The sequence below is a fragment of the Salvelinus namaycush genome, chromosome 31, assembly GCF_016432855.1.
Source record: "Salvelinus namaycush isolate Seneca chromosome 31, SaNama_1.0, whole genome shotgun sequence".
Lineage (NCBI taxonomy): Eukaryota > Metazoa > Chordata > Actinopteri > Salmoniformes > Salmonidae > Salvelinus > Salvelinus namaycush.
The window spans coordinates 44,569,358-44,713,536 of NC_052337.1; the positions used below are offsets into that span (position 1 = coordinate 44,569,358).

Genomic DNA, 144,179 nt, shown 5'->3' on the forward strand with positions numbered 1-144,179 from the left:
TTGGCTCAAACGCATTAAGAAGGAAAGACATTCCACAAATTACCTTAAAACGAGGCACACCTGTTAATTGAAATGCATTCCAGGTGACTACCTAATGAAGCTGGTTGAGAGAATACCAAGAGTGTGCAAATCTGTCATCAAGGCAAAGGGTGACTACTTTGAAGAATCTCAAATATAAAATATATTTAGATTTGTTTAACACTTTTTTGGTCACTACATGATTCCATATGTGTTGTTTCATAGTTTGGATGTCTTCACTATTATTTTACAATGTAGAAAATAGTAAAAAAATAAAGAAAAAACTTGAATGTGTAGGTGTGTCCAAACTTTTGGTGCTGTATTTGTTCAGTATACTTGAATTTCGACCAAACATGCATGCAGGTAAACAGTACAATGCCCCCACCACCAGGCAGTTCTTCTCTTGACGTCAAAGCCGCATTGTATTGTGGGTGTATGAGTTTTTGATAAATGTAATTAAAATTGCGAAAATAGAAGCGTATAATAATTTTTTCAGCAACTTTTGTGTAAAGACCGTTGAGATGGAATATCATCAATCTATGTTGTTAGTTTTGTGGAAATATATTGTGTAACCTGTCCTTTAAAATTAGTCACATCCATGGCCACATTATGAGGTTACTGTAACTATAAATGTATTCTTATGTAATCATAGAAATCGTGCATTTTCAAGATTGCATGCAAAAGTCACAGGTCTGTGGAGATCTTCACAATTGCTATAATAATCTGTGCATAATCTCTAACAGCATTTATCACTTGCACTATGTGTTTTTAATGTAATCTCAACTGCAATCCAGGTCATTTGGTTGTGCTATTTGCTGAAGCACAGTGATAACACATTAAGTTGTTCTATAAATACAAAGTATCTGACTTTGTATTCCCGTTTGAATTCCCATGTGTTGCGCTTTTAAATGGTGAAAGTGCAGTGATAACACATTTAGATGGCAACTGATAAAAAAAATAAAAATAAAAATACGGATTTTTTTTTTCAATTGGAATTTTGTTACGCTTTTAGATGGTTGAAAGCATAGTGACAACACATTGGGAATTCAACACACTTCTGGCTGTCGTTTTGAGCGGGTGATTGAAGGTTTAAATCTCACTGATCAACCTCTCAACCAAATATTACCTAAATGTCCATGTTGAAATGATGTTGTGTGCCCAGTGGGAATACACTCTTACAGTTATTATGGTCAAGAACTTAGACTATTCATTTTGGTGATTTAAAAAAAAACGTTGATTGCCCCTAAAAGAGTTTAGTTGCTAGGTGCACTAGCGTAGGCTAGTAATATCCCATGGAGACATGAAGTTGTGACTCAACAGTGGTCCTTGGTGCTGACCCTCAGGGCTGTGGTGGCCTGTTGCTTGGTGTTAATGGTAGTTAGTAGAGATAACAGGGTCACACAGTCACTGAATGCTGGGTTTTAGCTGAAAGAATGCTGTGAGTCTATTTAGAAGTGAAGAACGGGATACAGTCGTTGTAGACGTTTGTAACGGCTGTCGTATTCGTTCTCCTCCTCAGACGAGGAGGAGCATGGATCGGACCAAGATGCGGATTGGTAATTATTCATATTTTAATAGGAAAACAACAAACACTACAAAATACAACAACCGTGACTAACCTGAAACAGTCCTGTGTGGCCCAAACACTGACACAGGAACAAACACCCACAAAACACAAGTGAAACCCTGGCTGCCTTAGTATGACTCTCAATCAGGGACAACGATTCACAGCTGTCTCTGATTGAGAATCATACCAGGCCGAACACAAAATCCCAACATAGAAAATCAACCATAGACAACCCACCCAACTCACGCCCTGACCAACTAAAATAAATACAAAACAAAGGAAAACAGGTCAGGAACGTGACAACGTTGGAGTGTAGGTAGGTATTCAGGTCAGGTATTCAAAGCATGCAAACCAGTAAGCAAACACCTCCTCTGATTATTGTTATACAAAATGAACTAGCCATGAAGCCAATCATGAGAAACATTAGCTATTATTTTGACATTGCTCTATACAGGTGTATTTTCAGCAACAGACATGTATATACCAGTAGATTTGATAATTCCACTTCATTCCATTGATGATGAGGCACTGGCTTTTAGGTGGTAGTCCAGTTTTCTTTGCTTCATATTCTTTCTAAAAGCCATGATGAAGGCCATCGATTAAGGCCGAAACGTCAAGCTTTTAATAGCTGCTTAAATCAAATATTGTTTTTATTGGTGAGCGAGCGCTGAACCTTTTACTTTTCAAAAACATAGACAAAGTGACCCGAGAGCTGTTGGGAGCTTCCATCTTTATCTCCCTCTCCTTTATCTCCTGTTTGTGCATGAGGCCAACAGAACAGGCTCACTGCTTGGTGACGCAACCTCCCCTCTGCTGTTGGGACAATAGAAGCTTTCTACTCCGTGACTTCTACTGGCACAAGACTAGAGGTAGGCTATCGTCCCTGTGGGTTACAGTCAAAATCTGGTTTTATGTTTGTAATTTCTAGAATAAACCTTTTCAAATATGGAATAACAGGCTAATTTATTGATTTCTCTCTGGCGGTGTGTTGTGTGTCATCTCTCACGGACAAGAATAGATTTCTGGCGGATTGTAGGCTGTTATTATTACTTGTTTGTAAAATGTTGATGTTCTCAATCAATCAAGCGTGAATAATTGAGGATCTCTACACGTTCACAATATGTGTCCAATACTCCCAATCCATGTTATCAGATGAATCTGTGTCCCCACTGTGGTCACATAATATAATCTGTGGCCTCCCTCTCCTGTATACTACATGAGATGGTGGACTGGAGCGACCAGCCCGACTAACGGTTAAGGACAAAACCTCTGTACTCTTAATCAGCTTATTGCTGGCTTATTCAAAGGCCCTCTTTCAGACAGAGCAGCTGCTGCCGCCGGGCCGGGCCCAGTTTGAGTAGAGGGTGTGACTGCTGGCAGGCCTCGCCGATGCAGAGAGACCGGTTGGTGATTAACAAATGTCAGTAGACTTTGGAATCTGGGGAGCCGAGTCAGATGGCATTGTCCTCTGTGCTCAGAGGAAGGTCTCCCAGGTGGCCGGGTCATGCTGGCATGCTTCTCCTCTCTTTCTCCCCTCTTTCCTCACCCCTCCTCTCTGGCACTTCAAGCCCAAGGCTGCAGCTTTTATTCTTTGCTCTGAAAAGGAAGTCCAGGCATGCTTTGCATTGTTAAACCCCTCGAGGAGCTTAGAAGACAATTCCTAAAATGCACATTTTTTTCTCTCTTCCTGATTGTTAAAGAAACGGTGTGGTGTCACTCCAAACATCCGACCCTCTCGATTATTTGGGTACAGTCATTTTTATAAATCCCAAAGTATAAAAGATCATGTCCCCAATAAATGAAAGGGCTAAGTCGGGATGGCTGGCAAGCGCGAGGTGGTTTTGCTGAGCTTCGCGGGCCGTACCGAGGCAGGCAGGCTGAAGGACTTGGGTACAGTACATTGGCCAGATGGATTTCTACCACCAGCTCTCCAGTCACTGTCTGGGCTGTCTCAGGCCCCATCACAAATTACCCCCCCTTTTCCCGATTGTAGTGCACTACTTTTGACCAGGGCCCATAGGGGATAAGGTGCCATTTGGGACACAGCCCAGCTGCGAGGAGGATCTGATCCATGGGTCCATGTTGTGCAGTGAGAGCACTGGCTGAACACCTAAGCACACATAGCTGGCTGGCTCCTAAAATGGCTGCCCTTGAAGCTCAAAGGATCTGCCGCACAGCTCATTGCCTGACTGTCAAAGCCCTGACAGAGTAGATGAAAGCATTACAAATACCATCCATTAACTTGGTGTGGCTGTCATGGAGTCACTAAACTGACACCAAGAGAAATAGTAGTAGTAGTCATTTTAGGTTGAGGCTGTTTTGTCCTTTCTTTCTTTTTTTTTTACCTCAAAGGATTCTTCTTGATATCCATGTCAAGGAACCTGGCTTTAGAATGCAACTTTGTTCTGTGTTCTGAGTTCTGACAAGAGAGCTGCCAACAGATCAGGGATGGGCCTTTCATGGCGCAGTAACCTGACCCTGGACAACAATAGGGAGTAAGGCTGTCTTCTCAGGGACACACTGGCAGGCGGCAAGGGTTGTTCCAGTGGAGGTAGACTGGTTACTGAACGTCAACTGTTATGGTTTAAGTCCAGAGGTCTGCAGCCAACAAATAACTACCTATGATAGGGGTAATACCAAAACAAATGGACATATGACTCAGTTTCTACCCTTTCTACCAGATCTCTGTTGGTTTGGCATAGTTGTGGAGGGCTCATTTATGTGTATTTTTTCTTTTAGCTCTGCAACAGGTGGTTAACCATGTTTATTCCTTTTTTTCACCTTTGTATGGTGAACATGTACAGGACCAGGCAAAGGGAGAGAATGTGCTCAACTCAAATTTCCATTTAGAGGACACCATTTTGTCCAGAGGTCTGTTGGTTAGCCATAGGTGAGGAAGGCTGATGTCATGTGGCTTTCGAGCTCTGCAACAGGTTGTTTTTTAGCAAATTATACCTTCTGTATAGTGAAACCGGTAGGCTACATTTAGAGGACACCATTTTGCCACAGGTGCAGGAGCTTCAAATAATCAGGAAATACTAGGCCTTTATAAAATTCACCTTTATTTAACCAGGTAGGCTAGATGAGAACAAATTCTCATTTACGACTGCGACCTGGCCAAGATAAAGCAAAGCAGTGCGACACAAACAACAACACAGAGTTACACATGGAATAAACAAGCGTACAGTCAATAACACAATAGAAAATGGCATGAGGAGGTAAGGCAATAAATAGGCCATAGTAGCAAAGTAATTACAGTTTAGCAAATGAACACTGGAGTGTTAGATGAGCAGATGATGATGTGCAAGTAGAAATACTGGTGTGCAAAAGAGCAGAAAGGTAAATAAAAACAATACGGGGATGAGGTAGGTAGATTGGGTGGGCTATTTACAGATGGGCTATGTACACCTGCAGCGATCGGTTAGCTGCTCATGGTGAAAGAGCAAATGCTTCTCCTAGGAAGGGAATGCTGGTGGATGGCTATATAAGATAGGAACACGAGTCAAATAACAGCGGTTCTACAATGCAACCATTTGTAAGCTCTCTACTCTCTATTTTTCTGAACAGGAACTGTCTGGCACTGATTTTATAGGCCATTGCCATAAGGGCTGGTCAAATTTTAGAGACATCTTACCAATGAATGACCCCCAGAATGTTATGTTGTGATTTTTCATTGGGCTACGCTGTGCTAGTAGTGTGAAGCATTAATCCTCTTTGAATACATTGACATATTCATGTCCTTGACCTAGACAAATGCACAGCACAGATGACCTCTGGCAAATGTATGGAAAATGTCTTAAATATTGCCTCTGCTATCTGCAGAATTAGGCCTAGTGTTTTAGTTAAGCTTAAAGAAAGTGTTCAATCCAATAAAATAATATATATAAAAAAAAAAAAAAAGAGAGAGTGCACATCGCGTGATGACCAGTTTAAATGCTAATGAGTTACATTTCAAGGTAATGCCTTGTGTCTCTCTGTGTCGTCGCACAACGGGTGGACGAGAGGAGAAAACCATTTGATGAAAAAACTGTCATAACTGCCACATAAACAGCCATTTTATGCCCCAGTCACTTTTCACTCTGTCAGTTTTATTAATGCGTTGAAATATGTTTTTTTCCTTTTTAAATGACACTGAATATAAACTGAGATGGGTAATTGAGATTGGCCATCTTTTTTTTTTTTGATGCTCTAAAAACTGGCCTGTTTCGTTTTACATACTGTATTTGTTGAAACATATTTTAGAATGGAAAGGTTACCATTTGGAGTGTTTGTGGTTGCCACACAAGTTCTGGATTCATGTTTGTTTCACAACAACAATACATCTGTGGCATTTGGTCCACACGAAAAACGATCCATTTCAAACAGAAATATGAATGAGGTGGCTATATATCTGGTGGCTATGAGTAAGTACCGGAAGTCAGTTTGACTATCAAGCAGTGCCATTTGGTTAGTTAGAATGCCAAGGTCAGAGGTGAACAGGTCATACCAGCTCGGAGGTGATGTTGACATTATCATCAGTTGTGTGTTTCGCCAAGGAGCAGAATAGCACTGTAGTCACAAACCTTCCTCTCTCTCTCAGTGGATTCATTCAATCTTATTTGAGAGGGAGCTCGGGCGTGATGCAATCTGAGGGAATTGTTTGTATGTGTGATGTAGATACTGGGATGCGGGCTGATGGTTCCTGCGTCCCAAATTGCACCCTAGTCCCTATAAAGGGCACTTCTTTTGACCAGAGCACTATGGGCCCTTTTCAAAAAAGTAGTGCACTATATAGGGAATAGGGTGCCTTTTGGGATGCAGCATGGCGGCGCTGCACTCCAGCTGTGGCTTATCCCAAGGTAATACAAATGGAACAAATCAACTGAGTAATCCCTCCTCATCTCGCCATTGTTCTTGGAACCATGGAACAAAACAACAAAAAAAACGGATCTTCTTCTCAGTGTGCAACGCAGTAATGTCAGAGCTGAGGAATCGAGCCTTTTCTCAATCTCTCTGTTGCATTTCTATCACAGGTTTTTAGCCTACACCGGTGCTAGGCCTAAAGACTCAGACTTTTGTGTTTCCCACCCCCGGGGCCTAAATGTGACATGTTATTGTGTGCGACTGAGACTGAGGCCTCACCCATTCTCTTTTGTCTTTCTCTCGCCAGGTTTCCCTGATTTTCCAGGGAGTCCTCAGCGATGGAGGTGCTACAGTGCGATGGCTGTGACTTCCGGGCCGAGTCGTACGACGACCTCAAGGCCCACATCCGGGATGTACACACGGCCTTCCTGCAGCCCACGGATGTTGGAGACGGAGAGGGGGGCGGGAGTCCATGCCAGTCCAGGTCAGACTCTCTGAACTCCCCCAGCCAGACAGAGGGGGAGGAAGAGGAGCAGAATAAATCTCCACAAACTGAAACGGGTAAGGGAACTGCGTCAACGGTGATGTTAATGGACAAATGATTATGATTAAGGTTGTGATTATTATGCTAAAGATCATGTTTGTTATTATTATTTATGATATTGATATAATATGTATAGGCGTATGTCTTATTCTTTGCGTACAGTGCCTTCAGAAAGCATTCTTACCCCTTGACTTATTAAAAAAAAAAATGTGTTACAGCCTGATTTAAAAATGGATTAATTAGATTTATTTTCTCACCCATCTACACACAACACCCCATAATGACAAAGTGAAAACATGTTTTTAAACATTTTAGCAAATGTATTGAAAATGAAATACAGAACATACAGTACCAGTCCAAAGTTTGAACACACCTACTCATTCCAGGTTTTTCTTTATTTTTACTATTTTCTACATTGTAGAATAATAGTGAAGATATCAAAACTATGACATAACACATATGGAATCATGTAGTAACCAAAAAAGTGTTAAACTAATTCTTCAAAGTAGCCACCCTTTGCCTTGATGACAGCTTTGCACACTCTTGGCATTCTCTCAACCAGCTTCATGAGGTAGTCACCTGGAATGGATTTCAATTAACAGGTGTGCCTTGTTTAAAGTTAATTTGTGGAAGTTCTTTCCTTCTTAATGCGTTTGAGCCAATCAGTTATGTTGTGACAAGGTAGGGGTGGTATACAGAAGATAGCCCTATTTGGTAAAAGACCAAGTCCATATTATGGCAAGAACAGCTCAAATAAACAAAGTGAAACGACAGTCCATCATTTCTTTAAGACATGAAGGTCAGTCAACCATCAAGTGCTATGATGAAACTGGCTCTCAAGAGGACCGCCACAGGAAAGGAAGACCCAGAGTTACATCTGATGAAGTTCATTAGAGTTAGCTGCACCTCAGATTCCAGCCAAAATAAATGCTTCACAGAGTTCAAGTAACAGACACATCTCAACATCAACTGTTCAGAGGAGACTGCGTGAATCAGTTCTTCATGGTCGAATTGCTGCCAAGAAACCACTACTAAAGGACAACAATAAGAGGAAGAGACTTGGTTGAGCCAAGAAACATGAGCAATGGGCATTAGACCGGTGGAAATTTGTCCTTTGGTTTGATGAGTCCAAATTTGAGATTTTTGGTTCCAACCGCCGTGTCTTTGTGAGACGCAGAGTAGGTGAACGGATGATCTCCGCATGTGTGGTTCCCATCCTAAAGCATGGGGGAGAAGATGTGGGGGTGCTTTGCTGGTGACACTGTCTGTGATCTATTTAGAATTCAAGGCACACTTAACCAGCATGGCTACCACAGCATTCTGCAGTGATACGTCATCCTATCTGGTTTGCGCTTAGTAGGACTATCATTTGTTTTTCAACAGGACAATGACCCAACACACCTCCAGGTTGTTTAAGGGCTATTTGATCAAGAAGGAGAGTGATGGAGTGCTGCATAAGATGACCTGGCCTCCACAATCACCTGACCTCAAACCAAATGAGATGGTTTGGGATGAGTTGAACCGCAGAGTGAAGGAAAAGCAGCCAACAAGTGCTCAGCATATGTGGGAACTCCTTCAAGACTGTTGAAAAAGCATTCCTCATGAAGCTGGTTGAGAGAATGCCCAGAGTGTGCAAAGCTGTCATCAAGGCAAAGGGTGGCTACTTTGAAGAATCTCAAATATAAAACATACTTTGTTTTGTTTAACACTTTTTTGGTTACTACATGATTCCATATGTGTTATTTCATAGTTTTGATGTCTTCACTATTATTCTGCAATGTGTAAAATAGTAAAAATAAAGAAAAATACTTGAATTAGTAGGTGTGTTCAAACTTTTGACTGGTACTGTAAGTTTTCACACCCCTGAGTCAATACTTAGTCGTTTTTCAAGATTAAAAAGAAACAGAAAGGCATTAAGCACAGGCAAATCCTAGAGTAAAATCTGGTTCAGTCTGCTTTCCACCATACAGGGAGATTCATTCACATTTTAGCAGGACAATAACCTTAAACACAAGGCAAATCAACAATGGAGTTGCTTACCGAGAAGACAGTGAATGTTCCTGAGCGTCCGAGTCACAGTTTGGACTTAAATCTACCTCAAAATCTACGGCAAGACCTGAAAATGGTTGTCTAGCATCGATCAACAACCAATTTGACAGAGCTTGAAGAATTTTGGAAAATAATCATGTGCAAATGTTGTACAATCCAGGCGTGAAAGCTCTTAGAGACTCACCCAGTAAGACTCACAGCTGTAATCTATGCCAAAGGTGCTTCAACAAATTATTGACTGAGGGGTGTGAATTCTTATGTAAATGGGATATTTCTGTAAAATATTTCCAAAAACATGTTTTTACTTTGTCATTATGGGGTATTGTGTGTAGATGGATGAGGGAAAAAATCTATTTAATCCATTTTGAATTCAGGCTGTAACACAACAAAATGTAGAATAAGTCTAGGGGTATGAATACGTTCTAATATTTACAGTATATTAACATTGATATTGCTATTTAAGGAAAGACTGCTTTAACATCTATTTTTTCAATTTTTTCCCCATTGGCCACTCCTTTGAAACAGACTTTTCAAGTTTGAACCAAATGCCATACAGCAAGTCAGCAAACCATCCTAACAAAACTGCAAACCAGTTATTCCAGTGCAAAATCTGTGTTCGTTACTTCAGATCAAAATCTCTGTTGTCTGAACACACCAAGAAGGTACATGGAACCTCACTAAGTGGCGGGAACTCACCTGCCTCCCATACGTCCAAACAGTCCAACTATAACATCGTTATCCATGACAGTCTTGGGAAAGTGTTCTCCTGCCAGTATTGTACATACAAGTCTCCACGCAAAGCCAGGATCCTGAAGCACCAGAAGATGTATCATAAAGGAAATCTGGACCCCCCAGAATCTCTGTCTGAGGCTGTCGATGACCCTGAGGCATTATCGTCCGACGAACCCAGTGAGGAACTAGCAGAGGATGTGGTAGAGCGTGGTATCCTGGAGTCCATGGTTAAACCTCTGGGGAAGTCAAGGGGAAACCAAGCGCTTCGAAGAGAGTGGTGTGACAACATGATGAAAAAGCACCGCAACATGGGGAAAATTATCTCAACCATCCAGCCGGGTGGAGAAGGAGAAGGAAGCGCAGGCTCTTCTAAATCTGATTCCCCCTCCTCCCCAAGAAGCCCTCCTAACTCCAAAATGGTTTTCAAAGACCTGAGTGGTAATGAAGGCTCCTCTGTAGTCAACTCCTCAGTTTTCAAGCTCAACAAGCCTGCCTCTGGGATATCACCCTATCAGTATTCACAGATTCAATCGGTAGCGCCCAACAGCACGGGATCCTCCATTTTGTCTGACAGGTCCACCTTCGTCATGTCCGATGTTTCCAACTCTGCCATGGAGATGGATTTAAGCATGCTTGACGACTCCAGGAGCACCTCTGAGGAAGATGACGAGGAACTGGGTGCTGAGGATGATCCCAATTACACCGACCCCTTGTCAACTGGGGATTCTGCCAAGCAGCTTCTGTCCGAAGAGGATAACAAGATGCTGGAGACTAAAGGGATACCATTCAGAAGGTACATGAACAGGTTCCAGTGTCCTTTCTGCTCTTTCCTCACCATGCATCGCAGAAGCATCTCCCGTCACATTGAGAACATACACCTGTCTGGGAAGACGACGGTATACAAGTGTGATGAGTGCCCCTTTATCTGCACCAGCCCTCTCAAGTTAGGCACACACAAGCAAAGTCACTCCTCAGACTGGGAGACCATGGACCTGACCAGTGAAAGCCCAGGTCCTCAGAATAACGAGACACCAGAATCAGTGAACGGAGGAAACGTTGCTGCTTCCAAAGTCAATGGGAAAAAGCAAAGTAATGTGGGCAATGATCTAAACCAGCAAAATCCTCACCGCTGTACACTCTGTAGCTTCTCGACAACCACGCTGAAAGGGCTGCGAGTTCACCAGCAACACAAGCACTCCTACTGTGACGACATGCAAGCTGCCAGCTTGGAGGGCTCTACAAATGAGCAACAGGACTCGGAATTGGAAACATTCTCCAGTTCTCCGAGCCAGGTACAAAAAACACAGACTTCAATTCTAGGACTTGGATCCAAAAAGCACTTAACTGGGAAAACTGCAAGGAAGTCCATCAATGATCTACCTTTGGATCTGTCCCCAGTCAAGAAGAGAACTAGGATTGATGACATTGCCAACAACCTTCAGAGCAAGATCAGTCAGCAACAGGAGGATCTGGTGATTAATCTGGAAGAAATGGATGATGAAGAGGAAGGAGAGCTCAACGTGAATGAAGATGCAGGCAGAGACAAGGAGGAGAACAACAGTGAGAGTAAAAATCATGGCTACGTTTACAACAAGCTTTACGAAGGCCGGGTGGGTAAAAGAAAAAGAACCCTCACGTCAAAGCTAAGAAACATTCCCATTGCAATGACACTCTCTGATGATGAGGACAAGGAGTCTGTTGATCTTAAAGCGGATCTCCAAGACCAGAGCAGCCAAGACAGCCGGGACACTTCTTTCCAGGAGAACCTCGACTATACAGAGGACTCAGGGATGGCACGATTCTATTGCAAGCACTGTGACTACCATAACAAGTCAGCCCGCAGTGTGAGCACCCACTACCAGAGAATGCACCCCTACATTAAGTTTAGCTTTAGATACATCCTCGACCCTGAGGACCAAAGTGCCGTATTTCGTTGTCTGGAGTGCTTCATCGAATACACCAACTTCAACAACCTTCATGAGCACTACATGGATCACCACCCAGAAGCCAGCAATGTGCTGAACTTCAACCAGCCAGATTTGGTGTACATGTGCCGCTTTTGTTCGTACACAAGTCCAAACGTCAGAAGCTTGATGCCCCATTACCAAAGAATGCACCCTGAGGTGAAAATAAACAACGCTATGATCTTCTCGAGTTACATGGTGGAACAGCAGCACAAGGGAGCAGAATCTCAAACGCTGAGAGAAATTTTAAATTCCGGTCCCAAGAGTTTCACCTGTAGCTCCTCCCCTTCCACGCCCAAGTCCTCGTCCAGTCCTGTGCTCAAAAGTGTTGCAAAGACGCAAGATTCAAGCTCTGAGACAGAGGCCCTGAAAGAGGTTGGTAATGTTGTGGTCTATGACTGTGACATATGCTCCTTTGCTAGCCCTAACATGCACTCTGTATTGGTTCACTATCAGAAAAAGCACCCAGAGCAAAAGGCCTCATATTTCCGCATTCAGAAAACCATGCGAGTTATCACAGTCGATAGGCCACAGTCAGCAGGCAACTCTTCTTACAACGTCAATATACCAACCCCTGCTAAGTCGCCAAGCGCCGCCATGCCATTTGGTACAGATGAGGAGATCTACTACTGTAAACATTGTGTGTACAGCAACCGCTCTGTAGTGGGAGTTCTTGTCCATTATCAAAAGAGACATCCAGAAATAAAGGTGACTGCGAAATACATCAAGCACGCCGCTCCCACCTCTGGGTTGATGAAACTAATGGATGAGCTTCAGATTGCACCCCCAAAGCAGTTTCTCAAACAGTTCAACAGCAATGGATTTGATGGGTCCAGCAATTCTCACGCTAGAGTTGTCACAGAGAAAGGAGAAGCAGAGATGCTTTTCTTCTGTCAGCACTGTGACTACGGGAACCGCACTGTCAAAGGAGTGCTTATTCACTACCAGAAGAAGCACAGGGACGCAAAGTCCAATGCCGACCTTGTACGCCGGCACACTGCAGTGGTCCGCAGTCAAAGAGAGCGAGCGCAGATGGGCCAGTCAGGCACTGCCGCCTCTGCCATAGCCCCTGCTGCTCCCACCGAGACCGAAGCATCTTCCGGATGTCTTCGCTCACTGAAGTGCAGGCACTGCTCTTATACATCTCCATACGTTTACGCATTGAAGAAGCACCTGAAGAAGGATCATCCTACTGTGAAAGCCACAGCCATGACCATTTTACACTGGGCGTACCAAGATGGCATCCTGGAGGCTGGTTATCACTGTGAGTGGTGCATCTACTCCCATGCGGAACCCAACGGGCTGCTAATGCATTACCAAAGACGCCACCCAGAGCACAATGTTGACTACACGTACATGGCAAGCAAGCTGTGGGCCGGGCCTGATACTACCGCCTCCCAGCCAGGGGGGAACGCTGGGGACAGTAAGCACTACCAATGCAGAGATTGTGCCTTCGAGGCGTGCTCCATCTGGGATATTACCAACCACTACCAAGCTGTCCACCCCTGGGCTGTCAAAGGGGATGAGTCTGTGCTATTGGACATAATCAAAGGTCCAAGATCCCAAGAGAAAGTCCACCCCTCAATGGCTAAAGGACCACCTTTCACTTTTCTTCCAACTACTCACGATGAAGGACCACTGGATATCCCTAACTCACCTCAAGAGCACCAACACCACCAATACCATCCCAGGCTCTCCCACACAAGCAACTCGATCTCCAACAACCCCTACCAGTGCACTGTATGTCTGTCTGAGTATAACAGCCTACATGGACTTCTGACACACTATGGCAAAAAACACCCAGGCATGAAAGTCAAGGCGGCTGACTTCGCACAAGAAGCTGATATAAATCCAAGTTCGGTTTACAAGTGCCGACACTGTCCATATGTGAATTCACGCATCCATGGAGTTCTTACTCATTACCAGAAGAGGCATCCGTTGGTGAAAGTCACCGCTGAGGACTTTGCGGATGACATCGAGCAGGTTAAAGATATAACTGAAGTGGATGACAAGTGCAAGACCCAAAGACAGGGTTATGGAGCATACAGATGCAAAATGTGTCCGTACACTCATGGAACATTGGAGAAACTGAAAATTCACTATGAAAAATATCACAATCAACCAGCTTCAGATATGTTCAAGCCTTCCCTCGTGCCATATTCCACTGTGAAAGATGAGGTGGTCGCTGAATGCAGTGCCACAAGTGTATCATCAGAGGTACAAGAGGTTAGCGAATTTAAACTTGCTCTCACCCAGTTCCCTATCAACAAAGGAGAAACTCATGCTGTGTTTAGGTGTCAGCTCTGCAAGTACTTCTGCTCAACCAGAAAAGGCATAGCTCGACACTACCGCATCAAGCACAACAACGTCAGAGCTCAACCGGAAGGCAAGAACAACGTCTTCAAGTGTGCTCTCTGTTCATACACCAATCCCATTCGCAAAGGCCTGGCGGCACATTACCAGAAACGTCATGACATTGATGCCTATTACACACATTGCCTGGCAGCCTCCAAGACTTTGACGGAGAAGCCCAGTAAAGTGGTGGTGCCCGTGGCATCGGAGGCTGAAGGGTCGGAGCTGAGCGAGGAGCTACGATTGGCCGTGGAGAGGAGGGAGTGTTCGCTCTGTGCGTTCCAGGCCTTCAGCAGGAAGAGCATAGTTTCACACTACATCAAACGCCATCCAGGAGTCTTCCCCAAGCGGCAACACACCAGCAAGCTCGGACGCTACTTCACTGTGCTCTATGCCAAAGAACCTGAACATGTTGAAGAGGTAACAGAAGTGGTGGTGGTTGAACCAAAGCCCGAACCAGAGGGAGAGGTTGCCGAGTGGCTGCCTTTCAAGTGTTTAAAATGCTTCCAGCTATTCAGCACGGTGAGACTTCTCTCCATGCACTACAACGACCATCACAGCGGCAAGGACCACAAACAGGACTTTGTCATCCACCCCAACCTCACGGAAGATGGGATGGAGACAGAACTCTATCAGTGTTCCCACTGCGAGTTGAAGTTCCTGGGCCTTCCTCTCCTCAGCACTCACCTGATGAACCATAACGAGGAGTTCCAGAAGAGGGCGATGCGGCAAGAGAGGAGGAAACAGCTCCTTAGCAAGCAGAAGTCGTCCGAGCCACCGGAGACAAAGCCTGAGAAAGTGAGTAGAAGAGTTTACAAAATGATGGTGATTTATCATCGCAGTACAATACTAAATGAGGCCATTGTTTTGGACTAGAATGAGAATGAGACTGTGAATAATAACCAACAGTATATGAAGCATTTTCACTGTATTGGGCTAACATAGTAATGTTACACATAGTATTGATGTTTAAAGTTTTATCGTTAGAAATTAAATCAGTTATAGAGAATATCAGTGGAATGAGTGTAAGGCTGTTAGATTTACCACCCTTTCCTTCCCTTTTTCTTTTCTTTTAGCTGGTGAATAATGCTGACAAAGCACCGATCGGCTACAGGTGTAACTTCTGTGTGGAGGTCCACCCTACTCTCAGAGCCATCTGTAACCACCTGAGGAAACATGTCCAGTACGGGGAGGTCAAAGAGGGCCATGTCAAGGTAAGATCAAATAGACAAGAATTTGGTAACACACGGGGGGGGGGGGGTCATGCATGCTCTTACAATGCATTATAACCACATCATAACGCATTATACCTTCAGGATTTAACCGGTTAAGCGTAAACGCCGCAATTCTGGGGGCTTACGTTATTATGTCATTGAATTGAGTTCGCCTCAGAAGACCCTGGGGTATCAGGTTACATATCCACAGCCACTGGAAGCTGGAACCTTGTATTAGATATGTTGAATTTGTACCTTTTGAAACAACGTTAGATCTTCAACGTAAAATTCACTCTCAGTGAAAAAACTATAGGCTGGGCAGCACCTCCTACTGGAGGGTTGATCTATCTACAGCTATTCATTTTGTCTCCCTGCTTTGCTTTGATAGTTGCTGCTGACTATTACCAATGTGCTATGGTGAGAATGATTATTGAGAGGTCTCTGAAGAACTAAACATATTCACTGTTGCTATCGAAGTCATTTCAAAGGGTAGGTTTAACAGAGAATATTAAATGTGACCGTACTTTATAAGTGATATATCATCAAGGATACTATTTAGGCCTACGGCTTTTGCAAAGTCATCAAGAGCTGATTCAAATCAACCACAGAAAACAGACAACACAAATAAGGTCTTGGCTTTAAGTTAATTATGAATATGTTGGATTCATTGAAAGAAGGGGACAAAATCAAATGTGACTTTATTTGAAGTGCATTTAACGTTTGATTGGATTGGAGTTAGTCCTTTCCTTTATCTTTGAGGTTTGGTTGAGATGAAGATGTGAATGCGACACATCAATTTTTAAGTTGTAGACAAACTGGGATGTTGAATTGTGTTTGGTTGTCTGTACAACCAAATATCAACATTTGGAGGAGTTTGGATAGTTCTGCTTGGATAGGTCAGTCTGTGCCACTGACTTATTCTGGCTTTTATTCCAGTTTGTCTACAAATTCATAGTTTATATGTTGGGATTTTATGTCCCCATCTCAAACAAAAATCTAAGTTAAAGAATAGGTCTTTGGAGATCTTTACAATTGCTATAATAATCTGTGCAGAATCTCGAACAGCACTGATCACTTGCGCTATGTACTTTAAATGTATTCTCACCTGCAATCCAGGTCGTTTGGTTGTGCTATTAGATGAAGCACGGGGATACCACATTCATCTGTTGTATCAATAAACAACATGTCTGACATTGTGTTCTCGTTTGAACTTTTAAATAGTTGAACACGCAGTGATAAGTGTGACGACTAAAGCAAAAATCAGACATTGTTTTCCCATTGGAATTTGGATGTGGTTTTAGACGGTTAAAAACATATTGGAAGTTTAAGGTTGGAATCTCATTGATCAACATCTCAACCAAATATTACCCAATTATCCACGTTGAAATGATGTCGTGTGCCCCGTGGGATCGTTCTACAACAAACACAAATGGTTTTATATCAAGTTTAAAAAAAATAAAAATAAAATAGATATTTGTAGATGTGAAACAAAACCTTTGTGTTCTTCACAGATGGACAACTTTTAGAGGAGATTAAAGCGGAGATGGTTAAACATTTGTGAGTTTCAGAAGGGGAGGGACACAAGAATGAATAAAAGCCGTGACCCAAAAATAAGGCTACTTTTCCCTAACCACAAGTTTTATCATCATTTATTACAGTAATAAGGTAGCTAAAATCATATAGGATGTCATTTGTAAAGTTGATTGTAAATATATGAAGATTATCCCAAAACATAATGTATGTCAGGCCATATTCGCACATTTTTCATGAATAGGTTGTTCATAGCGTATGAAATCATAATATTTTCGTACGATTCATACTATTTACTACATCTTGTGGTTGGAAAAGTGAATACAACTCATAGTAAATAATGAAAATCTGAGCTTTCTAGCAGTATACAGCATTACTGGGTACTGTTCATGGCCCTCTCATAAGAATTGTTTTTATTCCGGCATTGGAATCGTCCTGTTATGTCTAACAGGTAGTAAAGTGTTACCCAGTTTTTCATATTTGTTTACACCATTTACTAGTCAATTAAGTTAGTATATTTAGTGCATTTAATTTCCTTACGCATATAAATCTTGCGCCTATACAGTGGCAAGAAAAAGTATGTGAACCCTTTGGAAATACCTGGATTTCTGCATAAATTGGTCATAAAATTTGATTTGATCTTCATCTAGGTCACAACAATAGACAAACACAGTCTGCTTAAACTAATAATACACAAACAATTATAATACACAAACAAGTCTTTATTGAACACACCGTGTAAACATTCACAGTGCAGGGTGGGAAAAGTATGAGAACCCTTGGATTTAATAACTGGTTGACCCTCCTTTGGCAGCAATAAACTCAACCAAATGTTTTCTGTAGTTGTGGATCAGACCTGCACAACGGTCAGGAGGAATTTTGGACCATTCCTCTTTACAAAACTGTTTCAGTTCAGCAATATTCTTGGGATGTCTGGTGTGAACTGCTCTTGAGGTCATGCCACAGCATCTCAATCGGGTTGAGGTCAGGACTCTGACTGGGCCACTCCAGAAGGCGTATTTTCAGCCATTCTGTTGTTGATTTACTTCTGTGATTTGGGTCGTTGTCCTGTTGCATCACCCAACTTCTGTTGCGCTTCAATTGGCGGACAGATAGCCTAACATTCTCCTGCAAAATGTCTTGATAAACTTGGGAATTCATTTTTCCGTCGATGACAGTAAGCTGTCCAGCCCCTGAGGCAGCAAAGCAGCCCTAAACCATGAGGCTCCCTCCACCAGACTTTACAGTTGGGATGAGGTTTTGTTGTTGGTGTGCTGTGCCTTTTTTCTCTCCACACATAGTGTTGTGTTCCTTCCTAACAACTCAACTGTAGTTTCATCTGTCCACAGAATATTTTGCCAGTAGCGTTGTGGAACATCCAGTTGCACTTTTGCAAACTTCAGACGTGCAGAAATGGTTTTTTTTGGACAGCAGTGGCTTCTTCCGTGGTGTCCTCCCATGAACACCATTCTTGTTTGGTGTTTTACGTATCGTAGACTCGTCAACAGAGATGTTAGCATGTTCCAGAGATTTCTGTAAGTCTTTAGCTGACACTCTAGGATTCCTCTTAACCTCATTGAGCATTCTGCGCAGTGCTCTTGCAGTCATCTTTGCAGTCAACTCCTAGGGAGAGTAGCAACAGTGCTGAACAGTGCTGAACAAGCAACAGTGCTTCTCCATTTATAGACAATTTGTCTTACTGTGGACTGATGAACATCAAGGCTTTTAGAGATACATTTGTAACCCTTTCCTGCTTCATGTAACTCAACAATTCTTAATCTTAGGTCTTCTGAGATCTCTTTTGTCCGAGGCATGGTTCACATTAGGCAATGCTTCTTGTGAATAGCAAACTCAAATTTTGTGAGTTTTTTATAGGGCAGGGCAGCTCTAACCAACGTCTCCAATCTCGTCTCATTGATTGGACTCAATTAGCTTTTGGAGAAGTCATTAGCCTAGGGGGTTCACATACTTTTTCCAACCTACACTGTGAATTTTTAAATGATGTATTCAATATAGACAAGAAAAATACAATAGTTTGTGTGTTATTAGTTTAAGCACACTATGTTTGTCTATTGTTGTGACTTGATGGCCAATTTATGCAGAAATCTAGGTAATTCCAAAGGGTTCACATTCTTTTTCTTGCCACTGTAAATGTTAATGATTTGTATGCATATTATTCATGTGCGTGCATTCAGATTGTTAATTACTTTCTTACAAATAGAATGATGATGTATTATTATGTTTTTTTCCATCCCATAACTAATTTTAGCCCTTACCCTCTCAAAAACAGGAAATAGAATTTGAAATTATTTCAGCTGTAACTGAAAGGTTACTTCTGAAGCTGCTTTGCAAACAATACAATTCCCCTACAACTTCTCCCTAAAATCCATAGTGTCCACTGAGTCCGACTTGACTTTTGACTCTCAGCCCTAAGAGACCCCACACTGCCAAAGTCTGTTTTTACGGATGGCAGGGTTCTGTTTCCATTTTTTTTTTTTTTTGCAACGGAGACCCCTGGGTAGACAGTCTGTCAACTTCCCCTGGAGAAAACAAGCGAGGTAGTCCCTCCTGAACGTTGCAGGCAGGCAAGGGGAAAAGAGGCCATAACATTGAGGGCAGCGGGTAACCGTTTCAACATTAGTATTCCGATGAGGTTGCCAGGGACTTGGCAAAGGGACGGCAGGCCTGAGTATTTAACGCCTCACCCAAGACAGAAGCCAAATTAAGGCCTTGTTAGTTTTGCACACTAGGGCCAGGCCAGTCCAGGCAGTTGTACACTGAATACAGAAGATGGCATGTCTGAAGTCCTTTTCAGAATACTCTAAAATCTCAGGATATAAAATAACAAAATATTGGAAATAGGAAAAAGAAAAAGAATAACTCACAATCTACAACAATCCTTTGTGGATTATTAAAAATGTAATATTTAGGATGGTTAATAAGTGTCAACAAACAACAAATATATAAAGATAACGTTATTCCATTACTCAACAATATGAAAGCCTGAGGGGGGTTTTAACCTTCCAGACCTGGAAGTGTATCACCTCACTACCCAAGGCTTTTACTTGAGACATATAGTTAAATGCACTAAAGAGGAACAATGGGTACATATTGAAGATGAGCATACTCATCCCCAGAATCCATTTATGTGTCTATTTTCCGAAGGATAAAGCTAAAAACATGAACAACTTCATAGTTAAGAACACTTTAACAATATAGAAGAAAATTGAACATATTCTACAAGAACCAACATCACTCTCTAAAAACACAACCTGGATACCTAAAGGCATGGAAACCAGAAATGACTTGGTAACGTGAAATACACGTATTTCCATTACAGAATGAAAAAGTCATTTTGGACTGACCAACGTCGATCATTTGAAATACATATCACAAAAGTTACATATCGCACAATTTCGATTTGAAATATTTTGATCATCAGAGCAACCCATGAGGGAATCTTATTTGAGTCAGAAAGGGATGTTCATATGATAGGTAAGATGTACAAAACCTTGCAGAGAGCCTATCCAACTGACAATCTCTTAATAAAATAAACAATTTGACTCAAAACGAACTGATGTTGGCACAAGATGGAGGGAAAGTTGGAGCCTAACTAATGAAATTACAGTTCACGAAAATGTACGCTTAATCCAGTATAAACTAACGTATAGAATTTATTATACAAAAGACAAAATTCACACATTCTACAGTACAACGGCAGAGTCATGTCTTAAGTCTAAAACTAACAGCGATTCAATAATCTATGCTTTCTGGGAATGCTATAAAGTTCAAAAGTTATGCAAATGTACTTTTAATCCGTCTGTCTGCATATTTCAGAACACAGAATATGCGGGTGTAGTTAGATACCCAATGGGCTGGACGATTCCCTTCTCATCTTGAAAAAACATATATTAAAAACGTAATCCACCATCATTAACACAATGGAGAAATTGAATGACTTATTATTGAAATAGCATGGGCGATTGAGAACACAACGAATTGGTACAATTTAAGTCCACGTGGCAAACAATGCAGGCACTAAGGATAGGGGTGTCTGTAAATTGTTGTTCGTATGTTTATTTTACCCCCCCAAAAAAATATTATAGGAAAGAGAGAGCGAGAGAAGCCACCTTCATACCAAAAACGCTGGAAATTTGCCCCCAACTAAAGCGAAAAACTCACGAGAAGCGGGTGAGCGGAGCAAGCAGAGCGAGGTGGATGGAAAGGAATGTACAGGCAGAGCAGTGACTGTATGCAGGCAGAGCAGTGACTGTATGCAGGGCCGGATTAAGAAATCATAGGCCCTAAGGCTTTGAGTTAAAAATAGTTAAAAAGTAAGAAAAGATTAGCTAAATAAAAAAGGAGATAGTAACACACAAAAAAATAAAAATAATGAGGCTGTATACAAGGAGGACCAGTACCGACTCAATGTACAGGGGTGCGAGGTAGTTGAGGTAATTGAGGTTATACAGTATGTATATGTAGGTAGAGATAAAAGTAATTTGGCAATCAGAATACATTGTAAACAGAGTAGCAGCAGCATACAGTGCCTTCGGAAAGTGTTCAGACCCCTTGACTCTTTCCACATTTTGCACACACTTTTTCCACCTGGTATGTATGAAATCGTTTTTTTCCCTCATCAATCCAAACACAATACCCCATAATGACAAAGCACATTTTTGCTAATTTATTACAAATAAAAAACTGATATCACATTTACATAAGTATTCAGACCCTTTACTCAGTACTTTGTTGAAGCACCTTTGGCAGCGATTACAGCCTTGAGACTTCTTGGGTATGACGCTACAAGCTTGGCACTCCTGTATTTGGGGAGTTTCTCCCATTCTTCTCTGCAGATCCACTCAAGCTCTGTCAGGTTGGATGTGGAGCGTCGCTGCACAGTTATTTTCAGGTCTCTCCAGAGATGTTCGATCGGGTTCAAGTCCGTGCTCTGGCTTGGACACTCAAGGACATTCAGAGAGTTGTGGCATCAATATGCACAATGCCCAATATGCATGTCTGTGTGTTTTGTGTGTGTGAGCTTATGTTGTGTGTGTGTGTGTGTGTGTGTGTGTGTGTGTGTGTGTGTGTGTGTGTGTGTGTGTGTGTGTGTGTGTGTGTGTGTGTGTGTGTGTGTGTGTGTGTGTGTGTGTGTGTGTGTGTGTTGGAGTGTCTGTGCAGTATGTGTGAGTGCATGGGTATAGAGTGTGAGTGTGCGTAGAGCCAGTGCAAGAATGTCAGTGCAAAATAAATTAGATGAAAAAATTAATAATTAAAGGGGTCAATGTAAATTGTCCTGGTAGCCATTTGATTAACTCTTCAGCAGTCTGATGGCCTCGGGGGAGAAGCTGTTCAGGTACCTTTTGGTTCACCGCCTGGTATAGAGGTCCTTGATGGCGGGGAGTTCTGCCCCAGTGATGTACTGGGCCGGACTCACTACCCTCTGTAGCTCCTTGCGGTCGGATCACAAGCAGTTGCCGTAGCAAGCGGTGATGCAGCCAGTCATGATGCTTTCAATGATGCAGCTGTAGAACTTTTTGAGGATTTGAGAGCCTATGCCAACTCTTTTCAGCCTCCTGAAGTGGAAGAAGCATTGTCATGGCCTCCTTGACGATTGTGTTGGTGTGTTTGGACCATGATAGGTCCTTAAGCTCTCGACCACTACAGCCCCGTCAGTGTGAATGGGGGCTTGTTTGGCCCTCCGTTTCTTGTATTCCACGATAAGCTCCTTTGTGTTGTCCACATTCAGGGAGAGGTTGTTGTCCTGGCACCACACTGCCAGGTCTCTGACCTCCTCCCTATAGGCTGTCTCCTCATCGTCGTTGATCAGACCTCATGTCGTCTGCAAACTTAATGATGGTGTTGGAGTCGTGCGCGGGATCCAGTTGCAGAGTGAGCTGCTCATACCCAGGGTCCTTTTGAGCTGTAGTCAATGAAAGGCATTTTCACGTAGGTTCCTTTTGTCCAGGTGGGAAAGGGCCGTGTGGAGTGCAATAGAGATTGCGTCATCTGTGGATCTGTTGGGGCGGTATGCAAATTGGAGTGGGTTGAGTGTTTCTGAGATGATGGTGTTGATGTGAGCTATGATCAGCCTTTCAAAGCACTTCATGGCTACAGATGTGAGTGATACAGGGCGGTAGTCATTTAATCAGGTAACCTTGACATTTTCGGGCACAGGACTATGCTGGTTTGCCTGAAACATGTAGCTATTACAGACTGGGTCAAGGAGAGGTTGAAAATGTCAGTGAGTACACTTGCCAGCTGGTCAGCACATGCTCTGAGTGCACGTCCTGGTAATCCATCTGGCCCTGTGGCCTTGTGAATGTTGACCTGTTTAAAGGTCTTACTCACATTGGCTACGGAGGGCGTGATCATACAATCGTCTGGAACAGCAGGTGCTCTCACGAATGGTTCAGTGTTGCTTGCCTCGACGCGAGCATAGAAGGTATTTAGCTCGTCTCGTAGGCTGGTCACTGAGTAGCTCTCGGGCCAGGTTGCCCTTTGTAATCTGTTATAGTTTGCAAACCCTGCCACGTCCGACGAGCTTGTAGGTGTAGTAGGATTCGATTTTAGTCCTGTATTGACACTTTGCCTGTTTGATGGTTCGTCGGAGGGCGTACTGAGATTTCTTATAAGGGTCTGGATTAGTGTCCCGCTCCTTGAAAGCGGCAGCTCTAGCCTTTCGCTCAGTGCAGATGTTTCCTCTAATCCATGGCTTCTGGTTGGGATATGTACATACGGTCACTGTGGGGATGACTCATCAATGCACTTATTAATGAAGCCGGTGACTGCTGTGGTAAACTCCTCAATGCCATCTTATGAATCCTGGAACATATTCCAGTTTATGCTGGCGAAACAGTCCTGTAGCTTAGCATCCGCTTCATCAGACCACTTCTGTATTGAGCGTGTCACTAGTACTTCCTGTTTGAGTTTTTGCTTGTAAGCAAGAATCAGGAGGATATTGTCATGGTCAGATTTGCCAAATGGAGAGTGAAGGAGAGCTTTGTATGTATCTCTGTGTTTGGAGTAAAAGTGATCTAGAGGTTTTTACCTTTAGTTGCACAGGTGACTGTTAGAAATGAGGTAAAACAGATTTCAGTTTGCCTGCATTAAAATCACTGGCCACTAAGAGCGCAGCCTCTGGTTGAGCAAATGTTTTTCCTCATCAATCTACCATCTCTGCAGCACACCATACCCCATCATGACAAAGTGAAAATAGGTTTCTAGAAATGTTTGCAAATGTATATATTTTTTTTAACAGAAATAAGTTATTTACATAAGTATTCAGACCCTTTGCTATGAGACCCAAAATTGAGCTCAGGTGTATCCTGTTTCCATTGATCATCCTTGAGATGTTTCTACAACCTGATTGGAGTCCACCTGTGTTAAATTCAATTGATTGGACATGATTTAGAAAGGCACACACCCATCTATATAAGGTCCCACAGTTGACAGTGCATGTTAGAGCAAAAACTAAGCCATGAATTTTCCGTAGAGCTCCAAGACAGGATTGTGTTGAGACACATATCTGGGGAAGGGCACCAAATAATTTCTGCAGTATTGAAGGTCCCCAAGAACACAGTGGCCTCCATCATTCTTAAATACAAGAAGTTTGAACCACCAAGACTCGTCCTAGAGCTGGCCACCTGGCCAAACTGACCAATTGGGGGAGAAGGGCCTTGGTCAGGGAGGTGACCAAGAACCCAATGGTCACTCTGACAGAGCTCCAGAGTTCTACTGTGGAGATGGGAGAACCTTCCAGAAGGACAACCATCTCTGCAGCACTCCACAAATCAGGCCTTTATGGTAGAGTGGCCAGAAGGAAGCCACTCCTCAGTAAAAGGCACCTGACAGCCCGCTTGGAATTTGCCAAAAGGCACCTAAAGACTCTCAGACCATGAGAAACAAGATTCTCTGGTCTGATGAAACCAAGACTCAACTCTTTGGCCTGAATGCCAATCGTCAAATCTGGAGGAAACTGGCACCATCCCTACGGTGAAGCATGGTGGTGGCAGCATCATGCTGTGGGGATGGTTTTCAGTGGCAGGGACAGGGATACTAGTCAGGATTGAGGGAAAGATGAATGGAGCAAAGTACAGAGAGATTCTTGATGAAAACCTGCTCCAGAGCGCTCATGAGCAATTTCCAAATGCCTGAAGGTACCACGTTCATCTGTACAAACATTAGTACACAAGTATAAACACCATGGGACCACGCAGGCGTCATACCGCTCAGGAAGGAGACGCGTTCTGTCTACTTGAGATGAACGTACTTGGGTGCGAAAAGTGCAAATCAATCCCAGAACAACAGCAAAGGACCTTGTGAAGATGCTGGAGGAAACAGGTACAAAAGTATCTATATCCACAGTAAAACGAGTCCTATATCGACATAACCTGAAAGGCCGCTCAGCAAGGAAGAAGCCACTGCTCCAAAACTGCCATAAAAAAGCCAGACTACGGTTTGCAACTGCACGAGGGGACTAAGTTCGTACTTTTTGGAGAAATGTCCTCTGATCTGATGAAACAAAAATAGAACTGTTTGGCCATAATGACCATCGTTATGTTTGGAGGAAAAAGGGGGAGGCTTGCAAGCCGAAGATCACTATCCCAACCGTGAAGCACGTGGGTGGCAGTATCATGTTGTGGGGGTGCTTTGCTGCGGGAGGGACTGGTGCACTTCACAAAATAGATGGCATCATGAGGATGGAAAATGATGTGGATATATTGAAGCAACATCTCAAGAAATCAGTCAGGAAGTTAAAGCTTGGTCGCAAATGGGTCTTCCAAATGGACAATAACGTCAAGCATACTTCCAAAGTTGTGGCAAAATGGCATAAGGACAACAAAGTCAAGGTATTGGAGTGGCCATCACATAGCCCTGACCTCAATCCAATAGAAAATTTGTGGGCAGAACTGAAAAAGCGTGTGCGAGCAAGGAGGCCTACAAACCTGACTCAGTTACACCAGCTCTGTCATTGGTAATGGGCCAAAATTCACCCAACTTATTGTGGGAAGCTTGTGGAAGGCTACCTGACACGTTTGACCCAAGTTAAACAATTTAAAGGCAATGCTACCAAATACTAATTGAGTGTATGTAAACTTCTGACCCACTGAGAATGTGATGAAAGAAATAAAAGCTAAAATTAATAATTTTCTCTACTAATATTCTGACATTTGACATTCTTAAAATAAAGTGGTGATCCAAACTGACCTAAAATGTAATTTTTTACTTGGAATAAATGTCAGGAATTGTGATAAACTGAGTTTAAATGTATTTGGCTAAGGTGAATGTAAACTTCCGACTTCAACTGTATGTATTACAGGCTATAGTAGGCTTCTAAATAAACTTTCCAGTGACACTGACTTACCGGTTATGGCCGATGCGCTCGTCATGGCAATATCCTATGTGAAGATAAGCTACATTGGAATTTTTCGCTGTTCGCTTAAAGTTGGGAGTTGTTGAGAATTCATTTTTATATTGCTTCTACAGACAGATTAGTCTTGTCTCTTCAACAGTAGGCATTTGCTTTCCAAACTGTACATTTTTCCCACAATTGTATTTTGAAGTTTGCTATAGGCAAATTTACAGCCGCAACTAACTATAGAAATATAACACATAGATGGCAATTCACAGTCAAGTCAGGACGGGGATCCATTATTAGTTTTTCCATGATTTTAACAGTCAAATCGCCAGAGTAAGAGGTTCTAAAACCCTTCTATGGATTATGCTATATGTCTATGGCCACAAAGCAACAAGCTGTTCTATATTTGGCATGCGTGCTGCCTAGGGCTGTGGCGGTAATTACATTTTGTCAGACGGTTATTGTCATGCAAAAGTGTGCCGGTCTCACTGTAATTGACCGTTAATTAACATAAACACGTTGAGCGTCCCCTTGCATACAAGCCACTGATGCGCACCTTTGGAACATCTACGTTAAAAAAGGTAGAATAAATGAATTTAATATACACCATCACAATAAATCCATTATTTATTTTAGGCAGGTCTAAAGAAACATGATAGGAAGACATTTTGTTTCAGAAGAACGGAATATGAGGTGGCCTACTGTATGTTATCTGGCTATGCCATGCCATTGGCTGTATATCACAGATCCCTCCGGAACTTTCATTACGCACACCTGTCCCCTATTCCCACTGATTAGTACTTGCGTAACTGTGCCCTTTGGTTTCCATTTGGCTGTCCATTATTGTTACTATGTCTGTTGGTGCGTGTGAGAACCTGTGCTGTGTGTTTTGGCTATCCTGCCATTGTGGATTGCGCAGATGATTACTGGTCTCGTCCCGTGTGTTATTTATTCGAGGTACTCCTCGCTCTTTTGTTTTGGGTTTCTACCCTGTGTTTTGTTAGGTGTTTGTTTGGTCTTTGTCCCCGTGCCTTTACATGGCACGCTGTAATTTGGGCTTAATTTTTTTTTAAATGCGCATTCCTGCGCCTTTCTCCCAAATCTCTTCATACCAACGTGACACTGTAGGCTTGTTCATTATTTTTAAATGTTTTTATTTAACCTTTATTTAACCAGGTAGGCGAGTTGAGAACATGTTCTCATTTGCAAATGCGACCTGGCCAAGATAAAGCACAGCAGCTTGACACATACAACAACACAGAGTTACACATGGAATAAACAAAAATACAGTCAATAATACAGTAGAAAAAGTATATATACAGTGTGTACAAATGAGGTAGGATAAGGGAGGTAAGGCAAGAAATAGGCCATGGTGGCGAAGTAATTACAATATAGCAATTAAACACTGTAGATGTTTAGTAGAATATTAGATGTGCAGAAGATGAATGTGCAAGTAGAGATACTGGGGTGCAAAGGAGCAAGATAAATAAATAAATACAGTATGAGGATGAGGTAGTTGGATGGGCTATTTACAGATGGGCTATGTACAGGTGCAGTGATTTGTGAGCTGCTCTAACAGCTGGTGCTTAAAGCTAGTGAGGGAGATATGAGTCTCCAGCTTCAGTGATTTTTGCAGTTCGTTCCAGTCATTGGCAGCAGAGAACTGGAAGGAAAGGCGGCCAAAGGAAGAATTGGCTTTGGGGGTGACCAGTGAGATATACCTGCTGGAGCGCGTGCTACGGTTGGGTGCTGCTATGGTGACCAGTGAGCTGAGATAAGGATAAGATCATTTAGCAGAGAAGATATGCTTATAAGTCCCATGCCATTCTTGTATATTAAATTATTTATAGTAATAAGAATATAAATGATCTTAGCTGATTAAAATAAATGTTCCCCATCTGGAGCGAGTGCACATATGAAGTGGTTATTTTGAGCTTAAAAGTGATCATTTGAAAAAGGTCCTATATGCTAGATTTAGAGTTGTTTGCAACTTCAGTTGTGAATGATACAAACCTTAGAATGTCTTAGAAATCAAAACATATATGGGCTGCATGATACAACTATAGGCTATTGATGAGTTGAGAAAGTAGCAGAAAAAATGGTTGCCCTATGTTCCTTGCCTCAGGCTGCACACTCTCGTCAAGTGATCATATTTTCACTGTTCTCAATTTAATCTCGTCTTTATTAAGATGTGAAATTTGTTTCCAAAAGACATGTCATCCACATGCACTCAAATAGTGAATGGAATGCCACTTTCCAACTGGTTCCTTATTCAGGCTACTCCGGTTATTTCACTACATTCATCAACCGCTGCCCGACAGGTGATATTCCGCCCAAACTCTGAATGCCATGGGCTCTCCAACCCTGTTCTTGCATTTACCCAGCGCTTCATTTGGGAAACCTAGTGAAATCTGTTCGGGAACATCGATAGTAACATGTATTCACAACAAAACATATATCATTCAATTGTTGACGGCCCCTCTCGCAGCATGCCGGAGAAAGGAATGAAGGAGAGCGAGGAGATGGAAACGTACGGTGGGGAGATATTCTGTAGCTAAAGGTAATGTGTCAGCCTTTTAATTGGGAAAATATATAAAAAAAGTCCCTATTACTAGGCTATTCAATATCAAATACAAATTAACTATAATTGTAGGCTTCGACGCCCTGCATAGTCAGTGAACCCACAGCATCGCCTAGGCCTATACATTCTCTCCCAGACTCATGAATAGAACGTTTGGATCATAGCATAAGGTAACCGGCCCAGTCAGTATGCATAGTAATACAGTCCTCATTCAAAGGCGATTACTAGAATTTGTTTAATTTTGGAGGTAGGCTAGACCAATTATGTACCAAAGACATCTTAAATCAGTTGTTTTTTGGGGGGGGGTTTTCTGCCGTGGGTAATATGCAGTAGGCTATGTATTGCACAATCATTATAATGGCACAATCATCGGGGGAGAAGGGTTTCTCTAAAATGCATATGGGTGTTTTGAATTGATCATTAGAAAGTCCATTTCGTTGTGTTAGGCGTTGAAACAACATCCACAACGACCATGTTTTCCACTCAGTTTCAACCTGCTGTTAAACTTCTTTCCTCATATTGATCATCACATTGAGGTGAGATTTAAAAACACGTATCGTTTCGATAATAAGTGTCTGCTGGGATTTTCTATTGCATTTGCATTGATGTCAGAGTGGTCAGAAGGACAATAGAGCCCTGAGTACAAGGCCATTAGCGACCTGATGGTCGTTAGTGAGTTAGGTCCTACTATGGTTTAGGTCTGGCAGCTCATGGTGGCCTAACACCCTTTTAAGACACTTTATGTTGGCGTTTCCTTTATTTTGGCAGGTACCTGTATGTGCTTGTGATTAAACTTAATCCACAGTTATTTTTTTTTAGAAACGATTTATCCTCTGTGGCTAAATTATGTTCTCTGGTGTATCTTGAATGAATCCGAGCCTGACTGTATGCTAGCAGGATAGTCCATATCTACGATCATCTTTGCCGATAGCGATGTTGTGTTTTCCATAAGTGGATGAATTTGGTCTAATTTAGTATGAATGGTAAAGCCTCAACGCTTAGCTACCTCTTCTAATAAATAAAAAAAATATATAAAAAAAAGAGTGAATAATTACACATTTTTTTATTGTTTTGTGTGACTACAGCATCAGGTATAAAATGCGAAAATAGAGAGACCTTCTAATTGAGAGAGGCATCAAAGCGGACAACCCGCCTGGTTGGGTCGTTATAATTAAAAACGATGCATTCTAAAATGAATCACATGCATGCTCGCCTTTGGTGAGTTTTGGCCATAAGTGTGTTGGAAATGTGTTTAATGTGATGATATGACGTCTGCCAGAGAAACACGAATGAAAGGGAATAATGATACTATATTAGTTTCATATGAACATGTAGGCTATTAGATGTTTCTGTACTAATTTGTACTAGATCTCTTGCCATTTACATTGTGACTGGCCCTGGTCTGTCCCCTAGCGTGAGAATAGGCTGATGATACAGCTCTGTGGACGCCTATCTTATTTATGGTCCTATGAAGTGCAGGGTCAGGTCCTTCAGCAGAAATAGTGAGCTTCCCGTAGGCCATAAAAAGCCTGGTTGGCTGTCTGTTAATTGTCCTGTCTGTGAGAGAGAGAGAGACACGGAGAGAGAGACACGGAGAGAGAGACACGGAGAGAGAGACACGGAGAGAGAGAGAGAGAGAGAGAGAGAGACGCACAGGACAGGAACCACTTTGTGCTTTCCCAGATCAAGGAAGTGGGACGTGCAGACCAGGGCAGCCTGGGGTTGTATTCATTAGGCACGAAATGGAAGAAAACAGACTGAAACAACTTGGACTCTAATGAGATATGTTCATTTCTGTTTCCCGTTGCAAAACATTTTTAGGGCAGGCTGTGGTCTCTGGTCGCCTGGGAGGAGGCCTCTTCAGGGCTAATGTCTACAGTTACAGGAAGGCAAAGTTAGTTTTCTATGGCTAATAATTCAGGAATCTATTAACAGCCACAAAGGTGTGACTGACTGAGTTCGATTCCAGGTCCTCTTTGAATATCAAGACTGTTTTAGCCCACTGAGCTAAAGCCTAGGTCACAGGCAAGGTTACTCACCTCCCGTACAATGGCAACATTTCGGAGTACAGTACATGAGTCTGGATGTCATGTTACCTGCCAGAGCATATTTGCGAAATGGAAATTGAGAGTAAATATTAATCTTATAATGTTTCAACAGCAGGAAGTCGCAGATGTGCCGTTGTCCACCATCCCGGCTGAGAGTGGCCTCACTAACGGGGAGGTGGAAGAGGTGACCGACGACTCTGTCATGGAGTCAGTCCCCAAGGACCTGACGATGGCCGCTGTGGCCGCTGCGATGTGCCCGGTGGTCACCGGGGCCGCTGTTGCCACGGAGACGGCAGAGATGGCAGTCGGGATGTCACCGGTGGTTGGGCCGGCGGTGTTGCCCGTTGACCAGGTGAAGGAGAGGCTGACGGGGGGACACCCGTGTGCCCAGTGCGACCGTGTCTTCATGTCCATGCAGGGGCTGAGGTCCCACGAGAGGAGCCACTCGGCCATGGCCATGTTCACCAGAGAGGACAAGCACAGCTGCCAGTACTGCCAGTTCGTCTCCCCCTTCAGACACAAGTAAGAGGACATAATATAAACTTAAAGTGCAACTGACAGTGTTTTAACTACTTAGCAAATGTGAAACAAACAGACAATCATATTATCAGTCAAAAATATAAAATGCCTAGTTTATGCTACTAAACCAACTTTATAAGAGGTTTTACAAATAGGTTCTATTTGACTCAACATTCCTTGACGTACACTAAGGCATTGTTGTCAGAATAGATGGATGCAGTTCAATGCATGATTCATATTATTCACCAGTACATTTCTTGGTAGTCCAAAAAATATTGCTATCAGGTTGTAAATCACAGCTGGCCTGGTACATTTTTTGCTGCCTCCACTCATTCGGGATGAACTGTTTCAATTTCAACGACTCAATATTTTGAACAAAAACAGATTACTGTAACTAAGGCTGGGAATGTCAATACAATCAAACTAGCAAGGGCAATGATCACAAGTCAGTCATAACTTGGCTAATTGGCTAGTGTCAAACACAAGGCCTGTGGGCTGAATAGGACACACAAGCAAGTCAACAGTTGAGTTCTACTCTATGAAATTACAGGCTGATGCAAATCATTGAATTCAACTTAAATTGCTTTGCTTTTGTTTGTCCCGTTTTACAGCGAGCAGCGGAGGGAAAGTGTACAGACACGTGAATCGCGTTGCTAGCTAGCTATGCTGAACTTATCCACAGTTAGCATATCTCTTAGTTGTCAGTCAATGTATTTGGCAGGCAGGCAGGAAAGTTCCCATTCAGTTGTCAAAACGTGGCAGACAACTTGCAGAAGGACGTACAGGCTACTAACGTTACTCCCCATCGTTTAGCAGTGCAATTTTGACGGCCAACTAGCTGAAAAAGTTTGAGGGGGTTTATCTAGTGTTCCCTCGTTAGATTTTAGCTCATCTCTCTCTGGCTAGCATTAGTTGTCGATCTTGTTTTTGTTGATGTGCATAGGCAACTGTGGGAGGGAGCATACATTTTTCATGGTTGTTTGATCAATAGGTCTGTGAAGTTCCCAAACGTAAGATGACAACCATTCTGCACTACGTGGCCAAAAGTCATGGCCTTCAAATTAGTAGATTCAGCTATTTCAGCCACAGCCGTTGCTGACAGGTGTATAAAATCGAGCGCACGGACATGCAATCTCCATAGACAAACATTGGCTGTAGAATGGACTTACTAAAGAGCTCAGTGACTTTCAACGTCATATAATTCCCACCTTTCCAACAAGTCAATTCTTCAAATTTCTGCCGTGCTAGAATTGCCCCGGTCAAATGTAAGTGCTCTTATTGTGAAGTGGAAAAGTATAGGAGCAACAACGGCTCAGCCGCAATGTGGTAGGCCACACAAGCTCACAGAACGGGACTGCCGAATGCGTAAAAATTGTCCTCGGTTGCAACACTCACTACCGAGTTCCAAACTGCCTTTGGAAGCATCATCAGCACAAGAGCTGTTAGTCGGGAGCTTCGTTAAATGGGTTTCCATGGCTGAGCAGCCGCAACAAGCCTAAGATCACCATGCGCAATGCAAAGTTTTAAACCATTCAAAATATATTTTATATTTGAGATTCTTCAAAGTAGCACACTCTTGGCATTCTCTCAACCAGCTTCTCCTGGAATGCTTTTCCAGCAGTCTTGAAGGAGTTCCCACAATATGCTGAGCACATTTTGGCTGCACTCAACTCTATCTCAACTGTGTTGAGGTTGGGTGATTATGGAGGCCAGGCCATCTGATGCAGCACTCCATCACTTTCCTTCTTGTAAGGGTCAAATAGCCCTTACACAGCCTGGAGGTGTGTTGGGTCATTGTCCTGTTGAAAAACAAATGATGGGAATGGGATGGTGTATTGCTGCAGAATGCTGTGGTAGCCATGCTGGTTAAGTGTGCCTTGAATTCAAAATAAATCATCAACACCAGCAAAGCACCATCACACCTCCTCCTCCATGCTTCACGGTGGGAACCACACATGCAGAGATCATCCGTTCACCTACTCTGTGTCTCACAAAGACACGGCGGTTGGATCCAAAAATCTCAAATTTGGACTCATCAGACCAAATGACAGATTTCCACTTGTCTAATGTCCATTGCTCATGTTTCTTGGCTCAACCAAGTCTCTTCTTCTTATTGGTGTCCTTTAATAGTGGTTTCTTTGCAGCAATTCGACCATGAAGGCCTGATTCACGCAGTCTCCTTTGAACAGTTGATGTTTTGATGTGTCTGTTACTTGAACTCTGTGAAGCATTTATTTGGGCTGCAATTTCTGAGGCTGGTAAGTCTAATGAACTTATCCTCTGCAGCAGAAGTAACTGCTTCTTCCTTTCCTGTGGCGGTCCTCATGAGAACCAGTAGTTTCATCATAGCGCTTGATGGTTTTTGCGACTGCACTTGAAGAAACTTTTGACTTACCTTCGTGTTTTAAAGTAATGATGGACTGTTGTTTCTTTTTGCTTATTTGAACTGTTCTTGCCATAATATGGACTTTGTATTTTACCAAATAGGGATATGTTCTGTTTACCACCTTTACCTTGTCACAACACAACTGATTGGAAGGAAAGTAATTCGACAAATTAACTTTTAACAATGCACACCTGTTAATTGAAATGCATTCCAGGTGAATACCTCATGAAGCTGGTTGAGAGAATGCCAAGAGTGTGCAAAGCTGTCATGAAGGCAAAGGGTGGCTACTTTAAATAATCTCAAATAAAACATTTATTTTGATTTGTTTAACACTTTTTGGGTTACTACATGATTCCATATGTGTTAAAGAAAAACCCTGGAACGAGTAGGTGTGTCCAAACTTTTGACTGGTATTGTATATAAATATGATATTTTTTTGTAAATACATTTTCGGGATGGAAAAACGCTTTCACTGTAAACTTAACTGACTAAAACCAGATATAAAGATTTTAAATATGTAGAAAAGACAATGGACCTATATATTTTTTTATAATATAATCTTTGAGAACTAACAATCACCAAAATAAAAGCTAAAATTCCCAAAACAATGAATTTAGCAGTATTGATTTTGTTATTATGTTTGCGCAAAAGAACACCACATTAAGCCATGGCAAAATGCATAAAACTGTACAATTTTCTCTCAGCTCCATTGCAGAATATGTAGAAACTCAGGAAAGCTTTAAAAATACTACATTTTTTCTTAACCCCATGGAGATATTTGTAGAATTGCAGGAATAAATATTAAAACATTTCTCCACACCGCAAGATGGGGGCCTCTAAAATGTTATCTAAAATCCAGCCCATTGCTATGCACCCTGCCATGCCCCATGCCACGCCCGCTAAGCCCCTTTTTGATCCAGAAAATAACCTTTATGTACCAGGGGCATTCTGGGATTTGGAGTTCGCTGACGTTAGCCATCTGCATTGTGTAACATTGAGTGTGTTACTGTTATGATGAATAATGGTCCTTTTAGCTCAGTTGGTAGAGCAAGGCGCTTGTAACTCCAGGCTAGTGGCTTTGATTCCAGGGACCATCCATACGTAAAATCTATGCACGCATGACTGTAAGTTGCTTTGGATAAAATATCCTGCTAAATGGCATATATTTAATTACACCGAGTGGACAAAACATTTGGAACAACTGCTCTTTCCATGACATAGACTGACCAGGTGAATCCAGGTGAAAGCAATGGTCCCTTATTGATGTCAGCTGTTAAATCCACTTCAATCAGTGTAGATGAACGGAAGGAGACAGGTTGAAGAAGGATTTTTAAGCCTTGAGACATGGATTGTGTATGTTGCCATTCAGGGGGTGAATAGGCAAGAAAAAAAGATGTAAGTGCCTTTGAATGGGGTACGGTAGTAGGTGCCAGGCACACCTGTTTGAATGTGTCGAGAGCTGCAACTCTGCTGGGTTTTTCACCCTCAACAGTTCCTTGTGTGTATAAAGAATCGTCCACCACCAAAAAGGACATCCAGCCAGTGGTCAAAAACGGGCCATTGATGAAAGAGGACAAAGGAGGCTGACACGAATTGTGCAGAGCAACAGACTGGCTACGGTTAGTCAACTGACAGTCCAGTACAACATTGGTGCCCAAAGACACATGAAAGAATGCACAACTCGTTGTACCTTGACACAATGTGGTATTTCAGTTCCACTTGTTTCAGCAAAAAAACATGAGACTGCGGTTGCAGTGGGCTAAGGAACGAAAAACACTGAACACTTGAGAATTGGAAAAACATTGCCTGGTCTGATGAATCCTGGTTCCTACGGTTTCTCGCTGACGGGAGGACTAGGGTATGGAGAAAACCACGTGAGTACATGCATCCATCAGCGTTTCGACATTGCACACTGGTGGTGGTGGTGGTGCGATTGTGTGGAGAGTGTTTTCATGGCACACATTGGACCCCTTAATAAAAGTGGAGCAGTGTTTGAATGTCACAGGATATCTGAACATCATTAACAATCAGGTGCATCCTTTCGTGGCAGCTGTGCAAATAGATTTCTTTCAGCAGGATAATGCCCCATGCCACAAGGCTAGGATTGTCCAGAAATGGTTCCACAAACATGACAGCGAATTCATCTTACTGCAGTGGCCAGCCCAGTCACCAAATCTAAATCTAATTGAGCATCTGTGGGATGATCTGGACTGAGTTATTCGGTGAGATCCACTATCTGCTAATTTGATTGTGGGAAAATGGCCCAGCACCCCTGTGGAACTCTTTCGACACCTTGTAGAGTCCATGCTCCAACACATTGAGGCTGTTCTCAGGACAAAAGGGGGTGCAACTCCGTATTAGGTTGCTAATGTTTTGTCCACTTAGTGTATACAGTTGAAGTCAGAAGTTTACATACACTTAGGTTGGAGTCATTAAAACTTGTTTTTCAAACATTCCACAAATGTCTTGTTAACAAACTATAGTTTTGGCAAGTCGTTTAGGACATCTACTTTGTGCATGACACAAGTAATTTTTCCAACAATTTTTTACAGACAGATTATTTAACTTATAATTCACTGTATCACAATTCCAGTGGGTCAGAAGTTTACATACACTAAGTTGACTGTGCCTTTAAACAGCTTGGACAATTTCAGAAAGTGATGTCATGGCTTTAGAAGCTTCTGATAGGCTAATTGACATCATTTGAGTCAATTGGAGGTGTACCTGTGGATGTACCTCCACAAGTCTGGTTCATCCTTGGGAGAAATTTCCAAACACCTGAAGGTACCACGTTCATCTGTACAAACAATAGTACGCAAGTATAAACACCATGTGACCACGCAGCCGTCATACCGCTCAGGAAGGAGACACGTTCTGTCTCCTAGAGATGAACGTACTTTGGTGCGAAAAGTGCAAATCAATCCTAGAATAACAGCAAAGGACCTTGTGAAGATGCTGGAGGAAACTGGTACAAAAGTATCTATAACCACAGTAAAACGAGTCCTTTATCGACATAACCTGAAAGGCTGCTCAGCAAGGAAGAAGCCACTGCTCCAAAACCGCCATAAAAAGCCAGATTACGGTTTGCAACTGCACATGGGGACAAAGATCGTACTTTTTGGAGAAATGTCCTCTGGTCTGATGAAACAAAAATATAACTATTTGGCCATAATGACCATCATTATGTTTGGAGGAAAAAGGGGGAGGCTTGCAAGCCGAAGAGCACCATCCCAACCGTGAAGCATGGGGGTGGCCGCATCATGTTGTGGGGGGGCTTTGCTGCAGGAGGGACTGGTGCACTTCACAAAATAGATGGAGTCATGAGGGAGGAAAATTATGTGGATATATTGAAGCAACATCTCAAGACATCAGTCAAATAGTTAAAGCTTGATCGCAAATGGGTCTTCCAAATGGACAATGACCCCAAGCATACTTCCAAAGTTGTGGCAAAATGGCTTAAGGACAACAAAGTCAAGGTATTCGAGTTGCCATCACAAAACCCTGACCTCAATCCTATAGAAAATTTGTGGGCAGAACTGAAAAGGTGTGTGCGAGCAAGGAGGCCTACAAATCTGACTCAGTTACACCAGCTCTGTCAGGAGGAATGGACCAAAATTCACCCAACTTATTGTGGGAAGCTTGTGGAAGGCTACCCGAAACGCAAGACCCAAGTTAAACAATTTAAAGGCAATGCTACCAAATATGAATTGAGTGTATGTAAACTTCTGACCCACTGGGAATGTGATGAAAGGAATAAAAGCTGAAATAAATCTTTCTCTCTACTATCATTCTGACATTTCACATTCTTAAAATAAAGTGGTGATCCTAACTGACCTAAGACAGGGAATTTTTACTAGGATTAAATGTCAGGAATTGTGAAAAACTTGAGTTTAAATGTATTTGGCTAAGGTGTATGTAAACTTCTGACTTCAACTGTACGTCTCGTGTCTGAGCCTTTGAATTGCGACTCCACTTTGTCTCTATAGTGACGTTTTGCCTGTTTGATTACCTTAAGGAGGGAATAACTACACTGTTTGTATTCGGCCATATTCTCACTCAGTTTTGCTCGAATATTGCCATCTATCCACGGTTCCTGGTTAGGGTAGGTTTTTATTGTCACAGTGGTTACAACATCTCCTATACACTTCTTGATAAACTCAGTCACCGTATCAGTGTATTCATCTATGTTATTCCCGGAGGCTACCTGGACCATATCCCAGTCCGCGTGATCAAAACAATCTTGAAGCGTGGATTCTGATTGGTCAGACCTGCGTTGAATAGTCCTTAGCATGGGTACTTCCTGTTTGAGTTCCTGCCCATAAGGAGCGAGGAGCAAAATGGAGTCGTGATCAGATTTGCCGAAAGGAGGGCGGGGGAGGGTCTTGTAGGCATCCTAGAAGTTGGAGTAGCAGTGGTCGAGGGTTTGAGCAGCGCGACTACTACAGTCAATGTGTTGATGGAACTTCGTTAGCGTTTTTCTCAATTTTGTTAAAAACCCAAGCTACAATAAATTCTGCCTCAACATATATGGTTTTCAGTTTGCATAAAGTCCAGTGAAGTTGAGGGGTATCGGCTTGAGGGGGAATATACACGGCTGTGACTATAACCGAAGAGAATTCTCTTATGAGGTAATACGGTCGGCACTTGATTGTGAGGTTTTTAGGTTAGGTGAACAAAAGGACCTGAGTTCCTGTATGTTATCACAATCACACCATGAGTAGTTAATCATGAAACATACACCCCTGCCCTTCTTCTTCCCAGAGCGATATTTATTCCTGTTCTGCGTGATGAACTGAGAACCTAACTGGCTGTACGAACTCAGACAGAGAGCCATGTTCCCGTGAAACAGTGTATGTTACTATCCCTGAAGACTCTCTGGAAGGAAATCCTCGCCTTGAGCTCGTAAACTTTATTATCCAGAGACTGAACTTTAGCGAGTAATATACTCGGAAGCGGTGGGTCGTGTGCGCGCCTCCTGAGTCGGACTAGAAGTCCACTCCAAGGACCTCTCCTCCGCTGGCGGTGTTTTGGGTCAGCCTCTGGAATCAGTTCAATTGCCCTGAGGGGTATGAACAAACGATCAGATTCAGGAAAGTCATATTCCTGGTCGTAGTGCTGGTAATGCTGGTGAGTTACCGCCGTTCTGATATCCAAAAGTTCTTCCTGGCTGTAATAACACCAAAAAAATGATGGGTTAATAATGTAAGAGATAACACAAAAAATATTTATACTGCAAAGTTTCCTAAGTGCTAGAAGCATGGAAGCCCTATCTGTCGACGCCATCTGTCATCTGAGTTGTGCTTTATATCGGACATACACTCTGGATGGAATGTAGCCTAAGTGCCAGTCTGTTTGTGATTGACAATGACGGAGCAATGGGGTAGAGAAGAGCACAAAGAGATCTGGCACCAGGCTAGATGGAATGCGCATTTCCTCCAAAACTCACTCCAGTAGAATCCATTGAGACACTGTAGACATGGCAGACATTTTGATAGTGTAATTTGTCTTCTTATCCAAAGCTGAAAGACCTCATCTCAGCTCCCTTGTGTAGTCCCACTGTATTGCTGACCCGGAAAGTAAATGTGTTCCCATGCCACCCAAGAGGCTGGGATCAAAACACATTCATATTCCCCAGATACCTTCTATGTGGTTTGCAGTCAGACACACAGAGATACACTAGGGATACTGGGACTATGGTAGATGGTTTTCCACTATGGCCTCTGCTCAATAGTCATTGGAAATTCTCTGCTAGTTGTGGCTCAGAAAATCAAGTTCGGTACAATCAGATTCCCTCTGCTTCCTTGGAAGTATTCTGTTGTGATGGGTTGAAACATATGTGCAGACCAGGGGTCAGCAAACATTTTGGCTCAAGGGCCACAGGATTTCGAGCGCCGCGCAGATTTTTTTGTAATTGATTTGTTTGTAAAAAATCCATTTGCAGGCCAGGAAAAGGACAGTTATTTGAAAAGTCCATTCTAATTTCTACATACTTTCTATCTAGTTTAGACGTTCAAGAGGGAAAAAAAGAAAAAAAAGTGTTTATCAAACCTCCCGTTGGCTGGATTGAATGGGCCGTAGTTCGCCCACACCTGGTGTAGACGTTTCTTTCTCTACATCTCTCTTTCTCTCCCACTCTGACCCCCCCTCTCTCTCTGTCTCCCTCCCTTTTCTTCTCATTCACTCTCTCTCTCCTCTTTGTCTGTGTCTCTCTCCTCAGTCTGGACAAACATGTGCAGTCTCACCACAGGCACCACAAGCCGTTCAGATGCAAGCTCTGTCCTTTTAAGTCTGCTTACCTGAGCCGACTGAAGAGTCATCTGCACAAAGCACACCCAGGTAAAAAACCACACACCTCACTACTCTGTGCTCACCACGACTTCACGGGTGGTCAGTGTTTGTTCTGGGGCGAAACTTCTACTTCCTGTGCCTTCAAGTTTTCACACCCCTTGAATTGCGCAACATATTTGTCGTGTTACAGCCTGAATATAAAATGTATTAACTTTCGATTTTGTGTCACTGGCCTACAGACGATACCCCGTAATGTCAAAGTACAATTGTGTTTTTAGTCATTTTTACTAATTAATTTAAACATGTAAGCTGAAATGTCTTGAGTCAATAAGTCAATTATCTGTACCTCAGTCGAGCAGTGAATTACAAACACAGATTCAACAACAAAGACCAGGAAGGTTTTCCAATGCCCCTATAGGTAGATCGGTATAAAAAATAAGACATTAATTATCCTTTTGAGCATGGTGAAGTTATTACTTACACGTTGGATGGTGTATCAATACATCCAGTCACTACAAACTCATTTGCCAGAGAGGAAGGAAACCGCTCAGGGATTTCACCTTGAGGCCAATGGTGACTTTAAAACAGTTACAGAGTTTAAATGGCTGTGATAGGAGAAAAAATGAGGATGGATCAACAACATTGTACTTACTCCACAATACTAACCCAATTGACAGAGTGAAAAGTAGGAAGGCTGTACAGAATAAAACATTCCAAAACATGGATCCTGTATGCAATACGGCACTAAAGTGAAACTTTATGTCCTGAATAAAAAAGTGTTATGTTTGGGGCAAATCCAACACGTCACTTAGTACCACTCTTCATATTTTCAAGCATGGTGTTGGCTGCATCATGTTATGGGTATGCTTGTCATTGGCAAGGACTAGGGAGTTTTTTAAATAAAAATAATCTGAGGAAAACCTGGTTCAGTCTGCTTTCCAACACACTGCGAGACAAATTCACCTTTCAGCAGGATAATAACCTAGAACACAAGGCCATATATACGCTGGCGTGGCTTACATCATTGAATGTTCCTGAGTTTTTACTTAAATCGGCTTGAAAATCTATGGCAAGACTTGAGAATGGCTGTCTAGCAAGGATCAACAACCAACTTGACAGTGTGAAAAAAATTCTTAAATAATAATGTGCAGATATTGTATAATCCAGGTGTGCAAATGTCACTAATTGGGAACCATACAAAACACCAACATAGAAAATTTAAAATTGAACACCCCCTAGTCACGCCCTGACCTACTACACCATAGAGAAACAAGGGCTCTCTGTGGTCAGGGCGTGACAGCAAAGCTCTTAGACTTACCCAGAAATATTCACAGCTGTAATCAATTGATTCTAACATGTAGTGATATGTATTGGTTTAATACTTATGTCATCAAGATATATTAGTGTTTTATTTTTCATAAATGTTTTTACAAATGTTTTTCTTCCGCTTTGACATGACAGAGTATTTTGTGTAGATCGTTGACAAGAAATGACAATCGAATCCATTTTAAATCCCGCCTTGGAACACAACAAAATGTGGGAAAAAGTCAAGGTGTGTGAATACTTTCTGAAGGCACTATCAGTCGAATTTTGACTCGTTGTTGGCTAAACAGCACAAACTGATCCTGAAACAGACTAGTGGGTTATTGACCACGCCTGTGTATTGGGCTGTGGGCTAGTCTGAACGTCTGACTACCACAGCTGTTTGAGGATCTTAAATCAACACTAATGTCATCATTCCCTTAGTACGTCCCCTATGGGACTATCTTAAACCGAGTCTTGTGATTGAGTCCATTGAATACCATAGCTATGCGAGTCTTTGGGTGAGTCCAAAATGGTCCAAAAGTAGTGCACTAAATAGAGAAAAGGGTGCCATTGCAGACACAGCCTGTCTATTTTCTCTGTTCAATGTTATGTTTCTTTCATTAGATATTTTGATATTTTCGCAAAGGATTCCGTAGTCTACAGAAATTGATTCCACAGATGCAGCCAGGGAACCAACGCCCGAGCAGAGGGATAGATAGTCAATCATCACAAATGACAATGAGAGTACAAAAAACTAGTCGTGAATGTTGTCTCAGTTATGACTGGAAAATAACACGGAAAGATGAGTCAACAACAATCAACAGTTGATTCAGACAATCGACTTCCGAACCAGAGCCATTTAGAATTTGATTACATTTTGAAAGTGTTCTGACATGGTCTGTTGGTGGTGGTGTCAAAACACCATGTTTTCTGCTTCTGTTGTATATTGTATCAATCTCACAATCATCCAGCCACTTATTTGCCTGTGGGTTTTGATTGCTGCCTTGGTAATGTGTATACTGTGGAATCCAATACCCACTGGGCACAAACTGGTTGAATCAACGTTGTTTCGACGTCATTTGTCAACTCATTGTGACGGGGAAAATACATTGGATTTGCAAAAAAAAGTAATCGAAACTGTTGTTTTGAGGATACAATTTCAACCACGGGATTATGTCATCATGGTAACCAATTTTCAACGTAGACGAACCTTGTATAAAACATATTGAATTTGTACCTTTGAAACAACGTCATATTTTCAATGTTATATCCACTATCAGAAAAATAATAATAAGCTGGGCCGCACCATCTACTGGAGAGTTGAACTATCTACAGTACAGTTACTTATTTAGTCTCCCGTCCAGGGTTTTAAATAAGGCCAGCCCTGCTTAGCTTTGTATTTGTCACTGACTACTGCCAATGTGCTATCGTGAGAATGATTATTGAGAGGTCTCTTAATAACTAAACATATACACTGTTGCTATCGAAGTCATTCCAAAGGGTAGGTTTAACAGAGAATATTAAAAGTAACCGTACTTTATGAGTGATATATCATCAAGGATACTATTTAGGTCTATGGCATTTGAAGTTAGTAACAACTAATGTTTCAATTCAACCCAGGGTTCAACAAGAAAATGTACAATACATATGAGCCTAGGACTTCAAGCTTAGGTTGATTTCAGATGTAATCTTCAAGTTAATGATGAATATGTTGGATTCACGTCTCCAGCCGAAAATCAAAGAGAAAGGATAGGAATAAATCAAATCCAACTTTAAATGCACTTCATGTTGATATTTGGTTGCATTGTCAACCAAACACAATTCATTATGACTTTTGTAGTACAGTAAATAGTCTAAAGTAAATGCCGTCTTGCAAACTATTGTAACAGTATTTGAAGAGTTTATTTTCAAAACGCCATATCCGCCAATTCTTTTTTTTTTTTTTTTTACATTTGTCTGTTTTCTTCAGAAATGATTGCTTATGGGTACCTTCATGTTTGTGTAAAATATTGCTTCATTCATCGCTTTTAGATCTGCTAAATGACAAAAATGTAAAATGTAAATATTTTACATACAGATCACACATTATTGTATTGAATAATTTTGATTATTTTATATATATATTGATGTCACAAATGTATCATTTGTACTGTTTTTTTATAGAAAATGTAGCTATTTGTTACATTTGACTGTAAGTTTTTGTAAGTCGCTCTGGATAAGAGCGTCTGCTAAATGACTTAAATGTAATGTAATGTAAAACCTAGCAGTACTACTACTTAGAAGAAGTACAGTGAAGATGTATAAATACAGAATATCTGACATTCTATTCCCATTTGAACCTTGGGCCAGATTCTATCAGATTCGTGCTAGCCGACACTTTCTCATTCTAAACGTCTAACACAAGTGGGACGGGTGTGGCTTCGTGACAATGACCACAGGAGCAGCCGCTCTGATTTGACAGCTCTACCTCAGACACCGCCAAAGCATAACCTATGCGGGTGTCGGCTATCGCCGGTTAATGCTTGATCTGATCTAGGCCTTTGGTGTGTTTTTAAATAGTTGAAAGCGCAGTGTTTTGATGACAACTAAACCAAAAATCAAACAAATGTTTTTTTATTGGAATTTGGTTGTCCTTTTAGATGGTTTTAAGCATTGCGATAACACATTTGGGAATTCAACAAACGACTTTCTCTCCTTTTGAGTGGGTGAATAAAGATTGAAATCTCATTGATCAACATCGCAACTAAATATGACAAACATTTCCGCGTTGAAATGACATGGTGGGCACAGTGGGTAACGTGTGTCGTGTGAATGCTGGTTCTCTCGATAAGGTGCAAAAGTCATTCAAGGGTAGATTAGCAGAAAATGAGTGTCAACACCCTTCTTTTCAGATCCGTCGGCAGGTGCCGGCTCTGTCTGTCTGGCTGAAAGCTTTTGGGCTTACTATATAGTATCAAGCCAATCGATTTTCCTTTGAATGGACTGAGGGTGGTCATCATAAAAAGTGTAAAAAATAGAAAATTGGTGACAGAGGCAGATTTTTGTGTCTTGTGCTACTCGAAGTCTGAACACTGACTGACATGCTCAACTCTATACTAAGTTGGATAAAGCCACTCTCAAAAGAGTTTCTCTCTGACCAAAGTTTATGCTCCTTTGCCAAAGAGAGATAGTCCTTGGTTTTGTACTCTCAGTCTTTTTCTTTTTAGTTGGGTTGAACTGTGACTTGGGCTTTAACGAAATGATAATTATATATTTGTTTACCTCGTTTTAGCAGGGAGTCCCATTGAAACCAAGCCCGGCATGAGCACAATTCATAAAATGTACAGCATTCAAACATACAACGCAATAAAAACATACAATACTACAAGCAATTTAAGAACAATGACAATGAGGTCCTTCGTGAACAACTTGAACTGCCCTACAGGCACCAGACCATCAAAGTGCCGAAGGCGTTTGCAGATTTCCTAATTCTTTAGTGATCAACGGGACCTCTAGAGTTAGCCATCCCTGCTATTGGGTCTGGTAACTCGTATGTCTGTAATTTAACAATGAAGTAAGGTATCGTGGAAGTTTGCACTAGAAGGCTTTATAAACAAAAACAGAGCAGTGAATTGATCTACGAGACTTAAGAGAGGTCCATCCTACTTTCTGATAAAGAATGTAGTGATGTATACTGAACCTATTGGTGTAGTAAAAGGTAGTGCACTATGATAAACTGCGTTCAATACAGTGGCGGCTGCATTCATATAGACAATATCACCATAGTCTAAAGCCGGAATGAATGTCGACTGAATTATTATTTTCTAACGAAAGGCATGACATATTCCTATAAAATAAGCCCATTTTAAATCTTAATTTCTTAACTAACTCATTAACATCCTTTCTGAACGATTTGCATCAATCCAGATGCCCAGATATTTATAAGCGGGGACACGATCAATGAGGGCACCATCAAATGTACATAATTATACATAAATCATCAGATACATTTTTACGTGAATTAGAAAATAACATATACTGTACTTGGTTTCACCTGCATTAAGTACCAATTTGAATTCAACGAAGGCTTTCTGCAGGGCATTAAAGGCAGACTGGAGCTCCGAAAGAGCCTGGCCGACCGTGGGGGCAATAGCATACACAACAGTGTCATCTGCATACAGGAGTATAGTATGTAGACAGTAAAAAGTACAAGACCTAAAATTGACCCTTGCGGGACACCTTTCATAATGTCAAAGAAACCTGACTTAACACCATCAGAAGAAACCCATTGTGTCCTGTCTATCAGGTAATTTTCAAACCAATTGCAGACTAAAAGAAAGGAGGACCAAGGCACTCTTCATATAATTAATTAAAATGCCTTTATTAGTATGGCATGTTCAATAGAAACAAAGTTTTTAAAATACCGACGCGTTTCGGCTGCATGGCCTTCGTCAGGGGGTACAGACTGCCTGACCCAGGCCAATGTTAGACAGTCTAAGAATGAATAATGGAACGTCAACAGTGTCGAAAGCCTTTGGCAGGTCTATTAAAAGGGCAGCACAATGCTGCCTTTTGTCAATGCTATTTACAATGTAATTTATTACCAAAGAAGCAGCAGATATACGTAGTTTAGACATCGGGCGATAATTATTCATGTCCGAGGGGGTCATAATATAACTGCGAGATTCATGAAAGATTGATTTCATTCCTGTTTACTCTTGACACACACAGGCGTCTTTAGGTCCTTAAAAAGTGCTTTATAAAACCCTTCTATCATTATTATTTTACAGGCGAGAACACGTATAAGTGCTTGTCCTGCCCCTTCTCCTCAATGACTATCAGCCAACTGAAGGAGCACTCTCTGAGGGACCATGGGCAGGCCCTGACCCTCCCCAAGCTGCGCGCTGGCACTACCACCCACACCCAGGTTCCCCAGGCCGGCCACGCCCCCCAGATCAGGCCCTTCAGGCTGGGCTCAGATCCTCACCAGACACCCCCGACCTCTGACCTTGACGGTAAGAGCTTCATCTGTAGCATCTAACAGATTGGCGGACTTTTATTGATCTTCGAGTTTTTGGTTTGATTTATTTTTGTCTTATTTATTTCTTATTTATTTACCAAGAAAGTCACAATTTAGATAGACATCTCTTTTTCAAATGAGCCCTCATTTATAATTTATTCTCTGATATGCAGTTTAGGAGCCATTGACAGAAGGAGCTGTTCAGGAGCTGTTGACACAAATACACATTTTCAATTACTACCAGTACAAGTCTTATTAATTTCAAGTCTGGAGAGCATCAGAACTCAGCAGGGCAGCCCATTTCACTGCTTTGGGAAACATTGTGGTAGGAGTAAAAACATGGTCTTCCTCTGAAATCACAGAATTCACGTTGTTAGACCTGATCAAACAGGATATATCCTTCTGTTTGTGCCCATGACTGGTTCCCAGAAGGTGTTAATCTAGCGTGTCAGGTGCCCGGCTCTCCATGTGTCCAACCGACCGTCCGCTCTGTTCTAGAATGTTCTTGGCAGCTGTCATCTGCTGCTGGCACAATGGAATTTTCCCTCTCGGTGGAAGTGGAACACAAAACATGGAACACAGACAGAGCAGAGCAGAGAAGCACTATGGAATGCCACCGCCATGTCACCGTTGGCTACAGAAAACAAATTAAGCATTAAGGAGGACCAGAGCCTATCAAATATCTCTCTCTCACTCTCAATCTTTGTAGCTTGGTAACACGGTAAAGCTGGTGGATTGCTTGCTGAACTTTCAGTTAGGTGTAGAGTTTTAAGCTATGAACGACCTGGTCTGTTGCTTGACTGTCCGTGATCGTAATGATACTAGTGTAAAACGATTTTTAAGATGACGAGCTATCGTGCTGGAGGCTGCTACAGTTTTAATTTGATCACCCTGTTGTAGAACTTTGTAGAACATTGCAGGACATTAAAAACTTGTGGTGTCTTTGAAGTTTTAAAGGGCTTCGGAAGTTTATAATTTCCACTTTGAAGATGGCTTGCTTTCTCTCTTTGGTTGATCTTCTTTTTTTACTTTTTTTTATTTTAAATTTTTATCCCATTTTCTCCCCAATTTTCGTGGTATCCAATCGCTAGTAATTACTATCTTGTCTCATCGCTACAACTCCCGTACGGGCTCGGGAGAGACGAAGGTCGAAAGCCATGCGTCCTCCGAAGCACAACCCAACCAAGCCGCACTGCTTCTTAACACAGCGCGCCTCCAACCCGGAAGCCAGCCGCACCAATGTGTCGGAGGAAACACCATGTACCTGGCCCCCTTGGTTAGCGCGCACTGCGCCCGGCCCGCCACAGGAGTCGCTGGAGCGCGATGAGACAAGGATATCCCTACCGGCCAAACCCTCCCTAACCCGGACGACGCTATGCCAATTGTGCGTCGCCCCACGGACCTCCCGGTCGCGTGAGACTCCAGAGACTCTGGTGGCGCAGTTAGCACTGCGATGCAGTGCCCTAGACCACTGCGCCACCCGGGAGGCCCCTTTGGTTGATCTTCTATACTCCCCAACGGCTCTGCTGCTTACTGCTCCCTCCATGGTGGTTTTGCACTATTAAATACAGTACCAGTTTAAAGTTTGGACACACCAACATTGTAGAATACATTGTAGAATATAGTGAAGGCATCAAAACTATGAAATAACACATATGGAATCATGTACTACCCAAACAAATGTTAAACAAATCAGAATATCTTTAATATTTTAGATTCTTCAAAGTAGCCACCCTTTTCCTTGATGACAGCTTTGCTGTCACACTCTTGGCATTCTCTCAACCAGCTTCATGAGGTGGCAAGAACAGCTCAAATAAGCAAAGAGAAACGACAGTCCATCACTACTTTAAGACATTAAACGTCTGTCAATGCCGAACATTTCAAGACCTTTGAAAGTTTCTTCAAGCGCAGTCGCAAAAACCATCAAGCGCTATGATGAAACTGGCTCTCATGAGGACCGCCACAGGAAAGGAAGGACCAGAGTTACTTCTGCTGCAGAGGATAAGTTCATTAGAGTTACCAGACTCAGAAATTGCAGCCCAAATAAATGCTTCAGAGAGTTCAAATAACAGACACATCTCAACATCAAATGTTCAGAGGAGACTGCGTGAATCAGGCCTAGTCGAATTGCTGCAAAGAAACCACTACTAAAGGACACCAATAAGAGGAAGAGACTTGGTTGGGCCGAGAAACATGAGCAATGGACATTAGACCAGTAGAAATCTGTCCTTTGGTCTGATGAATCCAAATTTGAGATTTTTGGTTCCAACCGCTGTGTCTTTGTGAGATGCAGAGTAGGTGAACGGATGATCTCCGCTTGTGTGGTTCCCACCGTGAAGCATGGAGGAGGAGGTGTGATGGTGTGGGGGTGCTTTGCTGGTGACACTGTGATTTATTTAGAATTCAAGCCAACATGTCTACCACAGCATTCTGCAGCGATACGCCATACCATCTGGTTTGCTCTTAGTGGGACTATCATTTGTTTTTCAACAGCACAATGGCCCAACACACCTCCAGGCTGTGTAAGTATCAGGTTTCAGGTAAGACCCAAATGCAGACTGTGTTGAAGTAACAATGTTTATTACAGCAACAGAGGCAGGCAAACGACATGTCAGGGGTCGATAAGCCAGAGTAGAGGCAAAGGTACAGGTCGGGGGGCAGGGTCAGGGGCAGGTAGAGTAGTCAGGCAGGCGGGCTCAGAGTCAGGACAGGCAAGGGTCAAAACCTGGAGGGTGAGAAAAAGAGAGACTGGGACAAAACAGGAGCTGAGACAAAATGCTGGTTGACTTGACAAATAAGACGAACTGGCAACAGCCGAACAGAGAACACAGGTATAAGTACCCAGGGGATAATGGGGAAGATGGGCGACACCTGGAGGGGGGTGGAGACAAGCACAAGGACAGGTGGAACAGATCAGAGCTTGACAGTACACCCCCCCCCCCCCCCCCCTCTAAGGATACCATACCTGGTTGAGCGGGGTGCCGGCATTGGAATTCAGAGATGAGGCCTGGTTCCAGGATGTCCCTAGTGGAGACCCAGCACCTCTCTTCCGGGCCATAACCCTCCCAGTCAACCAGGTATTGTAATCCCCTACCCCGAGGTCAAACCTTCAGGAGACGTCTCACCCTGTATGCCGGTTGGCAGTCAATGATACGGGGGAGAGGGGTGGGCCTGGGAACAGGAGACAAAGGGCTGTGAGACATGGGTTTACATCTTACTCTCCCCATAGGAAGTATGGGGAGAGTACGGGGAAACAGAGGACAAACAGCAGAGGGGCTAATGATCTTGGATCAGTGGGGAAAGGTCTCAGCTTCCGGGGTTGTAACCGCAGGGCTATAGCGGCGTGCCAACGCATCCACCTTAACATCCTTGGGTACCGGTCGGTGTTGCGGAAGCGAATTGGCCTGGGCCTTACTGAACCTCTCCCGAAGGTCCTGGTACTCCGCGGGACTGGCGGTGAGGTTCGGGGCAATTTCCAAGCCCCCAGGAATACGACCCGGGCAAGCAGAGCTGATTTCAGGCAATGAGTGTGGCAGAACGGGATTCAGCCCACGACAGCACCAGTAGACCAGTCAATCGAGGGATTGTGTCGCTGGAGCCAAGAGAATCCCAATACCAGAGGAACCTACGGAGACTCAATTGGCAGGAATTGGATCGTCTCGCTGTGGTTCCCCGACACTCGTAGGTTGATGGGGGTGGTATGGTGGGTGACCCGGCCTATAGAGCGCCCGTCCAGCACTCTAAAACTCATGGGAATGGAGAGGGATTGAGTGGGGATGCCCAGCTCGGATGCCAGGGTAACGTCCATAAGACTCATATCGGCCCCCGAGTCAATGAGTATCTGGATAGACTTGGACTGGTCGCCCCACAGCAGGGTGGCATGGAGAGGGGGGCGAGTAGGGGGAGAAGCAACATTATCCTTAAGACCCACCAGAGTACTCATTCCTACAAATGAGCTAGGTCTCTTGAAGGGACAGGTAGACACATAATGATCGGCAGTACCGCAATACAGACAACTCTGGGTGTTAAGTCTGCGTACGCATTCAGCTGGAGACAGCCTAGCCCTGCCGAGCTGCATCGGCTCGGGAAGAGATAAATCAGCAGACTTCGGATCCTCTCGGGGGCGTAGACGCCAGGGACTTCCGGAGTTCATCAGATGCAAGGTGGGATCCTTGAGTGAGTGATTGGAACTGCAATCAGACCTCTTCTCCCTCCTACGTTACCATAGCCGTCCATCAAGCCAGATGGTTAAAACGATGAGGGAGTCGAGATCCATCTGTAGTTCCTGGGCTGCAAGCTCGTCCTTTACTTCCTCCGATAATCCGTGTAGGAACGTGTGGAACAACGCTTCCGGGTTCCAGGCACCATCCGCTGCTAGCATGCGGAAATCCACCGCATAGTCTGCCACACTGAGGGAGTCCTGCTGAAGCTGGAGCAACTTCCGGGCAGCCTCTCTCCCTGACACCAGAGCCTCAAAACTTTTCTCACCTCCGCAACGAATACCTCCAGACTGAGGCAGACGGCGGATTGTTGCTCCCACACCGTCGTGGCCCAGGCGAGTGCCCTCCCGGACATCAGCGTAATGATGTACGCTATACCCGAGCGGTCCGAGGGGAACGAAGAAGGCTGCAGCTCGAAAACAAGGGAGCACTGGGAGAGAAATGTCCGGCAGGTTCTGGAATCTCCATCGTAGCGCTCCGGGGGAGGTAAGCAGGGTTCCCGGGAAATCAGGGTGACGGCGCTGCTATCAGCTGGACCCCTTTCCATCAGACCGCGAAGCAACTCCTCGTGCCTACCAATGGTGGCTCCTTGGGAGGAGATGGTGTTGCGGAGCTGGTCCAAGTCTGCTGAGTCAGTCATGGTCAGTTCGTACTATCAGGTTTCAGGTAAGACCCAAATGCATAAGTAACAATGTTTATTACAACAACAGGGACAGGCAAACTACAGGTCAAGGCAGGCAGGAGTCAATAATCCAGAATAGAGGCAAAGGTACAGGATGGCAGGCAGGGGCAGGCAGAGTGGTCCGGCAGGCGAGCTCAGAGTCAGGACAGGCAATGGTCAAAGCCAGGAGGGCGAGAAAAGGAGAGTCTTGGACAAAACAGGAGCTAAGACAAAACGCTGGTTGACTTGACAAGCAAGATGAACTGGCAACAGCCAAACAGAGAACACAGGTATAAGTACCCAGGGGATAATGGGGAAGATGGACGACACCTGGAGGGGGGTGGAGACAAGCAAAAGGACAGGTGGAACAGATCAGGGCGTGACAGTAAGGGCCATTTGACCAAGAAAGAGAATGATGGAATGCTGCATCAGATGACCTTGCCGCCACAATCACCTGACCTCAACCCAATTGAGATGGTTTGGGATGAGTTAGACTGCAGAGTGAAGGAAAAGCAGTCAACAAGTGCTCAGTATATGTGGGAACTCCTTCAATAATGTTGGAAAAGCATTCCAGGTGAAGCTGGTTGAGAGAATGCCAAGAGTGTGCCAAGCTGCCGTCAAGGCAAAGGGTAGCTACTTTGAAGAATCTAAAATCTAAAATATGTTTTGATTTGTTTAACACTTGTTTGCTTACTACATGATTCCATATGTGTTATTTCATAGTTTTGATGTCTTCACTATTATTCTACAATGTAGAAAATAGTAAAAAATAAAGAAAAACCTTTGAATGAGTAGATGTGTCCAGATACAATACTGGTATTGTATCTCTTGGACAGAGGTATTGGCTCTGCTACTCCTATTTTAAAAATACAGATTACCACTTTCTCAAACTGTACCTGCCATCTCACCTACATATTTTCCTATTTTACAGAGAAAAGATTGCTGTTATGAATCAGGTGTGGCATTGTTCGATTTAAGACCTTTTCGGGACCCGCTTTAAATGACGTGCAGCTTGTAAAGGCTTCATAAATCCTTGATAAACACTACATAAATGTGTCACATATCATCTTTAGTTGTATTTCGTGCTCTATGAAGGGTTAATAAATGTGACATAACTGTGGCATAACCACCAATGTCAAATATGACATAAACCTGTGTTTTAAGTACCGCTTAATAAAGGCTTTATACATCATAATAGATTGAGGCGTCACAAAGAATTTATAACCTTGTCATGCATATTTGTAGAGCATTGCAAAGCCAGGGTTGTGGGTTCTATTCCCGGGACAACCCATAAGTGGAAATGTATGCACGCACGCATGACTGCAAGTCGCTTTGGATAAAAGTGTCTGCTAAATTGCATATATTATATTACTCTAACCAGTTCTAGGATGTCCCAACTGCTTTTTCTCTTGGGTGCAACGCCAATACTGAACCTGACCTCAACTTTCCCTTAAAATGCTGGACTACAGGATGAGACACTTTAAAGTGCAGTCATGCACAGCAAATGAATGAAATGTATAAAATTACATTGCTGGACTTTTGGAAACTTAATGTATGTGTATTGTTTAAAAAAAAAAAATAAGGAAATGTATGGTTTAACCATGTCTTTAATGTTTATATGTGTTACCTGTTAGTGATAATTCCCTATGTGATAATTCCCCATTTGTGTTTCCATCATTAAGCCGTTATGTATGTGTCATGAATGACCAAAAGTGTCTGACTTGATATACTGAGCAAGTGTCTGTCCAACGTTTCATGAGCTGAAATAAAAGATCCCATACATTTTCCAAAATGCTTATTTCGCTCAAAATTGGTGCACAAATTTGTTTACATCCCTGTTAACGAGCATTTCTCCTTTGCCAATATAATCCATTCACCTGACAGCTGTGGCATATCAAGGAGCTGATTTAACAGCATGATCATTACACAGATGCACCTTGTGCTGGGGACAATAAAAGGCCACTCTAAATTGTGCAGTTTTGTCACACAACACAATGCCACAGATGTCTCAAATTTTGAGGGAGTGTGCAATTGGCATGCTGACTGCAGGAATGTCCACCAGAGCTGTTGCCAGAGAATTTAATGTACATTTCTCTACCATAAGCCTCCTCCAACGTTGTTTTAGAGAATTTGGCAGTACATCTAACCAGCCTCACAACCGCAGACCACGTGTAACCACACCAGCCCAGGACCTCCACATCCGGCTTCTTCACCTGCGGGATTTTCTGAGACCAGCCACTCAGACAGCTGATGAAACTGTAGGTTTGCACAAATTTCTACACAAACTGTCAGAAACTTCCTCAGGGAAGCTCATCTGCGTGTTCGTCGTCCTCAGCAGGGTCTTGACCTGACTGCAGTTCGGCGTCGTAACTTCAGTGTGCAAATGCTCACCTTCGATGGCCAACGGCACGCTGGAGAAGTGTGCTCTTCATGGATGAATCCCGGTTTCAACTGTACCCGGGAAGATGGAAGACAGCGTGTACGGGTATGTGGGTGAGCAATTTCCTGATGTCAACGTTGTGAACAGAGTGCCCCGTGATGGCGGTGGGGTTATGGTATGGGCAGGCATAAGCTAAGGACAACTAACACAACTGCATTTTATTGATGGCAATTTGAATTCACAGAGGTACCGTGTCGAGATCCTGATGCCCATTGTTGTGCCATTCATCCGCCGCCATCACCTCTTGTTTCAGAATGATAATGCATGGCCCCATGTCGCAAGGATCTGTACAGAATTTCTGGAAGCTGAAAATGTCCTAGTTATTCCATGGCCTGCAAACTCACCAGACATGTCACCCATTAAGCATGTTTGGGATGCTCTAGATTGACATGTACGACAGTGTGTTCCACTTACCGCCAATATCCAGCAACTTCCCACAGCCATTGAAGAGGAGTGGGACAACATTTCACAGGCCACAATCAACAGCCTGATCAACTCTATGCGAAGGAGATGTGTCACGATGCATGAGACAAATGGTGGTCACACCAGATACTGACTGGTTTTCTGGTCCACACCCTTAACTTAAAAAAAAAAGATATCTGTGACCAACAGATGCATATCTGTATTCCCAGTCATGTGAAATCCATAGATTAGGGCCTAATTAATTCATTTCAATTGACTGATTTCCTTATATGAACTGTAACTCAGTCATCTTTGTTGCATGTTGCGCTTTAATTTTTGTTTAGTGTAGTAAGTACAGCGTCATATGATAAGTCTTTATGGATGTGTCATGAATGACCGAAGGTGTCTCACTTCAAACAAAGTACTACAGGACACTACATAGTGTCAATAAATAGGTTATTAACGTCCTGCTGATGAATGAAGGTTCTCTCATTATTCACAGGTTAAGTGTAGGTAGGGTGTGAGAGGTATTTGAATGGGTTAATGGACCTGCAAAGTTTGTGTGTGTGTGTGAGTGTGTGTGTGTCAGAGCCAAGATGATTTTGGAGTAGTCTTACGTGAGACAACCGCACCAGGTATTCATCTTCTGTTCCCATGCTGGAGACCAGGGCTTGATTGCAATCTGTTACAATGGTGCCAACATGTTGTGGCTGATCTTTCAACGGGGGAGTGGGTGAATGTGTCAAAGACTTGACTAGGTCCATCAATGCACAGTATGGCTCGTTATATTGTTTTATGTGTGTGTTTGTGTACTGAAGAACAGGTCATTTGGTTCCAGAAGAAACACACTTTCAATTTCCTTATGTTGGGGGCTTTCATCAAGATAAGTGTTTTTCGGTATAATGCCGTCTTCAGGCTATTGCGCACACAGCACATCTAAGCCTGAGATATCAACCATTCAATGTTGGCCTTAGAATTCTATGGTCACGCCCACTATGGGAGTGACCTAACTGAGTTTGCTGGTCGTCACTATTTAACACAGCCACAAAGTAAGAATTATGGTTAAACCCTGACCATTTCCATAATTTCTCTTCTTAAAATTGGATTTTAAACTTAAACCTAATTAATGAAGGCCAAGTTTGATGCATTGGTCCACCAGACCTTCCACACGTGGTGGACCAATGCATCAAACTCGGCCTTCATTTTGGCCTTCATTAAAATATTAGGTGTAATCTGACTAACATGACTTCGCTTAAGAGAGCGTGCCATCCTTCAGCACAACACGTCACCCTTTATAAAGCACACGTTCATATCATATCGACATAGAGGGTTATGTCACCTTTTGACATTGGTGATTATGTCACACAGTAAGGCCACGTTTATGAACCCTTTATAGAGTACGACATATGGTTACAGATTCTTCAACATTTATGTAGTGCTTATGAAGGCCTTATGAACGCCTTTATAAGCTGAACGTCATTTCAAGCGGGACCCAGTTTTCTTTCCCGAGTAAGAAAGAAATGCGTTTTTCCAAAAAAATCTGTCTTTCTGCCGTCTTCTGCGCTCGCTTCATCTTGCCACTGCTGAATGAAGTATTTTTTCACATGCAGACATCCTTTTACCGGCACTTGGTTTTATTTGTTGATGTGGTGTACTCTGGGAAGTAGGACAAGTAGATGAGGTTGCTCACTGATATTATACACTACACTGGGAATGGGGGGGGGGGGGGGGGGGTTGCAGTGACAATCACAGGCACAGTTCTGGGATGTTATAGTAGAGCTGTGGTGGGGATTGAATTCCATTCCAGAATCCTCTGGAATTCCAGAAGCAAAATCCATTCTGATTCCGAAGCGATGTTTACTTATTTGGGTCTTTTGGGTAAATCCTCACAATTCTCAGATTCTGGAAGGGTGTTCGGGAAGTTACGGTATCCTGGTTAATGGTAGTATTTCCTCATGATTATCATTTACCGTGTCCACACTCGGCCCTTCTCTGTAATTACAGTTGAAGTCGTAAGTTTACATACAAATTAGCCAAATACATTTAAACTCAGTTTTTCACAATTGCTGACATTTAATCCTAGTAAGAATTCCCTGTCTTGCGTCAGTTAGGATCACCACTTTATTTTAAGAATGTGAAATGTCAGAATAATAGTAGAGAGAATTATTTATTTCAGCTTTTATTTTTTTCATCACATTCCCAGTGGGTCAGAAGTTTACATACACTCAATTAGTATTTGGCCCATTCCTCCTGACAGAGCTGGTGTAACTGAGTCAGGTTTGTAGGCCGCCTTGCTTGCACACGCATTTTCAGTTCCGCCCACAAATTTTCTATAGGATTGAGGTCAGGGTTTTGTGATGGCACTCCAATACCTTGACTTTGTTGTCCTTAAGACATTTTTCCACAACTTTGGAAGTATGCTTGGGGTCATTGTCCATTTGGAAGACCCATTTGCGACCAAACTTTAACTTCCTGACAGATGTCTTGAGATGTTGCTTCAATATATCCACATCATTTTCCTCCCTCATGATGCCATCTATTTTGTGAAGTGCACCAGTCCCTCCTGCAGCAAAGCACGCCCACAACATGATGCTGGCACCCCCGTGCTTCACGGTTGGGATGGTGTTCTTCAGCTTGCAAGCGTCCTCCTTTTTCCTCCAAACATAACGATGGTCATTATGGCCAAACAGTTCTATTTTTGTTTCATCAGACCAGAGGACATTTCTCCAAAAAGTACGACCTTTGTCCCCATGTGCAGTTGCGAACCGTAGTCTGGCTTTTTTATGGCGGTTTTGGAGCAGAGGCTTCTTCCTTGCTGAGCGGCTTTTCAGGTTATGTCGATATAGGACTCGTTTTACTGTGGATATAGATACTTTTGTACCAGTTTCCTCCATCTTCACAAGGTCCTTTGCTGTTGTTCTAGGATTGATTTGCACTTTTTGCACCAAAGTACGTTCATCTCTAGGAGACAGAACGCGTCTCCTTCCTGAGCGGTATGACGGCTGCGTGGTCCCATGGTGTTTATATTTGCGTACTATTGTTTGTACAGATGAACGTGGTACCTTCAGGCGTTTGGAAATTGCTCCCAAGGATGAACCAGACTTGTGAAGGTCTACAATTTTTTTTTCTGAGGTCTTGGCTGATTTCTTTTGATTTTCCCATGATGTCAAGCAAAGAGGCACTGAGTTTGAAGGTAGGCCTTGAAATACATCCACAGGTACACCTCCAATTGACTCAAATTATGTCAATTAGCCTATCAGAAGCTTCTAAAGCCATGAAATCATTTTCTGGAATTTTCCAAGCTGTTTAAAGGCACAGTCAACTTAGTGTATGTAAACTTCTGACCCACTGGAATTGTGATACAGTGAATTATAAGGGAAATAATCTGTCTGTAAACAATTGTTTAGTAGATGTCCTAACCGACTTGCCAAAACTATAGTTTGTTAACAAGACATTTGTAGAGTGGTTGAAAAACGACTTTTAATTACTCCAACCTAAGTGTATGTAAACTTCCGACTTCAACTGTATATGATATTAGTATTTAGCAGACACTTTTATCCAAAGCGACTTACAGAACTGTCAGAACTGAATATTGACAGTGACACACTTCTCTCTCTCAGACACTGGGTACCTGCATGAGACAGCGGACGTGAGGCGGCAGCTCAGTCACTACCAGGTGGCGTCTCATAGTCATGTGACATCCTCCAGCCCCACCGCCCGGCCCCAGGCTGCGAGCTCTGACACCCGGCCGGACGGCATCCTGACCTGCGAGTTCTGTGAGTTCAGTTCGGGATACATGCAGAGCCTGAGACGCCACTACAGGGACCGACACGGAGGCAAGAAACTGTTCAAGTGCAAAGACTGCTCTTTCTTCACCTGCTCCAAGTAAGGAAATGAATATTACTGTGACAACATAAGATGGTCTCCTTTTCAATTTCAATCACGTCCTCTTTCCTCCTTCTCAAACCGCATTGGAGGAGAGGTCCCTCATTTCGGACCTTCTCCAAAACAGTTTGAGAAAGTTGAGAGGAGAGTGGACGTAAGAAATCACGGAGAGACAAATTGGGAAGGAGCCTATGTCTTCCTGTTCTTCTTTTTATGATGGTTGTTTGACAACAGAGTTGTGGGTTGTTTCTCCTTATGTCCATTCGGGCCTCACTACATCTATTATGTTCTTCTCAGGTCCACATTCACCATGCATGTGGAAGCAGGACACACTGTGGTTCCGGAGGAGGGTCCCAAAGACCTACGCTGTCCCCTCTGTCTCTACCACACCAAATACAAGAGCAATATGATCGACCACGTCGTCCTGCACAGGGGTAAGCCAAGCCAAAACCTGTGATTACTTGTTTTACGTGCTCAAATATTGTTAAGACAACTTAGAGGAAATAACTGTTAGTGCCAGGTGGAAGGAGCTCGTTGAGTCCTCCTAAAAGTCAAAGCTGTACTAGTATTGCAGTGCCAGACATCATGCCGTATTGTCGCACACCAAAATGCACGAGCAAATGTCGCACACCAAAATGCACGAGCAAATGTCGCACACCAAAATGCACGAGCAAATGTCGCACACCAATTAGCTGTACTTACTAAGTTACAACTTCACGGTTGGAGGTGCTGTGATGCTGTTGACACAATATTTATCTCTTTCTCTCCCTCACTCCCTCCCTCTACCCTCTCCTTCCCTACCCCAGAGGAGCGTGTGGTGCCCCTGGAAGTGTCTCGCTACACGCTGTCTCGCCACCTGGCCGGCGGGGTGTTCCGCTGCCACAAATGCACCTTCACCTGCTCCAGCGACCAGAGCCTGCAGCGGCACGTCACCGAACACAACGAGACGAAACCCTACCAGTGCCAACTGTGCTACTACGGCAGCAGGCAGCGCTGCCAGCTGGAGACACATCTCCGAGACGAGCACAAGGTAGGGCAGAACTACAAGTCCCAGCATGCACCCCGGCTCAACCCTACAGTCAGCTGTTTTAATACAAGTACCCGGAGAGCTAACATTTGGTAGGATGGGTGGGCTTTAAAAGAAAATGATCCAAAAGGATTTAGTTACTGTTTAAAGCAGGCCGTTTTGTAAGGATGTCGTCCTGAGACAATCACGAGATCGTGTCGACTTGTATACAGTTCCCTCAGAGATGAAAGCCCAAAAGGCTTGGATACCTTGATTGTAAAACAATGGCTTCAATTGGTCTTTAGTGTTTTTAATATCGGTGTCGAATAAGCGATGCGTTATTTCAGTACTTTATCATGATATCTCCATGGCATGTGGATATCATGTGCTTACCGATAAAAGGATCCGTGGTCGTACAGAGTAGATCATGCCGGATGATTAAAATCCCACACACATATGCTTGGTAGGAAGAAGCTGCCTGCTATCTATTCTGAGTGCATATCACAAATAATAGGTTTCATTTCCCTTAGTCCCATAATGGGGATAATGCATGAGATGGCGAGCGAGGTCACATGGCATTTCATGAGGTTGAAGTATACATTAAACTTAAAAGGGCACAGACGGAGGCAGCAGTGCGAGCTCCCTTTCAAGGGAAGGAGGAGAGAAGTCACTCTTCCTGTGTGCTCGTTGTTGGCCAATTACAGCAACTCTTTCTGACATGATACCTGTCACTCATAGTGTGTGGTGAAGTGCTCATAGATTGTAAAATAAAAATGTACTTCTTGTTGAATAAACACATTATATACGGTACCACTAAACATGAGCAACTTGAACTGCCTGTATAATGTGTATTCAGAGACAGTCCCATTGGGCAGCAGGTTAAAAGGACTTCATTACAACCTGCTCACAACCAGAATTTGTTGTTTCAGTGTCAGTAATACCCAATGGGGTCTTCATACTCAGTGATGTAGTGGGAAAAAAAGAAACTGCCATTCACAGTGAACAAAGGAACACTTCCTATACTTTCAATGCATTTTTACTCTAAAGGCGTTTACCCTTCCACTGCAACACTGATCATACTGATACATCAATTATGAATTCATCAATCAATCATACCTCTGTCTTTTGTTGTTGATCAGGTGATCCGTAACTTTGAGTTGATGGGGCAGGTCAACCTGGATCGGCTGGATGCTATAAAGGAGAGGAACAGTAGTGCCGGGGAGGAAGAGGAGAGAGAGGAGGATGGATTAGGAGCGATGGAGGAAGAGATTGTGGAGGATGAAGTGGAGATGGAGGAGAGTATAGAGGAAGAGCAAGAGCAGAAGGAGGAGGAAGAGGAGAATAGGATTGAAGAGGAAGAGGCAGAAAAGCCAGCTCCAAAAGGTAAACAAGGATCTTCATCATCATTATTGATGTGACTAACAACTCAGTGGCCTTGTGGTTAGTGTCCGCCCTGAGATTGGAAGGTTGTGAGTTCAATCCCTGGCCGAGTCATACCAAATACTGTAAAAATGGGACCTGACGCGTCTCCGTTTGGAACTCAGCATTAAGGAGATGGATTGTGGGTAAGGCCCTGCGATAGACTAGGGTCCTGTCCAGGGTGTGTACTTGTACATCAAGCTGCCTCACGCTACAGAAACAGGAGATAGTTTCCTTCCCTATGAGCCATCCTGGCTCGCACAATCCAAGGCTCATTCAAGGCTACTTACTTACTACTAACAATATGACTAACAATGCCAAATCCATCTCTGTTGGCTGCTACCAAAAGGGTTGGGCTCAGTCCCATTTCAATGCAGTCAATTCAGAGAGGTGAACTGAAATTCCAAGTCAGTTACTTCCTGAATTTAAATGGGATTCACTCCAACCTTGTAATCTGACATGACTGGGTCTCTGCTGTATCTGTCTGGGCTGATGTCGTATCATACGCCCCTCTCATCATGCTGATCTCTGTCTGTTCCCCAGACGTCCCAGTAGTTTCCCCCAGCAGCAGCAGTGTGACTGCCTCCGCTGAGAAGCGCTTCCCCTGTGAGTTCTGTGGTCGCTGCTTCACTAACAGCATAGAGTGGGAACGACACGTCCTCCGACACGGCATGTAAGTCTCTTTCTCTCTCTCTCTTCCTACCTCCGTCTCTCCTTCTGCCTCACACAAATACTTTCTCCCTCCCTCCCTATCTCTCTCTCCTTACCCCTCTTCCTCCCTTCCTCTTTCTTCTGCATGTTTTCCCCCCGATATGTTCCTGTGGTAATGGACATTGACCTTCTCATGGACATCCCCCTCTCATCATAATACAGGACCGTTACCAACAGCAGAACAGACACTAGCACCACCCCAGCAATAGACGCATCAGCCTCAGCTCTGCCTTCTATTGGCTCGTCGACCATTGGGACGATGACGGACAGAGGAGTGGACCTATCTAGCAACGGCATGGAAGTGGAGAAAGAATATGCCTCCGACCTATTACAGAGTAGTAACAATCTGAATGAGGAAGACAACAAAGAAATGCTTGAAACCAAAAAATGACGTATAAGAAGATGGAAGAAAAGAGTACTGGGGCCTAACATTGTAGTCACTTTGCTAGAGACTATACATTAGGTTGAATTAATATTGGTATTGGGTTGGGTATCAAAAATAGGCTGCTAAAGAAAGAAAAGAAAATGATGGAAACAAAAAAGAATTGTGACCTTTTGGAGTATTGTTAGATTTTAAGTGTTACATATTGGAAACTATAGGTTGTGTTACATCCTACATTTTTGAAATGGCTGAACCTTAAAATGAGTCAATGGTCCCGTAGGACAGATGTTAATATATTGGTAACCAATAGTGAATGTTACTGTAAAGCACACATTATGGTCAAATCTGCAGTTTCTACAGTTTAAAGTTCATGTCTACTAACTACAATATTTTGTAGAAAGAAAGAGTGGGTCACATTTCCCCAAAAACATGTTTGAAATTGTGGGAAGATATGTTGGGGGGGGAATTGAAATTGGGGGAATTTTATTTTTTAGATATACGTAGATATACTGACCCCTTGGAAGTTCCAAACGAGGGGTTCTATAAATATAGATAACCTACTGTATGAGCTACCACATTTAGTTCCCTGACCCCCTTTTAACCTCACTGCTACCAACAAGATCCTAATATACTTATAATCCCATCATCTAGTGTTGTAATGTTGAGAGGGTGTGTGAGAGATGACTCATCACGATCTGGGCCCGTATTCATAAAACATTTCAGAGTAGGATAGCCGTTTTGCCTTTTAGATCAAACTGAATATGATTATATGGACAGGGGGGACCTGATCCTAGATCTGTCTTCTCAACTGTCCCTCTCCACCCCGTCCATACTAGCTGTAAAACATACAATAGAACGGTTTCTGTGATTTGACCCGGATGATAACTTTACATTAGTTTATTTTTTATTTTTTTTAGCCTTGTGTTATTAATCAAGTAGAATAATTCCTTGAGGAATAGTTGCACCTTATTTGTCTATAGTATATTTCAAACTTTGATTTGTTACATTTTTCGAATATTGACCTGACTTTTGCCCCAATGTTTATATATAGCAAATTGTTATATACAGTAGTACCCTCGAATATGATAAATATGCCTTCAGCCTTAGGCATTCCCAGCACTTCCACTCTTTAATACCACTTTTATTGTCTATTGTCCATCTTCTGACAGTTGAAAGTGAACTGACACAAGTGTCCCCACAACATGATAACCAGCAGTTGAATCAATAATGGTTATTATTGTGGCATTGGTTGGTTTCCCTTTTGTTTTTTGTTTATCGATAACAAGTTCGATGTTGTTGTAAAACCTACACGGTAGTCTGTGACACAGTACATGTCATCAATGTCGGAAGAACACAGAGAGAATACTGTACACCCGGAAGCTACCGTTTTCTCTTTCTGACATTAACATGAGGAGAATGGCATGACGCAAAGCAGATAATTCACCTCATCAACAGATAATTGCCACAGCATTTACAGGAGAACTTGTAAGTATGCCAGAGAAACGGATGATAAAATGTGACTGACCAGCAATGCGAAAGTACAACACTTAGGTGTTTAACTTACATGTTGCCGTGTAAAGTGTCGTATTCTATGATTCTGTTGTTGTGTATGAAGATGATTCTGAAGAGTTCGTCGGTATGCTCTTTTTTAGACTACGCTGTTTTGACAAATAAGGCAGAGATTGTATATGTTAGAAGTTGCTGCTCAAAATACCCCAAAGCCTTATTAGAATAACGAATGGCAATTATTTCAAGCTTCGTCGATAGAGATGTCTTCTTTCCAACACTGGTTGGTTGGAACCGATACAAACCAATACAACGTGATTGACAGTGTATCTGTAATATGGCTCCTTTGAGCCATCAAAGGAGAAACGCAAAAAAATGGAAATGTGCTCTTGGTAACAAAATATTTAGCTGGCTATGTTTGCTACAATGTTCTTTCCTGAGTAACGAACCATTGTTGCAAAGGGGGTTGGAACCCAGAGACATAAATACATGTATATATGGCTCTGGTAAAAACCTAGTCCCCTGTAGGGTGCATTCCGAGAGTCATGCATGTACGTATGTGATATGCAGTTGTGTGTAGAAAAACAAACTACTTGTCAAGTGTTTGAAACTGTGGTGTTTCAGAAAGGAAATGTTTCCCTTTTCCCTTTAGGTGTTGGTCTCATATTAAACAAATAAACAAAAAAAAAGATCAAGTTAAAAGATAAAAACCTTTGGAGTGAGCTGTTTTTTCAGACTCCCGAATCAAGATGTTATAATAAGCTGTTGTACAACGTCTGGTTGATACGAAATATGTCTTCTTTTATTTTGTACCTTTAAAAACAACAACACGGGGGTGATTTGGTGCTGAATCTCTTACCCCTCCTATCCTTTAAAAGGACCAGCTTAGCTTTTTAAACATTAACCCATAGAGAAATGTTTGTTTTGAGGAAATACGCTTTTTGAAGTGGGGTTAATTTGGGATTTTGTGAGGTGGTTGGAACTGTCCTGTCTCTCTGTATCCCAAATTGGTTGCTTTTCCATTGTCCATTTTTAATAGGCATCTGTTAAATACTCACTGTATTCAGTGTCCCGCTGTACCATAAGGTGGTGGGACTCTTTTGGTTGTTGGTCACACCCCTTCCTCCCACCTCCCAATTGAACCCCTGCTCGTCATAACACACTGGATGCTTGTATGTATATATTTAGTTTGTTTCCATGATGTTTCTCTCCTCTTCTTCTCTTCAGACTGTTCTCTATTGTTTGACTACCTTAGATTCTCCATCTTGCCTTTCTCCTGTGAAAATCTGATTCCTGATGGTGGGTTGTGATATTACCTAGAATGATTGTTTACAATTGTATTCCATTTTATCTCTGGATATTCTGTAAATATTGTAACTCATTGTCTTTTTTTAACTTGTTAATAAAGTTATCAGATAACGGTACTCGGTAGTTGTTGTTGATGTCAGGGATTACAGTTGCGTTTTGTTTGTCTGTTGTTTCCAATCAGATATGTCTGTTTATGTGTCTCTGTCACAAATTCCCAGAAATCGCACGGCCAATCCGCGTAATCATTTTTTATTTTTGAATTGAATGTAATATCTTATGTTGTTCTTGTCTATAACTGTTCTGTACTTTGTAATGTATTTGTATGTTTTATGTGGACCCCAGGAAGAGTAGCTGCTGTATGAGCAGTAGCCAATGGGGATCCTAATAAACTAAACTAAACCATTGTTTCAGGTTACTGACACTCCAAAAACAATTCTTTGTACAGGCCAAATCTATTAGTATGCCTTTCCCAATAGCTGTCATGAATTGTAATGCTCGGAGCTAAGCAAGCTTCCAGGAAAGCAGATTACAATCATGAATGCTTGCTTTCAAGGACAAAATGGATGAGATTCTCAAAGATAAAATAATACAAAAGTGTTTTGCAATCACTGCTATCAAAAAACATTGAATTGAAAAAAAAAAAAAACATTGAAAACATTGAAACATGAATTCTTTATGTATTATTTATTACTCATCCTGTCCCTCATGGTTGCTAATCATTTGTTAGTGTAATAAGTATTATTTTGGATGATTCCAGAGAATGAGAAATGGATAAATATCAAATACGTTTGCTTGCTGCAGTTGTGGTCCTACGATGCGGCTTGTTTGAATGTGTCTGTCATAGACGGTGGCAATCTTCTGTTAGATCAAATGTCTTTGTGCATCTTCAATCGTCTGTTAGTGGAGTGATGCACCCATCCCTTGGTGGCAGAGGACAAAGAGAACGTTCAAAGGAGAAGCCATCCCAAATGGCACCCTATTCCCTATATAGTGCACTACTTTTGACCAGAGCCCTATCCAAAGTAGTGCAATATGTAGGGGATAGGGTGCCATTTGATTTACATAATCCTTTGTCTCACGTCAGTCACAGATAAAATAATGTGACGGACATTCGATAGACTGTGAAACCAACGGACCAAGCCGGGCTATATTCACGGCTGGGACTCCCTCATCTGTCCATAGGTCTGAGAAAGTGGCCAGAGAAGAGAAAAAGGACAAAGACAACTGTCAGTTCTGTAGCTACCAGAGAGATGAACTGTTCTAGGGCAGGGTAGTTCTAGAACTAACTAGTAGGATGTCTGGTTAAAACAGCTGTGGTTTACTTTCACTGTCAAAGATTAAACTGACGTGACCTAATCAATCTGATAGTGATAATCGATATAAGAGTGAAGTCTCGATATGAGTGAAGATCTTTTTATCAAGATTTCATAGGAGTTTTTATGAACCCTTTAGATGAACTACCATGCCAATGTCTGTCCCTACCCCAAGTTGACAACACATGTTCTACTCTACAACTTGTTAATTTTACCATCCTCTATACAGGCTGTCCTGTTGGATGGTTGCCACGGAGAGAGAGTCCTCAGAGCAGCTCATAATAGTCACAACAGCTTGTCCACAGGAAATAGCTACGGAGTGAGAAGACATCCCAGTGGTCCATACTTCTATGTTCCACCCTTCCACCCAGTACCTGCCCAGCTAACAACACGTTCCCACAACTTTAGAAAACGTTCCCTTAAGATTCTCAATAGGTCATTAACTAATGTTTGCATAAGAATGTTCCTGTGAGGTGCAAGGAATGTTTCCAAGAGACCATTGCCTTAATGTCAAATAGAACTTACCCAGAACGTTGTTACCATTTTCTCAGAATTTAAGATATGGGGCCTCCCGAGTGGCGCAGTGGTCTAAGGCACTGTATTGCTAGCTAGCTGTGCAACTAGAGATCCTGGTTCGATTCCAGGCTTCCTTTGCAGCCGGCTGCGACCTGAAGACCCATGGGGCGGCACACAATTGGCCCAGCGTCGTCTGGGTTAGGGGAGGGTTTGGCCGGCAGGGAAGTCCTTGTTCCATCGCGCTCTAGCGACTCCTATGGCGGGCTGGGCGCATGCACGCTGACACGGTCGCCAGGTGTATGATGTTTCCTCCGACACATTGGTGTGGCTGTCTTCCGGGTTAAGCGGGCATTGTGTCAAGAAGCAGCGCGGCTTGGTTGGGTCGTATTTCGGAGGATGCATGGCTCTCGACCTTCGCCTCTTCTGAGTCCGTTGGAGTTGCAGCGTTGAGACAAGACTGTAACTACCAATTGGAGAGAAAAAATATAGAGAGAGATTTTAAGATATGAAGGTTCTAGACACGTTTCATGGGAACGTTACAAGAACAGTAATGTGTCCAGTTTCCCGTGGGTTAGGAGAATATTCCATCAACGTCCCACCAAACATCCACAGAACTTGGATGCCATGTTCTCAGAATATAAGATATTAATGTTCTTGACACGTTTCATAGTAACATTGCAAGAACATTTCTGTGTATCAGTTGTCAGGACGTCGCCTGATGGTCCCAAAGAAACGTTCTCCCCCCCAAAAAAAGGTTTCATTACACATCAAGCCCTGTTACTGTTGCCGAGTCAATGAACTATAACTATACTAGCCCAATAAGCACATGCTCTAGATACTGTATATCCCTTATTGGGACTGTGGAGTTAGTCATTAGTCATTGGTGCTGGTGGCCTGAGTTTGAGACCCGCTAGGGGAGGCACCCTACTATCACCACATTTTTAGCAATCTTAATGTAATTATTTGGCAACAGTTAAAACACACCTATCTGATCTAATTACAATTAATTTTTCATTGACACATGTTTGTTCTACATGATATATGTGGTGTGGATTTCAAAAAGACGATCGTGTTCTCTTTGAGATGCTCAGCTATATACAATTAATAAATACTGATAATTGAATGTGGTCATAATTAGTGCTCAAGGGGAAATCCTATGGATTCCCATCTTTCAATGAGAAACTCATTTTGTTAGATCAGATAGATGTGTTGTGTAACTGTTGCCAAATAATGACATTAAAGATCCAATGCCCCTAAAAACGTATAATTTTGAAAACAGCCTATGTGGCATCGATATGAGTCCGAAACATTTATTCTACTGTCAAAAGTGTAAATTGGTTAATTTTGGTCATAAAGTCAGTCTTATCCAAAACAGAGTTTGTGAGACTTGTGCTCGTGACTGCATCACAACATAGATTAAGGTTGGGTTTGCTTCAATCCTACCCACATGCTCACAGCTGGCATCTATAAATTACACAATGTACATGGGACAATATGTTAAAATTCCAATAGCTCCAAGTTTCAATGACTTAAAAACATCAAACCAACTATAAATTGTAGAAATTCATATACATATATTGAAAGGATTTAATGAGAAAACTAAAAGGTGTTCAACATGAAAATATTGTCTAATTTACATTGTGTCATTTATTGACGGTCCCTAACTAGCCCCGGAGGTAGGCTATCCAAAGTCAAACTACCTTTGCCACAGTGTACACCAGCCGGCTGAAGTTAATTGGCAAAATAATTTCTCTAACTCTTCCCTCCTGTGAACACACACACGAAACACCCATATCAAACCACAACCTGAAACCAACTCATGTTAGAATGGTTGCTAGAATTTCTTAATGAACCAAATCCATAACGATGCCAAATTAGGACGTGCATGCCCTTTTAACATGTTTTGCTAAGAATGTGAGAGTACAGCGAATCCCCTAGGAGGTCTCAAACGCCACCAGCATCAATGAAGGACACCCTAACCACTGTCCCAATAAGGGACACCCCTAGGACATGTACATATTGGGCCTGTATAGTTAGGCCCTGTCCAGAAGAAACCCTAATCCTACCTCCCTGGGCACTTGTCGAGAGCTTCAAGTTCCTCTGTGTCCACATCACTAAGGAACTATCACGGTCCACACACACCCACACAGTTGTGAAGAGGGCTCAACAACAACTCCTCTTTCCCCTTCAGAGGCTGAAAAGAGTTGGCATGGGCCCTCAGATCCTCAAAAAGTCCTACAGCGGCACAATTAAGAGCATCTTGACTGGCTGCATCACCGCTTGGTATGGCAACTGCTTGGCATCTGACCGCAAGGCGCTACAGAGGGTAGTTTATCAGTATATCTCTGCCAACCAGGCAGTGTCAGAGGAAAGCCCTAAAAATTGTCAAAGACTCCAGCCACCCAAGTCATAGAGTCTCTCTGCTAGTGCACGGCAAGCGGTACCGATGCACCAAGGCTGGAACCAACAGGACCCTGAACAGCTTCTACCCCCAAGCCATAAGACTACTACATAGTTAGTTAAATAGCTAACCAATAGCTACCCAGAATAATCTGCATTGACCCTTTTTGCACTAGATCTTTTGACTTATCTCATCTGTTGCTGTTACTGTTTATTATCTATCCCGTTGCCTAGTCACTTTATCCCTACCTATACAGTGGGGTAAAAAAGTATTTAGTCAGCCACCAATTGTGCACGTTCTCCCACTTAAAACGATGGGAGAGGCCTGTAATGTTCATCATAGGTACACTTCAACTATGACAGACAAAATGAGGGGAAAAATCCAGAAAATCACATTGTAGGATTTTTAATGAATTTATTTGCAAATTATGGTGGAAAATAAGTATTTGGTCACCTACAAACAAGCAAGATTTCTGTCTCTCACAGACCTGTAACTTCTCCTTTAACTTCTACTTCATCACAATCCCGGATCCGGGAGCACCCCCATCAGTAAAAAAGCTGACTAGCATAGCCTAGCATAGCGTCACAAGTAAATACTAGCATCTAAATATCATTAAATCACAAGTCCAAGACACCAGATGAAAGATACACATCTTGTGAATCCAGCCATCATTTCTGTTTTTTAAAATGTTTTACAGGGAAGACACAATATGTATTTCTATTAGCTAACCACGATAGCAAAAGACACAACTTTTTTTTCCCACCTTTTTTTTCCTGCATAGGTAGCTATCACAATTTCGACCAAATAAAGATATAAATAGTCACTAACCAAGAAACAACTTCATCAGATGACAGTCTGATAACATATTTATTGTATAGCATATGTTTTGTTAGAAAAATGTGCATATTTCAGGTATAAATCATAGTTTTACATTGCAGCCACCATCACAACTCTCACCAAAGCAACTAGAATAACTACAGAGACCAACGTGAATTACCTAAATACTCATCATAAAACATTTATGAAAAATACACAGCGTACAGCAAATGAAAGACAAAGATCTTGTGAATCCAGCCAATATTTCTGATTTTTAAGTGTTTTACAGCGAAAACACAATATAGCATTATATTAGCTTACTACAATAGCCAACCACACAACAGCATTGATTCAAGCCAACAATAGCGATAACGAATAAACCAGCAAAAGATATTAATTTTTTCACTAACCTTCTCAAACTTCTTCAGATGACAGTCCTATAACATCATATTACACAATACATATAGAGTTTGTTCGAAAATGTGCATATTTAGCGGCACAAATCGTGGTTATACAATATGAATAGTAGCTAAAATGCAAACAAAATGTCGGGAGAAATCTTGGGAGAGGCACCTAATCTAATCAGTAACTAATCATAAACTTGACTAAAAAATACAGGTTGGACAGCAAATGAAAGATACATTAGTTCTTAATGCAACCGCTGTGTTAGATTTTTAAAATTAACGTTACTACGACATACAGCGTGCGTTAAAGCGAGACCGCACCGAAATTAATGGCGGAATAGTAGTTTCACATTTTTCAACAGAACAACGAATTAACATCATAAATACTTCTTACTTTTTGATGTGCTTCCATCAGAATCTTGGCAAGTTGTCCTTTGTCCAGAAGAATCGTTGCTCCGGTTGTAGATTGTCGCCTTCAACTTTGGAATTAGCAGTAAACATTAGCCATGTGGCCCAGACGTGTCCAACTCACTATAACGCAGCACAAATAAATATCCGAAAATCGCAATATACTGATATAAACTGATATAACTCGGTTTAAAATAACAATATTATGATGTCGTTAACACCTATATCGAATAAAATCAGAGCCGGATATATCTAACTCCTATAATGAGAGCTTTCTAGAACGCCATCCTGAGGTCTGTCTTGCGTCATGGCGAAAGTTGAAAAGAGTGGACCCCACGTTCCAAAACCCTTTATATGGGCTCAGATCTGCCTAGCAACTCCATTCCAATTCTCCCTATTTGCTGACACCTAGGGGAAGGCGTATGCAGTGCATCTCGACCAATAGAAAACAAGCAAATTAATAAACTGACCTCAGAACAGCCTGCCTTATTTCAGATTTCTCACTTCCTCACAGGAAAATTGCTCCAACTCGAGTTCTGTTTTACTCACAGATATAATTCAAACGGTTTTAGAAACTAGAGAGTGTTTTCTATCCAATAGTAATAATATGCATATTGTACGAGCAAGAATTGAGTACGAGGCAGTTTAATTTGGGAACGAAATTTTTACAAAGTGAAAACAGCACCCCCTATTGAGAAAAGGTTTTAAGAGGCAACCTCTTGAGCCTATGGGGGGTGCTATTTCGATCTTGGAAAAATTGGACCCCAAATTAAACTGCCTCGTACTCAATTCTTGCTCGTACAATATGCATATTATTATTACTATTGGATAGAAAACACTCTCTAGTTTCTAAAACCGTTTGAATTATGTCTCTGAGTGAAACAGAACTCATTCTGCAGCACATTTCCTGCCAGGGAGTGAGATTTCTGAAATTGTGGTCCCTGTTCCCAGGTCAGTTTATAAGTCCCTGTGAACGCTGTGGGGCTACAAACACTGCATACGCCTTCCTCTAGATGTCAGTAAGTGGTGACAATTTGAATGGAGTCGATTGCGCAATCTGGGACCTTATATAAGACCCTGGAGCGGAAGTACCTTTCTTTTCAACCGTGCGCCTGACGCAGAATGGACGTCGGACTGGCCTCCTTCCAAGCTTTGGTTTAGCCAGTTCTATATCTCCGGTCATGTTTTTATTCGTTATAGTTGTTAAAGACATCATAAGGTAGTTAATTTAAACCGACTTATAGCAATTTATATCAGTTTATTGCGATTTTCTGGCATTTCTTTGTGACGCACTTTCAAGAGTTGGACACTTTTCCGGTACATGCCGAACGTTAGTGGCCATTTCGACAGGACAAGAGGACATCTTTCGACCAAAAGACGATTGTTCTGGACAAATGACACCTTTCCCAAGATTCTGATGCGAGTTCAACTAAAAGTAAGAACTATTTATGCTGATAAATCGTTGTTCTGTTGAAAAATGTTAAATGCATAAGCCGCCATTAATTTTTGGGTAGCTTCGCTTTAGCGCACCCTGTATTGCGCAGTAAGGTTAATTTTAAAAATGTAATTCAGCGATTGCATTAAGAACTAATTTGTCTTTCAATTGCTGTCCAACCTGTATTTTTTTAGTCAAGTTTATGAATAGTTTTCGATAAAAATAGGTGTCTTTCCAAGATGGCGCTGGACAGATTGCTTGAGTAGTTGGACACTATTTTCATTGTATAAGCACGATTTGTGCCGCTAAATATGCACATTTTCGAACAAACTCTATATGCACTGTGTAATATGATGTTACAGGACTGTCATCTGAAGAATTCTGAGAAGGTTAGTGAAAGAATTAATATATTTTGGTGGTGATAACGTTATCGCTCTTTTTGCCTTGAATCAATGCTGGGGTGATGTTTGCACATGTGGTATGCTAATATAACGATATATTGTGTTTTCGCTGTAAAACACTTAGAAAATCTGAAATATTGTCTGGATTCACAAGATCTGTGTCTTTCAATTGCTGTACGCTGTGTATTTTTAAGAAATGTTTTATGATGAGTAATTAGGTAATACACGTTGCTCTCTGTAGTTATTCTAGTCGAGTTGTGATGGTGGCTGCAATGGTAAACTATGATTTATACCTGAAATATGCACATTTTTCTAACAAAACATATGCTATACAATAAATATGTTATCAGACTGTCATCTGATGAAGTTTTTTCTTGGTTAGTGGCTATTTATATCTTTATTTGGTCGAATTGGTGATAGCTACTGATGGAGTGAAAAAATGGTGGAGTAAGAAAAATGTTGTCTTTTGCTAACGTGGTTAGCTAATAGAAATACATATTGTGTCTTCCCTGTAAAACATTTTAAAAATCAGAAATGGTGGCTGGATTCACAAGAAGTGTATCTTTCATCTGGTGTCTTGGACTTGTGATTTAATGATATTTAGATGCTAGTATTTACTTGTGACGCTATGCTAGGCTATGCTAGTCAGCTTTTTTACTGGTGGGGGTGCTCCCGGATCCGGGTTTGGGAGGAACTAGAAGTTAAGAGGCTCCTCTGTCCTCCACTCATTACCTGTATTAATGGCACCTGTTTTAACTTGTTATCAGTATAAAAGACACCTGTCCACAACCTCAAACAGTCACACTCCAAACTCCACTATGGCCAAGACCAAAGAGCTGTCAAAGGACACCAGAAACAAAATTGTAGACCTGCACCAGGCTGGAAAGACTGAATCTGCAACAGGTAAGCAGCTTGGTTTGAAGAAATCAACTGTGGGAGCAATTATTAGGAAATGGAAGACATACAAGACCACTGATAATCTCCCTCGATCTGGGGCTCCACGCAAGATCTCACCCCGTGGGGTCAAAATGATCACAAGAACGGTAAGCAAAAATCCCAGAACCACACGGGGGGACCTAGTGAATGACCTGCAGAGAGCTGGGACCAAAGTAACAAAGCCTACCATCAGTAACACACTACGCCGCCAGGGACTCAAATCCTGCAGTGCCAGACGTGTCCCCCTGCTTAAGCCAGTACATGTCCAGGCCCGTCTGAAGTTTGCTAGAGAGCATTTGGATGATCCAGAAGAAGATTGGGAGAATGTCATATGGTCAGATGAAACCAAAATAGAACTTTTTGGTAAAAACTCAACTCGTCGTGTTTGGAGGACAAAGAATGCTGAGTTGCATCCAAAGAACACCATACCTACTGTGAAGCATGGGGGTGGAAACATCATGCTTTGGGGCTGTTTTTCTGCAAAGGGACCAGGACGACTGATCCGTGTAAAGGAAAGAATGAATGGGGCCATGTATCGTGAGATTTTGAGTGAAAACCTCCTTCCATCAGCAAGGGCATTGAAGATGAAACGTGGCTGGGTCTTTCAGCATGACAATGATCCCAAACACATCGCCCGGGCAACGAAGGAGTGGCTTCGTAAGAAGCATTTCAAGGTCCTGGAGTGGCCTAGCCAGTCTCCAGATCTCAACCCCATAGAAAATCTTTGGAGGGAGTTGAAAGTCCGTGTTGCACAGCAACAGCCCCAAAACATCACTGCTCTAGAGGAGATCTGCATGGAGGAATGGGACAAAATACCAGCAACATTGTGTGAAAACCTTGTGAAGACTTACAGAAAACGTTTGACCTCTGTCATTGCCAACGAAGGGTATATAACAAAGTATTGAGATAAACTTTTGTTATTGACCAAATACTTATTTTCCACCATAATTTGCAAATAAATTCATAAAAAATCCTACAATGTGATTTTCTGGATTTTTTTTTCTGATTTTGTCTGTCATAGTTGAAGTGTACCTATGATGAAAATTACAGGCCTCTCTCATCTTTTTAAGTGGGAGAACTTGCACAATTGGTGGCTGACTAAATACTTTTTTGCCCCACTGTATGTACATATCTACCTCAATTACCTCATACCCTGCACGTCAGCTCAGTACCGGTACCCCGTCTATATAGCCAAGTTATCATTACTCATTGTGGATTCTTTCCCTATATATATATATATATATATATATTTTTTTTTTTATTCTCTGCATTGTTGGGAAGTAAGCATTTCACTGATAGTCTACACCTGTTGTTTACAAAGCATTTTGTAGATCTGGTTGGTGTAAGGCTGTAAGCAATAGGGTGAATACACTTCGAAGTAAATCTCAACTCTGTTAAAAGTACACAAAAAAGACAACTTTTATTGATTATAGTCATTCAGGTGTATCATTAAAACAGGTTAATATTCCCCATCAGCAATAGACAACTATGCAGAAAGCCCTTAAATTGCTGAAATAAGTGAATCAAATTTAATAATGAGAGAACAGTCAAATTAACTGATAACTGACATGTTCTGTGTATGTCTGGTGGGACATTAATGGAATATTCTCTTAACCCTCAGAAAAGTAGACACAGGAATGTTCTTGCAACGTCCCATGAAATGTGTCTAGAACATTAGTATTGTGTATTCTGAGAACATGGTAACCACGTTCTGGGTAAGTTTTGTTTGACGTTAAGGGAATGTTCTCTTATCTGTAATGTCAAAACATGCTGAAAAGGTTCTGAGAATGTTTTTGCTAACATAGACTAATGTTCCCCTAACTAACAGAAAACGGGACATTCAAACATTAGGGGAACATTACAGGTAACATTACAAAAACGTTCCCTCTCCCTAGAATTGTTAGCTGGGTGGCTTCTCTCACTTACCCACTAACATCTCGGTCATCAACTCTGTAGAACTGGGAACTGAGTTCAACTGATCGAAACCACAAACCCAGAGGAATGCTTGACTACCAGTCCTGTACAGGATACACACATGTGATACAGAAACAGTGGGGTAATGTAAGCCTATGTAAAAAGAATATAAATGAAAGATGCCTCCTCAGGCATTTTAGAATAAGATATGCTTGTACTGTAGTGTTAAAAGACAGTAGCTTGTCAGTGAGTTACTCCTTTAGAGTTGTGTCTCTCTTGTCTTAGTACATCCAAGTCAAAGTCTTACTCTCAGTCTTACTCTCAGTCCAGTATTTCCGAATGCCTATTTTGGAAGCACTTTATTTCACAGTTCTAACATAATCTTTAAAAAATATATTCAAGACATGTGGGATCAGGAGTGGGAATCTCTGAAGCTCACCACTTCTGAGGGGCCAACGGCAGACTCGCGACCCCTAGAGACAGAGAGACTGAGGAGCAGTCATGGCAGGCGGCTAGACGAGAGCTCTCCCACAGGAGTAGAAGGAATGCCTGATGTGTGTTGCTCTCCAATGACTGGACCAGGGAGAATGAGAGGAGTGGAGAGCAGCAGCCGCAGGCCAAGGGCAACATATTATCACTCACTTGACAGGGTCCTCTGAAAAATCAGACTGCAGATTTGGGGGGGGGGGGTCTGTTAGTACAATTTGGGTGGGGGGGGGATCTTTAACTAGAAGGACCTTTAATTAGAAAAAGTATTTATTAACAAAGGGTGAACAAATACACCATATGTACAAAAGGATGTGGGCAGGGCCTCCCGAGTGGCGCAGCGGTCTAAGGCACTGCATCCCAGTGCTTGAGACGTCACTACAAACCCGGGTTCGTGTCACTACAGACCCAGGCTGTGTCACAACAGGCTGTAACTGGGATAAATAAAGTAGTATGTGGACACCCCTTCAAATGAGTGGATTCGGATATTTCAGTCACACGCGTTGCTGACAGGTGTATAAAATTGAGCACACACTGCTGCAATCTCCATAGACAAACATTTGAAGAAGAATGGCCTTACTGAAGAGCTCAGTGACTTTCAACATGGCACTGTCATAGGAAGACACCTTTCCAACAAGTCAGTTCTTAAAATTTCTGCCCTGCTAGAGCTGCCCCGGTCAACTGTAAGAGCTGTTATTGTGAAGTGGAAATATCTAGGAGCAACAACGGCTCAGCCGTGAAGTGGTAGGCCACACAAGCTCACAGAACGGGACCGGTGAGTGCTGAAGCATGTAGTGCATAAAAATCATCTGTCCTCGGTTGCAATACTCATTACTGCGTTCCAGACTGCCTCTGGAAGTAATGTCAGCACAATAACTGTTCATTGGAAGCTTCATGATGGGATTCCATGGCCGAGCAGCCACACACAAGCCTAAGATCACCATGCGCAATGCCAAGTGTCGGCTGGAGTGGTGTAAAGCTGCCACCATTAGACTCTGGAGCAGTGGAAACGTGTTCTCTGTAGTGATTCACCATCTGGCAGTCTGATGGACAAATCTGTGTTTGGTGGATGCCAGGAGAACACTACTGTAAAGTTTAGTGGAGGAGGAATAATGGTCTGGAGCTGTTTTTTATGGTTCGGGCTAGGCCCCTTAGTTCCAGTGAAGAGGAATCTTAACGCTACAGCATACAATTACATTTTAGACGATTCTGTGCTTCCAACTTTGTGACAACAGTTTGGGGAAGGCCCTTTCCTGTTTCAGAATGACAATGCCCCTGTGCACAAAGCGAAGTCCATACAGAAATGGTTTGTCGAGATTGGGGTGGAAGAACAAGACTGGCTTTCACAGAGCCCTGACCTCAACTCCATCAAACACCTTTGGGATGAATTGGAACGCCAACTGCGAGCCAGGCCTAATCGCCTAAAATCAGTGCCGGACCTCATTAATGCTCTTGTGGCTAAATGGAAGCAAGTCCCCGCATCAATGTTCCAACAGCTAGTGGAAAGCCTTCCCAGAAGAGTGGAGGCTGTTATAGTAGCGAATGGGGGACCAACTCCATATTAATGCCGATGATTTTGGAATGAGACATTCGATGAGCGGGTGTCCACATACTTTTGGTCATGTAGTGTACGTTTGCTTTGCAGAACTTGTTTCTGTAGCAGTTTTACATCTAATTTCCTTCAATTCCACACATTTTGCCATGGCTTATACCTTGTTAATATGATATCTGATTGAGAGTAATTAACAAAATCAATGGGGGCCCCTTGGAGGTCAGGGAACCTGGGCATGTGGCCTGGTCGGTAATTTGGTCACGACTACAAGTTTACCTGTTGTCCATAGGTTTCCACCGAATTGGCAACAGATTTTCATGCGAATATTCAAAAATCTGCATAAAAACAATATGCTAATTTTCCTACCAGAGATGTGTTTCCATCAAATTGACTTGCGGACTAAATGCTGTACGTGATGAGGTAGTGTATATAAGAATAACTTTTGCGCTTAAATTCGCATGTACCAAATACAAAATATAAGTTAAATGGGTTTCCCTCGCATTATCAACTCTACGGATCGTTTTGTCACAAAATATGTTGCGTTATATAGCGAATGTGCCCACTCTGGTCTTGGCACGCTCTAGACATCAGTTTTCAGGTACAGTGCAGGTAGGCTACCTACATAGTAAGATTATTATGGACAAAAGAGCAAGATTATTTTTATTTGTCAAACGGCTGCCAAGCATCGATCATCATGTCACCAGAATAAGACCCTCAATATTTATTGGAAAAGACCCACTAGGCAAAAACGGGTTAAATCAATGTTGTTTCCACATCATTTCAACCCAAAAAAATCTATGTGATGACTTTGAATCAATGTGAGAAAATGATTGGATTTGCAAGAAGTAATCAACGCAAGGGAAATATATTCTTTATATTTTTTAAATATTTTTTTCAACTCAATTTTTTTACCCAAATCCGATTAAATTTTTTGTTGATTTCACTTTTAATTCACACAAGTCAACCAAATGTAAATAAAAACTAGACGTTGAACTGACGTCTGTGCCCAGATGTGAGCATTAAGTTCATCATGTGCACTTTCACAATCCTGTTAAATTCATCATAATTTTACAGTATATCTGTAGCGTAACAAACTGCATGCTTCCCAAGTAGTAGAGGGAGAACCACAAATGCATCGCGTGACTCCAAATTTACCTCAATATGATGGTTATTGTATCAATATTTGTGCATAATTCATTTTACCGACACAAGAAGATCCCACCTTGTCTAGCGTGTTTTCCTTTGTCAACATTTGGAACGTTTACTGACTAATCTGTTTCCATCAGGCCTGCCATTAAAAAAAATATTCGACATGTAGACTTTACTCGCATAGAAAGGTTGGATGGAAATCTAGTGATGCACAACCGAGTTTTGAAATGTAACATTGTGTATTCTACTATTCTAACTCTCAACAGAGTTTTTTTATTTTATTTAAAAATCCAGAGTCCGGACATCGGTGTCCTCATAATGTATCTACTGTATGGCCCTGGTTAAACAGGATAACTAACTGAATACAGAATGTTGACTGATATAAACGGTTGAATGAGTTTAGATTGTTGAAAGACTACTGTTACACCAAAATGAGCGTCTCTTCCAGTTAATAAAGAGAGTAAAGGGAGTGCTATTTGTAGTGAATGTGTTCAGAAATATACAGTCCCGGTGAGATATAAAAGTAAACAGATAATAAATAGATAACAAATAAACCACACATTACCGTGAGTTTACTAATACTTGGGTAATAATTAATTCAATTGAAGACAATATAGTGTGGTGCTTGATTTCCTTATCAGCTATACATTGTATGACTCTATAAAATAAAATTATTGTGATTGTGTATGAAGAGCCAGACTTACCTTGCCCATTGGTGTGGTCTCAATGTTGGAAAGTCAAAAAGGTTCATTCCCAATTACCCTCTGGTACTTCAGGGCACAGCTCCATTCTTTTAGTGATCACTGGGTTGCTCCAGCAGGTCAGAGGCCTACCTCCTTCTCCTTCCCTCTGAGATGTGGAGTCTTCTCTGTGGGTCTGACCTGACTTAGCCTACGCCCTCAGACACTTCATGGCCTAGCATTAATATAAGCAACTGCTCTCAGGTTTATCCATGGCACGACTTCCGCCAAAGTCGGTCCCTCTCCTTGTTCGGGCGGCGTTCGGCGGTCGACATCACCGGTCTTTTAGCCATCGCCGATACACTTTTCATTTTCCATTTGTTTTGTCTTTGTTTTCTACACACCTGGTTTCTATTCCCCAATTACATGTTCATTACTTAACCCTCTGTTTCCCACATGTTAGTGTGCGTGTTTATTGATTGTTCATGGCGGTACTTGTCGGCTGGTTGTTTGTCGGGTTATGTATTTACGCCCGTTATTTTCGAGTGACCGGTATTTCTCCGCACTTTGAGTATTGTCTGTATACTGGTGCTGTCTTGGAATTAAATACCTTGTACACTCATTTCTGCTCTCCTGCGCCTGATTCACTGCACCAGTTAACCACCGCCTGACAACCCAGCTAAAAACAAAAGTTCCCACAACTTGGAGAAAGTTCCCTTAAAAACCTCTTATACTCATGGGAATTGGCCTATAGGGCTAAATTTAAATATTTCTTACAGAGGAAGTATGGAATGCTTAACCATAGTAGCAATTAGAAGGGAACAGTTTGGAGATTATGGGAAAATTATTAAGGTGAGGACACAAACGAGACAAATATTACACTGTTTATTTTATGTGCATTTTACATTTACTGTACTTTTTGCCGCATTTGTTGATAACAAAATCTGAAAATACTCCGGACACATTCAGTAACATGATAAGAGTATTCTTGGAAAATGTGGGGTAAGTGCAACCTAAGACAAAAAATGACAAGGGTTTGAGTGAGAGGTCTAACTGGTGTTTCCAAGTGGACACACAACTCTCCAAAGTGTGCACAGTTCCTAAGTAATTTCATTGCACTTTTATGACTCAAAGAAGAATCTTCAACTATGAGGTGCTTTTTTGAGCTCTTCTAGCTGTGCCGTTCAGGAACTAGAGCAAGCACACTTGTAGATGTTTTGTTTGGAATAGAGCCCTGCATCCCCGCCTTTCAGACAATTACTGTTGTCGTTTACGCAATCCAAAAACAGTCTATTATAAATTGCATCTGGGTCAGGTGTGCATAATTTGATAGCTTGTTCTATTGTTGACACCACTTAATACATTATAAAACGTGACTTTACAGTGTTAGGCTTTCACAAAACAATTCAGAAAAGCAGATTGTAATTTTGGTGTGCGTAGAATGGAGTCATGAGTGCAATCAGATGTGTGGTCCGCAGCAAATTCTCTTCACAATACAACAAACACAGGCTCATTCTGTTCAAGACAACTCAGGGTATAACGCCATGTCATCTTGTAACTAAATCAAGCATAGTGATCATCAACATTGACACTATATTACATACGTTTTATGATATGGAAATGCAAAGTGCAAATTTAGTCGGGTGTCTGGCTTGCGTGTATGACATCAACGTGGTATTTATCATAACATTCAACGTCTCATCTTTAATACATTTTTTTTTAAATGGCAAAAGTCACACAATTAGTGGGAGGGATGGGGAAAACGTATTGTCGCGCGTGGTGCTCCAGTTCAGAACAGCTGTCAGTCGAAACCCATACAGAGCTGTGAAGCGGAGACCCTGAGCTCTGACATCCTGTATAGCATGTTACTGTATAGACACTACGTTCTAATTTAGGCACTTATCAATGTCCAAATCTACCATCATTATAACCTACCGTTTCCATCCATAGGAATGTTCCAGTGACGTACAAGGACAGTTTCCAGGAGTACATTCCCTTAACGTCAAACAGAATTTACCCAGAACTTGGTTACAATGTTCTCAGAATATTCCAAATTAATGTTCTACACACATTTCATGGGAACGTTGCAAGAACAGTAATCCATCCCACCGCATTTACACAGAACATGGATGCCATGTTCTCCGAATATAAGATATTAATGTTCTAGACATGTTTCATGGGAACGTTGCATGAACATTCATGTGTATCAGTGGTCAGGACTTTGCCTGATGGTCCCAAAGAAATGTTCTCGAAAGTAAAAAAAATTGTTCCATCATTATAGATCACCCCTTCTTACTGTGGCCGAGCGTATCAAGACACTGAACCATTCAGAGCTCTTTGTTGACAAGGTTAGGAACACTCACACAACACTCTAAACTTACATTTTTGACACACATGATTCCATTGTGCTCGTAAATTTATTCAATGTCCTCCCATGGGATTTGAATTGACAACCTCTTAGTTCACAGCCTTTCGATTTTCCTGCTACACCACCACGTCGGTGCCAGTTACCAATTAATCTGACTAGTCCCTCATCATTGATTTGATTTATTTATTTCAGCAATTTTAGGACTTATTGGAATGTTGTCTGATGTTGGTGGGGCAAATAACCCTGTTTTAATATTACTCCTGAATCACTATGATCAATAAAAATGTTTTTATTGAGTGTACTATTAATAGAGCTGAGATTTACTTCAAAGTGCATTCACCCTATTGTTTACACCTATCCAGTCGTTTTAGATCTACACAAGTGCCTAGGGAGAAGGGGTTAGGGTTCACTTCTGGATAAGGCCTATTAAGCACATGCACTAGTGATATTCCTTATTGGGACAGTGGTTAGGGTGTTTGTTATTGGTGCTGGTGGACTGGGTTTGAGAACTGCAAAGGGAGTCACACTACTCTCATGTTCTTAGCAATATACTGTATGTTATCATTATTTTCAACACCCTTAACTGGTTTAATTCAAATATGTTTCTCATTGAAAGATGGGAATCTGTAGGATTACCCCCTAAACACAAATTATGACCACATTTCCAGTACCTTTCAACAATGATCAGTATTTATTAATTAAATGAAGCTGAGCATCATTCCATTGTCTTCTTGAAATGCACTTTGAATTAAATCTCAGCTCTGTTAAAAGTACACGCAAGAAAAACTATTTTATTGAACATAGTGATTCAGGAGTAACATTAAAACAGGGTAAAATTCCTAACCAACATTAGACCATGATACAGAAAGCCCTAAAATTGCTGAAATAAGTCAATCAAATGAAGAATGAGAGAACAGTCAGATGAACTGATAACTGACACAGATATGGTAGCATTGTAGAAAGATTGGAATGCTGTGAACCAAGAGGTTGTGAGTTCAAATCCCAGGTGAGGACATGCTGAATAATAATTACTATGAACATGCACAATGTAATTGTGTGGATTAAATATTCTACTAAGACTCAGAAAACTGGACACAGGAATGTTCCAATGAAATGTGTCTAGAACATTAATGTTGAATATTCTGAGAACACAGCAAACCTGTTCTGTTTGACTTTCAGAGAATGTTCTCCTAACTCTAACGCCTGAAAAAATACCTCAGACAAGGGGCTAGGTCAGTGGCAGATCTACACTTGATCCAGTCACAAACTGAACCTTCCCCCTACTTGGACTGACAGATTCTACAACAGCCCATATGCCTTACTTTGTTAGACTGCTTAACTGTAATATTATATACTGCATCTCTTATCATTTTTTTATTTGGACACTCAAACGTCTGGTGAACACTACGGTTAACATTACAAAAACATTCTCTCTCCCTAGAATTGTTAGCTGGGTCAAATCAAATCAAATTGTATTTGTCACATACACATGGTTAGCAGATGTTAATGCGAGTGTAGCGAAATGCTTGTGCTTCTAGTTCCCGACCATGCATTAATATCTAACAAGTAATCTAACAATTTCACAACACCTTATACACACACGTGTAAAAGGAATGAAAAAGAATATGTAGATAAAAATATATGGATGAGCGATGGCCGAACGGCATTGGCAAGATGCAGTAGATGGTATAGAGTACATTATATACATATGAGATGAGTAATGTAGGGTATGTAAACATTATATAAAGTGGCATTGTTTAAAGTGGCTAGTGATGCATTTATTACATCCAATTTTTTATTAAAGAGGCTAGAGATTTGAGTCAGTATGTGGGCAGCAGCCACTCAATGTTAGTGATGGCTGTTTAACAGTCTGATGGCCTTGAGATAGAAGCTGTTTTTCAGTCTCTCGGTCCCAGCTTTGATGCACCTGTACTGACCTCGCCTTCTGGATGATGGCGGGGTGAACAAGCAGTGGCTTGGGTGGTTGCTGTTCTTGATGATCTTTTTGGCCTTCTTGTGACATCGGGTGGTGTAGGCGTCCTGGAGGGCAGGTAGTTTGCCCCCGGTGATGCGTTGTGCAGACCTCACTACCCGCTGGAGAGTCTTACGGTTGTGGGCGGAGCAGTTGCCGTACCAGGCGGTGATACAGCCCAGGCGGTGATACAGCCCAGGCGGTGATACAGGGGGACCATTTCAGTTTGTCTGTGATGTGTACTCTGAAGAACTTAAATCTTTCCACCTCCTCCACTACTGTCCCATCGATGTGGATAGGGGGGTGCTCCCTCTGCTGTTTCCTGAAGTCCACGATCATCTCCTTTGTTTTGTTGACATTGAGTGTGAGGTTATTTTCCTGACACCACACTCCGAGGGCCCTCACCTCCTCCCTGTAGGCCGTCTCGTCGTTGTTGCTAATCAAGCCTACCACTGTAGTGTCGTCTGCAAACTTGATGATTGAGTTGGAGGCGTGCATGGCCACACAGTCATGGGTGAACAGGGAGTACAGGAGAGGGCTGAGAACTCACCCTTGTGGGGCCCCAGTGTTAAAGATCAGCGGGGTGGAGATGTTGTTTCCTACCCTCACCACCTGGGGGCGGCCCGTCAGGAAGTCTAGGACCCAGTTGATGACGAGTTTGGAGGGTACTATGGTGTTAAATGCTTAGCTGTAGTCGATGAACAGCATTCTTACATAGGTATTCCTCTTGTCCAGATGGGTTAGGGCAGTGTGCAGTGTGATTGCGATTGCATCATCTGTGGACCTATTGGGGCGGTAAGCAAATTGGAGTGGGTCTAGTGTGTCAGGTAGGGTGGAGGTGATATGGTCCTTGACTAGTCTCTCAAAGCACTTCATGATGACGGAAGTGAGTGCTACGGGGCGATAGTCATTTAGCTCAGTTACCTTAGCTTTCTTGGGAACAGGAACAATAGTGGCCCTCTTGAAGCATGTGGGAACAGCAGACTGACATAAGGATTGATTGAATATGTCTGTAAACACACCAGCCAGCTGGTCTGCGCATGCTCTGAGGAAAGCGGCTAAGGATGCCGTCTGGGCCGGCAGCCTTGCGAGGGTTAACACGTTTAAATGTTTTACTCGCGTTGGCTGCAGTGAAGGAGAGCCCGCATGTTTTGGTAGCGGGCCGTGTCGGTGGCACTGTATTGTCCTCAAAGCGAGCAAAGAAGTTGTTTAGTTTGTCTGGGAGCAAGACATCGTGGTCCGCGACGGGGCTTGTTTTCTTTTTGTAGTCCGTGATTGACTGTAGACCCTGCCACATACCTCTCGTGTCTGAGCCGTTGAATTGCAACTCTACTTTGTCTCTATACTGACGGTTAGCTTGTTTGATTGCCTTGCGGAGAGAATAGCTACACTGTTTGTATTCGGTCATGTTTCCGGTCACCATGCCCTGATTAAAAGCAGTGGTTCGCGCTTTCAGTTTTGCGCGAATGTTGCCATCAATCCACGGTTTCTGGTTGGGAAAGGTTTTAATAGTCGCTGTGGGTAGAACATCACCGATGCACTTGCTAATAAACTCGCTCACCGAATTACTCATCAATGTTATTGTCCGACGCTATGCGGAACATATCCCAGTCCACGTGATCGAAGCAATCTTGAAGCGTGGAATCCGATTGGTCGGACCAGCGTTGAACAGACCTGAGCACGGGCGTTTCCTGTTTTAGTTTCTGTCTATAGGCTGGGAGCAACAAAATGGAGTCGTGGTCAGATTTTCCGAAAGGAGGGCGGGGGAGGGCTTTGTATGCGTCGCGGAAGTTAGAGTAACAATGATCCAGTGTTTTGCCAGCCCATTCGATATGCTGATAAAATTTAGGGAGCCTTGTTTTCAGATTAGCCTTGTTAAAATCCCCAGCTACAATATGTGGTTTCCAGTTTACATAGAGTCCAATGAAGTTCTTTCAGGGCCGTCGATGTGTCTGCTTGAGGGGGGGATATACGCGATTGTGATTATAATCGAAGAGAATTCTCTTGGTAGATAATGCGGTCATAACCTGTAGCCTATTAATAGGCCTATTTGGGAGGTGCATAAGGAAGGTAGATCTGGATACAGGAACGAGGGTAGCGCAGCCTAAAAGTTACAACTTTTAAAAACGTATATAATATAGTGCAATAATGAAACTAGAATGGTTTTTAAAAAATCAGAGAAAATAGCACCGTTAAATCAGCTTAAAATCAAAGTCACGAACAGCAGGGAAATGATGATTGATGCGCCGATGATGATGATCTGCTTCTGTGATGCACTGCTACCAATGAATGAATGAATGGATGGATGGATGGATGGATGGATGGATGGATGGATGGATGGATGGATGGATGGATGGATGAAAACTACTTTTCTCAGGTCTCGTGTACGTCACACTCGCATCCCGAGTTGACGTATGCCTAATCGTCTTTTTGTGTAAAGGTTTGTTTATGGTTAGCGCTGAAAAGGCAAAAGCATAATGGTGATGGACAGCCTCTGATGACAGCAAATGGCAGAAGTGGATTTGTTGTTTGAGTCTTATGGAGCGTTCAGTAGAGTTGATGGAAGTGAGTTGAAGACTGACTGGAAAATTGAGAAAAAGGGATAAAGTTGCAAATAAAGATGAGCCTCCGTCTAATCCCACTGGGAAAGAACTGGTTGCATCAACGTTGTCTCCACGTCATTTGAACAAACAAGTTCAATGTGATGACGTTGAATCAACATAGAAACTGATTGGATTTGCAAAAAGTCATCAATGCAAGGGAAAGTCTTATTTTCACCCAACTTCTAACCTAAATCCAGTGACTTCGTACTTTTTTTGGGGTCACGTTGAATTAACTTTATATGGCAACTGAACCAGATGTAAATCAAAACTAGACATTGAACTGACATCTGTGTCCAGTACTATGTTGCCTCATTCCTTGTTAGAGTTCGATTCATCGATAAGGATGCATTTTTGGGAGACCCAATTGCTGTTGCACAGATGGAGGACGCATTGGGAAAGGTGGAGTCGGCCAGCATTACCAGGAGTGTTATGGTGTTGATTTATTTTTTCATAAGAACAAAAGGAAAGTGCATTGTGGCTGGGGAAATTATGGGAGTATGAAGTGGAAAGCTTTGACTTTCTGAGCAGGGCACCGGCAAAAGGTGTCATCTCTGGCGTCTCGGTGGAAATTGAGGCTCAATGTCATAATCACCACGTACCAGGTCCGGGAGTAGTGGAGGCACGTCGCTTGAACTTTATGGTGGATGGAAGGAAGAAGGAAAACCTACCCGTGTTATTGCTATTTGATGAAGAGTTTCTCCCGAAACATGAAAAGCTGGGGTATATGAGATACGCAGTGAAAGCTTTTTTAAACATGCCGTTGCAATGTCGTAATTACAAAAAGTTTGCCGACGTGGCAGGTGTGTGCAGACGGAATAAATATGTTGTTGAAGAGTCAGTGGATACACGATGATGCAATTGTGGTGGGAACCACGTTCCCGAGTTTAGTAGGGCCCTGTAAGTGTGAAGGAGGTCGAAATAGCAAGAATCAGGGCTGTCCAGCAGGTCTCCTATGTGGAGGCAGTGCAATTTTGGGCGGCAGGTAGCCTAGTGGTAAGAGCATTGGGCCAGTAACCGAAAGGTACCTGGATTGAATCCCAGAGCTGACAAGGCAGCCCCTGAACAAGGCAGTTCCCCGCTAGGCCGTCATTGTAAATAAGAATTTGTTCTTAACTGACTTGCCTAGTTAAATAAAGGTAAAAAAAATGTCAGCCTGCAGAACATCTTGTTAATCCAGAAATACAGACAGTGAAGGCGGTAGATTTGATTGCGTAGGTGATAAACTGTACTGGCCAAACAAATTAGAAATCAAAGAAACTGGATATAATTGTGAATGTGGCTAAAATGTTTAATGGATCTCCAGGGCTTCACAACCAACATTTTGCAGGGAAAAAGGTCAGATGATCTTCCCTCACCTCAGACCCCAGAGCCTGTAGGGCTCTGCGTATACATTTTAATCTGAATAAAGGAGTACATAGATTTTTGTGTATGTTCGATTTTTTTCTTCACCCTTTCCCTATTTCACCGTGATTTTTCTGCGTTAAAGTTCGCCAGTTTTCACCCCACACAGTAGGTGGCGGCATAATACCAGAGCAGCAGCCTGTGACGAGCTAGCGAAAAATAGCATCAAATCTAACTACACCTTCGGAAAGAGTACGGGGTGAAACAAGTTAAGAAACCTAAGCTAAATTGCTCGCCGCCAAAATGCAGATAACATTGAAAACTCTCCAACAGCAGACATTTAAAATCGACATAGACGCAGAGGAGACGGTGAGTTGAAACCATGCAGTTGTTGAAGGGGTGGAGGACTTCGTCTAACTTACCGTTGCGTTGGCTAACAAGCTAAGCTAACTTGCATTCTTAGCTAGTTTGACATGGCTGGCTAACGTTAGCAAAGCAACTTCAACATGATTAAGTCCCCAGTCAAGTAACTAGATAACGTTGGTAAGTTTCTTAGTAACGTTACTGAACAAAGTAGGTTGTTCGTTACTGCAAATACACCTATTAGGATTTTATGTTGGCAAAAACTGGTAGTGGTAGTGTACGCGGTAGCTGACTAATGCTAGCATTAGCTGGTTAAGTGTTGGTAGTTAGCTATCTAGTTGTCTCAAGTTTCTCAACGCCAACTAATTGTTAGCTAACTAGCAATGGCTAATTCAATAACTTTTGCCATGGATAGCCACAATGCGCTTTAACGATATATATTTATTCAAAACGACAACTTTCGAGTTTAGCGTAGTTAGCTAACTCCCTAACGTTAGCTAACTAGCTAGCTATGTATTCTAACGTTAGCTAGCTAGCTAAACAGCTGCTGCCTCACGTGTTTTATGAAGCAGTTGGATAGTTTATTAGCTAACCTAGCTAAATGTAGATAATCCAGATAATTGATCCATATAACGTTACTGTATCGATCTAACTACGTTTGACACCCCCGTAGGTAGCTAGATACTGTTGGCATTTGATTGTTATTAGCGAGGCGAATGTTAGCTAACGTTAGCGAACGTCGTTATCTAACGTTAGTGCAGAGACCTCTCCTCAGCCCGAGTCATTGACAGTGGCCTATTGGCGTGACCCAGAATTCTGAGAAGTTGTCAATCATAAACTGTTTTTATTTTAGACAGGGTGTAGTTAGTTGCCAAGTACTAGTATTATAAGACCTCAGAGAACTCGGGCACCAGACTTTGAATGTTTAATTGGTTTCTTAGCGATCTCTTTTAGCCTAATCATCAGCCATTTAACCAGTAAACTGAGACATATCATATGCTTCTCGCAATGGACTTCGTTCTCTTTATGATTTTTGTCTGTCGTCTTCTCTCTCTTTACAGGTAAAAACCTTAAAGGAAAAAATTGAGAATGAGAAGGGAAAAGATGGTTTTCCGGTTGCTGGACAGAAGTTGATATATGCAGGTACAGTTTCAGTCTTTTATTCCCCTGCTCTCTGTTTTGGCAGTTTGAGGACGGATGAAAATGCTTAAGTCGTTGCGCTGTCACAATATAATTGCATGTCTGTGTTGGCTTGTCCTGTGGCATCTCAATGTTTTCATGTAATTATGTTACGGGAATGCCGATTGCAGCAATAGTGTTCAATCTGTCTATGTGGCATGTTAATGTTTCTTCACCACTATGAATTAACCTTATAGGTGATGGGGATAGGTTTCTGGCAATTTCCATGGCAAAGAATGTCAGGGTTATTGTGAAATTGTCGGTTGATAAATTAATGTCTTCATGTTTGTTGCTTGAAGGGAAAATCCTAAATGATGACACAGCCCTCAAGGAGTATAAGATTGATGAGAAGAACTTTGTGGTCGTCATGGTGGCAAAGGTAAGGGATTAGAAATGTTGTGATTTGTCCATGAAATGAAATGCCCTTCATTGGGGTGGAGACCTCTGAATACATAACATAGGCTTCACTATTTTCAAATCCATCATAAACATGACACACACACACACACACACACACACACACTGTGACAACCACTTATAATGGCAGATGGACTTAATTAACTTTACATGTCATTGGACGTGTGTGTAGCTTGACTGTGTGTGTTCACCTTGAAGCAATATTTTCCCAGACCTGTCACATGCACCTCAATATCACTAAGAAGACAGAATGCAGATTAAGTCCCACTGTGCGGAGTGGATTGCAATCTGTTACATCTCCGCTCCCTATGCTCACAGGTGTAGCAACAGTTCATGTAATGGAGTGTCTCACCGCGGAGCTACAATATGTGCCTTCTGCACAGTTTGAATGTCTATAGTGATAATTGACAAGAGGTTGTGGCCTTGAAATATTCCTGTGTATGGGATGGTAGAATCTTTAATCTTTTTAAAGCTGCAGTATGCTAATCTTTCTATATTTTCTTTGTTCAAAAGCTCCAAGTCGGTAGTGGTCATCCAATGTGATTCAACAGTAACAATATTGTGCCTCCAGCCTACCTGAATCGCTTGTATTCGATTTCCCTGTCAGGTCGGTTTTTCCCACCAGATTTAACGCTGTGTGTAATGAATGACGGGTTTCCGCCACAAGTTCATTGACTGAGACAGGTGGAAGATCTAAATTGCATACTCCTAGCGTCGTCTCCTTCTCAAAACCCATTGGATGAAAAAGTCAGAGGTCCCGCCCCTCTGACCTTCTCCACCAATGGGTTTTGAGAAGGAGACGACACAAGGAGGAGTAAGCTATTGAGAATCTCTGAAACTGAAGAGAAATGGGACGTCTATGTCCACACTTCGCTAGTTGAGATATATTGCAGATATGGGGAGAAAATGACATGTCCCTATAACCCAAAGTAACCTGGAACTTTGTAGAGCCAACAGGCAAAAAAGGGAAAACAAAAGAGCCTGGGCCAAGACGAGAGTGAACCTCGGATTTGTGCTTACAAACTGGAGAGGGCTAGCTCCATTGCTAAGGGATTCAAAACCGACCAAGATATTTTTCTGCTGAAACAGTAAGACATAGTTAGCTTGCTAATATATAATTCTAGATATAAAGTAATATGTCACTTTTGCTATTTAGTTGTAAATATTTATGCAAGTGTTATAGCTACTATGGATTACTTGTTTTCAAGCCACATTGGCAGCTAGCTAGTTTAACTAGCTACGTTGTTTGCTAGTTGATTGCGCCATTGGTTTGTTTCATTTGTATAAAATGTTGCTTTACTATTTACTTGTAATAAGCTATGACTATATGCACCTTTGACCTTGTTATTTCTGATGTCTGTGGTCTGAAAGCCACCCATCTGATTAGCTAGCTAGCTTCTTCACACTACTGTACTGGCACGGAATAGCCATGATCATTATTTGACAACAAAGCTCTAGATAGAAAATATCGTTGAACCAACATTTTGCTGCATTTTCAGTTATGAAAGGGATCAATCGACATCAACGCCTACCAAAAGTTGTCTTTCCAGCACCATCATTGTTGAGTATTGCTGCAGACTCAGATCAGTAAGCAGAAACTTTAGCAAGGACAACAGTATTTCCCCTATCTGGCCAAGATTTGACCTAATAATACAGTGGACATCTTCTAGTGCTAGGTATCTACACTGAACAAAAATACAAATGCAACATGACACGCTTTCAAGGATTTTACGGAGTTACAGTTCAAATAAGGAAATCAGTCCATTGAAATAAATTCATTAGACCCTAATCTATGGATTCCACATCTCTGGGAATACAGATATGTGTCTGTTGGTCACATACAGTTCCTTCGGAAAGTATTTGGATCCCATGACTTTTTCCACATTTTGTTACGTTATAGCCTTATTCTAAAGTAAATTAAAAAAAATAATAATAATACTCAGCTATACCCCATAGTGAGAAAGCAAAAAACAGGTTTTGAATTTTTAGCAAATGTATTAAAAAGAAATACCTTATTTACATAAGTATTCAGACCCTTTGCTATGAGACTCGAAATTGAGCTCAGGTGCATCCTGTTTCCACTGATCATCCTTTAGATGTTTCTAAAACTTGATTGGAGTCCACCTGTGGTAAATTCAATTGATTGAGCTTGATTTGGAAAGGCACACAACTGTCTGTAAAAGGCACAACAGCACGCTTGGAGTTGGCCAAAAGGCACCTAAAGGACTCTCAGACCATGAGAAATTAGATTATCTGGTCTGATAAAACCAAGATTGAACTCTGGCCTAAATGCCAAGCGTCACGTCTGGAGGAAACTGGCATCATCCCTACGGTGAAGTATGGTGATGTTTTTCAGCGGCAGGGACTGAGGGACTGGCACTAGTCAGGATCGAGGGAAAGATGAATATAGCAAAGTACAGAGATCCTTGACAAAAACCTGCTCAGGACCTCAGACGGGGGCAAAGGTTCACCTTTCAACAGGACAACAACCCTAAGCACACAGCCAAGACAACACAGCTGTGGCTTCAGTACAAGTCTCAATGTCCTTGAGTGGCCCAGCTAGAGCCCGGACTTGAACCCTATAGAACATTTTTGGAGAGACCTGAAAATGGCTGTGCAGCGACGCTTCCCATCCAACCTGACATCTTGAGAGGATCTGCAGAGAAGAATGGGAGAAACTCCCCAGATACAGGTGTGCCAGGCTTGTACCGTCATACCCAAGATAACTAAAGGCTGCAGTCGCTGCCAAGGTGCTTCAACAAAGTACCGTGTAAAGGGTCTGAATACTTATGTAAATTTCAGTTTTTATTTTTATAAATTAGCATAAAGGTCAGCCTGTTTTTGCTTTGTCATTATGGGGTATTGTGTGTGTGTATATATTGATGAGGGAACTTTAATTTAAAAAAAAATCAATTGTAGAATAAAGCTGTAACGTAACAAAATGTGGAAAAAGTCAAGGGGTCTGAAAACATTCTGAAGACACTGTATACCTTAACAGGTAGGGGCATGGATCAGAAAACCAGTCAGTATCTGGTGTGACCACCATTTGCCTCATGCATTGCGACACATCTCCTTCACATAGAGTTGATCAGGCTGTTGATTGTGGCCTGTGGAATGTTGTCTCACTCCTCTTCAATGGCTGTGCGAAGTTTCTGGATATTGGCGCGAATTGGAACACGCTGTCGTACATGTTCATCCAGAGCATCCCAAACATGCTCAATTGTTGACTTGTCTGAGTATGCAGGCCATGGAACTGGGACATTTTCTCATCCAGAAATTGTGTATAGGTCCTTGCTACATGGGGCTGTGCATTATCATGCTGAAACATGAGGTGGATGAATGGCACGACAATGGGCCTCAGGTTTTCATAACTGAATCTCTGCATTCAAATTGCCAAAGATTAAAATGCATTTGCGAGTGCGACACCCTAGGCTGGTAGGGAGTGAGGGACATTAAGCGCTTAGAATTTTAAACGCTTTGTTGTTTTAAATCATTAGTCTATAAATTGCGCATGTAGGCTATGACTTAGAATTCAATACAAATTAAACAAAAAATTCCTTATTAGGCTCAGTCAACAGTGCCTTTTTGAATTCATTTTTAGAAACATGAGTTTGGCCAGTCTATGGCTTCAGGCTCATGCGATGGTGCCTGGAGAGCAGGCCAGCAGCGGAGAATATCCTCTCCGTGCTTGCAGAGCCACTGGGGATGCTAAACACACTTTTGGCCACTCTTGTCACTCAGGGCAGGGATGCATTTTATTATTATAATATACATCTATAGGTAGGTATAAAGGTTTTTAGGCAAAATAACCCAATCAAAACGGAAAACTCCTTAAGTTGGAATATGCGCTACATTGACAATTTAGCTACCTATCTTGTTCCTTCCTTTTAGGATGTGCATGTAGTATGTAGACCATCATGCTTTCAGCAGACTGGCCTTTTCAGATTCCATTGATTCTTTAGTTGTGGACATTACATCACCGCACTCCCGCTCTTGGTTCCTCATCTTTTTAAGTCACCTTGATTTTTGTACCTGTGTGTTTTCAGTTTCTTTATGAAAATAAACTACAAATGCATGCTGGGCTTAGCATTCCCTGAGCTCATGAAGTGAGCGCTATTTGAGTGGTCGAGAAGGCCGACCTTCCGGCCTTTGGGAGTCTCGCTCGGCGCTCCAGTCAAAGTGGGCACGTTCTGCTCCTCACTCCTCTCACCTACTCTGACTCCTACCGTCTAACCGCTAGTAGCCTTGAAACACAGCATTTATTAGCAGTTCAGCACATCAGCATTTCTCGCACTGTTACACAAAATCAAGATCAACCTTTAGCATCGTAGACATTGAATGTCTGTAACCAAACTGACGACAAACTCTGTTGGCAGATGGTAGTTCTAGCTAGCCACATGCTAACCTGAGTGCTACTAATAGCAGCAGTAAATTCCGATAATGGCTAACACACATTGGCTACCATCAATGTTCCATCCCAGGGACTGCCACGCAGAAGAAATATCAGCTTGCACGAGATTGAACTTCATTCAACTTTCTAGAGTTTTCCCCGTTAAAACCTTTAACGTTTCCCTTTACTGTGGGAATTGTGATCGAATCAACGTAATATTAGCTACTTTCAATGCAACGTAACAAAACAAACTATGCAAGACTTAGTTTTGCAGACTAACTATGCAAGAGATTTTGTTGTAGGCAGAATGCATCGGAGTAGGATTCTATTGCATTGACAGGCACCACTCAAGCCCGTACTCTACACAGACCGACGCACCATAACCAATCAGCGCTGCAGTATGCCTACAGTACCAGTCAAAAGTTTGGACACACCTACTCATTTAAGTGTTTTTTTAATTTTTTGGTATTTTCTACATTGTAGAATTATAGTGAAGACATCAAAACTATGAAATAACACACATGGAATCATGTAGTAACCAAAAAAGTGTTAAACGAATCAAAATATATTTGAGATTCTTCAAAGTAACCAGCCTTTGCCTTGATGCGCTTTGCACACTCTTGGCATTGTCTCAACCAGCTTCATGAAGTAGTTACCTGGAATGCATTTCAATTGACAGGTGTCCCTTAAGTTAATTTGTGGAATTTCTTTCCTTAATGCGTTTGAGCCATTCAGTTGTGTTGCGACAAGGTAGGGGCGGTATACAGAAGATAGCCCTATTTGGTAAAAGACCAAGTCCATATTATGGCAAGAAAAGCTCAAGTAAGCAAAGAGAAATGATAGTATCATTATTTTAAGACATGGTCAGTCAATAACAAAAATGTCCAGAACTTTTGAACGTTTCTTCAAGTGCAGTTGCAAAAACCATCAAGCACTATGATAACTGGCTCTCATGAGGACCGCCACAGGAAAGGAAGACCCAGAGTTACCTCTGCTGCAGAGGATGAGTTCATTAGTTAACTGCACCTCAGATTCCAGCCAAATAAATGCTTCACAGAGTTCAAGTACCAGACACATCTCAACATCAACTGTTCAGAGGAGACTGCGAGAATCAGGCCTTCATGGTCGAATTGCTGCGAAGAAACCACTACAGGAGGACACCAATAAGAAGCGACTTGCTTGGGCCGAGAAACACAAGCAATTTACATTAGGCCGATGGAAATCTGTCAGTTGGTCTGATGAGTCCAAATTTGAGATTTTGGGTTCCAACCGCCGTGTCTTTGTGAGACGCAGAGTATGTGAACGGATGATCTCCTGTCTGGTTTATTTTGAATTCAAGGCACACTTAACCAGCATGTCTACCACAGCATTCTGCAGCGATGCGCCATCCCATGTGGTTTGCGCTATCATTTGTTTTTCAACAGGACAATGACCCAACACACCTTCAGGCTGTGTAAGGGCTATTTGACCAAGATATGGAGTGCTGCATCAGATCACCTGGCCTCCAAAAACACCTGACTTCTATCCAATTGAGATGGTTTGGGATGAGTTGGTAAAAATAAAGAACTAATGAGTAGGTGTCAACTTTTGACTGGTACACCTACTCATTATTTCTTTATTTTTACTATTTTCTACATTGTAGAACAGCGAAGACGTCAAACCTAAACATAACTGTTATTTCAGTAACCATTAAAAAAAAATGTTTTTAAGGGTTAAACAAATCTAAATATATTTTATATTTGAGATACTTCAAAGTAGCCACCCGTTGCCTTGATGACAGCTTTGCACACTTTTGGCATTCTCTCAACCAGGTTCACCTGGAATGGTTTACATGAGTAGATGCTTTTGTTTTGAGATCAAAGCAGAGTTACATGTAGTGATGAGCACATTTTACATTTGTTCATATCCAGTTTGTGCTCAGCAGACCTGAAATCTGCTCAGTGAGGGGAAAAATGTAGGGAACATTGGCTACCATTGATATCCTATATCGGCCAATAAAGATCAGGCAGTTCAGCAAAAATAAGGACCTTGAAAATTAACAATGACATCCGATTATGATATTTCGACCATTCATTTCTGCAAAACATGTAGTATTCTGTTGATTTGAGTTATTGTAGCTAGCGTATTCCATCCCCGAACACCATGCCAGAACTGTGTGAGTGGGCCAGTTCGTTTTGCATGGCTCGGTGCACTTAGATAGCTGACTTTGTTTTTATCATCTACCAACAACATAACATGACAACTCTTTGGGCCCTTTAGTACCTTCTTAGCCGATTCACATCCATCACCGAAGCCACCCGCCATGTCGCTGTAACACCGATGGTGTCAGTGGACTTGGAGCCTACATTGACTGTGGGCACAGAACCGGTTACAGCTTCATGGCGAATACACTCTTCCACTGTCGGTAGCCAGTGTAATCGTTCGGGACAAAGTGAGGCCCTCATATGACTGAAGCACGAGGGGTTCCCCTGACCCAGTAAGACTTTCTTCCCCTCTTGACCAAACATGCATGCCGGTAAACAGTGCGTTGCCGCCACCACCAGGCCGTTCCTCTCTGAATGTCAAAGCCACAATGTATTGTTGGTATATTACTTTTTGATACATGTATTTTTGCAACTTTTTTTTCAAATCAACATTTGCATAAATAAGTTAAATGGTTTTGATTGTCATCAATCCACGATGATAGATTTGTGGAAATATATTGTGCAACCTGTTCTTTTAAATCTTCAGATGGAAAAATGTTACTCATCAAAATGAGCAACCTGGGAGTTGAGGGGCAATTCTGCCACTTTTCAGCCTCCGTATTCATCTCTGCACCAAACTAGTGTCTACAAATGTGGAAACGGAGCCTTTCTATGATCTGTAGTTAAAAACATATATAAACAAAAGGTCCTAATAAAAATAATCTGTGATATCACAGGGTAGGATTTAAAGTTTTAAACTGTGATTTTTCAAAACCTACAACACGTTTCTAGTCGGATAGTATTTCGTATTTTCTTGCTCCCCACTTCACCGTGCAAATCCGTTTGAACTTTTGATGTCATCGGGTAGAACCTTCTAACTTTATAATTTTTCTACAATGTAGAAATGTGCCGTTTTCACATGTAGAGACTGGTATTGTGCTGGAGATAATTTTCATTAGTTAAAGTGGTGGAATTGCCTTTTTTAAAGATGGCTTGCTATTTTGTTTGCTACCACAAAGTGATAGTGGCCTAAAATGGTAATTATTACTGCCAATCGGTATTCAATGTGTCCATGTCTGTAGCCTAAATTCGATCACATGCTTCTTACCTGACAAGCTATGTTGCTAAAATAATTTTTACTGTATCACCTATAGGCCTATGTTTTTAAGTAAAATATGCTGTTAAGTTAAACTTTGAGCACTGGACATTCCCTTTTTCTCTATGTAGCCTAAAGCAGCCCCAGCAGCTGCCCAGCCTTCCAGTGCTACCACGACCACCACCTCCATCACTACAGTCCCCACAGTACCCGCTGCTGCCTTGTCAGGCTCAGATAACCCACCTGAGGAGGGCAAACCAGAGGACAAACCAGCTGAGGAGAGGCCCTCCAACACCTCAGCCCCAGCATCAACTCCAACCAGGTAGGGCTGGGTCGGCAGTCAATGGCTCTCAAATTGCAAACCTATTCCGTATACACTGAGTGTACGAAACGGATGAACTCTTTCCATGAGACTGTCCAGGGGAAAACTATGATCCCATATTGATGTCACTGGTTAAATCCACTTGAATCGGTGTAGATCAAGGGGAGGAGACATGTTAAATCATTATTTTTAAGCATTGACTCAATTGAGACATGGATTGTGCATGTGTGCCATTGAGGATGAATAGGCAAGACAAAAGATTGAAGTGCCTTTGAACGGGTAGTAAGTGCCTGGCGTTTGAATGTGTCAAGAACTGCAACGCAGCTGGGTTTTTCATGCTCAATTTTCTGTGTGTCAAGAATGGTCCACCAACAAAAGGATGTTCCAGGCAACTTGACACAATTGTGGGAAGCATTTGAGTCAACAGCGTCCCTGTGGATGTCTTTCGACACCTTGCCCAGACAAATTGAGGCTGTTCTGAGGACAAAAGGGGGTGCAAGTGAATATTGGGAAGGTGCCCCTAATGTTTTGTTCACAGGCACTGGTCTTGTTCCCTATATAGTTCACTCTTTGACCAGAGCCCTACTGCCTATAGTGCACAACCCCCCCCCCCCCCCCCCCCCCCCCTCTCTAAATGATTGAACTACACATAGGAAGTAGGGTACCATTTGGGATGTGGCCACTGTTAGATTTGGCCTGGGTCATTAATAGGAAGCTGTTTCCAGGGTCATGTTCGACAGTAGCCACATGCAAAACCGTTAACTGAGATTGCATTCTCATTGGAAATGGGGATGTTTTAGGTTTCGCTAGTGTCGGTTATAGTATAATTATCTCCTCATGGTTGTATTTTATGAGAACAGATCACGGTAAAATGGAACAGTACTTGCATCAGCTTTGTACTCCTTCTCTTTCAGTTCGTCTGGTCTCTTGGCCAATGTGAACATGTTCGAGGAGGCAACTTCTGCTTTAGGTAAATGGTCCTCCTGATATGAGTTAACCCCAATTTTGTGAAATGATTATAATCTGAAAGCATACTTTCTCTTTTGTAGTTAGGTCTATAACCATGTCTTAATATTGTCTTCCCTGTAGAAATATATATATAGGGCTATTCCGTTCACTTTTGGATCGATCTCTCAATCTGTTTTCATTGGGCTATGTTTATCCTAGTGAATGTCATCTGAAGTTTTCACGTCTCCCGGATCAAAATGGCATCTGATTGGTTGTTGGTTCTCCCTGCTCCTCAGTGACAGGCCAATCGTATGAGAACATGGTGACCGAGATGATGCTGATGGGCTATGAGAGGGAGCAGGTGGTGGCATCACTCCGAGCCAGCTTCAACAACCCAGATAGAGCTGTGGAGTACCTGCTTACAGTAAGTACCTCCCATCACTCCATCCACTTCTCCAGTCTGACACCCCTTTTTTTTTTATTCTGAATGGTTTAGTCTAAAAGTGATATAATATGACAGTGACCACGTTTTCATGCGCACAGTATTCCGGATAGTAGCTCATATTCCACTTAAGGTGTTGTTTGGGATGAGCTGATTACGTTCACCTTTTGTTATCCCACTCACGAGTATCCCTGTATCCATTAATAAACAGAATATTCATCATTTTAAGTTAATATGGGTTAAATGGACTAGTAACTGAAATATGGACACTGACTGTAGGGCTATAACCTTATGTGGCATAATATACAGTGCAGAAAGTATTCAGACCCCTTCACTTTTTCCCGCATTAAGTTACAGCCTTATTCTTAAATAGATTAAATAAAAAAATATCTTAATCTAAACACAATACCCCATAATGACAAAGCGAAAACAGTTTTTTTTTAATGAATGTATAAAAAATTTAAAAAAAGATTGGCAAAAGTATTCAGACCCTTTGCTATGAGACTTGAAATTGAGCTCAGGTGCATCCTGTTTCCATTGATTATCCTTGGTGTTTCTACAACTTGATTGGAGTCCCACCTGTGGTAAATTCAATTGATTGGACATCCCTATCTATATAAGGTCCCACAGTTGACAGTGCATATCAGAGAAAAAAACTGTGCGGTCAATGGAATTATCCATAGAGCTCCGAGACAGGATTGTGTCAGATCTGGGGAAGTGTACCAAAAAAATTCTGTAGCGTTGAAGGTCCCAAAAAACACAGTGGCCTCTCATTCTTAAATGAAAGAAGTTTGGGACCACCAAGACTCTTCTTAGAGCTGGCGGCAGGCCCATAAAGGACCATTCTTTGGCCTGAATGCCATGCGTCACGTCTGGAGGAAACCTGGCACCATCCTTACGGTGAAGCATGGTGGTGGCAGCATCATGCTGTGCGGTTGTTTTTCAGCGGTAGGGACTGGGAGACTAGTCAGTATCGAAGGAAAGATGAACGGAGAAAAGACCAGAGAACCTGCTCCACAGTGCTCAGGACCTCAGACTGGCGGCGACGGTTCACCTTCCAACTGGAGAGACGTGAAAATAGCTGTGCAGCGACGCTCCCCAGCCAACCTGACAGAGCTTGAGTGGATCTGCAGAGAAGAATGGGAGAAACTCTCCAAATACAGGTGTGCCAAGCTTGTAGCGTTATACCCAAGAAGGCTGTAATCGCTGCCGAAGGTGCTGCAACAAAGTTCTGAGTAAAGGGTCTGATTATATATGTAAATGTGATATTTTTTATTTTTTTTCAGCATGTCTCCCCGAAAATGTGAATGCTAGTGTAATGTTGTCTTTGACACTTATGCAAGCAGACGGTAAGAACCACATAAAATATGCACCCAGACGAACTGAAGTCTTATCAGAAACGTGTTTCATTGTTTTCGCAGCTTTTCATTTCCTTAAAATCGGTCAAACTGATAACTTTTGGACATTTTGCACAGGACCAATCTCTCCACTGTTTTGGAGTTATTGCATTTTCTCCCTGGTCCCTAAAAGACAAATTCAGCAGTGTTTAACTAGATTACTAATGCATTCATTCTGTCAATGTAAGACATTCTGGTGAGCACTACTTTATTTAGTCTTCTGGGGCAAACATTTATGACAGAGCTGAAGCTGCATGTATCTAACGATTGGCTAGTTGACAAACAAATGGCCTACCAAATGTCAGAAATAATAATACGGCCTACAAAGTGTCGGACATTATAAGCAGGAAGTTGTCTACATTTTTGGTGAAAGTAGCCAGTAGGCTTTACGGTCCTGTTCGGAGTATCAGCAAAATACATTATGGAGTTATGGTGGATCGAACTGCTTTGTTTGAGAATCGGATGAGAACATCACACAACACCAACGATATACAAAACTGAGCCTGCGCAGACTGCAATTAAACCGTAAACGGGATAGGATGTTTACATGCCACAGATCGGTGTGTCTTTTCCGGGTTTCTCATAACCGGGATACAAGATTTTTTGGCGTTATTGTAAACGGGATATGGTGTTTGTCAAGTCAAATGCATAATAGTTGAGTATTCCGAGTAATAACGGCATATTGGTGTGCATGTTAACATGGTCATTGACTCAATATCCCGTGTTTTTTTTTGTGCTCTTGACGGTTTTCATCCATGTGTTCGTTAGAGCTGGGATGATGGAGCTAGATTCCTCCACCCTGTCTGTCGGCTCTAATGTATCTCCTGTGGTTGTTCTTCAGGGGATCCCAGCTGGGGAGGAGGGCCATGTGAGTGCTGACCCAGTGGTGCCCCCTGTGGGTGGAGGAACTCCAGCTCTGAACACAGGCAGTATGACCACCCCAGCCAGCACAGGCTCCCTAGCCAGCGCTGCAACAGGAGGTGTGTGTGTGTGCCTGCTTCTCCACTCTATGCATGCATAATGTGTAACAACACACAGAAAAAGCATTTGACGGCTTTCTAGTCTTTTCCTTTGAATAATAAAGAGATGCCCTATGTGCTGCACTGTATCAATTGTTCTATGCCATAAACGGTTTGGCATACTGGAGTTTAGAACACTGGTGTGCTGCTGTGTGGAAGGAGAACGTGGAACTTTGTGAACAAAGAACATACAAAATGGACCTGTAGAAATAGAACATGGAAATACAACTGTGTGGATTGGAAATAGAACAGTGCCATTGTCCTTCTATGGTGTGACCTCCTATCCCCTCTCTCCCACTCCTGTGTTTGCAGCCAACCCTCTGGGGTTCCTGGTTAACCAGCCTCAGTTCCTCCAGATGAGACAGATCATCCAGCAGAACCCCTCTCTGCTCCCTGCCTTACTACAGCAGATAGGGAGGGAGAACCCCCAGCTTCTGCAAGTATGGACAACACACTCACACAAACACCTCGGTTTACACTCTGTCTCCGATGTACTCCCGAATCTCTGGCCTCTTGACGATAGACAATTATTCCACGATTTTGTAGTTGAGCTGGCTACAATGAGCAGTGAAATTGATGGAATTCTAGTCCTTCTGCCAAATACATTTGTCTGTGTCATTTAGCTCCCCAGTCCTCTCATGCATATTGAAGGGATGAGATCAGAGCCTGAAGGCATAGCAGCAGACCCCTGCTGTGATACTGTTGTGTGTCCCAAATGGTACCCTATTACCTCTTTATAGTGCATTACTGTTGACTAGAGCCCGATGTGAACTCTGGTCAAAAGTAATGCACTATAAAGGTAATAAGGTGCCATTTGGGAAGCAGAATGTGTTCAGCCTCAAACCAACCTCTGGTCAGCTGTAATGTTGTAGGTATCAAAGGTTCTTGGAACCACTGGGGCCTGGACTGGTGCGTTGACTAAATCTAAAACATCAGATTAATTTGTAATAATAACTTTCTAATAAGAAAGGCCTGTTTTCTGTTGTGAACTGTTTTTCTATAGTGTGCCCTAATGAACACAATCCTGTTTGTCTTTTTCCATTTCAGCAAATCAGCAGCCACCAAGAGCAGTTCATCCAGATGCTGAACGAGCCAGCTCAGGAGGGGGGTCAGGGAGGAGGAGGAGGAGGAGTAGGTGGAGGAAGTGTTGGAGTCGGGGTCGGTGGGGAGGCTGGAAGTGGCATGAACTATATTCAGGTCACACCCCAGGAGAAGGAGGCCATTGAGAGGGTAAGAAAGGAGGGAATCTCACAAGCCAAGATGACTGTCGATAAGTGGCTACAGTTGAAAATTCGCTAGTTAGCTAAATCAGGCACATTTACAGATTTAAAAAATATATATATATATTATATATTTTTTCCAAATAATTCGAGTAAACCTAGAGATTCTCCAGTACTTTTGTATTCATTTTAGCCAATAGTTCTAAAAGTAGCGCTCATGCACCAAAAGTACAAGGTGTACAAAGTGTCACTAACAATGGTGGTCACATACAACATATACCGTATACAGTGCATTCGGAAAGTTATCAGACCCCCTTCCGTTTTTCCACATTTTGTTATGTTATACAGCCTTGTTCTAAAATTGATTAAATAAAATGTTTTCCCTCAATCTACACACAAAACAGGTTTTTAGAAAATGCTTTATATTTATTCAAACGGAAACCTTATTTGCATAAGTATTCAGACCCTTTGCTATGAGACTCGATATTGAGCTCCGATGCATCATGTTTCCATTGATCATCCTTGAAGTTTCTACAACTTGATTGGAGCACCTGTGATAAATTCAATCAATTGGACATGATTTGGAAAGGCACACACCTGTCTATATAATGTCCCACAGTTGACCGTGCATGTCAGAGCAAAAACCAAGCCATGAGGTCGAAGGAATTGTCCGTAAAGCTCCGAGACAGGAACGTGTCGAGGCACGGATCTGGGGAAGGGTACACATTATTTTTTTTGCAGGGTTGAAGGCCCCCAAGAACACAGTGTCCTCCATCATTCTAAATGGAAGAAGTTTGGAACCACCAAGACTTTTCCTATAGCTTGCCAAACTGAGCAATCGGGGGAGAAGGGCCTTGGTCAGGCAGGTGACAAACAACTCGATGGTCACTGACAGAGCTCCTCTGTGGAGATGGGAGAACCTTCCAGAATGACAAACATCTCTGCAGCACTCCTCCAATCAGGCCTTTATGGTAGAGTGGCCAGACGGAAGCCACTCCTAGGTAAATGGCACATGACGGCCCACTTGGAGTTTGTCAAAAGGCCCCTAAAGGACTCTCTCACCATGAGAAACAAGATTTTCTGGTCTGATGAAACCCAAGATTGAATTCTTTAGCCTGATTGCCAAGCATTACGTCTGGAGGAAACCTGGCACCATCCCTGCGGTGAAGCATGTTGGTGGCAGCATCATGCTGTGGGGATGTTTTTCAGTGGCAGGGATTGAGAGACTAGTCGGGTTCGAATGAACGAAGCAAAGTACAGAGAGATCCTTGGTGAAAACCTGCTCCAGAGCGCTCAGGACCTCAGAATGGGATGAAGCTTCACCTTCCAACAGGACAACAAACTCTAAGCACACAGCCAAGATAACGCAGGAGTGGCTCTGGTAAAAGTCTCAATGTCCTTGAGTGGACCAGCCAGAGCCTGGACTTGAACCCAATCGAACATCTCTGGAGAGACCTGAAAATAGCTGTACAGCGACGCTCCCCATCCAACCTGACCACGCTTGAAAGGATCTGCAGGGAAGAATGGGAGAAACTCCTCAACTTAAGGTGTGCCAAGCTTGTAGCTTCATACCAAGAAGACTCAGGTCTGTAATTGCTACCAAAGGTGCTTCAAAGTACCTAGTAAAGAGTCTGAATATTTATCTAAATGATTTCATTTTTTTTTTTTTTTCGTAAATTTGCAAACATAAAAAAAAAAAATGGATGGATGATGGAAAATTCAATTTTAGAATAAGGCTGTAACAAAATGTGGAAAAAGTCAAGGGGAATACTTTCTGAAAGCACTGTATATCAATTTAGAACAGGATTATGTGTTGTGAATGCAATTTGAAAGGAATTGATAGACTGCTCGCTCGTGCACAGATTTAATACGTTATTAGCGTGATGGGCTGTTTTTAACTCTGCAGCTGCAATAAAAAAAATCTTTACAATTAAATTTGGTGGCCCCTGAAAGCCAGATGGAGATGGGTGTACTAGACGTGCATTCGGTCTTTATTACTGTAGCATAGACTACGCTGCAGCAAATGTAGGTCTATCTGTCAGAAAAAAGTCTACGTGCATCGTGAACTGCGCTCCATAATGAGGCGGGCGATCTGTCACCACCCTGAACATTGATGATTCATCATGCAGAGGCCGTAGAGAAGACGGCCGTGAACATTGCATATCATTTAACAGTTCCATTTCACGCCATGCTGTTCAAATAGATAACTTTATAAACTGGATGGTTCGAGCCCTGAATGCTGATTGGCTGACGGCCGTGGTATATCAGACTGTATACCGGGGGTATTACAAAACCCGTGGTTTACTGCTCTAAATACGTTGGTAACCAGTTTATAAAAGCAATAAGGCATCTTGGGGTTTGGTATATGGCTAAGGGCTGTGTCCTGGCACGCCGCATTGTGTCGTGCTTAAGAACACCCCTTAACTGTTGGGGCGGCAGGTAGCCTAGTGGTTAGAGCGTTGTACTAGTAACCGAAAGGTTGCAAGATCGAATCCCTGAGCTGACAAGGTAAAAATCTGTAGTTCTACCCCTGAACAAGGCATTTAACCCACTGTTCCTAGTCTGTCATTGTAAATAAGAATTTGTTCTTAACGGACTTGCCTAGTTAAATACATTTAAAATAAATATACCACACCCACTCGGGCCTTATTTCTTAATTATAATTTACCGGTTTCTCAGTTATTTATTCCGGGAAAGGGGAGTGGTTTTGTGCGGTAAATCTCGGGAACCGGGTTCCCTCCAACCCTAATTGTAATTCATAATGTGCCATGGATTGTGTAAACAACAGTTGTTGTAATTGTTTGATGGCGGGTATGTGGGGTTGTGTTCCAAACAAAGCTACAAGTGTGCTTGCTCTAGTTCCTCAACGGCACAGCTAGGAGAGCTGACTCGATTTTGAGTCATAAAAGTGCATTGAAATCACGTAGGAACTGTGCACACTTTTTAGAGGTGTGTGGCCACTTGGAGACACCAGTTAGTCCTCTCACTCAAACCCTTGTATTTTGTCTGTTGCACCTACCCCACCTTTTCCAGGAATATTCTTATGTCACTGACTGTATCCAGAGTATTTTCAGATTTTATCAACAAATGCAGTGAAAATTACACAATGTAAATTGAACACAATCAACAGCGTAATGTTTGGATTCAGTCTTGTCAGGTGAACTGTTGTCCTCAGCTCGGGTCAAATTTTCCTATAATCTCAACTGTTTCCTTTCAATTGCTACTATGCTTGTGCATATGTATTTCGTATTTCTTTTGAAGAAAAAAAATTCAATTAATCCCTACCTATATTGGTTAATTCTCACTAGTGTACAGGGTATAGAAACGTGTTGGTTTCAGACTGAATTGCTTTCAACTGAAGATGCATGTTTATGACATGAATGAATGCATATTGATGGGAATAGAAATGTAATCTCGATCCTGTCATCTCTATTCAGGAATGTTTATGTAATTTCAATATTGACTTTGTCTGTTTTGTCTTACAGCTAAAAGCCCTAGGATTCCCTGAAGGACTTGTTATACAGGCCTACTTTGCCTGTGAGAAGAACGAGAACTTGGCCGCTAACTTCCTTTTACAACAGAATTTTGACGACGACTAAAAAGGGAGAGCCATGATAGTAATTTCGGTCATTTCTTTTCTCTCTACTTTTTGATTGATCAATATTGGATAAGCATAAATAAAACATGGCCTTTGCATTTTCCCAAATTTTACTACAAATACATGATACCCTTTTTTTTGTGAAATAAAAGCTGTTACTCTGATCACCTTAATTGAGTAAAAGCTACTTGGTTCATCAGATATCACCTGTGTGCTACCCGTTTGTTAATTTTTTACATTTGGCTAAAGACCAACATGATTGTTTTTCATAAGGAAATGAATACTGGTTTAAAAGGTTGATCGCAGAATGTAGTTATAAGAGGAGTAGTTATACGAGTATGTGATTGGGCCACTTGTTATTGGATATTCATATACATCATTGTTCTTGTTTTGATAGTGTTTTTCTTTGTCTCAATTGACCAGTATAGGGATCCCAGTACATAATAAAAACTGCAGTTTTTAAGTGATATTTTTAAACGAGCAACATTGTTATTTTTTGCCATTTTCATATTTTTGTTGTTAAACTTCCAACCAACTTAAAGCGACTTGCATGAGCTACAGCAGATTAAGAAAGGCAACTGTACAAATATGGGAAGTACTGATGTTTTCATGCAGCCTGAAAATAGCAAAGTATCCTAGTTCTTTCGGACATCTAAAGGCATGTATATGACTTCCGTAGCTCATAGTAGCCTTGTGTTTACAGTTACTATCAACTTGATTTACTGTCATTTTTACAGAGAAATAAAACGTTTCAACAGAGTAATTTTGCCCAATTATTTTTGTTTAGTCTTTTAAAGAGGGCAGGTGTAAGCAGCTCTTTTGACAGTTGACTCCATGAATAACACTAGGAAAATAATATTGTTGCTCTTATTTGACGATACATTTGTGTCGGCGTCTCATATCGTGTGGAAGACTAGTAACGTATTTATTTATTCCTTCTCCAATTTGGTATGCAGTCATCTGAAAATGCCTACAAAAGGATGACATTTTAGATGATTGAGATGCGCCCATACGCCAATGACTTGTACACAATTTGTACAGTACCCCCCCCCCCCCCCACCTTCTCAAGTAGAATACTGAGACCAGCAGGGGGCAGCATAGACTGCAACATACGCTTTGAAGGTTTCTTCCAAACCATTGAGGTGTGTGTTCAACATCAGGGTTGAGGTTAATTCACATTAAAGCCAGTCAATTCAAGAAGGAAGCTACAATTCCAACTTCACTATTGTAAAATGTTATATTTTCTATTCCTTCTAAATAAGAACCTATTCAAGTTTTCAATTTAAATTCAAATCACTTTCTGAATTGACTGACGTTTTTGTCTGACTCAATTACACTCTGTACATTATGGGAAAGTGTGGAGTTTGTCGTCATTGTGCATCTGTGTATAAGTTTCTAATTTACATTTCTTAACTAACTTTTTGACAATTATCTAGTGTTTTGTCTCGCTTGTTTGAGATGTTTTATTTATTGCCCTTTAAATTAGTAGTTCTCCCTGTCTCCACTCATTGAGAAACAGACCCTAAATGTCAGTTGAACATTTGTGTCAACCAGGTTTCCATCCAACCTTTTTTATGCAAGTAAAGTAAAACATGTCAAAATATGCTAGACAAATGATATATCAATGTTTGGTTGCTGTTTCACAAAACTAATCTTGCTCTTATCCATAAAAAGATCATGTAGTTAGCCTACCCTCATCTGCTAGCTGTTGGCTAGAGTGTAATGTGCCAAGACCGGAGTGGGCACATTTAGCTATATAAAGCAAATAATTTTTGGACAAAACCATCAGAGTTGACAATGCGATGGAAACCCATTTAACTTGTATTTTTTATTTGGTACATGAGAATTTAACTGCAAAATACATCTTATGTGCACTACGTCATCATGCACAGACTTATCTGTAACAAATCAACTTGATGGAAACATCTCTGGAAAATGTGCATATTGTTTTTATGCATATTCGCATGAAAATCTGTCACCATTTGGATGGAAACCCTAGCTTATGACATGTCAATGATATTCTCAAAATTCACCACTATGAATTTTAATTTAGTTCAATTTAAAACTAGGATATGAAACGGATGAAGAATGGGACTGAAGGGACATTTGATTTATGCAAGGCCAATTTTGACAGGACAGCAACATAGATCAACTAAACTCGTAAAATGCAACTGAGCGTTATGAAGAGAGACTTATGTTAAATAAATAAAATAAAGGTTATATGAGTATTTCTTAGTCTTCAAGAGATCAGTGAGTCGAAATGACAATATTTAAGTCAAGGGACTCAGTTGGAGAAGTCGCATTAAGAATAAAGGTTGTAAAAACATACTTGGGCAGTTGCCCCTATACAGATCTAGGATCAGCTTTCCCTCCACACAACCTAAGTGGGAGAAATGCAAAATTGACCCAGGACCAGTGTCTAGGGGCAACTTCCCCCTACTCCCACACATCTAGCCAGTAGCCACCTACAGTACCAGGAAGTTTCCTGTGATCTGATAAGGCCATTTGCTGAGCAGGTACCAGCAGGTTTCTGTGTGATTGTTCCCTAAACAGGTTAGCTTTCTTCCGGTACATCAGCATGCCTGGGTGACTCATCTCACCGTGTTGCCCTGAAGCGTGATAAACAGGGCCATTTTACTTAATACTTACATTCAAATCGTTCCTATATTGTTTATGATCATGTCCAAATACAACAGAATTAGACATGATTTTGTTTGATCTTTCAATAAAAATCTCCACAAATAATAGTTAGGGTTTAGGCCTAGGTTATTTTTGCATTATGGGTTTACCTACGTATTTACCTACGGTGATCAGGGCACTTTTGCACTTTACCACTACGTCCCTGATGATAATGTAAATCCGGTATTGCACCTTCAATTCTTCCCTCAACAGACCATTGTCCAAAAGTCTCGTTACACAGCACTTTTGACCAGGAAACTGTTGACCATAAGAAGCTGCTTCTGTCTGCCTGACAAATCGACCCTTGGAAATAATCCACAGATCTTAACTTCTGGATGCCAGTCACAGCGTAAGTGTCTGGCTTGCCAAGTCCTGAATAGTATACACCTACTGGAACATGCAATTACCAAATATGTCTTCCTTCCTGCGTCTCAGAGCAGAAAGACGATTTTGGTGTTGAAGGGAGACTAAAGTTGATGGGTTCAAAGCAGCTGGAGGGGAGAGAGAGGCAAGAAAGAGAGCTTCAGGAGAGTGCTAATGCATTGGCTAAGGTAAGGGAAGACACCTCTTTTCAATATGTACTGCTGGATCTGGACGGAGAGGTGGAGTCAGTCCGGAGGAAGACTTATGGTCCACACAGGGTTGTGAACAGGCTTTTTAGTAGAGAGTGGGAATACAGCCTAGAACTCATTCCTGATTTTGTTCTTCTTCTTACTCCCATAAAATCCCTCAAGCAGCTTGCTTATGAACATTCTGTTGACTTTATGTAAAGGCTCTATTGTGAACAAACCTTGCCAAATGTTGCTTAGCCTAAATAGCCTCCCGATCCCAGCATACCAGTTAAACTACCAACCACTCGGCTGTAATGCCCGTTTGCAAGTTTTAACATGACACAGTGGGAACATCAGAAGTCCATTAGGTGTCATTGTAACCTGTTGTAGGTAATTTATCATATAATCATTAACATCTATAAAGTCGACAACATGCCATATACAATTGAAACCAAATTACCCTTTTTGCTTTTGGAGGCATTTGAGTATAGTGTGCATTGATATATACACACACACACACAGGCATACTTGCACACACATAATCCGCACACACTCAGAAAGTTTTTCTCTCTACGTTGTACAGATCAGGCCGTACAGTGCCAGAGGTATGTGAGAGAAACTGCCCTGACTCTGTGGTTTGTATCAGTTTCAAGTGTTCGGTGAAAAACATTGCTTCTGCTACACACTTATGCCTCTCTGGATAATGATAATGCTCCCCTTGGTTTTCTCCACATTACCTTCAGTACATCATCAACAAGGTGAATGTGATGAATGACGCTATTGGGGAGGCGAAATGTAGCTGGTGATGGTTTACCTCTGTGCGAGAGTTTTTACTTTCCTACAGAGCTATAATGATTATAAATGGGCAGTACCAGTCACTGTAGTCGTAAAGATCACCCAGAGTGTAAATAAGTGCATAATTACATAGTTCTGGTTCCTGCTCTTAGATATTATAGCTAGATTGATGTTTAAACACAGAGACAGGCAGCCATTTACACTCGCACCCAGATCCAGGACATCAAAGGCATGCAGTGTGTGTGTGTTATTGAGAGCAGCAGAAGAAGAAGTGTAGGACCTTAGTATTGCTCTTGGACCGGAGCCAGAGCTGCAGATGGTCCTGGTTTGTGTTTGTGCAAAATGGCTGTGAGGCTCACGCTTCCCAAGTGACCATGACGAAACACAGCAAAACCAACACGCACACATGCAGCACGCCAGTACCAGACCAGGCTACACACACACACATACACGCACACACAAACCAGACTCTACTCCAGCAGGCCCAGGCTCGGGTCCGCAAAAGCAGTCGAACTCCTCTGAGAGTTCCCGGGTCGTGCTTTTATTAAGTGGCACTGTTAAGACTCTAACTGTTAAGTCACATCGCCTCGATCTGCAATACTCCCTGAAGGAGTTCCCTTAGGAAAAACCCCCACGGCGTTCCTGTCGTGGGTAGCTTCGCATGTACGTCACTGTCAATGGCAACAATAACAGCTCTAATGAAGGATACCTACGTAGGTAAGTAGACGGGCCTGCTTTGGACCTACCTACACAAAGTGCACTACCTTAGCAACAACAAACAATAACAACAAGGAGAGAGGGAACCCTGCCTTCCCGGGAGATCTTCTGGAATGCTGAGCTCCAGTCCACCCTGATGTTTGTAGACTCTAAAATGAGGTTGTCTTGGCGACGGGGGGGGGGGTGTCTTTGAGGGAAGCCCCACATCTTGCTGACGTTGCTGTTTGGATTGTCACGGTGCAAAGGCCTTGGAAGTAGAACCAACTAGTCGGCAGCCACACCTTGTGTTGCTTCAGGTCTAGTTTACACTGCAGACAGGGCTTTTGTTGTGGCATGTGTCGAGGCTCTATAGAGATACTCCAATGTTTGGGCGGAAGAACACACCATAAAGGGCATGAATGGGATGTTCATTTTTTAAATTTTAAATAAAGGGGCAGCACCTTTCGGAGACTGGGCGAAAGAGTTGCACCTTCATATGGTTTCTTGAATGAACCGCAGATTGTTAATCTTTGTAGAAGGAAGTTTAGTTTAGTTTACTAGGATACCCATTAGCTCCTACACATACAGCAGCTACTCTTCCTGGGGTCCACATGTACAAAACAGTAGTAGACAAAAACAACAGAAAATATTACATTCAATTCTAAATAAAATAACAGTCAAAAGTTTGGACACACCTAGTTATTCAAATCAAATCAAATTGAGTTATATAGCCCTTCTTACATCAGCTGATATCTCAAAGTGCTGTACAGAAACCCAGCCTAAAACCCCAAACAGCAAGCAATGCAGGTGTAGAAGCACATTCCAGGGTCTTTCTTTATTTTTACTATTTTCTACATTGTAGAATAATAGTGAAACATCAAAACTATGAAATAACACATATGGAATCCTGTAGTAACCAAATTTACCTTATTTACATAAGTATTCAGACCCTTTGCTATGAGACTAGAAATTGAGCTTGGGTGCATCCTGTTTCCATTGACCATCCTTGAGATGTTTCTAGAAATTGATTGGAGTCCACCTGTGGTTAATTCTATTGATTGGACATGATTTGAAAAGGCACACACCTGTATTTTTAAGGTCCCACAGTTAACAGTGCATCTCTCTCTCTCTCTCTCTCTCTCTCTCTCTCTCTCTCTCTCTCTCTCTCTCTCTCTCTCTCTCTCTCTCTCTCTCTCTCTCTCTCTCTCTCTCTCTCTTTCTTTCTTTCTTTCTTTCTTTCTCTTTCTTTCTTTCTTTCTTTCTTTCTTTATTAAAACCATATTGTGCTAGTCCGCTCAGAATGAGGCTGGGATGGCTTATGATGGGCTGTATCTATGTAATGGTTTTATGATGGCTTTGTGACAGTCCAGCGAAGGAAACGTCACAGTGTGTCTTGGCATGTCAGACTTCTTCTGTTGCCTTCATTACTCTTCTTTTTCCATGCAAAGTCTTGGCCAAATTATAGTTCTATAATATTTTTATATATAGTACATCACAGTCTTAATATAAAACTACTTTGAAGAATCTAAAATCTAAAATGTATTTTGATTTGTTTAACACTTTTTCGGTCACTACATGATTCCACATGTGTTATTTCACAGTTTTGATGTCTTCACTATTATTCTACAATGTAGAAAATAGTAAAACTAAAGAAAAACCCTGGAACGAGGAGATGTGTCCAAACGTTTGACTGGTACTATAGGTTCAATCAGTGAGCTGGTCTGAATGGCTTGCTCACTTTAACTTCATCCAGTAATCACAATATATTCACATGGTTTTCTCTCTATGGGCCTAGCTGGTATTTAGCGTTATTATCATCATCAGCATAGCGTCATGTTCTCTCCTCTTTTACTCTTAGCCACGTGCAGAATGTCATTCACCTACTACTGTATAACCTATGAGCATTGCACGACGCAATTTCACCACGCTTGCTGAACAACCTACGCGCACATTCTTGCAATAATCACCTCCTCTCTCAACCCATGAGCATATATCTCGTGACGCATTTAAAAAGTCAACTTACCCTTGTCCCCTCATTTCCAGCAACAGTCTGACGACCATCCGCCTCCCACCACCGCCAAATGAAGGCCCGTCATCGAACTCCTGTCTCCCAGCGGGCGGGTCTCCCAGCTGCCCCTCACCTGTCACCATATAATCTGGCTCCAATGATCATTCCTCGGAGACAAGGCCATCCCCAAACGAAACAAAAAAACATAGATTCATATTGCACATCGTCTCTGTTGCTCATCCAATTAGCCTGTCCTCGATTGAAATGATCCAGAGTTCAAGCACATTTGAAAAATAACTTTTGTGGATACACAGCAATTAGTACACTTTGATTATGTTAATATATGCCTGGCTTTGAAATATTCATTGCAATTAAATCACCACCTCTTGATTGCTCCCATGAGCTCGTTAAAATACCTAGGATGTGTCCCAAATATGTGTATGTGACCAATACGATTTGATTTGATTTGAAATCGCACCCTACTCCCTAAATAGTGGACTACGTTTGAGTAGTCCATCCTTCTTTTCATCTACACTTCAATCAGTGTAGATGAAGGGGAGCAGACAGGTTAAAGAAGGATTTTTAAGCCTTGAGACACTTGAGACAAGGATTGTGTATGTGTGCCATTCAGAGGGTGAATGGGCAAGACAAAATATTTACGTGCCTTTGAACGGGGTATGGTAGTAGGTGCCAGGTGCACCGGCTTGTCTCAAGAACTGCAACGCTGCTGGGTTTCACACTCAGTTTCCCGTGTGTACAAAGAATGGTCCACCACTCAAAGGACATCCAGTCAACTTGACAACTGTGGGGAGCAGTGGAGTCAACATGGGCCACCGTCCTTGTGGAACGCTTTTGACACCTCCTAGTCTATGCCCGACTAATTGAGGCTGTTCTGAGGGAAAAACGGGGGGTGCAACTCAATATTAGGAAGGTGTTCTGAATGTTTTGTACACTCAGTGTATGTTATTGGCTTCTAATATCAAGGCTCACGCTACTATTAAATTAGTTATAAAAAACATCAGTACAATATGTACTTGTGTGCTCCATTGAGAGTATTTTCTTACGTCAGAATGTACGACATTCATGTGAATATTCTAAAATCCACATAAAGAAAATAATGTGGAAAAAAACTATGTTGGTGGGGCCTATTATTCTGTTTGAATGTTGCTCCTGAATCTCTATGATAAATATAATCGTGTTTTTTCTTCAGATGTATTTTTAACAGAGCTGAGATATCAAAAACCAATCTCAAATTGTTGAAATAAGTCAATGAAATCCAGAATACTTAGATTCATTGACAACCAAAATAGCATTGCAGATAGCACTATTTTGCTTAGTGCAGAGATGTGTTATAGGTTATGAATGTGTTGACATGATTCTTTTCAGACTTTGTGGAGCAGCAGAAAGATCAGCATACCCCAAATCCAGAGGTTGTGAGTTAAAATCCAAGATGGGGTCATATTGAAAAGTCAGTACTAAGTGATCATTGATGAAAGTTTTTTTTACACTATTTTCTCTGAACAGCGTACCACTTACCTTAAAACCCCCATACCATTTAATTACTTTACTTATAATGGTTTGGGACACCTGGGACCATCACGTGACAAAAACCTCCAGGGAACCATGACACAACGTCTCAAGAACATGCTAAAAATGTCCTCAGGGATGTCCCCAGGACAAACCGGGAACTAGACAAAACCTCCACGGGACCATGACACAACGTCCCAAGAACATGCTAAAAATATTCCTTGGGGACGTCCCCGGAACAAACCAGGAACTAAACAAAACTTTCAGGTGACCATGACACAACGTCCCAAGAATGTTCAGGGTACCTTCAGGGGACCATGACACAACGTCTCAAGAATGTCCTAAAAATGTCCCCGGGACAAATCTATAGAAAGGTCTCCCAGGGAACGTTCCCTTGGGACCATCAAACGACGTTCTTAGAACATCAGTGGGATAACGTTGCACCAAAACCATTAAGGGGACCTAATGATAACGTCGCCCAATGTCCTCAAGACATTCCCTGTTTGCTGGGTACTTTATAATTATGATGGACAGTCTGAAGTAAAGCAGTCGTGGACTAAAGCATTGTTTCCTTTGCCTAGTGAATGAGGTAGTCATTGAGGTAGTCATTGAATGAGGTAGTCATTCAAAAATGATGTTAAACACTATTATTGCACACTGAGTCCATGATACTTATTATGTGACTTGTTAAGCACATTTTTACTCCTGAACTTATTTAGGCTTGCCATAACAAAGGGTTTGAATACTTATTGAGAAAAATTTCAGAACACATAATTCCACTCTGAAGTAAAGCAGTCGTGGACTAAAGCATTGTTTCCTTTGCCTCATGTCAAAGATGGCTGACAATTACAGATGTCATTGTATTTTCTACCGCGTTGTACTGTATTTCCCCTCGAGCCTGTACTTTCAAACGTGCATCACATCCATCGCAAGCTTTCATCTTCTTTCTTGTCCTCGACTCAATCAAAGGAACATAAGATTTAGGGAAAGTAAACACTCTGGTTTTATGATTGCCCCCTTCGTAGTACGGAGTGGTCCATATAATTGTGTCCTCAGTGCCTATTTTTGGGATACTAGTGGGAAAGAAACCCCATGAGACTAGCTGGGAATGGGACTCTCACGTTCTCTTTCCCATTCACTGATTCTTCAATCAAGAACCTGGTCTGTGTTTTTAAAACTTTTGTGTACATGTATAAAGACTAAAAAGGAATATGATTTTGTGTTATGTTACTAAATATATCATTTTTCCAGCTGAAAGTTGAAAATCAACCATTTATCCATTTGTCTATTCTGTGACAAAAAAAGACAACGGTATCCCTCGATTCAACAACATTAACACAAGAAAAGATGTCCTGAATATCCAGTTTTACAACACTGAGCTTTACTGACGGAGAGGGTAGACCAGACCATCTGCCTGCTCTTAACACCGACTCCACAATCCCCAAACCACCAACATCCCACAAACTCAAATGAATGTTGTTTCACTGTGAGTAAAAGTTTAAACAAACAGAAATATCAGCAGTCAGCGTCTTCTCTGTTACCCTGCGTGTGCTATAATGAACTGCTTGTTCGGTTGGAATTATAACAAGTTATTTTGGAGCACTGTAGTTAGAGGCCCCATGAGGACACTGTACTATTAGATCTAACAGTTATAAGGTACTCTTAAAAGATTGAAATACTTTTGAACAGTAATGCGTCCCATTAATTCATATTGGTAATTGATTATTATGTTGAAATAATCTCATTTGTTGACAACCTGATATAAAGACGTGTTAAAGAATGCAGGATGTTACTGAAGTAGACCCTTGTCTCGCAAAAGATTCATGCTTACCAGCTCCTTAAAATATAAATTAGACACTGAGTTATTAAGACCAGCGTTAAATAAAAAAGTCCTATTTTAGGACTATTTCCTGTATGTCATTTTAGATATCCTCTCTATCAAACACACCACTCATTGGGCTTTAGAAGGAATCTAGTCTGGAGAGCGAAAGAAAAGGCTGACTTACAGTGCCTTCAGAAATGATTCATACCTTTGACTTATTCCACATTTTGTTGTGTTATAGCCTGAATTCAAAATGGATTCAATAGATTTTTTTCATCACCCATCTACACCCACTTTTGCAAAATGATTGAAAATGAAATAAAGAAATGCAGTATCTCATTTACATAAGTATTCACACCCATGAGTCAATAGTTTGTAGAAGCACCTTTTGCAGTGATTGCTGCTGTGAGTCTTTCTTGGTAAGTCTCTAAGCTTTCCACACCTGGATTGTACAACATTTGCCCATTATTCTTTTAAAAATTATTCAAGCTCTGTCAAAATGGTTGTTGATCATTGATAGACAATCATTCTCAGGTCTTGAAATATATTTTCAGGTAGATTTAAGTCAAAAGTGTAACTTGACCACTCAGGAACATTCACTGTCTTCTCGGTAACAACTCCAGTGTAGATTTGGCCTTGTGTTTTAGGTTATTGCACTGTTGAAAGGTGAATTCATCTCCCAGTGTCTGATAGATAGCAGATGGAACCAGGTTTTACTCTTGGATCTTGCCTGTGCTTGGCTCCATTCAGTTTCTTTTTTATCCTGAAAAACTCCCCAGTTCTTAACGATTACAAGCATACCCATAACGTGATGCATCCACCACTATGCATGCAAATATGGAATAGTAGTACTAGTGGTATAGTGGTACTCAGTAATGTGTTGTATTGGATTTGCCCGAAACATAAGATTGTGTATTCAGGACAAAAAGTTAATTTCTTTGCAAATGTTTTTGCAATATTACTTTAGTGCCTTATTGCATACAGGATGCATGTTTTGGAATATCATGGTGAAATCCCTGAGAGGTTTCCTTCCTCTCTGGCACTGATTTCAGAAGGACACCTGTATCTTTGTAGTGACTGGGTGTATTGATACACCATCCAATGTGTAATTAATAACTTCACCATGCTCAAAGGGATATTCAATGTCTGCTTTTTATTTTTACCCATCAACCAATAGGTGCCCTTCTTTGCAAGGCATTGGAAAACCTCCCTGGTCCTTGTGGTTGAATCTTTGTTTGAAATTCACTGCTTGACTGAGGGACCTTACAGATAATTGCACGTGTGGGGTACAAAGATGTTGTATTTGACCTTTATTTAGCTAGGCATGTCAGTTAAGAACAAATTCTTATTTACAATGACAGACTAGGAACAGTGGGTTAACTGCCTTGTTCAGGGGTAGAACTACAGATTTTTATCTTGTCAGCTCGGGGATTCGATCGAGCAACCTTTCAGTTACTGGCCCACCGCTCTAACCACTAGGCTACCTGCCTAGTGAATGAGGTAGTCATTGAGGTAGTCATTGAATGAGGTAGTCATTCAAAAATGATGTTAAACACTATTATTGCACACTGAGTCCATGATACTTATTATGTGACTTGTTAAGCACATTTTTACTCCTGAACTTATTTAGGCTTGCCATAACAAAGGGTTTGAATACTTATTGACAAAAATTTCAGAACACATAGTTCCACTTTGAGATTATGGGGTATTGTGTGTAGGCCAGAGACAAAACATGTATATTTCATCTATTTTCAATTTAGGCTGTAACACAACGAAATGTGGAAAAAGTAAAGGGGTGTGAAAATATTGGCCCGTAAAGTAATGTTAAAAACGTAAAAGCGCTTCTCTATAAACCCCCATCACCCCACAAATAAACCCACATTAGAGAATGTTGCTCTGCTCTCATTTTGTTTATCATGAGGTCATAAACGTGCGATTTATCTTTTCCACTTTTCCACTGCCATCACAGAAATAATGGGTATCTCGGTACTGCTTCCTTTACAGGAGTTTCCACGAATGAACTCTGGCTCGCCAAGCTATATACTTTGCGACTTTGTTCACTCTGTAATCGAAATGCTTCTTTACTGAATATGCAATATGTAATTGAATAACTTCATTCCCAAACAGAATTCCCACAGGCTTCTAGAAGCATACAGTGGTTCCTCAGTAGTAGTATTTTTGAGTTGTGAATGATTCACCACTGAACAACAGGATTTCAGGCGATACGTTCACAGACATCCTGACCTCCTACAATTGCTGACGTTTTGACTTCTTTCTCAAACTTCAAGGGTTAAATGCACTTTTAAGAGGCAACTGAACATGCCAGTTCTACTGCGTTGAAAACAAACACAATAACATGCTCAGAGAGAAATGGGGCTGTGATCTTCAACATCGTAGTTGTAGAGTTGCATTATGGCTAATTTAAGTTAACAGCCACTTCAATGACAATAAAAAAAGACCATAAGCTCAATAATGAAACCCATGAGCTCTTTCCAACATGGTAGTTGGAACCAGACAAACAGAAGCATACTTTCCCCTCGCATCAACAAACAGCTAACTACTGCAGCAGGTTATTACGCCTTTTATAAAACAAGATACTTTAAACCTTCACTGGCTGGCAGACATTGTTTTGCCTTTAATGAAAATTATACTCACATAAAATACCAATTTTATTTAATACAGCCCGTCTAGACTATATTTTTTATTGTCATTAATGCTAGTGGCTAATTACTATTTTATTGTGTCAGTCGATTGTTTTTTTTTTCTTCTCTCCTTTGTTTTTCCAAGTTTTTGTCATTCTTTCTGTCTCTGGGGAATGCTAGCCAGCAGCCACCCACATAGACACACACACACACACATACACGCATGCACACAGACAGAGACTAGCTGCTGGGGAACTGCGGGGAGAGATGACTTCTTGTGGCATGATCTTAGTCTGTGGTCGTCTGGTGTCTATTTGTTTAACCATACTTTTCTTCATCGTATGAAAGAATATACTTGCATTTTTCCTGGAGTGCACCCTGCCCTTATCATTTATCTGGTCTCAGTTTGGTCTGGTGGGTAGAAGGGATGTCTGGATCCATGTCCTGGTGTCAACAGGCTACCTCTCTAGACAGTGGTGATAGTGGGTGTGGGTCCTGACCATGGAGTTGATTGTGTTGCCCACTTTGACTTTAGAAAGCCACAAGTTTTTTTTTTTTTAGAACCAAGCCCCTTTCAATTGAGCAGCTTTTGAAGAAAGCTACAAATGTGGATTTGAGATCTGTGTTGATTTGTTGAAGGCCTGACTGACCACCTATGTATTAGCGTGCGTGATGATCAGTGTTGAACTCAAATCTTTGAGTCTAGTCCCCACGTCCTCTGTCTGTTTGCCTGGTTGTTTTCTCATGATATCTGACCGCAGCACTGAACTTCAACTTCAACTGTCGTTTCTCCAGGGAACCAGCTTGTTTCAAGCTAATTAAAATGTCAAAGTGGCTATTTGCACTGTGGTCAGACACACGTCGCCTCTGCCCCCCCCAGCCTGTTCGCTCCACCAAATTTCCACGGGTCAGATTCTCCGACTATTTTTTTTTCAAAAGTGTATTTTTCATTTTAAAAGCATGCCTGTGTTATTTTTTAAGATTCTGGTATCGCACTGGGATACGTCAGGTTCTGTATTTTCTGTAGTTTCACTAGAATATAAGTAACCAAATATTCTTGTGAAATGTTCTAAATGGTGTACAAACTATACCAACCAAAATAATTCATTTCCATTAAGAACAAGTCGTTACCAACTGTTGAACTAAATCCTTTTTGGTACTTACCGCCAAAAGAAAGTGTAACTGAATTGTGTATGACATTTTGTTACTCTTCCTTTATCATCGGCTAACCACATGTCTAGAAAGCGAAGTCCATGATACAAGTCAGTATTCGACGTCCATTAATGTCTGCGGGCAATCGGGAGGTGACATGGAACCCGGCCACTAGGTGCAACAGTGAGGGCTGTTACCTTCAAGTAGGTTTCGGTTTTGCTAGGGCGATGTGGTCGGGGATGGTGGATGGGGGTAACCTTAAACTCTTCGAAATTTGACGTTTGGAACAATTTCAAAATTTGACGTTTGAGAAACATGGATGAAAGTCTAACTCTGATGTGAGACTGTGAGAGCTAGTTGGATAAAGCACTGGCACTCAAACCGAGCTTCTAATTATGATCCTACCTCAAATACCGTCTTTTAATCTCTCTCCCAGAGACTCAACCCACCTCGTTAAAGACCAAGCTAAGTTAAACCAGATCGAACATGACGCCGTAAGTCACTGAAACCTGGAATAGGCCCTAGGTTTATGTTACCACAGTAATGTGTACAGAGATATTTTTTGTGTATGTTCTGTAAATGAATTAACTATCTTTTTCAACACTTTCCCAGGGGTAATTTACAGTAAGTACCACAGTGCTCTGTCTAAACCAATTCCTCATCTTCTTAACCGTGTTGTAGAGTCATTGCATAACTATTTCAACATCCAGAAATGGTTGTGATATACACACAAAAAAAGTATGGTTCCTCAAGGGTTCTTCGGGAAGGGTAATGGTTCTACAGTATGTGTTTGCAGTTCAAAAAATTGTTATTTTCTATTTTAGTGATAATTAAAATGTAGGGTTGGAAGCTCATTTGAATAATGTGGGGCATGGTTTGTGCACAGCTCTTTTTTGTGTAACCATGAGTGAGAGTGTCATTCCAGTTTATCTAATCTGTTGTGTTATACTATAATGTGTTATACATTACTGTGGGCAGTGACAGTGTCTTGTGAAAGACTCACATATGTCCTTGTGTCAATCAAGAACTGTTGACTAAGTCACTAGTTCTCAATTCTCTCCTCGGGGACACCAGGCCATTCCAGAGCTAGCACACCTGATTGTTAACAAACACAATAATAAAACCTACGGAAATGTAACAATATAATATGTCTATTAAAGCAGAATAAAAACTCTGTACGGTTCTACACAGAACCTTTGCGATTGAGAAAGGTTCTTTATAGAAACATTCTCAATAAAGGGTTTATAAAGAACCATAAAAAAGGTTCTGTATAGCCCCAAAAGGGTTGTAACTATAGCGGAACCCTTATTTGGTGCTACAGTATAAAGAACCTTTTTTGAATGTGTTTCTTTATAGAACCTTAGGAAAGGGTTCATTATAGCAGCATAGATCTTCCGTTTGGAACCTTGTGAGCATCCCACTGGGCATACACAAGTTGAATCAACGTTGTTTCCACATCATTTCAATGATATTACGTTGAACCAACGTGGAAAATACGTTGAACCTATGCCCAGTGGGATGGTTCTTTATAGAAACTTCACCAAAAACAAATCCATATACAGTTGAAGTCGAAAGTTTACATACACCTTAGCCAAATACATTTAAACTCAGTTTTTCACAATTCCTCACATTTAATCCAAGTAAAAATTCCCTGTTTTAGGTCAGTTAGGATCACCACTTCATTTTAAGAATGTGAAATGTCAGAATAATAGTAGAGAGAATGTTTTATTTCAGCTTTTATTTCTTTCATCACATTCCCAGTGGGTCAGAAGTTTACATACATGTACACTCAATTAGTATTTGGTAGCATTGCCTTTAAATTGTTTAACTTGGGTCAAACGTTTCGGGTAGCCTTCCACAAGCTTCCCACAATAAGTTGGGTGAATTTTGGCCCATTCCTCCTGACAGAGCTGGTGTAACTAAGTCAAGTTTGCAGGCCTTCTTGCTCGCACACGCCTTTTCAGTTCTGCCCACAAATTTTCTATTGGATTGAGGTCAGGGCTTTGTGATGGCCACTCCAATACCTTGACTTTGTTGTCCTTAAGCCATTTTGCCACAACTTTGGAAGTATGCTTGGGGTCATTGTCCATTTGGAAGACACATTTGCGACCAAGCTTTAACTTCCTGACTGATGTCTTGAGATGTTGCTTCAATATATCCACATCATTTTCCTCCCACATGATGCCATCTATTTTGTGATGTGCACCAGTCCCTCCTGCAGCAAAGCACCTCCACAACATGATGCTGCCACCCCCGTGCTTCACGGTTGGGATGGTGTTTTTTGGGTTGCAAGCCTCCCCCTTTTACTCCAAACATAACAGTGGTCATTATGGCCAAACAGTTCTATTTTTGTTTCATCAGACCAGAGGACATTTCTCCAAAAAGTACGATCTTTGCCCCCATGTGCAGTTGCAAACCGTAGTCTGGCTTTTTTATGGCGATTTTGGAGCAGTGGCTTCTTCCTTGCTGAGCGGCTTTTCAGGTTATGTCAATTTAGGACTCGTTTTATTGTGGATATATATACTTTGTACCTGTTTCCTCCATCATCTTCACAAGGTCCTTTGCTGTTGTTCTGGGATTGATTTGCACTTTTCGCACCAAAGTGCGTTCATCTCTAGGAGACAGAACTTGTCTCCTTCCTGAGCGGTATGACGGCTGTGTGATCCCATGGTGTTTATACTTGTGTACTATTGTTCGTACAGATGGACATGGTACCTTCAGGTTTGGAAATTGCTCCCAAGGATGAACCAAACTTGTGGATGTCTACAATTTTTTTTCTGAGGTCTTGGCTGATTTCTTTTGATTTTCCCATGATGTCAAGCAAAGAGGCAGTGAGTTTGAAGGTAGGCCTTGAAATACATCCACAGGTGCACCTCCAATTGACTCAAATGATGTCAATTAGCCTATCAGAAGCTTCTAAAGTCATGACATCATTTTCTGGAATTTTCCAAGCTGTTTAAAGGCACAGTCAACCTTGTGTATGTAAACTTCTGACCCACTGGAATTGTGACACAGTGAATTGTAAGTGAAATAATCTGTCTGTAAACAATTGTTGGAAAAATTACTTGTGTCATGCACAAAGTAGATGTCCTAAACGAATTGCCAAAACTATAGTTTGTTAACAAGACATTTGTGGAGTGGTTGAAAAACGAGTTTTAATGACTCCAACCTAAGTGTATGTAAACTTCCGACTTCAACTGTAGCACCAAAAAGGATTCCACTATGGTTACAAGCCAAATAACGCTTATTCGGCACTATCTAGAACCATTTATTTTTAGTGTTTAGTGGGAATATCCCCCACGCTTTGCTACATTGCTTTACTTACTTAATCAGGTCAATTGCTTATGTCAAACAATAACCCCCCTCCCCCTCCCCACAAGCTAAATATAGACCAGATGTGGGGTTGGTGGTGCTGGTGGTGGTGGTGATGCACTCTCTATAACAGAGGGATTGGTGTGTAGGGGCTGCGGTGTAGGGTTACTCTCTCTCTCTCTCTCTCTCTCTCTCTCTCTCTCCCTCTCCCTCCTTGTTGCCTGGTAACTTTCTTTCTTTCTCCTCTCCAACTCTGTATTTACCAACCCAACCCAGCGCAGTTCACCACTCCACTCCATAGCTGTCAGGGTGTGTGTGTGTGTGCATCAAATCAAATCAAAGTTTATTTGTCACGTGCGCCGAATATAACAGGTGTAGACCTTACAGTGAAATGCTTACTTACAGGCTCTAACCAATAGTGCAAAAAAGGTATTAGGTGAACAATAGGTAAGTAAAGAAATAAAAACAACAGTAAAAAAACAGTGAAAGATAATAGTAGCGAGGCTACAGACAGACACCGGTTAGTCAGGCTGATTGAGGTAGTATGTACATGTAGATATGGTTAAAGTGACTATGCATATATGATGGACAGAGAGTAGCAGTAGCGTAAAAGAGGGGTCGGTGGGTGGTGGGTGGCGGGTGGCGGGACACAATGCAGATAGCCCGGTTAGCCAATGTGCAGGAGCACTGGTTTGCTCGGGCCAATTGAGGTAGTATGTACATGAATGTATAGTTAAAGTGACTATGCATATATGATTAACAGAGAGTAGCAGCAGTGTAAAAGAGGGGTGGGGGGGGGGGGGGGGGGGGGACACATGTATGTATGTTAAGACACAGAGACACTGAGATTACTTCCATGTGCAGGCCTTAAAGCTCTCTAACAATAGTTGGCTGCACTGATTTGTTTCCAAGACGCTGTGTTTTCAGCCAGGTCAAGATAACCAGGAGGCATGCACCTTGCAGGGAGAGGTGGGAGCAGGTGTGGTGTAGGGTCCCTGAGGTAACAGGCTGAAAGAGGTTTAATAGAACAATGGCAGGAGGCATTACTGGAGACTGGAAAAAACAGCAGGATACAAGAGTGTGCAAAGCTATCATAAAAGGTGTCATTTATATTCGAAAAATCGCGAATATAAAAAATATTTCGATTTGTTTAACACTTTTTTGGTTACTACATGATTCCATATGTGTTATTTCATAGTTTTGATGTCTTCACTATTATTCTACAATGTAGAAAAGAGTAAAAAATAAAGAAAAACCCTTGAATGAGTAGGTTCTAAAACTTTTGACTGGTAGTGTATATATATATATATATTACATTGAATTAAGCATAATGACTGTGGCTCTAGACTGCAGGAAAAAGCTATTTCAGGGGATTGGTTTACTGTGCTCTGGACTGTAAATGACTGCGACCTCAGTATGGGACGTCAACAAGCGGATATAGACGGCATGTTTCCTCTACACACACACACACACACACACACACACACACACACACACACACACACACACACACACACACACACACACACACACGCACACGCACACGCACACGCACACGCACACGCACACGCACACGCACACACACACAACCCTAGGCAGGCAAGACTCGACACAGATTACTGACCTTCACCCAGCTTTGAAATTGCGATGTTGGGGTTGTGTACCGTGCTGTAGCGTAGCCTACTAGACTCCAGACCTGGGTTCAAATTGGACAGATATGGGATCTTCATTTGATCCCTCTTTTGTTGCTGAGAATTGTCCTGCGGATGAGCTTCATGATTGACATAAACCCACTGAAAACCCACACTTACACAGGGTTACAATAGCTTTGCACTTTTCACGTAGCCTAATTCTGTCCAGCTAATAGCCTAACCACCAATCAAGCAACATTATGGACTAAAACTTCAAATCCTTTTGCTGCGGGATTCTTTTTCTGCGACAATACTCTGGTCAAATTAAGATCCTATCCCTGTATTGGTATATTTTGTAATACTTCAACTACGCTTTATTGAGCCTGCATGGTGCAATAGAACCAATGGGATAGTCCCAAAAGTCCAGGTAGGCTCAATTGAAGACTAAAAAGTATTTGAAAGAATTCAAATCCTATTTGAACCCAGGTCGCACTCTGGACTGGAGAGAGGCACTGCAGTAGAGGAACCCTGCCTTCTCTCTCACAGCAGCTGTTCAGTAAGTAATCTGACGGGCAGCACCGTGCCCAGATGGTTTGATTCAGATGACATATGCTGCTGATCAGTGATAGAGAACAGGTGCTTCATGGTCCTCATGCCACCACTGCCTCCACCCCACTCCTGTACTGCTACAGCATGGATTTACACGTGCAATGGTTCATCACTACGTTTAACGTTGATATTTTAGTCATTTAGCAGACGCTCTTTTCTGCATCATTCAAAAAGGAGGTAAAAAAAAACAACACACTATATGTTCCCTTGGAGGCTGCCCAAGCCTTCCTTTACCAGATACAGGAGTTGGACACTTATTGTGCCAATATAAATCCCATGCCATTGATTGACTTCTAATTTTGTTCTTTTGGCGTACATTTTGCTGTGTTATCTGACTCAAAGCATGTTTTCCTTTATCTGACACAAGAGAAACGTACAGTAGTCGTTACGCCCAAACTGAACTTGCTGGGCAGAGGCGAGGGGAAAGGCATAGGCACTAAGCACGTCAACCTAACGAGGCCGCCGGTGATGATTTGTTTATTTTCTCAATGAGAACGATTGATTGGGATATGTTTTCTCTGGGAGCACTACAGGATGCTAATCTGATTTAAATGAAAAGGCTTGAAAATAGACAACAGGCACACTAAATACCCCTCAAGCCTTTTGGAACCAGAATCAGCCCCCGAACGCTCCCCTTCCTCCCCACCAACCCCCCTCGCTATAGCCTGACTTCTGTATTTTGTTTAGAGTGGTACAGATTTAGCTTAAATTAAGATGTGCCGCTATGGTTGAAACCGCTCACTACTAAAAAAGGGCCCAGTTTAATTAGTGGGCTTCTGGAAATCAGATACCCCTTCTTTATTACAACCAAACCTTGCAATTCAACTTGGACAGATGGAACACGCATGCAGGCACACAGACACATGTACACACACGCACACCTGCACACACACACACACACGCACGCACGCACGCACACACACACACACACACACACACACACACGCACGCACGCACGCACACACACCAAGGAACACACACACGTTCCGTTGCTTAGTCGGTTCGGTGTATCTTGTGTGAAGTGTTTAATTATAAGTCATAAACGTGTCATTTATATTCCTCAACTGGATCACGGAGAGAGAAGTTGTTTCCCAGGACTTGTCGTGCAACACGATGAGTTCACAAGTTTGTGAATCTGTTATAATTGTTATCCGGACTTTGCTTTTGCCTCTCCTTTAGCTCAGTTAGTGTTCACGTTCTACAACTTCTTGTCATTCTACCCACCCATTCAATGTCTCTTCCTCCTCCCAATCCCAACAATTCCCATTGCTCATTTATAACCAGGTCCCGAGCACTTAGTTAACCCTTCCTTGTAGACTGCCTACAGCACCAAAGTGGTCTTCCGTGGCCGTCACAAATGTCATTACACTGTACTACATATGTAATGTTAGAATAATGATGTTTGTGACGACCACAGAAGAGCACTTTGGTGCTAATCCCACCTCAGGGCTAGATACAGCTAGGGTTATCGCTACATCCTGTGAATATAGAGGTCCCACAAAGAAAGGGAAGAAAGGAAGCGGTAACCCAAGCTTCCGACTTACGTCGCTCGATAGCGTGCCGATTGTGAGAGGCCTAGATTGCGGAGAAAGAGTTGGTTGGCCTCTGTGGTGTCTGATATCAGCAGCTCGTACAGGGGTCAGGTTACCCATCTATTACCAGGGTATCCTGGATGGGAAAACTTAAGCTCAGGAAGGCTTAGAATTGACGGTGAACTGAAACTACTACAGGACCCCAGACAGACAGACAGACAGACAGACAGACAGACAGACAGACAGACAGACAGACAGACAGACAGACAGACAGACAGACAGACAGACAGACAGACAGACAGACAGACAGACAGACTGACTGACTGACTGACTGACTGACTGACTGACTGACTGACTGACTGACTGACTGACTGACTGACTGACTGACTGACTGACTGACTGACTGACTGACTGACTGACTGACTGACTGACTGACTGACTGACTGACTGACTGACTGACTGACTGACTGACTGACTGACTGACTGACTGACTATTTTCAGGACACACTTACTTTACCTCAGCATTGGGTGTTTTGTTTTTACTAAATCTACGTTTCTCTCAGCTTTCCTATTCACCTTGTGTATGTACATAATAGCATTTTCCCTGATCCACTTCAAGAGAGGATAAATGACTGACACTCTCTTTGCATGGTCTGCCCTGCACATGATACTGCACAATCGAAATCCAGTACCAACTCTTGTGTGTGCTGGCCACAGTCTGTCACAAGAGACTACAGTACTAGCAAGTACCAACAGTCCTTGGCAGCCAGTTGCCACACTCTGGAACCATTGGGAAAGCCAGCCCAGTGTAAGGTGACTAGAGAAGATGAGAGGATGTGCAGGGATAGGGTGACACAACACACAATACAGGTGTGGGAAAATATGGTGAGGGCTTTCTGCTGCTGGACACTGACATTTCCCAAGGTAATCATCCAACCGTCTATATGGCCATAGTTTGTAGGATGCCTCTGAAAGATAATCTATCCCTTGTAAGTGTGTGTGTGTGTGTGTGTGTGTGTGTGTGTGTGTGTGTGTGTGTGTGTGTGTGTGTGTGTGTGTGTGTGTGTGTGTGTGTGTGTGTGTGTGTGTGTGTGTGTGTGTGTGTGTGTGTGTGTGTGTGCAGCCAAAACAATCTGTCACAGCATAGTCTTCAAAGGTTGCGCGGTGGAGTGTGTGTGTGTGTGTGTGTGTGTGTGTGTGTGTGTGTGTGTGTGTGTGTGTGTGTGTGTGTGTGTGTGTGTGTGTGTGTGTGTGTGTGTGTGTGTGTGTGTGTGTGTGTGTGTGTGTGTGTGTGTGTATGTGTGTGTGTAGTGGGGGAACTTGGGACACTTGGTGAGAAGCACGAGGAAGTGGCTTCACACAAATGGTCCCAACACTTTTGTGAACCCAAATTTAGTGGTCTCAAGTAACTTGAGAAGCCTATATTACACTGTCATTGTAAAGTCATCACTGGTATAGTCATTGTCTCTCCCAAACCTTTGTCTATCCTGGAATGTTTCTCATGACTTAAGACCACATCTTACGGTCTTGTATTCGATACTGTGTTTGTGTCTTTGGAGCTACCATAGAAGATTGCAGGGGGTGAGATGGTGGGGGACAGAGAGAGCTTGAATAATGACAGATTGCATCACACGGGAAAGCATGCAGGGTGACTTCTATGGTCATTCTTTTATTTATTATAGCTCACTGCACTCATATTTTTAGAAGGTTGTGGATTAAAGGATCCACCAAGATTAAGAATGCCGCATGTTTAGATGAAGACTTAGAGGATCGATTCTATGATGTGTGTTAGCTCCTTGGTCTACCTCCTCATAACCCTCTCTCTAATTAGTAGGACGTGAATACACACACAGTGGTCATTCAGAAAGAAATATGTGTTTGGTTAGGTAACACTTTCTAGCTTAAGGTGTGTCATATTGCACCATAAGTATATCACAAGGATAGCAGAGCTCAACTCCACAAGGGTGGAGTCTATACTTCTGAAAAATGTGTATTCGTAAACCCTTACCGTGTACCTCTGTTTGTACTCTGTAGCTCAGTGCCTTTCTTTGTGTGCTTGAAATACTTGAAAATGTGTATCAAATACAACCACTGACTGTTTCCTCGTATCAACTGACAGCAATTCGATGTACTGTAGCCTGAGGTACACCCACAGTCATGTCAACCCAACTCCCAACGAGATGTACGTATTGTGTAGATGAAAATTCCAGCTCATCATGAGGCAGTATAAATATGCACTTCTAAGGCATTATGTTTGTGTGACTCATGTAAAGTGTTACCATGTTCTTAATCCCCCAGTACAGATTCACTAGGTGTGTAACTTTCACATCTTATCGTAGAATTGAACTGATATAAAGTCCTTTCAATATTAGCACAGGGTTGAGAATCTGTTAAGAATCTGTTAAGTGCATTGATACTGGCTGGCTTGTTGAGCTGCAGGCCAAGACACACGCACGCACGCAGGTACAAACACACACACACACACACACACACACACACACACACACACACACACACACACACACACACACACACACACACACACACACACACACACACACACACACACACACACACACACACACACACACACACACACATTGCACACCACACATTTCTCTGGAGAGAGAGGTTCAAAAAGTTGGCCTTGTTTTAAGTCCCTATTCTCTGTGATCTGGTCTTCAGTGGTACTGCCAAACCAACGGCATGGTTCTGTCACAACGCGTCTCCCCCACTCCACTCCACTCTAACCCATTTGCTGTGATGTATCGTATTGTGTATGTGTCCTCTGATCCTGGAAGAGTGAATGCATCAACACGAGGCCAAGAGACCCTCATGGGAACCCCTCGTAAATGTCCTAGGAGTTACACTGACATCATAGACCAGTTTATTGGGTTCCAGTACATTGGAGACTGACTGTGAGGGGGGGAAAGGGAAAGTATTTGTCAGAAGCAGCTGTCAGTTGCAGGTGATTATACTCAACAAGCTCACAATAGTGAATAGGTGGAGTAAGAGGGGTGCCAAGGTATTTGGATCAAAACTACACCTCACCTGCTCTAACTTTTAGCTGGTCTCTGACATGATATGACACGATACCTTTAGACAAGCCTCAGACTCACGCTGACTGACTGCTTACAATGAGGATTAAAAGATTTGTTCACGTATCTCCACACTTGGAGACGTTTTGTTTGTTTACACAAGCGGAAACAAAACAAAACCCTTTACACAGTGAATACCTTCCTGCAATTACAAAGGAATGCCAGCAGTCAGAACTATGTTCTCCGTCACGCATCTTCTAAAGGGAAGCCCTCTACGTGCACAGCCATACGTGCTAGCGTTGTCAAGATACCATAATAGAGAGAGAGGGGGATAGGGTGAGAAGGAGGGGTAGAGAGAGAGAGAGCGGGGGGAGAGAAGGGGGGAAGAGAGAGATAGGGGAGAGGGAAGGGGGAAGAGAGAGATAGGGGAGAGGGAAGGGGGGAAGAGAGAGATAGGGGAGAGGGAAGGGGGGAAGAGAGAGATAGGGGAGAGGGAAGGGGGGAAGAGAGAGATAGGGGAGAGGGAAGGGGGGAAGAGAGAGATAGGGGAGAGGGAAGGGGGGAAGAGAGAGATAGGGGAGAGGGAAGGGGGGAGGAGAGAGATAGGGGAGAGAGAAGGGGGGAAGAGAGAGATAGGGGAGAGAGAAGGGGGGAAGCGAGAGATAGGGGAGAGAGAAGGGGGGAAGAGAGAGATAGGGGAGAGGGAAGGGGGGAAGAGAGAGATAGGGGAGAGGGAAGGGGGGAAGAGAGAGATAGGGGAGAGAGAAGGGGGGAAGAGAGAGATAGGGGAGAGGGAAAGGGGAAAATATTTTTAAAAAGAGAGAAAATACAGACGGATACACTGCCGGAAGTCTCCCTGCATGCCTCCAGCCGTGCCCGACAAGGTTGCCTTGGAATGATTACATTCGTCACTCTTGTGCAAGGTGTAAATGGTTTGGAGCGCTGCCACCACACACGCAGATTTCAGGACAGGTGATGCAAGAGCTGAATGGCTGGGGAAGCAACTGCAGGAGGGGTAATGATTCACAAAGACTATATCTATGTATAGTACCTCTATCATCTATATTCTAGCCCGTATGAATTCTAAGAATTGCAATGTGATCTCTTTCAAAAACCAATATCACTACATTATGCCCTCATGTAAGTGCGTTGGGTCAGTTGGATTAAAGTGAACATCTCTCCGGGTCATTGGAGCGAGATGACTATCCTGCTTTGCCCTGATGCCTGACGAAAAAGCGCAGGGGTTGAGTAACACAAGATGTCTCCCAGATGCAACTTGATTATTAGTTGGGGTTTATTAGTTGGGGTAATGCACGGCTGTACAGATGTAGGATCTTAATTGAATTCGATCACCCTGTTGCAGGAGAGCTTCCTTGAAAAGTCCATTCATTATAATTAACATGATACTTGAAATGTACTGTTGCTGCAGGATTATTTACCTACTGTAGCAAACTGTTTCAAGATAAGATCCTACATCTGTACATTCGCAGTTAAACAGACATGGTATATTTTAGGTATATTTTTCACTTTTAGTGTCAGAACCTAGGTTAATGCAGGTTTTAAAATCACCCATGTTATGCTCACATATATGATCCATGAAATGTGTCGTGAAATGTGTCAACGACGTATGGTAATACCACCCACAGCAGTAATAGTTAACGGTCCTGAGTTTGATGATCTACTTCTTCTTAAACATTACAGATATGAGGGGGGACTGGGGGACCTACATGTATATAGAAATATAAGCAATATAATTCAAGACTTTGCTATGATATAAATGTCTGCCGGACTCTGACTTGTTCCTCTCCCTCCACAGCACTTGTAAACATTGGTGCTGTCATATTTTATAACATAGTTTATGACCCTCACCAAGGCATATGTTACGTGTTGCTTATGTTTTAAGGGCCACATTTGTTGGTTGGACATCTTTAATAAACAGCTGTTAAAGTATTCACACTCCCGGCGAGGGCTAATGTGTTCAATTAAAAAAAATTTAAAGCATCACTTGGAGATGTTTTACTTTATATTGCAGGCATTGCATGTCATGGAAAATGTGTGCTTGTGGTGTGTTTCTGGCGTCGCTGATCATTTACGGCCTAGGATATAGAGTTCAACTATTTCTAATGATGTCCAATACACCTGTGTAATTTGATGGTGAAGTTTGAGGAAACATTTGTAATGAACAAAATCTTAAAGAAATTAAACCGAAATAAATATAGGACAACATATATTTAGAGCGTTTTGTAAATTATTTTCATGTTCTCCAAAGTAGCCGAGTAGGGACAAATCCATTTTATGCGATCCAACTGATACTTTCAACACTTCTCATGAAGTGAGCGTATAATACTGCTGTGACTCATATTCACTCAGAAAGCATGTATACCCTTATTGTGAGAGTGAGAAGACTTTAAGGTTCGAATTTTATTACACTCATATAGCAGTCAATACAAATTGAAATCCATGAGCATACAACATATTGAAGGATAAGAGCAACAAGATAATTAAAAGCGTCTCATTAATAAATATGGGCTGGGTGACCACTAGTACAATTCAGTTGTCGACTTTTGTATAGTTGGTTTTGACTGCGGGTGTTCCTGCCCGTCACTGTGTTTAATGGCGCTGAAATTGATTTTTTACATTTACATTAGTGGAATTAAAATGTACATTTTTACAAGTGTTAAAATCCATCATGGTTAATAATACCGTGTGCAAGTGACGTGTTTCTACATTATACTTCCGTGTTCATGTCCCTGGTCTTTTGATTGGACTCAGTGGCGGTTGTAGACCATTTCAACTGGGAGGGGCCAAGCTGGGGCCAGTTGTACTGTTAGAGGGGCCAGTTACATTAGACGTTATTGTTGTCATCGTATTCTTCACTGCATTGCAGGCATTAGCAGGCAAAAGACCATGTTCATAATCATCATCGTTGGACCTGTCTAATAACGGATGTAAAAAAAAAGAACGATAGCAAAAATTTGTTATGTAAAAATTATTTCATACTCCACATTTAGGGGGGCCACAAGGGGGTCCAAAATTGTTGTCACAGGGGCACTGCCCCCCCCCCCTGCCCCCCCCCCTAGAACCGCCACTGATTGGACTTCAAGATTATAACATCAAATTCATGAAAACGTGGTCATATAAGATACATAAAGTACCAGTCAAAAATGTGGACACACCCACTCATTCAAGGGTTTTTCTTTATTTTTACTATTTTCTACATTGTAGAATAATAGTGAAGACATCAAACTATGAAATAACATATATGGAATCATGTAGTAACCCAAAAATATTTTTGATTTTAGAATCTTCAAAGTAGCCACCCTTTGCCTTGATGGCAGCTTTGCACACTCTCGGCATTCACCCAAACAGCTTCATGAGGTAGTCACCTGGAACGAATTTCAATTAACATGTGTGACTTGTTAAAAGTTCATTTGTGGAATTTATTTCCTTCCTAATGTGTTTGAGCCAATCAGTTGTGTTATGACAAGGTAAGGGTGGTGTACAGAAGATAGCCCTATTTGGTAAAAGACCAAGTCCATATTATGTCAAGAACAGCTCAAATAAGCAAAGCGAAACGACAGTCCATCATCTAAAATATAACATATATTTTGATTTGTTTAACACTTTTTTGGTTACTACATGACTCCACATGTGTTATTTCATAGTTTTGATGTCTTCACTAAATAGTCAAATATAACGAAAAATCCTTGAACGAATAGGTGTGTCCAAAACTTTTGACTGGTACTGTATATACAACTATATTCATGTTTGTGGATGAATGCCTTTTATGACGTTTTTGCCCTTTGAATACCATTCTCAAAGCTGAGAAAGGTTCAAAAACTACAAGGCTACTTGCCGCATCACTTGCATGTCGTATTGGTCATCTATTATATAAGATATAATCAATGCCCTTCAGTTTACAAAGTCATACTCTTCTCATGTAGACTTTAAAGTATACTAATTATTACCTTCATTGATACTACAGCAAGGACATAATCATTAATGCAGTTTTACGACAGAAAGGATGTTATAATTTAAGCGGTGTTACTACAGACATGGCATTATCATTTCAAAGGCCAGCTTCTCTGTGGTTAGAGCAGCTCACTCCACCAGTCTAACTCCACCAGTCTAACTCCACCAGTCCCCAGTTGCTTTTCCGGGGCCTTTTCTCTGCTCTGATGTCTCATCTTCAGGTCACAGTGGATTTGGGGAACCTGGCCCGGGGGACTCCAATCTAAACATCTGGCGTCACACATCACACACACAAAAACACACACACACACACATACATACACACAAACAGTTCAGACATCACATAAAGCTTGGTCAAAGGGACATTTTCCACGTGATGGGACATCATGGGAGACACATTGGCAGTTTGGCACAGCCATAAACCCAGTTAAATACTCTCTTTGGTAACACTTTAACGTGCCTAAATACCAGCCATTTTGAGTCAGTTGAAATGTTGATACATAAAGACACATAACATGTTAAGCCTTATTCAAATCTATAATAAAGGCTCATAGATGTTTATAACAAGTTATTAAGCAAGTCAAATAAAGTAAACATTTGCTTAAAGTCTTACCTCACAGTTTTATGTAAAAAGTATGGCGTTCATTAATAAGCCAGGAACTCAATCAGTGAGCTGAGAGCAACTTAAGTCTGATTAAAAAAGAGAACTATACACAAGAGCCAGCATGAGTCACAGTTTCCTATATAATCTATGTCGTAAAATCATGATGTAAACAATGTTGGGGCCTAATGTTGCCTTGTGCTGATAGTAAGTCATGTTTAAAGCCTCAGAATCACACAGGCGGTGGTTAAATAAGTCGGTTTCGTGGGACAAATATGGTAGAAAAGTGTGTTTTTTGTATTGTACTTATCGGAAGTACGACTCAATTCCCCAAATGATTGGAATTTGCATTTGTCTTTGGGTCCAAAGACACATCCTTAACCTGATTTGTCCTCTTGCTATATAGTTGTTGTGCACAGTTGCTGTCTTTTACGCTGTGCCTCTCAAGCCTGTCTAGGACTGAGGCTCGTGTCCAGGGCTGTGGCTTGGGCTCGGTGTTCTTAGGGCAGAACTGTTGTGACTCCATTGGGGAGGAGGATGGAGGAGGAGTTAGGGAGGGAGGATGGCTTTGAGAGGGACAGATGCTCCCGCAGGAGGTGGCCAGTTCTCCTCTCCTGTCCTCCTTGCTGAGCAGATGGACTCAGGAGACACACCACAGGAGGAGGTGCTGGACAGAGAAAATAGAGGGAGAGAGGGAGGGAGAGAGAGAGAAGGCGAAAGCACTGCAGCGAAAACAGCACAAGTTGAGGTAAACCAAGGGACACAACAGAAATAGCAAGGGGAGAGAGGATCAGTCAAAAAGAAACATGAGTAGCTATCTCAGCAATAGAACTTTATACACTGCGTGACTTATTATTGTACAGCCTTTGGTGCTCAAAGTACCAAAGTACAGACCAAAGAATAATCAGGACGTGACATCAGAGTAGGGTCAATAGGTCTGTGTAACTTCAGGGTGAGGGGACTGTAGCCCCTCTCTGACTCCTATAACTCTGCTGTGTCGGTACAGAGAAATAGACACATTGGGGCTACGATGAGGTGAGGGTGAGGGAGGACTTTGTGGAAGAAAAACAGATCATTGTGATTACAAAGGTTCTGTGGATGGCCTAATATTGTGCTGAGGCTTTCTTTGTTTCCATGATTATTTACTTTGGTGTTGGGTTTATTTGGGAAACACGAAAATGATGCATGTTGTTCACTCCACTTAAAATGCATTGACACCTACTGAAAGATGTGAAATAAATGTTGTGTATTTTGTACAGAAAATGACATGCAAGAAATTGAGTGTTAGGCATGAGCGGTATACCGTATGTATTGCGTACCGGGGTAGGTAACAATTTTGATAGTCCATCTATAGATGCTCTACAGACTATCAGTAACATCTCAACTAACTATCTACTAACCCTAAACCTAGCTCTAACCCTAACCTTAACCTTAACCCTTATCCTAACTCTAAACTTAACCCTAGCCCTAACCTTAACCCTAACCTTTATTTTCAACCGAACCCTAACTGTAACCTTAGCAAGCAGTTGCTTATTAACAGATAGTTTGTTGATAGATTGACAATCTGGACTATCCAAATAAAGTGTAAGGTTTTTTGAAAGCTTGGGGCTTTAACTATGTTAACTATCTAAGTGTGCCAAATAAATGATCTACAGCTCAGGGTTCCAGCTATGAGTTTGGTTTGCTAACGTGCTAGCAAAGTGGGTATCTTGCAAGATCAAACTTCTTGGTTACAGCAGGGACAATCAATCCCCTCCTTTTTTTTACGATTGGAAAGAAATAGCACTCATTTTGCCACAACTTTGGAAGTATGCTTGGGGTCATTGTCCATTTGGAAGACCCATTTGCGACCAAGGTTTAACCTCCTGACTGATGTCTTGAGATGTTGCTTCAATATATCCACATCAGTTTCCTTCCTCATGATGCCATCTCTTTTGTGAAGTGCACCAGTCCCTCCTGCAGGAAAACACCCCCACAACATGATGCTGCCACCCCCGTGCTTCACGGTTGGGATGGTTTTCTTCGGCTTGCAAGCCTCCCCCTTTTCCCTCCAAACATAACAATGGTCATTATGGCCAAACAGTTCTATTTTTGTTTTCTTCAGACCATAGGACATGATGTCAATTAGCCTATCAGAAGCTTCTAAAGCCATGACATAATTTTCTGGAATATTCCAAGCTGTTTAAAGGCACAGTTAACTTTGTGTATGTAAACTTCTGACCCACTGGAATTGTGATACAGGGGCCAAATGAAATAATCTGTCTAAACAACTGCTTGAAAAATTACTTGTGTCAGGCACAAAGTAGATGTCCTTACCGACTTGCCAAAACTATAGTTTGTTAACAAAAAATGTGTGGAGTGGTTGAAAAACTAGTTTTAATGACTCCAACCTAAGTGTATGTAAACTTCCGACTTCAACTGTATTTAGCAGATGTTATTGCGGGTGTAGCAACGTGGTTGTGTTCCTAGCTCCAACAGTGCAGTAATATCTAACAATTCACAGCAATACACACAAATCTAAAGTAAAAGTATGGAGTTAAGAATATAAATATTAAGACGAGCAATGTCGGAGTGGCATTGACTAAAATATAGTAGAATAGAATACAGTATATCTATATGAAATGAGTAAAGCAGTATGTTAACATTAATAAAGTGAGTAGTGTTCCATTATTAAAGTGACCAGTGATTCCATGTCTATGTATAGAGGGCAGCAGCCTCTAAGGTGCAGGGTTGAGTAACATTATTAAAGTGACCAGTGACTCCATGTCTATGTATATGGGGCAGCAGCCTCTAAGTTACAGGGTTGTAGCCGGCTACTGATGGCTATTTAACAGTCTGATGGCCTTGAGATAGCTGTTTTTCAGTCTCTCTGTCCCAGCTTTGATGCACCTGTACTGACCTCGCCTTCTGGATGGTAGCGGGGTGAACAGGCAGTGGCTCGGGAGGCTGGTGATCCTTGATGATCTTTTTGGCCTTCCTGTGACATCGAGTGCTGTAGGTGTCCTGGAGGGCAGGCAGTTTGCCCCCGGTGATGTCTTGTGCAGAATGTACCACCCTCTGGAGAGCGCTGCGGTTGCGGGCGGTGCAGTTGCCGTACGAGGCTGTGATACAGCCCAACAGGATGCTCTCAAATGTGCATCTGTAAAAGTTTGTGAGGGTCTTGGGGGCCAAGCCAAATTTCTTCAGCCTCCTGAGGTTGAAGAGACACTGTTGCGCCTTCTCACCACACAGTCTGTGTGGGTGGACCATTTCAGATTGTCGGTGATTTGTGAGCCGAGGAACTTGAAGCTTTTCACCTTCTCCACTGCAGTTCCGTCGATGTGGATATGGGCGTGCTCCCTCTGCTGTTTCCTGAAGTCCACGATCAGCTCCTTCGTTTTGTTGACGTTGAGGGAGAGGTTGTTTTCCTGGCACCACTCCGCCAGAGCCCTCACCTCCTCCCTGTAGGCTGTCTCGTCGTTGTTGGTAATGAGGCCTACAACTGTTGTGTCGTCTGCAAACTTGATGATTGAGTTGGAGGCATGCGTGGGGCTGAGCTGAGCACGCACCCAGGGCTGAGCACGCACCCTTGAGGGGGAACGTTTTAAAGGTATGGAAATCTGGATACTGTCCAACCCTATTAGGCACTACAGGCAGTGAGCCGATGAAGACTGGGTGTGATGAGGATTTCCTTGGCTTAAACACTTCCTAATTTCTGGCCCAGTGATCACTGCATGTACGTACCATGGAATGGAATAAAATGACTGCATAGCAAACTATTCCAAATGGATCCAGCAAATGTTTTTGGACCAATCAATCATTAGATATTACATTATTGCACACTGAGGCCTTGGCCTAATACGTAGAACCCCAGATAGAATACATGGAAACCACATATAACACACAGAACCCCACATAGAACACATCAAATACAGACCTGGCACCAGGATAAAGTGACTAAGGGGGCAGTTGAAATTGGTCAGGGCGTACAATTCTGGGGGGTTCTCGCATTGGAATTACATTGAATTCTGCTTATATCACGCTATACCACAATAAACATAAAGTTCAAATGCTGAGACTCTGAGACCATTGATTGAGTGCTTTTGAAATGACAGGTTGGCGTGAGATCTCGAGCCTATCTCTGCCATGCTGTATCAGCACAACGGACAGCGCCCTACCCACGACAGCAAGGCCGTTTTTGTAACGAATCTAGGCTATAAGAGAGATAGTGTAATCCATCTGTCACAAACAGCCTATGTGAATGCGGCCGTACACACAGCTGTCTTACCAAGATAATGAAAACTAAATGCTGAAAGTAGTAGCCTAGATATTCATGCATGCAAAACAAAACACTGAATAGCAGTTTGGCTTAGAATACCGACACAGCTGCAAATGCGAACGAACGAATGCCACCGGAACAAAACAGCGCTACCAAGTAGGGCTAGTAAACAAAATATCCGATCGATAAAGCCATGGCACAATATATACTGAACAAAAATATAAACTCAACATGTAAAGTGTCAGTCCCATGTTTCATGAGTTGAAATGTTTCATGAACACAAAAAGCTTATTTCTGTCAAATTCTGTGCACAATTTTGTTTACATCCCTGTTGGTGAGCATTTCCCTTTGACAAGATAATCCATCCATCTGACAGGTGTGGCATGGCAAGAAGCTGATTAAAGAGCATGATCATTACACAGGTGCACCTTGTACTGGGCACAATAAAAGGCCACTCTAAAATGTGTAGTTTTGTCACGCAACACAATGTCACAGATGTCTCAAGTTTTAAGGGAGCATGTAATTGGCATGCTGACTGCAGGAATGTCCACCAGAGCTGATGCCGGAGAATTGAATGTTCATTTTTCTACCATAAGCTGCCTCCGATGTCGTTTTAGAGAGTTTTAGAGAATTTGGCAGTACGTCCAACCGGCCTCACAACCGCAGACCACATGTAACTACGCCAGCCCAGGACCTCCACATCCGGCTTCTTCACCTGCAAGATTGTCTAAGACCAGCCATCCGGACAGCTGATGAAACTGTGGGTTTGCAAAACCGAAACATTTCTGCACAAACTGTCAGAAACCGTCTCAGGGAAGCTCATCTGCTTGCTCGTCATCCACACTAGGTCTTAACCTGACTGCAATCCAGCATCGTAACCGACTTCAGGTGCAAATACTCACCTTTGATGGCCACTGGCACGTTGGAGAAGTGTGCTCTTCATGGATGAATCCTGGTTTCAACTGTACCGGGCAGATGGCAGACAGCGTGTATCGAGTTGTGTGGGCGAGCGATTTGCTGATGTCAACGTTGTAAACAGCGTGCTCCGTGCTCGTGGGGTTATGGTATGTGCAGGTATAAGCTACGGACAACGAACACAATTGCATTTCATCGATGGCAATTTGAATGCACAGAGATACCGTGACGAGATCCCGAAGCCCATTGTCGTGCCATTCATCCACCGGCATTACCTCAGGTTTCAGCATGATAATGCACAGCCCCATGATACAAGGATCTCTATATAATTCCTGGAAGCTGAAGATGTCCCAGTTCTTCCATACTCACCAGACATGTCACCCATTGAGCATGTTTGGGATGCTCTGGATCGACTTGTATGACAGCATGTTCCAGTTCCCGCCAATATCCAGCAACTTCACACAGCCATTGAAGAGGAGTGAGACGATATTCCAGCGACCACAATCAACAGCCTGATCAACTCTATGTGAAGGGAGATCTATCGTGCTGCATGAGGCAAATGGTGGTCACACTAAATAATGACTGGTTTTCTGATCCACGCCCCTACTTTTTTTAAAAGGTATCTGTGACCAACAGATGCATATCTGTAGAAAGAAAAAGAAAGAAGGAAGGGAAGGTTCACAATAGTAGGTTTTGGTAGACAGAAGGTGCTCTTTGGTAAAAGGGGTAAATTGGTCACCAAAAGAAATAAGGACCAAGGCACTCTTCATACAATTCATTAAAATTGCCTTAATTTGTATGGCATGTTCAATGGAAACAAGGTTTACAAACTCTGGTGTGTTTCGGCTGCATGGCCTTCGTCAGGGAGTACAAAGATATAATACAATGTCCTGTTTTGAACAGCTTTTTCCAATCAACCCTGATTTGATTATCTGTATTCCCAGTCATGTGAAATCCATAGATTAGGGCCTAATGAATGTATTTAAATTGACAAATTTCCTTATATGAACTGTAACTCGGGTAAAATCTTTGAAATTGTTGCATGTTGCATTTATATTTTTTGTTCAGTGTTCATATCTACCTCAGTTGCCTCGTACCCCTGCACATCGACTTGGTTCTGGTACCCCGTGTATATAGCCAAGTTATCATTACTCATTGTGCATTTAGTCCTTGTCTTATTATCTTTCTATTTATTCCTTGTGTTATTCCTTTTCTATTTCTTTCTAGTTTTTTCTAGTTTTTTTTCTTCTTTCTCTGCGTTGTTGGGAAGGGTCCGTAATTACGCATTTCAGTGTTAGTATACACCTATTGCTTACGAAGCATGTGACAAATACAATTTTATTTTATTTGACATAGAACCCCACACAGAACACATAGAACCCTAAATAGAACACATAGAACCCTACACAGAACACAGAACCACACATAGAACCCCACATAGAATCCCACATGGATCACACAACCTGACATAACACATAGAACCCCACATAGAACCCCTTCTAGGAGGAGAGACCATTTTCCAGTTCTCCCTTAAAGGTCCAAAATGATCTCACCACTGTCATTGTGCTGCTTTCTTTATTGACTTGGCCAAAGCTTTTGATACATTAGACCATTCAATTATTGTGCATCGGCTAAGGAGTATTGGTGTCTCTGAGGGGCCTTTGGCCTGGTTTGCTGTATACATCTCTCAAAGAGTGCAAAGTGTAAAGTCAGAACATCTGCTATCTCGGCCACTGCCTGTCACCAAGGGAGTACCTCAAGGCTCGATCCTAAGCCCCACTCTCTTCTCAATTTACATCAACAACATAGCCCAGGCAGTAGGAAGCTCTCTCGTCCATTTATATACAGATGATACAGTCTTATACTCAGCTGGCCCCTCCCTGGATTTTGTGATTAACCCCCCCCCCCCCCCCCCCCCCACCGGTGTGATTACGACCTCTGAGGGTTTAGAGCTTAATGTACTTCATACAAGTACTTGTATGGCTAGACAGTACATTGTCCTTCTCTCAGCACATATCCAAGCTGAAGGCTAAGGTTAAATCAAAAATTGGTTTCCTCTATCGTAATCGCTCCTCTTTTACCCCAGCTGCCAAACTAACCCTGATTCAGATGACCAGCCTAACCATGCTAGATTACGAATACATCGTTTATAGACCGACAGGTAAGGGTGCTCTTGAGTGGCTAGATGTTCTTTACCATTCGTCCATCAGATTTGCCACCAATGCTCCTTATAGGACACATCACTGCACTCTATACTACTCTGTAAACTGGCCATCTCTGTATATGTGGCACAAGACCCACTGGCTGATTTTTATTTATAAAACATCCGCCACATGCAGCACCCGTTCTGCCAGTCACATTCTGTTAAAGGTCCACAAAGCACACACATCTCTGGGTCGCTCCACTTTTCAGTTCGCTGCAGCTAGCGAGCGGAATGAGCTGCAAAAAAAAACACTCAAACTGGACAGTTTTATCTCCATCTCTACATTTAAAGACTCAATCATGGACACTCTTACTGACACTTGTGGCTGCTTCGCGTGATGTATTGTTGTCTTTACCTTCTTGTCCTTCGTGCTGTTGTCTGTGCCCAACAATGTTTGTGTCACGTCTGTGCTGCTACAATGTTGTGCTGCTGCCATGTTGTGTTTCTACCATGTTGTGTTGTTGTCATGTTGGGTTGCTACCATGTTGTGTTGTTGTCTCTCTTTATGTAGTGTGGTGGTGTATATTTTGTTGTGATGTGTGTTTTGTCCTACATTTAAATGTTTTATCCCATCCGTCGTCCCCACAGGAGGCCTTTTGCCTCTTGGTAGGCCGTCACTGTAAATAGAATATGTTCGTAGGCCCTTTCCTGCAGTCAAATGACCTAGTGGCCTCATGGGTCGAATGTTATACATATTTTTCATAATTTCATAATTAATAAACATTGAAAAAATATATACACAGAAAATCTGGTGTTTCTATGTCAAACAGTTGTGTTATGTTTGAGTCTTCTGTGATGTATATAAAGTGTAATATTGGAATGCAAACTCAAAATGGAATACATTTCAACTTTTATTTAACCCCTTTTCCGTGGTATCCAATTGGTAGTTACAGTCTTGTCCCATCGCTGCAACTCCCGTACAGACTCGGGAGAGGCGAAGGTCGAGAGCCGTGCGTCCTCCGAAACACAACCCAGCCGAGCCGCACTGCTTCTTGACACAATGCCCGCTTAACCCAGAAGCACCATTGTGTCGGAGGAAACACCGTACACCTGGCGACCGTGTCAGCGTGCATTGCGCCCGGCCCGCCGCAGGAGTCGCTAGTGCGCGATGGGACAAGGACATCCCTGTCGCAAAACCCTTCCCTAACCCAGATGACGCTGGGCAATTGTGCACCACCCCATGGGTCTCCCAGTCACGGCCGGCTGTGACAGAGCCTGGACTCAAACCAGGATCTCTAGAGGCAGAGCTAGCACTGCGATGCAGTGCCTTCGACCACTGCGCCACTCGGGAGGCGCAGTGGTCTTTCTTTTTTTAAGCCAATAGCCTTGTGTGTGAGGTGTATACTTTTGTTTCAAAGTAGATTTGTTTAAGACTACCAAGAAACACTCTGTGTGACCCTGATTTAGCCTGTTGCAGTAAAAGGTGAATTGACCCTTAAATAAAAAAGAAATAAAAAAGAGATTCTCATGCTGGGGCAGATCTAGAGAGTGTCACTTCAAACAGCTGAGCCAAACAGCTGAGCCAACGCACACACACACAGCTCCTTTACCACCGATCTATTTGCCTTTGTCATCAATATCTCACTGTCCAAGTGTCTGCCACGCACAGTGAAATAATCTGCATGAAACACAGCCTTCAAAGAAGAGTGATACTTAAAGTAAAGTAGCAGTCGTCTTTCTATTGGATATGTCATCACGCCTCGTATCTTTGTTGTCTGAAGTCAGAATGCGACATTTTGTTTACGGGAATACACTCCAGGATGTCTTACTCTCCAACTTAACTGTGTTATTTTGTTATGGTCAAAAATCAATTAGGCTTCAATAGTGTTTGATTCACTGGCTGTGGAAGAAAGGAATATCATTTTTACCAGAATGTAATGAAAAGCATCTTGCCATTTGAGACTATAACTTATGTTTGTTTTTCCTCCCTCAATGACGCCTAGAATTGTTTTCCTTTTTTCTATTCCTCTTCCAGTGGAGTCAAACAAACACACACACACACACACACACACACACACACACACACACACACACACACACACACACACACACACACACACACACACACACACACACACACACACAGACATACACACACATACACACACATACACACACATACACACACATACACACACACACACACACACACACACACACACACACACACACACACACACACACACACACACACACACACACACACACAGAGAGAGAGAGAGAGACACACAGCCACAGTTTGCCTCGAAGGCGCCTGTTCTCCCCTCTCCTTTAGAAATGAGTGGTTGGTGTAACGTGACACATATTTTTCTCATTAGTGTGTTATCAAGTTGCGGTGCCGTCACACTGCTGATTAGCTGGAGGAATCAGACTGAAGGGTTACAGTGGAACTATGAATGTTCTTTCAATTCCAATATTTAAATCCACAACATGTGGACTGTATAGAACTCTTCTTATGCAAGGCGGTTATGCCAGTCTAGTTATTGATATTGGCAGTCATGAATGATTGCTTTTACAACAGAGATTTGTGAAAGATGGTTGCCGGTTATGTGTTTCAAACCTTGTTAGAGTTTGCCAAATGATGACGTTTCCCACCTGACAAACTGCTTCCTGACTTACAGTACAACTTTTAAACATTTCACCCTTAGTAAGGGCACGAGGTCGCTGCTCAGGGGGTTTTCTTGACTCTCGCGACAGATTTGTTAGCGCTCATGGGTTCTGAGATTCT

General features: G+C 42.2%; 2 protein-coding genes across 2 annotated transcripts; both read left to right on the top strand.

Annotated features, from left to right (window-relative positions):
- The first annotated feature begins 6,765 nt into the window (after nucleotides 1-6,765).
- znf462 (zinc finger protein 462) lies at nucleotides 6,766-61,434 on the top strand. Its single transcript, XM_038970181.1, has 13 exons — nucleotides 6,766-6,988; nucleotides 9,546-14,909; nucleotides 15,167-15,261; nucleotides 31,194-31,324; nucleotides 39,925-40,043; nucleotides 46,070-46,294; nucleotides 57,643-57,907; nucleotides 58,205-58,341; nucleotides 58,714-58,937; nucleotides 60,053-60,184; nucleotides 60,556-60,595; nucleotides 60,921-61,005; nucleotides 61,206-61,434. The coding sequence occupies exons 1-13, from the start codon at nucleotides 6,766-6,768 to the stop codon at nucleotides 61,432-61,434; spliced, it is 7,269 nt and encodes a 2,422-aa protein (XP_038826109.1).
- Nucleotides 61,435-87,127: 25,693 nt separating this feature from the next.
- Nucleotides 87,128-106,267, top strand: rad23b (RAD23 homolog B, nucleotide excision repair protein). The gene is made up of 10 exons (XM_038970670.1): nucleotides 87,128-87,303; nucleotides 88,359-88,440; nucleotides 88,776-88,855; nucleotides 96,694-96,884; nucleotides 97,799-97,854; nucleotides 98,129-98,256; nucleotides 100,513-100,651; nucleotides 101,003-101,130; nucleotides 101,738-101,920; nucleotides 105,396-106,267. The coding sequence occupies exons 1-10, from the start codon at nucleotides 87,238-87,240 to the stop codon at nucleotides 105,507-105,509; spliced, it is 1,167 nt and encodes a 388-aa protein (XP_038826598.1). The 5' UTR covers nucleotides 87,128-87,237; the 3' UTR covers nucleotides 105,510-106,267.
- The last annotated feature ends 37,912 nt before the right edge of the window (nucleotides 106,268-144,179 follow it).

Excerpts from the sequence above, each read along its gene's own strand:
- znf462 (XM_038970181.1), top strand. The coding sequence starts at position 6,766 with ATGGAGGTGCTACAGTGCGATGGCTGTGACTTCCGGGCCGAGTCGTAC. Across the intron at positions 6,989-9,545 it reads ATCTCCACAAACTGAAACGG|ACTTTTCAAGTTTGAACCAA; the intron begins GTAAGGGAACTG and ends CCTTTGAAACAG. Across the intron at positions 58,342-58,713 it reads CCACGTCGTCCTGCACAGGG|AGGAGCGTGTGGTGCCCCTG; the intron begins GTAAGCCAAGCC and ends TCCCTACCCCAG.
- rad23b (XM_038970670.1), top strand. The coding sequence starts at position 87,238 with ATGCAGATAACATTGAAAACTCTCCAACAGCAGACATTTAAAATCGAC. Across the intron at positions 97,855-98,128 it reads GGAGGCAACTTCTGCTTTAG|TGACAGGCCAATCGTATGAG; the intron begins GTAAATGGTCCT and ends CCTGCTCCTCAG. Across the intron at positions 101,131-101,737 it reads AGAACCCCCAGCTTCTGCAA|CAAATCAGCAGCCACCAAGA; the intron begins GTATGGACAACA and ends TTTCCATTTCAG.